Here is a 144,179-nt window from a genome sequence, read left to right as displayed (position 1 = left end):
TCAAGAATGGTATGCATATTTTCATAAATTCAATGGAAGCGCAAATGGAATCCCAACCCAAAACCTTAAGTACTTTCATTAATGCATGGAGCAGGGGGGTATTCTTCATGGAGATGTGAAGATGATTTTGTTCATGTATTCTTTTGATAAAGAAGCTAGGATTTGGTACATAACCCTACCTCATGGTAGCATATCTTCTTTGAAGAGCTTTCACATAACATATAATGATTTTTGCAAAAGATTATGTCCACTAGGTTCTTTATTTAAATATTGTTGTGAACATTTTAACGTTGAAATTTTTTCCAAGACTAATGATGTTGTTGAAGATATTTGTGGAGTTCATCTCGAATAAAATATGAACCTGCATCAAGAAGTGTTTCCCAGCAATCAAGAAAAGTAAGAAGGAGACAGGGTTCAGTTGCAAACAAACCCTCAAAATATATTACTTTGTTTTTAATTTAGATGGTTCTCCTTTAAATGATTTCTATGACTCAGATGGGGTGTTGGGTGTTGTAGAACCATAATCGTCCAAGTCACGGGAAGATGCACAAAAGGAGGAATCTAACAATGAGGTCAACAAAGAGAGCACAATTTTTGTAGGGTTGAGGGCCTCCCCACTCCACTTCCCATCCAACCTAGTGGATCCACCTATCACTCCAAAACCTCTATCCACTGCCTTCCTACCCACACGCCACTCCACCATGTTCCCAACCTAGTCATTGAATTTTAAATTTGTTCCTTTTTCAACGATGTTCCTTGGTCGCTCCTCCGATGCTTGACCCCATTCAAGCATCATCTAGTGCAGAGAACCTCCAACGCCACCACACCAAATCATGTTCATGCATCTGGTATTTTAATCCCAATGGGTGAAAGGTAACGCCCTACAAGAAGGGAGAGCTCCAAAAAGGAAAAATTTAAGTAGTTAGAGGGAGAAAACGATAGGTGAATTGGTAGGTAATCATGGGAGTAATACAATGGCAGAGGCAAGGCCATATCATCGACCCAAAATGAACCCAAATAATGGAGCCGAACTCCACCTTAGGAAATCAGAGGAATCAACAATGGAGATATTTTGTTTTGTCAATTATGACCCCTCATGTTTTCATGTTTACTAAATATTTTATTTGAAGAAGGAATCAAAATCTATTAGGTAATCGCTAGGACAGTTAGGCCATTAGCATGCTAAGAAATTTGGGCAGTTCAAACAACTGTAACATTGAAGATATTTTTTTAATTATTTTTTTGGACTCACTCCCTATAAAAAGGGATGAAAAACTCATTAGAAAGGTTTGATTTTCCTATTCTAGAGGTCGTAATTGTTCTTTAAATTTATGGGGATTCCGAGAATTAGGATATGTGGTATGTGTGTTATTTCATGTCTATTTTTATTTGACCTTCGTGTGCCATTTCATGTGTATTTCTATCCTTTTGAAATTGTGTAATTGTAGTTGTTGGATTAACTCTGAAGTCACATATTTAATTATGTTATGTCGTAACAAATGGTACCTGTGAGATAACATGTTTACCTATGTTATCATGTAGCAGATAAAACCTGTGAGATATTGAGTTGGAATCCTTAAAACATGCTCCATAATTAGTGCACCTCATTTGCTTTATCTTTTCATGATTCTACTAGAATTTAGTGCGTAGGATTTTGTGTTTGTCTAGCCCTATGTAGTGTGTTTCTTCCTTATATTCCTTATTTCCACCATTACTCCAACAAAAAATCAAGTTGCATTCTTTGTGTGTAGGCTACCATATCTAAACATTTACTCTTGGGAATAATGTGTTGTTAATGTGTATATTGAATTTGCTTCAGAGTAGGGTAATTAGAGTAGTTTTCATCATTTTATTTCCAATTCTTGAGAAGAACATATCTATCCTTCAGATACTTTAAGATTTCCTAGACACTGACCATTCTCTTCAGCCTAGGGGTCGTCTTTAGGAGTGATAACACTCCTCTCCTCTCTCCCCTCATCTGCTCTCTCCCTCACTCTCCCTCCATCTTAACCTTGTAACTCCCTCTCTCTCACTCCTTATGTCCCTATGTATTTTTTCTTCCCTACCCCTCTTCTTCTCTCTTTCCCCTCCTCTCTCTCTTCCTTCCTGTCACCCCCCCCCTACTTCCTTCCTCTGACCCCCCCCACTCCCCCCTCTCTCTCCCCCTTCCTTATAGCTCTATCTCTATGTCATCTCTACCCCCATATCTCCCCCCATAATATAAAATATTTATAATGGAGATGAGGATGATTATTATTATTATTAGTTTGATCAAAATTATTGATTATTATACCAATAATAATATATAAATAAATAAACAATAATATGTTAACCTTACATTATAGACATACTAATATATTCTGATTAAATCAGTAGCTTTATGCCTTGCATTACATTTTACATTTCGTATCTTAGATTTTACATCACATGACAGAACATTTTACATTATATTTTACATTTATATATGTTTTATTTTTAGTATTAAGTAAAACCTATCAAACCGACTTTTTCTTTGACATTTAAAAATGTGGACATACTTACTTACATTATGCCTACACGTCTTCCCTATACTAGACTGACGGGGGCTTCACTCACTAAACCTCTGACATAGCACGTGCGTTCATGGCATACTAAACAATACCCTTAATTTGACTACATATTGTAAAATACCTCTAAAAATAACATTATTTAACCCCCTACCAATATAAATCCAATACACCTTCCCAATTTAAAAAACCCCTATTTTCACTAAATATTGTATGTATCCATTTTTTTGTTCACATTTTTTATACCCTTTTATTTTTATATCCTTTGTATAGTGACATGATGCCTCTCTTATGACCCCACATGCATTCTACAATGCACCTTTCTTCTTTTGATATACATTGTAAATGCATATTAGTTTCACCTTTCTTCTTTTGATATACATTGTAAATGCATATTAGTTCTCCCACAATGCAATTACTTAACCCACACTCAAGCACATCTAACTATGATTTGTGGCATTTAATGGTCTAAGACACACAAAGATCAACCGTGTTTTAGGAAGATTGATTATGTGCATGTATATAAAATAACATATAAATTGATCTATATGATGATGAAAAACCAATTGATGAATCTTCATGAATAGGTTTGTACCAAATAAGGTGTTCAAGCACAAGTCTAGTCCCTCTAGATGCAAGAAAACCATCTACAACCAACGTTGGGGCCCCAAATCTCAAATCAAGGGTGCAATCCCAACCTGGACATGCTTAGAAGAAGAGGATGGAAAAGTCCCAACACATGCACTCTTAAGGGAATAACACTAAAGCATGAAATAACCTTTTGATTCAGTGTCATCTCACCAATGAGATATGGGCTATCACTCATAGACTATGTAAAATGCAACAATGGATTGGAGATAACACATAGGCATTAAATGAATGGACTACAACTAGAACATAAGACAATATTTTGGTTGTAGAGGTGATCCACTCCATTTGGTTAGCTCAAAACAATGATGTATTCCAAATTAAACCTCCAAACGCCTACAAGATTTTCTACATGTTTAAGGCAAGCATTAACTTATCATGCACCTCACTAAAGACAAGAATTCCTTGCACTCTCATACCTTTGAAATACAATTCTAAAATTTCTAGAGGATATTTTGATTATCCAATTTTAAGGTCACAACCAAGCCAGACATGTAATTGGTGTATGAGACCCCCTTACCTGTACGACAAGGGACCCACCTTCACACAGTGATTTGACCGCTAAGTCAATGAAGGCATACATACTCTACCCCCTTTGATTTTGAACGTGTGACCTCTTATGATGAAACACATGTTCTTAACCATTAGGCCCACTCAAGCTAGATATAATGGATCTCTCCTTAATGTCTATTTTAAATAATGAGTGGTTACATTGGAACTAACATCATGTAGGAAATAGAAACGACCCTAGAAACAATATTAACAACTAATATCACTTCGTTGAAATAGGAATGACCTTGGAACTTCTATAATCAGAGAATCACTTGAAAATTTAAGCTAAACAATATCAAAGTAGTGCCTTGAACACCAAGAACCAAGATCCTTATCACCGTATAATGAAGAAACCTATGCAAGATTAAATTTACAAAAAAGACCCGCCAGAGAACATCCATGTAGACAATTCTTCTAGAGAAAACATCTATAATTCCAAAATCAGTTGAAAAGCATGATATGGGACTTTCAAATTTGAAAACCATTTGAGAAGCATGGGATCATACTTCCAAGATTTTATATAACAATTACATCAATAGAGATGCTCACAAGACGGGCTTAAATGTCCAAGGAGGAAATGGTAGGAGAAAATCTTTGCCAAAAATTGAAAATGATCCTTTCACTATTCTTTCCCAAGGGATTAAGCCAGTTGTTTCTATAAACACTTCAGTTAATATTATTTTATAGCACTTCAATTAATATTGTCTTCTCAGTGTCAAGATTAGAATAGAGAGCAACCATTTTTTCTATATACAACAATGATTACAAATATCCCAAAGCTTCTATGGAAAAGTTGTAGACCAGAGGTTATAAAAGGCCAATGAGGTTTGAGGACTTCTAAAAGCACAAGTGCAGGAATCTACTTATTACCTTGGAAGCTCAAGTTGGGTAGGACCAATAGGACTCACATCACTTTCCATGACATATATTATAGAATCTTCAAAGCTAAACAAGTTGTCCCTAATTTTGCTACATGAAATTGTTAAACTACTGACATGTCCAAAGGTAATTTTGCAATAGCTATCGATTCTAAAAACACAAATTTTTTATTAGAATAATGATCATTTTACCAATATGTCACAATAAGTTTCAATAAATAGCTATGGCAGAATCAGTTGAAGAGAAGGCACACAATTTTCTTTCGAACCTCTGAACTTACTCTGAGACAACAGAAATATGCAACATTTGATCAAACTTTGTTGTATCTAATAAAAACAGAAGTTTGAAACAAAATTCCACACTAAAAAGGTTTTGATCAACTCTAGTCTAACTTAGTTGCCTATAAAACGTAAGATTTAGTCCAACTTAGTTGCCTCTAATTCAAGTAGAAGTTGAAAACATAATTCTGAGCTAATAGATTCTGACAACTCTAATTTAATTTCGTTGTAGCTGTAAAATAGACCCCTATAGCATGGGAGAATAAGCATATACCTCTTGATGTAGTCTTAAGTCATAGGAGACTAGCCATAATACATAATCTCCATTCTTTGAACAATAAAGAGAGTGGAAAGCCTAAAGAGACAAGCTTGTTTGTATCAATATTCCATCTTACTAGCCTTGGTCCAAAAACTAGCTTTAAGAAAGTATCCATTGGAGTGAAGATTGTCTTAAGAAACTGTAGAGTTCAAGCCCTATGAAATGACTTCCTTAAGAGCTCTGAGCTTAGTCTGTAGAAAGACCTCTGTTTTCATCAATACCTTCTTGGGAACACCTTCTTTATCTTATTGCCAAGTTATTTAAGATTCTATGATAGTTTGGTTCTTGGCATGGATTTATAGCTTCTTATTGAGTAGTGAGTTATAGAGTATTAACCATTTTCATCAATACCTTATTGGGAACACCTTCTTTATCTTATTGAGAGAGAGAGCGAGATAGAGAAAGAGAGAGAGAGAGAGAGAGAGAGATAGAGTATTAACTGTTTTCATCAATACCTTCTTGGGAACAACTTCTTTATCTTATTGCCAAGTTATTTAAGACTCTATGATAGTTTGGTTCTTGGCATGGATTTATAGCTGCCTAGTGAGTTATAGAGTTATTAAGTATTGAGAGAAAGAGAGAGAGAGAGAGAGATAGAGAGAGAGAGAGAGAGAGAGGGAGAGAGAGAGGGAGATTAAGTATAGAGAGAGAGAGAGAGAGAGGGAGATTAAGTATAGAGAGAGAGAGAGAGCTAGAGAGAGATGGAGAGAGGGAGAGAGAGAGAGAGAGAGAGAGAGAGAATGCCACTAGAAAACTTGTAGGTCTATTGAACTAAAAATCTCCAAAATATGTTTATGATTGAAATCTGAGAGAGAGAGAGAGAGAGAGAGAGAGAGAGGATGCGCTAAAAAACTTGCAGTTATGTTGTACTGAAAAACTCCAAAATATGTTGATGATTGAAATCTGAGAGAGAGAGAGAGAGAGAGAGAGAGAGAGAGAGAGAGAGAGAGAATGCCACGAGAAAACTTGTAGGTCTATTGTACTAAAATACTCCAAAATATGTTTATGGTTGAAATCTGAGAGAGAGAGAGAGAGAGAGAGAGAGAGAGGATGCACTAAAAAAATTGCAGTTATGTTGTACTGAAAAACTCCAAAATATGTTGATGATTGAAATCTGAGAGAGAGAGAGAGAGAGAGAGAGAGAGAGAGAGAGAGAGAGAGAGAGAGAGAGAGAGAGAGAGAGAGAGAGAGAGAGAGAGAGAATTCCACTAAAAACTTGTAGGTATGTTGTACTGAAAAACTCCAAAATATGTTGATGATTGAAATCTGAGTTTTGCGTTTACTAAGATCATGTGCTTAGTCTCCTCTCAAAGACCTTCTATTTACTCTGAAAATGTGTGTCTTTCACTGTGTTCACAATAGAGCTTCACAAACTTCAATTTCTCCCTAAATTATGCTCCAAATCTATGTTACCCTTCTCCACACAACTGGCTCTCTTTTGTTGTCCCTTCTAGGCCTTCCCACTCATTGTTTTAGTCTTTGGAAACCTACACAAGGCACCCTACAGCCCATGATTTTGCTAGAACAAGAGCTCCAAACTTTGTTCAAGGGTTAACACCCTTTTCTCCACCTGCGCTAGTCTCTGTGCACCTGAAACTTGAAGATAAGGCACTATAATAAGCCTCTCGGCCTTCAAATAGTCCTCCATGCAATTTTGCACCTGTGGCCCTGAAGGCTTACCTCAAACCTATTATCACATATATATTTTTGTTAAAAATTATTTATATGGGAAAAAAATGGTGTTTAAGGTTGCAGTTTCTCTCAAGATTTTATACAAGATTATTATTATGATGGTTTGCAAATCTCCAATTATCTCCCAAGTCTACTAGTTCTCGGCCACACTCCAAATCACAACATAGATCATCAAAGAAACCACCGCTTCTTTCTACCTCTCATGGTTTAGTTTATCCTATTAACTACAACCCAATCAAACTCTTGCGTTGGGTGGGCTCTATTGTTTCCACAATTCTAGGCTTCTGAACCAGATTCGAGGTGTTGCAAAGAAATTATATGGTGAAAGGAAGATTTCATCCGTATTCAAAGGAAATAGGAGGCTAAATCTAGGCATTACACATTATTGAGAAATATTCCACTTCTTCAAATTGGGCTAATTCCGTTTCAGGGAACTATTCATGCACTTCAGATCCTATATTGGTGCCATCACATGATCATTGTACTCTAGGTTTACAAGGAATGATTAAACATGACATTGGATGGTGGGCTAGTTTGGCAGAGGGTGCAAATGATCCATATGGTAGAACCGTCCATATTGATTCTCAACATGAGAGATTTGTTGCCAAGGATTACAATGCAAGGCATCTGGCTGTAGGAGCTCCAAGCATTCCTTTGTTTGAAATTTTTGTAACAAAAGATAGTGATCAGAAATACAAGGAGTTGGTGGTCTACTTCACGTCTACTTGCAGCGGAATGGACAATCTACAGATGCTTCCTTTTCAGTGTCACCTAAATCTATTGAGGACTCAGATACTAACATAGAAAAATTATGATGCACATGTGGGAGATGAGGGATTGAGACAAGTTCTTAAATATCTTAAAGCTGGGATTCCTAGCCTAAAATTCAAGGTGTTGAAAGTTCTGACTCTAGAATAGGAAAACAAAAATATAATCTTAGGGGTTTTTGAGCAGTTAATCGAAGATGTCAATATAGAGAAGGATGATGAAACTTTGAATGAGATGACTTGGTAAAGAGAAGGGTTTCAAATTAGTGAGAGTTGTTTGGGAAACCATTTATTTTTCAATTATATAGAATTGAGACAGATTCTAAAAGATTTTAGTTCAAATGGTTTGGTTAACAATTTGTTTTCTAATTATATAAAATTAAAGTTTCAATTTTTTGTAACTGTCCATTACAGATATTTATTTTAACTGTACGTTAATGATATTTATGTAATAGTTGTTCCTAATGTAATAGTTGCAGCTGATAAAGATTCTCTATCAATCTACATAACTATTAAAAAAGCGAAAAATACTAGTTGTTTTACCTCCCGAGTATCCAATAAAGACTGATACAAAACACCTATATTTCCAATGCATTTGAAGCTATAATCCAAACCTCCTTATGTCTTCTCTGCTATTACCTGACATAAATACAACTGTCTCCTTACCGTGAACCAGAGATAAATCTGTGAACATTTTATTAAGCAAAAAAACATTTAACTTACCTCTTCAATGGGTTTTTCATGGTCTTTTGGATTAATGTATTCAGTCACGCCCAAGGCTTTTGCTGCATTCGAAATGAACTTAATTAGTGAGTTTCTAATTAATTCCCTAGTATTAGTTATGATGATATTTAGTTTAGCTGTTTCTACATAATTAGGACTCAGAAAATGTATCCATTGTCTGATCGTCATAGGAGAATCCATTTCACCTTTGATGAAATTTCTTGAATTTGTGTCAATACCAATTATCTTGGAGGCACCTCTCATTCTTGCACCCACTGCGACCTACAGAGTGCCCATGAAAACATCATGAGTAAACTTTAGAGAATATCATGGAATCTAAAATTGTTTGTAGAGAATATCACATAAAACCAAACTAGTGTCAAGGCAATATTACTGACAGCAAGGCCAACGTCACCGAGGCCAAAAATGGCCATAGTTGATCCACTTTGGATGTCAACTGTGTTGAAAACAGCTCCAACACCTGAACAATCAAAAGAGATATTGCTCTTTTTAATTGTAAGTTGAATATTGTAGCTCCAATATTGAGGCTTAGATGCATAAAAAAGTCACAGTAAATATACCAGTGGTTATTCCACAACCAAACAAGCATGCTTTGTCCAGTGGAGCCTCTGGAATGATTTTGGCAATGCAAGCATAGTCAAAAACTGTGTATTTGCCAAATGTAGAAATTAAATGGTAAATGGGAAATCCATTGATTGAGAAACACGTCTTTCCATTGTTTCTCATCACTTTTATTGTGAGATCAATTTTGAATTTATGACACAGATTAGTCTTCTTAGATTTACAGAACACACAATCTCCACAGTATCTTGTGAACAAGGGAATTACATGGTCTCCAACCTTAATATCTGTCACGCCTTCTCCCACGCTCTCTACTATCCTATAATCATAAATTGTATGCTCTGATTTTGTATTTTGCTCGAAAAACATATAATCAGATTCATATTAACTGTATCTAACAAAGGTTTACCCAACACCCTCATGCCCAAGTATGCGAGGAAAAGTTTGCATGTTTTTGTTGGGCCCCTATAATACTAGTGATTACCCCATTACTATTGTAGTTATACGCTTATTTATATTGTTGTGCCCCTATTACCCCCATATTGTTATTTCTGTGCCCCATAGAATCCCTCTATTGTTATTTTTGTGGCTTTATATTATTATTGTTAGGTCGGCTGGATTATATTGTGATTCCTTATACTCCTATATATAGAAAGGAGGTTTTGTCATTTGAATCATCCAAGAATTGTTCATTTATGTAATGTAAAGGAGGTTGCCCCCTCGAAGAGGCTAAATTCTAAGGCGTTGATATATCTTTTCTATCTTTTTTTGAGCTGGTTTCATAACATTTGGTATCAGAGCTTTGGATTCTAGGGTTTCGCTGCTCCAAACAGGTCATCGTGGCATTTTCGCTATAACGTTCGTTTTGTGACGTTTCAGAAGTTGTAAAAAAAACCCATTTGATAAGAGATCGCGCTGAACCTTGGGTCCGAATTTTAGATCTTTTCGCACGATATTTTTGGAGATATGATCTGAGGAAGTTGGTATTTTTGCATACTCCTGAATTACATTCAAAACAGGTGACCTGGGGAAAATCGTCATAAATTTCGCTCTGAGGATTGGATTGAAATTTAGTAAGAAGGTACAGAAAGAGGACGGATTGTAGCTTCTTTTATGCATTTTTCAGATCCATAGGTCAAAACAATGACTCGTGGCACGTCGTACAAGTTTTCTCTACTGAACTAGTCTATAAGCAGGTCACTATGGGAGATTTCGCATAACTCTTCCTTGGAGAAACCAATTTGGGTCAGACTTGTGGAATTGGAAAGAGGACTCAGAAGGCTACTATAGGTCAAAATTTCGGAACTGAATGATCTGAAATTACATAGATACATCAGATTCAATATCAGGCTTCTACAAAGTGAAGAAAGGTGTGTAGTTTTTTTTTTAAATTTTTGCATAAGCTTGGTTTGAAGGAATTCAAAGGGCATAGTAAGCATTATTATTGGTAATTGATGCCCCGAGGAAAGAAAATGCAAACACCTAGTAAGGAACCTGAAAGCTCTAGCATGACTCATGAAGAAGAGGAACAAATGCTACATGATATATCAAAATTACAAGAACAAGTGCAACAAATGTCACGTTCACAAAAGCTAACAGAAGCTAAGATAAATGGCGTGGAATCTAAGATAAAGGGCATGGAAGCTAAGATGGATGATTCGAACACAGATTTGAAGAGAGACATGGCAGATTTGAAGACAGATTTGAAGACAGACATGGGCGAATTGAAGATAAATATGAATAAGTTGCTACAAGAAATGGGCACTAAGGATGAAAGGGTACGAAAGGAAACTCGTGATGAGAATAAAAGAAATTTTAATCATGATTCCATAGATGCCAATGTTGGATCAAAGACTCACCATATTCCAAAAATCGATATGAGGAAGATTGATGGCAATGATCCTGCCACATGGATATTACAGATGGAGCAATTCTTCGATCTCAATAATGTGCAAAACACACAAAAGGTACGTATGGCAACTGTATATTTGGAACCAAATTTGTTTGTATGGTATCAATGGCTTTGCTCTCGTAAACAATTTATCACTTGGGCAATTTTAACGGAAGAATGGTAGCACATTATGAGGATACAAAAAGCAACACTTTTTTTAGCCAATTGATAAGTCTCAAAAAAAAGGGTTCAGTAATGGAGCACATTGAGGAGTTCCAAAAATTGAACATAAGGGTAAAAGATATTCCAGAGGAGCATAGGGTTGATGTGTTCATAGGGTCTTTAAAGGAAAATATCCAACATGATGTGCGCCTTTGGGAACCTGAATCATTAGAGAAAGCATTCAGGTTAGCAAGAAAAATGGAAAGCAAAATTATGGCAACCAGGAAGCATACCACTCATAACTATAAAGATGGAAGTGTTGTTGACCCTAGTCTTCCACAACCTATAAGGTTGAAACCGCAACAATTAGGAGAAAAAAGAGCAAAAGGGCTTTGTTACAGTTGTGATAGCAAATACACTAAAGGTCATAAGTGTGCTGAGAAGAAATTATTCTACATAGATTGTGAAGAGGAAGAAGAAAAGGAGCAAGAAAGGTCAAAAGAAGAGGATATACTCCAGGAACAAAGCCTAGATGAAGAATAATTAAATCCGACCATATCTTGTAATGCATTGGCGGGAATTACCACTCCTCAATGTTAGGATATCTCGACACATAGGAAATAGTTAAGTACAACTTGGTCTAGTATAGAGTTAGGTATAGAGTTAGGTAAAGTGTGTTTCTTTACCGTTGTACATTTTGTAACTTACAATCCGTTGGTCACGATATGTAGTGATCCGACAGTTCATATTCTCCTCGGTATTACTGACACTTGATCCGTGGCTTGACACCCGATTGGTCCATGATTTTTTTTTTAGCACATGGAGGGTCATTTGTAGGGTAATCCGTGCATGAGAGAAACATATGTAAATTTTCATTCTTTTATTAATAAATTTCCTGAAGTGGCCGAGTTGGCTCAGGCCGTGGACTGTTTCCCTCTTTGAGGGTTTTAACCACGTCAAAAATACTGGTGTATTGATCTGCGATCTGGTTGTGAGTGGTGTCCTTTGGTGTTCTGTCTAAGGAACTTACCCTGTAAATTCCTACATGGTATCAGAGCTATTTGATGGCTGCGTCCATTGGTGATCCAAATCTGAAGCCGGTAGAACTGCATCCGACTGCCGTTTCCTAGATCTACTGTTTCTGACTACTTTTGGGCCGAGAGGACTACTCTGTTGTGTTGGGAGAATCTGTTCCAGTGAGTAACCCTTTTCGTTTCACGCGAAAAGGTTTCCGATATCCCTAGCTGCGTCATTTTTAAGATCTGGAGGTATACAATGTTTATTTGCAGTTTACAGTTATTTTCTCTCTGTTTATTTCGGTTTCGGTTTATTTAGCTTTTTTTTATTACTGGATCTATACTTTTCATTTCTACATGTGCTCTTTGCCCTGCGACTCTGTGCGATCTAGGAAAATCAGAAACAAAAAGGAAGGATTTTTCTCATGCGTATGCTCTTTTCCCTGCGCCTTAGGGTGATCTCGGAAAATCAGAAACATTGAGGAAAATATTTAGTTTCCGGCTAAAGCTAACTTTGAGCTGCAAGGTTCATTTTTTAAAATATTTAGTTTTTCGGCTAAAGCTAACTTCGAGCCGTAAGGTTCATTTTCTTTGCATGTCCGTGTTGGGTTTTGTGTTTTTTGTTTTGTAGGGAAAAAGAGCTTTCTCAAAGCAAGCATGCAACCAAAAGCACCCCCCCCCTCTCTCTCTCTCTCTCTCTCTCTCTCTGTCTCTCAAATTTTTTATATAGCTCAATTGGTTCAAAGCTATTTTAAGAGAGTAGAGGTCTTGGGTTCAAGTCTCCATTTTGTGGGGGCGGACTTTTTCATTTCCGCACATTCCCGCACTTCGTCGGCAACTTCAACAACTTTTTTTCAAAAAGCCATAACTTCTTCATCCGGAAGCCGTTTTCATAGCCGTTTTCTAAACCAGCCTAATTTTTCGAGATCTATCCATTGGAACACTTAGTTGCAACATATTTAGCTTCAATTTCTGTTGAAATGGAAAGTCAATACCAAGTTACCCTTGACAGCACCAACTACCTCCAATGGTTGTCCTACATTGAGGATTTACTTAGAAGTAAAGGTCTCTATAGAATAGCCTCAGGCCAAGAAAAGAAACCGAAGGATGAAGATAAGGCTGCTAAATGGGAAAATAGGCAAGATCAAGCACGTGGATTGATAGGGATTTCTATTTCTCCAGATCTTAGATTCCATATTGTAGAACTTGATACTCCTGATGCAACAATGAAACAAATCAATAAAGTTTTTGGGATTAAAAATGAACTTAGAGCCCATCAACTTGAAAATGAGTTTCTTACATTGGACCCTAATAATTTTTCTTGTATTGAAGATTTCTTGTCCAAGTTCAAGACCCTTAGATATCTCTTGGAAGGTGTTAAGGTTAAGAAAGAAGATAGTAACCTTATCTATTCCATTCTTACTAAGTTGGGACCAGCCTACTCTGTGTTTGTTTCCACCTTCCATTCTACTAGAGAAGCCTTCATTTCTCAAGGAACAGACTACAAGTCCCGTTCCTTTGACTCTTTTTGTGATTCTTTAATAAGAGAACAATAAAAACTCTTACACCTTGGTCTTCTTAATCTTGGAAACTCTTCCAAGAAAGCATTAGCCGCCCAATAACAACCAAATTCAAAGAATCCTAAGAAGTCATATCCTAAAAAGAATGGTCCTAAACCAAACAAGGGTCCTAAGCAATTTCAGCCCCAAAATGAAAAATCATTTCAAAAAAATGATAAGACAAATAAAAACAAAGGGAAGAAGACTGATAGACATTGCAATTTTTGTAATCGAGATGGCCACTTAGAATCAAAATGCTTTAAGAAGATGGAATCCTTGGAAGCAGCAATGAAGAAGCATAACATCCATTTGTGGCAATCTTCAACTTCAACTTCATCTTCAGGAATGGCACTTTTTGCACGTGGTTGTCAAGAATCTTGGTCTGGCTATGCATTAAATGTATCTTCTTCTTCTCATTCTCATGAGTGGCTCATTGATTCTGGAGCTTCTTATCACATGGCCAAAAACAAAGCCATGTTTTCTTCTTTAAATGATTGTAACACCAAAAATATATATGTTGGTGATGATAGATCTCTTAGTGCTGTAGGGACTGGAACTATTTATCTAGACAATGGTCAGTCTAATGATGTATTATGTGTTCCAACCTTATCCTGCAACCTTCTATCTGTATACCAGATAACTCATTCAGGTGAAGGTAAAATCATTGAATTTTCACCTCATGATGTTGTAATCAAGGACTTAAGAGATCCTAAACAGATTTTGGCTACTGGCATTGCTGATGATTCTACAAGGTTGTATAAGTTTCACAACTCTGGGTCATCAAATCTTCCCTCAGTATTTGTTGCTCATAACGATGAAGTGAGCAAACTTTGGCATGAGTGGTTTGGTCACTTAAACTATCTCTCCCTTCAACATCTATGTAAAGAAAATATGCTGACAGGTCTTCCTATGGTATCTTGCAGAGATGGTGTTTGTTCCGGATGTGTACTCGGAAAACATCATCGGGACAGTTTTGAAAAACGTGCCTCTTGGCACGCCTCAGCCCCTTTACAGCTTGTGCATAGTGATTTATGTGGTCCACTTCATGTTGTTTCATTCTCTGGCTGCAAGTATTCCTTAACTTTCATTGATGATTTCTCCAGACGCACTTGAGTATACTTCTTAAAACTCAAGAGTGAAGTATTTAACACATTTTTGGCCTTCAAAGCCTTTGTTGAAAAACAATCTGGACATCAAATTCTTAAGCTAAGATCTGATAATGGCGGAGAATATGTTTTTTTTTTTTTTTCTCCGTAAATGCTAATTCTATTAAAAAGGTGAAAAATATGTACAATGAGGTCAGGACCTCAAAGGAGGCCGAAGCCAGTCCTCAGCCAAAAAAACATGGATATTACATTCAGCCCTACAACCAGATTTACAATACAGACTTCACAGGTTTTGCTTTGGTTCCTGACATACTGACAAAATTTAACAGACCTACAATCTTCATGGCCTTCATTGATTAAAAGCACAAAATAGCCTCTGACATAATCATTTGTAAGACACAAAATGAGACCTGGATTTGTTGTTGTTACTGCCGGAAGCATGAGAATGGACCAGACATCGACCTCTAACTTCAGACTCAAAATCATAAGAACAAAATTACAAAACATATGAGCTAGAGAACCACCCAGCAAGAAGGAACTGTAATCAATCGGCATGACTAGGCAAAGCTGGCGTGTCCTCCTTTTCCTGGCTGTTAGAAGCCACCCATGTCACGAAACCTTCTTCGTCCAGAACAGGCTCACCATCAGGATGAGTAACCAAGTGCAGTACTCCAAGTTCTTGTTGAGATGGCCCGCACACTAACGCTTCTCCCTGTATTGGAACCGGCTGCTGAGGCACTTCCGAAGCAGGGGCGTCCTCTTGCATATGGTCCGCATGATACACTCTCCCCGCCAGGTCCCCTAGCAGAACACTGTTAACCTGAGAAGGTGAGGAGACGAAAGGATTTTTCGAAGTAGACTGATTGCGCTCCTCTTCTCTATTTCCTGAGTGACTTCCCCTGCGTGGGATTCCTCGTCTGCGCGACATGATTACAGGGGCAGAGGAGCTGGAAAAGCAGTTGAACAAGAGCAGACCAAAAGAAATGAAAGCGCTGAAAACTTCAGGGCATCTCCAGAACCAATCAAACATCCATACCCAAATGACAATACAGTAGGACTGAAGCGGCTTGGCTTCATAATACCCTGAGACATTAATTGCGTTGCGCGGATCCATGGCAATGAGCCAGAGTGTATGCAGAGCAGCCATGCTCGAAATGAATTTGAACCAACTTCGAGGCTGTGCAGGAATTAATTCTCCTGCCCTTAACTTGTTATATCCTCCTACGGAAAGTACCATGCAGTCCTCTTGCATGCCATCCGTTAGGCCAGCTGTCTGTCTGGCGGATTTCCTCATTGATTACTGGAAGAGTCACCCGCATCTGGGTGAGTATTCTTGATCTAAGACTTGTCCTGAGTGACGAGTTCCTGGACCATGGCAATCTGGTCCTCAGAAACTAGACTAGCAATAGGACCTTCAAAGTAGCCATCCTTAGCTTCCACTCCAAGGTTGGCAAGAAAGTCAGCGAGCTTATTTCCTTCCCTTCTGGTGTGTTTACAAGAGATTGCTTGATGCTGAGAAAGCCAATTGTTGATCAGCTCCAGCCTCTGGGCCATTCTCCAGCTATTGCTTACTTTGTAAATGGGTGAACCGTGCATAAGCTTTATGATCATCCTGATTATGATTTGCGAATCCCCTTCTATAATGAGAGGGAAGAAACCTTTTTCCTGGGCTAATTTGAGACCTCTCCATAATCCCTCCAATTCTGCTGAGTTATTGGTGTCCCAACCTATCGAGCCCATGAAAATGCATTGAGGATTACCATTATGATCTCTGAAAACTCCTCCATATCCTGCTTTCCCTGGATTTCCCTTTGAGGCGCCATCAAAGTTAAGCTGGAACATGTTGATGGGCGGCGGAGTCCAATTGCTTAATTCCTGTCCCTGCATTGTGGGGTTCTTTGTATTGATGAGCATTTGGTTTATCTGAATCCCCCAATTATCCCATATTGTTTTTTCCTGAGGTGAAGTGGGGAGATCTTCTGAGTGCCATTCTCTAATTAAGAGAGTCTCCATGATGTTCTGATGAAGTGTATTCCAGATTTGCTCTATAGACATAGATTGATCTTTGAAGATTCTTCTATTACGCTCTTTCCATATGTTCCACATTAATAGGCTAGGTATAAGATGCCACAAAGTATTAAGGAGATTACTTTGAAATGGCCTTTGACTCCAGTTGCGTATAGTGGCTTTAAGATCTCCTTGTACTCTGCCCTCTTTTTGACAGCGAAAAGCAACCTTCTCCCAAAGTTTTCTTCCAGTTTGACATGTTTGCATAAGATGAATGGCCGTTTCCTCCTCCTTCCTACAAATGAGACATATAGATGGACCTGAGAAGCTTCTTTTTCTAAGATTATCCCAAGTTAGAATTCTATTGTGACAGAGAAGCCATAAGAATGTGGAGACCTTCGGCCAGTTGGATGTATGCCAAATTTCATCCCAAGGTTTATCTTTGTTTAGCCGATCCTGGATAATTATTTTGTACGCTTCCTTTGTGGTAAAAGTTCCTTTCTCTTCATAACCCCATCTGAGAATGTCCATTCCTTCTGAGATAATGATTTGCCTCTTTTGTAATTCTGTGTTGAGATGTTGCTTCGTTGGTTCAGAGCAGTTCAATAAGAATTGATTTGCATTTTTCCATTGCCTATGCTCTTGAGTTGTAGCTGTTCTCCAGAATTGGTTGACCTTGGCATATTGATTGATATCTCGCTCTGTAATTTGATGATCTTGTAGAATATCCCTTAATCTTGGTAACTGCTGCCAGGAGTCTTCCAAAAACCGCGCAGTTGTTCCACTTTTGATTTCCCAAAAGCTGTGTTCTTGTATAAGACTTCTGTGTTGTATGGCCGAATTCCAGAACACCGATCCCTTTCTTATCTCTGTCATTCGTATTCGTTCTTCCATGGGACAGTTGCTTGCATATTTAGCTGTCCAGAGAGAGGCCCATGGTGTGTTGGGATGGGCTAGCCATCTCCACCAAATTTTTGCACCCATTGTTCTATTGCTATGCTTAGGGTCCCTTAGCCCAATACCTCCTGCTTTTTTAGGAAGACATACTTTATCCCATTTCAGCAAAGCCCATTTTCGATTTTGACCTGAGCTTCCCCATAGAAAGTTGCGTTGAAGATTCTTGATTTCTCTGAGAACCCATTTTGGGGCGGCCAAAATGGAGAATAAATACAGGGGCATGGACTGAAGGACCGCTTTGATTAGAACAGTGCTGCTAGCCATATTCACAGCTCGATTGGTCCAGAGGGTGAGACGAGTCTCATGTTTTTCCAACAATTGCTTCCAGGAAGAGTGTTTGAGAGCTGAGGCCATTAAAGGGGCACCTAGATACTTGGAAGGCAAGGAGGCAATAGTGAATCCCAGAATTCGTCCAATAGCTCTTTGGGTAGGCACAGGGGTATTGAAGAAAAAGATTTGGGATTTAACACGATTAATGAGGGCTCCAGAAGCATCAGAGAAGATAGACAGAATAGACTTGAGGAGGCGAGCTTCTTGCACCAAAGGATGGCCAAAAAGCATATTATCATCTACAAATTGCTGGTGGGAGTAAGCAGGGGAGTGATTGAAAGAGAGGCCTCATATTTGCTGGGCTAGCCTAGCCGAGGTGATGCTTCTACCCAATCCCTCTGCCATAATTACAAAAAGGAAGGGAGACAAGGGGTCTCCTTTCCTTATACCTCTGGAAGGACGGTATGTAGCTGAGGGAATACCATTAATTAAAACAGAGAAAAAAGCTGAAGATAAGAGGTTAAAAATCCATCTGACCCATGAATGTGCAAAACCAAAGGCTATAAGAATTTTTTGAATATAGACCCAACTGAGACTATCAAAAGCTTTGGATAGGTCTAACTTAAGCAACATACCTGGCTTCTTGGTTTGCTTTAAGGAGTGGATTATCTCATGCGTTAGAATAATCCCATCCGTTATTTGTCGTCCTTCGACATAACCCGATTGCTCGGGCGAGATAATCAGAGGGAGCAGCGGCTTTAGTCTTGTTGCTATTACTTTTGAAGTAATTTTATAGATGATATTACACAAAGCAATTGGTCTGTATTTGTCTGGAGTATTGGAATCTTCCCCCTTTGGAATTAAGGCTATGAAGGTGGCATTTAACCCTGGATACATCCATCTGAGTGCTCTAGATTCCTCTACTACCTGCCAGACTTCATCCTTTATCAAGTCCCAGAACTTATGAAAAAAATTTGATGTGAAACCATCCGGACCCGGCGCTTTCCCTTCCTTCAGGTGTCGCACTGCTTCTTCAACTTCTTCTAAGTTGATGGGCTTGATGAGAAGACTGTTGTGTTCCTCTGTTATTATCCTTGGTATGTTCTTTATTAGCTTGTTGATAGCCGGCATTCTATTTATATTGGGCTCCTGATGCGCTTTCTTAAAGTAACTGAGGAATTCCTCTTCAATGCCTTCATGAGTTTCAATTTTATCCCCCTGTTCATTTTTAATGTGAGTAATGGAGTTTATCATTCTACGCTGCACCGTTGTTTTATGAAAAAATTTAGTGTTTTTTTCTCCATTTTTTAGCCATCTAATCCTTGATTTCTGTCTCCATAATGTTTCCTCCTGTTTAGCCCTTTCTAGAATTCTAGATTCTATGACTTGCTCCTGCTTGGTTAATTCCTCCGTGCGCCCTTCAGTGATGATGGTTTGCTGAATTTTCTTCATTTCTATGTTGAGAGTGGCTTGAGCCGTAAAGATGTTTCCAAATATATTATGATTCCATCTTTTGATTACTCCTTTAAGATGCTTGAGTTTTTGCTGAAACTTGGACATTCTGGTACCTTCAGAGGGATTGAAGTGGAGCCATGTTGATCTTACTAGCCTCTCAAAGTCCGGGTGAGTTAACCAGAATTCTTCAAATCGAAAGGGACGTTTGAGATTATTACCTGGCCTGTTCCATTGCAGTTCGATAGGCCAATGATCTAAACCTGAGATAGGAAGTATGGATGTTGTAAATTCCCCTCCTAAGTGAATTGCATTATCCGAGATAAGGAACCTGTCAAGACGCGAAGCAATCTGCTGCACTCCTTCTCTTTTATTACTCCAAGTGAAGATGCCATTGCTTGTGGGAATATCCACCAGCCAGTTGTTGTGAATAAAATTTTTTAGTAGATTTCCATCACTATTTGCTCTGCTTCTGGCTCCTTGTTTTTCTTCCATGCTTTTTGTCATGTTGTAGTCACCTCCAGAGATCCAGAGTGGATATGGCCTGTCTGAGTTGAGATCTGACAATGTATTCAGGATTTGAGCTTTTTGAGCCATATCCTGAGGAAAGTATACATTTGTTATCAGCCCATAGATATTAGTACCTAAGAGATGGAAGGTTGCCTGAATGAAACTTTTATTAGCTTGTATATTATTTAATTGGATGACTCGCGCATCCCAAAGGATTGCAAGTCCTCCCGAAGCTCCCTGAGCATCAACAGCTACTACGAGCCCTCCTGGCCAGGCTTTCACTGCTATTTTTTCCAAAAATGTTGAACTGCATTTCGTCTCCTGCAGAAAGAGTATACTTGGTTTTTCTTGCATCAGCATATTTTTTAATAATCTACCTTTCCTGGGGCTATTGAGCCCTCTAATATTCCATGATATCAACTTCATTGAGAAATTTGGGGGTTTGCGTTGAAATACTTGGTCAGTTTGGCATACCTCCCTGACTCCACTAATATTTCTCCAATCTTGATGGTTCTCTCTAATGTCGTTTTCCTGCCTCTCTTCTTATTATCCTTGGTGATAAATTTGCCATCCCATGGACTTCCTATTTGGACTCCTAGAGAGTATTTCTTCTGTGCTTTGTTCAAGACTTCTACTAGGTTATCCACTTGCCGTTCTGGTATTTTTTCAAAATTCCTTGTTTTGCATGCTAGTTCCAGGCCTAGTATGTCCAACTCCCCTATATCTAAAGGCTCCGGATCTTCTTCCATAATTTGAGGTTCTTGGGAGGTATCTGCTTGTTCCTTTGATAATTTTTCATTTGGCTCCGTGTATTCAACATCCATTCCTTGTGAATGCCATGAAGTGGATGTAGGTTGAGATTGCATGTTTGATTGTTTCTGAATCTTCTTTCCTATTTGCTCTGGGGTTTCTCCTGGTTGTTCTGGATCGGCTTCTTTGTCCTTCTGCCTGTCCTTCTCCAGATCTTGCTCATCATTTTTGGCCAGTGCCTCAAAACTATTGCTAGTTGTGGGCATTGTCTTATTAGCTGGGTTTGCCTTGGGATTACCTGTTGCTTTCTTGTTCCCTCTCCTTCGATTTGTTACCCTAGTGAAGCCATCTGTAGTTTGATTATCTGAACTCTCTTGGGATGAGGGTTTCTTATTTTGTGGACAGTCTCTGTAGAGATGCCCTATATCATGGCATTTCCTGCACCTAAATGGTACATGCTCATAGTCTATAACTTGAATCCACTCAGAGTCTTCATGAATGAAACTTACGTGTCTGGCAGCGCTTGCTTGAGATCCATATAGACACAGATTCGAGCATAGGACGTGTATCTACATGATTTTGTTTCTTCTGCAATCTTTACGAACTCGCCAAGAGCATTCCCAATCTCTTGTAGATATTTTTCTTCCCAGTACTCCCATGGCAATGAAAAAGCCTTATCCACACTGGCATAGAGCTCAAGTCCTCCTTATCTGGGTTGAACCTTTTGACCCACGCTTTGAGATATAATCCTGCGGAGTTCAAGAAATAGGGACCGCCATCCAATATTCTGTTGCGATCTTCCAGGCAATTAAAAACTGTTGTAAAAACCCCTTTTCTCCCAGGTGCAAAGAGATGTGCCCCTTTGGGTGCCATTTAGCGCTAATCCAGCTTCTCAGCGCTTTCTCCGTCGGCCATATTCCTATGAATTTACCAATCAGCGCGTGATCTCTCATGTACTGTATCCTGGCATTGATACGGTGACTTGGGAACTCCACCCTTGGTCTGTGGGTAGCTACTGGCTTACAAGTTGAAGAACTTGCCCTGCTTCTTTCCTCTGTTTCTATGTCCTTACCCTTCTGCTTATTCATTTCCAGAGTACCGCCGCTCAGTTCATTGTCATTTTCCTTGTCTTCCGTGTGCTGTGTCCGCCCGTCCGTATTGGGGGGAGGCTCCTGGCCCTCCCCCTGAGGAAGTTGCATTCTGCTTTTTCCCTTATGGCCACGTAGCCCTGATCACCAGTCCGCCTGAATCTACCGTATGAACCGAGTTTGACAGGCCTGCCGTTGCAGGTTTCACAGAAACCCTAGTTTTGGTAGCAGCGGCCGTAGGTCCACAGTCAAGCATTTGAAGATTTCATGGCGGAGAATATGTGAAAAACATATTCATCAACTTTTTCACTGAGAATGGAATTAAAATGCAACATACTGTTCCATATACACCACAACAAAATGGTGTAGCTGAAAGGAAGAATCGCACCTTAAAGGAAATGGCTAATTGTATGCTACAATCTAAAGGAGTTGGTCTTAGTTTTTGGGCAAAAGCAATTAACTGTGCAAATTACATAATAAATCACACTCCTACTAAGGCATTAAAGAATATCACTCCAGAAGAAGCATGGAGCTCAATCAAACTAGATGTAAGTCACTTTCGTGCTTTTGGAAGTGAAGCATGGGCCCATATTCCAGATGAAAAGCATAAAGCTTTAGAACCTAAGAGTGAAAAATGTACTTTTGTTGGATATTCTGAAGATTTCAAAGGCTATAGACTTATTCCATTTATGTCCAAAAATGTTATCATTAGAAGAGATGTAAAATTTGATGAAAATATATCGGCCTACGAGCCTAGTCCGGTGGATGTGCCACCTCTTCCTATCTCTTCTACTTTTGAAAACATTTCTTCTTCAGATGATGAAAGTGAGGATGACAATCCTCCCCCACCATCTCAGGATCCTCCTTCAGCTCCTCAGCTTCCAAAATGGGTTCGTGCTACTCGATATGTAGCAGGTGATCTTGTCGGTGATCCTACAGATCAGCGACGCACACGTTCTTAGTTTAACAGAGCCTCTTCTTTACCGGCTCAAGCTCCAGTAAATTATGATCCTGACACCTTTGCAGAAGCTTCAGGCCATCCAGATTGAGAAGTAGCTATGAATGAATAATATCATTCATTATTGGCAAATGATACATGGGATCTTGTTCCTCTACCAAAGGGACGAAAACTTGTTAGATGCAAATGGGTTTACAGAACCAAGTATGGACCAGATGGGAAAGTTGATAAACATAAAGCTGGTCTTGTTGCTAAAGGTTTTTCATAGGTTGAAGGCATTGACTACACTGAAACCTTCTCCCCTGTTGCAAAAATGAACTCTATCCATCTTGTTCTTTCCCTTGCTGCCTCATTCAAATGGGAAGTCCATCAGATGGATGTTAAATCTGCCTTCTTGCATGGGGACTTGCGTGAAGAAATCTACATGGAACAACCCATTGGCTTCATAAAAACAGACTCCAACCTTGTATGTCGGCTTAAGAAATCCCTTTATAGTCTCAAGCAAGCTCCTCGAGCTTGGTATGCCAAAATGGATAGCTTTCTTTTAGAATCTGGCTTTTCTAGGTGCCATTGTGACAATACTGTCTACACCAAGCAAGTGGGCAAGTGTCTTATCATTCTTGTTCTTTATGTTGATGACCTTATCCTTATCGGTAGTGATCCCAACCTTATAAACCATGTGAAGTCTAGCCTTAAAAGGAAGTTTGAAATGACAGACTTAGGACACTTACATTATTTTCTCGGTCTTCAAGTCTTGCAATCCAAGGAAGGTATTTCCCTTTCTCAGTCCAAGTATGCCTGTGATATTCTACGCCACTTTCACATGGAAGAATGCAAGCCTGCCCCTTCTCCCTTTCAGTCTGGAGTCAAACTTTCAGTCACTTGTACTTCTCCTGAAGTTGATGCTACCTTATACCATCAACTTGTAGGAAAACTTTTGTATCTAACCCATACTCATCCTGACCTTTCATTTGCTGTTGGCCTTGTTGCTCGGTTTATGAAAAACCTACGTGAAAGTCATTGGAAAGCAGCTAAAAGAATACTTCGTTATGTTCGAGGTACAGTTCAGTTTGGAATTCATTACAGTGCCGAAGCAGCTCCTCTATTGGTTGGTTTCACTGATTCTGATTGGGCTGGTGACCCTGATGATCGGAAGTCTGCTGCCCGTTATGTGTTCACTCTTGGTTCAGGACCTATTACATGGGCTTGTAAGAAACAAGCTGCCATTTCTCTTTCATCAGCCGAAGCAGAGTATTGTGGTGCCGTAGAAGCTACTAAGGAAGCCTTGTGGCTTCGTCAGATCCTGTCAGAGTTTGGCTTTCAGCAGCAGCATCGGACTACACTTTGGTGTGATAATCAAAGTGCCATTCAGCTATGCAAAGATCCAGTCCAACATCAGCGCACCAAACACATTGATCTGCACATGCACTTCATCAGAAAGCTCATTCATGACCATGTTCTTGAAGTGCAATATTGTTCAACAGATGATCAAGTTGCAGACATCTTTACAAAGGCTCTCATAGAGGCGAAGTTCACTAAACCTCGATTTATGGTTGGAGTTCAGGAAGTTGTCACTAAGGGGGGATAGGCTCTAGTGCCTCCCTCCTTCTCCTATTGTGTCATATTTGTAAATCCTTCAATCCTATCCCAAGTTGTTCTTAAGGGGGGATGTTAGGATATTCCGACACATAGGAAATAGTTAAGTACAACTTGGTCTAGTATAGAGTTAGGTATACAGTTAGGTAAAGTGTGTTTCTTTACCATTGTACATTTTGTAACTTATAATCTGACGGTCACGATATGTAGTGATCCGACGGTTCATTCTCTCCTCGGTATTACCGACACTTGATCCGTGTCTTGACACCCGATTGGTCCATGATTTTTTTTTAGCGCATGGAGGGACATTTGTAGGGTAATCCGTGCATGAGAGAAACATATGTAAATTTTCATTCTTTTATTAATAAATTCCCTGAAGTGGCTGCGTTGGCTCAGGCCGTGGACTGTTTCCCACTTTGAGGGTTTTAACCACGTCAAAAATACTGGTGTATTGATCTACGATCTGGTTGTGAGCGGTGTCCTTTGGTGTTTTGTCTGAGGAACTTACCCTGTAAATTCCTACACTCAAACCATAAAGATAGAAGGACAAATCAAGAAGAAAAAGGTAATAGTGTTGATTGATTGAGGAAGCACCCACAATTTTATTCATTGTAGGGTAGCAAAAGAATTGAATTGCTTCCTATATCCAGCACCAGAGTGTCAAGTGATGATTGCAAATGGAGGAACAATAAATTGCTCTGGAAGGTGCCATAATATCAAGCTATCCATGGGAGAATATGTATTGACTAGCCCAATGCTTTCTATTCCAATGGGAGGTGCTGATGTTGTACTAGGAGTCCAATGGCTACAATCCTTGGGTACAATAGCTTAATTTTCAAGAACTTTTCATCAAATTTTCTACCGAAGGAAAGGAAGTTGAATTAAGGGGTATTACAGGGAAACCAGGAAAGATAATCAACTCTAATGGTATGACAAAGCTTCTAAAAAAGGAGAAAAGAGGTGTAATTGCACAATTATGTTCGCTAGATGTTTCCACATCGGAATCATCTATTCCTCCAGATCTCCAAAAAGTCCTGGACAATCATTCCAGGGTATTTGAGACTCCCAAAGCTCTCCCACCTATGCATGATCATGATCATGCTATTCATCTAATTCCAGGAAGTGTTCCTCAAAACATCAGGCCGTACGGATATCCCTATGTCCAAAAAAGTTAAATTGAACGTATGGTTGCAGAAATGCTAGAGGCTGGTATAATTCAACCGAGTCAAAGTTCTTTCTCTGCTCCAGGAGTATTGGTGCACAAGAAGGATGGATCATGGCGCATGTGTCCGGATTATAGGGAGCTCAACAAGCTCACTATTAAAGATAAGTTCCCCATTCCTGTCATTGATGAATTACTGGATGAATTGCATGGATCAATTTACTTCACCAAGTTGGATCTTCATTCGGGATATCATCAAATCAGAATGAAGATTGAAGACATTCCAAAAATAGCATTTAGAACTCATGAGGGTCATTATGAATTTTTGGTCATGCCTTTTGGCCTTACCAATGCACCTTCAACATTTCAAGGTTTGATGAATTCAATTTTCAAACCCTTCCTTAGAAAATTTGTGTTAGTATTTTTTGATGATATACTAATCTATAGCATGTCTTGGAAGGATCATGTTGAACATGTTCTTAGGGTGCTACAACTATTGGAGGAGAAAAAATTATATGCAAAAAGATCCAAATGTTTCTTTGGAGTCCTGGAGGTGCAATATTTGGGTCATATTGTATCTCATGAAGGAGTTAAGGTAGACCCTAGCAAAATTAAAGCCATTAAGGAATGGAAAATCCCCACATCCATAAAGCATCTACGAGGATTTCTTTGGTTGATAGGGTATTATCGCAAGTTTGTTAAGAATTATGGGAGAATAGCAGCACCTCTAACAACATTATTGAAGAAAGATGAATTTTCATGGACTCCGGAAGCAACAAAGGCCTTTAGGCATCTTAAATAGGCGATGTGCCAAGCACAGGTCTTAGCTACACTGGACTTCACAAAAACCTTTATTGTGGAATGTGATGCTTTAGGAAATGGAATTGGTGCTGTTCTAATGCAAGATGAAAGACCCATTGCTTTTGAAAGTCATCCAATCAAGGGAAATTTTTTAAGCAAAGCTATTTATGAGAAGGAAATGTTGGCAATACTCCATGCACTTAAGAAATGGCGACCCTACCTAATGGGAAGACACTTCAAGGTGAAAACAGATCATGATAGCCTTAAATACTTTTTAGAACAAATATTATCCTCTGAAGAGCAACAAAAGTGGGTCACAAAGATGTTGGGTTATGACTTTCAAATCATCTACAAAAAATGGAAGCAAAATGTGGCGGCAGATGCACTCTCAAGAAAGGATGAGGATGTGGAAGCATTGTTGTGCGCCATTTCTATTATCCAACCAGATTGGATAAATGAAGCAAGGGAGGAATGGAAGAATGACGAAGAAATTTGGGCACTTATTCGAAAGCTACAACAAGATTCCAGTACGTCCGATACATTTAGCTAGCAAAATGATTCGTTATGGTACAAAGATTGCTTATACATCTATAAGAATTCCTAGCTAAAACAAAATATTCTTATGGAATTTCACACTTCTCCGTTAGGAGGGCACTCAGGATTTTTAAAAACTTACCACAGGGTAAAGAAGGAATTTTTTTGGGATGGCCTTAAATCAGATATTCAAAAGTGTGTGGCAGAATGTTTGGTTTGCCAACAAAATAAAGTTGAAACAATTAAGACACCGGGTCTACTACAACCTTTGTCCATTCCAACCCAACATTGGGAGGAGGTTTCAATGGATTTTATCATAGGTTTACCCAATTCTGAGGGAAAAAGTTTCATCATGGTAGTAGTTGATAGACTTACCAAGTATGCACACTTTTATGCATTATCACATCCATTTAAAGCCAGTACAGTTTCTACTGCATTTATGGAAACAATTCAAAAGCTACATGGAAACCCAAATATTATTGTAAGTGACAGAGACCCCATTTTCAATGGAAATTTTTGGACAGAATCATTTTCTTGTCTTGGTACTCAGTTAGCTCATAGCTCGTCTTATCATCCTCAATCTGATGGGAAAATTGAGATAGTAAACAAATGTTTGGAAGGATACCTTTGTTGCTTTGTATTTGATAAACAGACACAATGGGTCAAATGGTTGCCTCTGGCTGAATGGTGGTATAACACTTCCTTCCGTACAGAAACAAAAATGACCCCATTTATGGCACTTTATGGGTATCAACCACCATCCATCACATCATATTTAAGAGAAAATTCTAAGGTTCAGGCAGTGGAACATCACATCGAACATCAACAACAAGTCCTCCAACTCTTAAAGGATAACCTCGTGTTGGCACAAAATAGAATGAAACAATAGGCAGATGAACATCGCAGTGAAAGAAGTTTTGATGTAGGTCATTGGGTATTCCTATGGCTACAAGCATATAAGCAAATGTCCCTAAAGCAAGCTAAGAAGGATAATAAATTATCACCAAAGTATTATGGTCCGTACAAGGTGTTGCAAAAGATTGGTACTATGGCATACAAATTGGAGCTTCCTACAGCTTCTCGATTGCACCCAGTTTTCCATGTTTCATGTTTAAAGAAGGTTATATCCGACAAGCTCCCATTTCAAACAATATTGCCAGAACTTGACGAGGAAGGAAAAATTATATTGGAACCGGAAGCAGTCACAAAAACAAGAACTCGACAGCTACGAAATCGATCAATTTCAGAGTATCTTATCAAGTGGAAGAACTTATCCGCTGAAGATTCCACATGGGAGGATGAGAATTTTATGCAGAAGTATCCATAACTACTTAAGCATTGAGGACAACACTTTTTTGAAGGAGAGAGGCATGTTGGGTCCCTATAATACTAGTGATTACCCCATTACTATTGTAGTTATACCCTTATTTATATTGTTGTGCCCCTATTAGCCCCATATTGTTATTTCTGTGCCCATAGAATCCCTCTATTGTTATTTTTGTGGCTTTATATTATTATTGTTAGGTCGGCTGGATTATATTGTGACTCCTTAGACTCCTATATATAGAAAGGAGGTTTTGTCATTTGAATCATACAAGAATTATTCATTTATGTAATGTAAAGGAGGTTGACCCCTCGAAGAGGCTGAATTCTAAGGCGTTGATCTATCTTTTCTATCTTTTCTTGACCTAGTTTCATAACAGTTTTCATCCTGCAGACGTGCATAAGTCGTTTGAAATAAAACAATTATGGCCAACAATGAGTACCAATAACAAGCATAACAAGCTCCACAACCTTCATGGAAAATATATAGCATAACAAGCTTGAAACCATGTTATTGATTACCCCACCATTCTAGAATGTAATGTTAGTATGACAGAAGGATGTGTGGGTGATTTTGATATGGACTTCCATAGCGTATGGTGGATCTACTTGAATTTACTCAATAAACAGTGGCTGCTTAGCTTCCCATGCTATTGCAGATGCTTATCAGGTCACAATGCATCTCTTAATGTTGCTAATTCTGAACTGAAACCTTTAGGAATAGAATCTAACTACATAATTTATGCATATGCAAAACTATACCTAGGAGAGTGATAACTTCACCATGATTACTTTTCCAAGGCAAGAGACAATCTACGCCATTACAGCTTTTATATAGTTTTTGAGTCCACTGGCTTAGATCGTTAACACTTTCTTTAGGCATAAGAGAATTGGAAGGAGACTCCCACAATGAAAATTCATTTCCAGGTTCGGGTGATGCCACGGTGATGCCCAATTTTTACCAAAAGAAAAGCCCATGAAAAGCCTCCAAAACCATCACAAAATAGTCTCTATTAGATACTCTGATGAGGAGAAAGAGGTCTGGTGTGACTCTTATTCCTTTGTGAGTGAGAAGTTCCATGATATGATGGCCTATTTAGCTATGTAAGTACATGCGTATCAAACTTGTAGCAAGAACATAGTAAGACCAAAGAAATACTTACAAGCCCTCAATCTTGTGTACAATTTTGTCATTTCATCCATGAAGTTCTTGGTGCTAACACCCATTACATTATCATTGTAATGAAATTATATCCCTTGTTGTAATGGGATGCTCTCCCTTAGCTTAAGGATACATACATAATTATGCTTGCAAGCCTTGGATGAGGACACATCTAATCTTCCATGACCAACCTGCACTCCAACTCATGGCCCATCAACTACAATTTTCTAAGCTGCATGTGTCTGTATTTTGTCATAGAAAAATACCTATATATACATGAGATGTGAACATACATGTTGTCCCAAAAAGGATTGGACTTGGATTTTCATCCCAATTTTAACACATACATAAATACACACATATCTATAGTACCAATCTTAATTACGAACGCTGATTTCATATTTTCAAGCTAACCCAAATATGGCCTATGGATGTCAATTTCATATTTCCAAGATCTATTTTACTAAAGATAATTCATAATAATAATTCCTCATCCAAGCAAGTATAAACATTGAGGAGTTGGCCCATAAGCATATAAATGGTCATATCTAAATTCTTCACTCCAAGACTCCAAAGTAGAACAAAAACATTCAAGATTCTCATTAGATAGGCTATGAGGATTCCATAAGGTAGAGATCAAAGATGTCACTATTCTAGCCAATCCACAATATATTGCCATAGCTCTTTGGCCAAGATCTATGCTTAACTCAAGAATGAAGTTTGAGGAAGATTGATAAAACTCTTAGGAGATCTTAAGGAGTAATGTAACACTCCTGCAATGCTCAAGAGTCAGGTTTGACCCCTAGACCAAATTTACAAGAACATGAGTGCATTGGTGAACATTTTAGATTTCATTTTCAGATGTTCTATGAAGACTAATTATTTAGCCTTCTTATGAAACTCAAGATTCCACATATCAAGCTTGTCATAAAGGTTTGGTCTCTAAAATCAATGTGACATCATCAACAACATTTCCCATCAACCAATACACTCAACCATGACACTATAATCAATACTATAGAGTCATACCCAAGAGGCAGTGTTCATTCAATGAACAAATATCAAGCAATTACAACTAATTTTCCACCTAGTTTCCAAGATTCAAGGGGATAGGGGGATGTCAAGATATGTGTGTGTGTTATAAACATGATTCAAATTTAAGTTCAATAACGAAATATATTGATTCACACATCATAAATGATTCAATAGTAGATACTAAAGTCTAAATATTAGACTAGTAAATTGAAATTACTCAAACTCAGAAATAGTAAAAGGTGATGAGTCAAAGACTTGGTGTAAGGTCATTAGTATCAAGAATCAAGACTCAAAATTTAAAACTAAAAATGATCAATGGACAATGAACCAATGTTATCAAAATTGGACTAGTCATGAAACCAGTTGGCCCCAAAACTGATAATCGGAGAAAAACCAAACCAAGACCAGTGAACCAAAAATTACATAAATATTCATTTTTTTTTCAAAAAATATGTAAATATTCATGTACATCAATATGAATCTAAATTTTTATACACAAATATGCAAAGTTTCTCATATATATAACAAGTAAAGGTGCATGTAACCAAAATAACACTGACTGCAATCCATCTTTGAACTGGAAATGCATCAACAAAGAGGTTGTAGATGGCCTCTATAGTCCAAAAGAAAACATGCTACAAAAAACACCTACATATCATCATTTTAGAATAAATTAAATCTATGAGACAACTTCATAGACCTAGAGCCAAGTCAGCTTGTTAAGCACTGGTCAGAAAAATCTTTGTAAAAGCACTAGAGAAAACCTATGACTATTGTGAAAAACCTAATACCACTGTTAAGACACATAACAAAGCCTGGTGTTAGAATATTTATCTGTTATAGTTGAAAAGTACATATCATACAATTCTGAATCTACCATGCCCTCCTAATTTGAATCCAACTTTTTCTTATCAATGTGCACTCTAGTAGAAGCTAGATCCTTCTTCTTGTGAAATGTTGATGCACCAATTCCTATAGCTTTTGTTGAAGCGAAATTTATCCTTAGATCTTGAATATTATTCTCATATTGGTTTGGAATGGTAGAAGTGGAGTATGAGAGGTCACGAGGGTATTTCTTTGGCCTTCATTTAAAGCAATAAACTCTGAAATTGCCACTTTGCTCTTCAATTTTGGCTTCAAAGCATGAATGTTTGTATAGAGCCTGCAAAATAAACCCATATAGATATATTTTGTTTATAACATAAGCAAAATGTATCTCTTGTAACATAATCACATCATACCCATAAATAAGATAAATTGATAAGTGGTTGAACACATACAAGAAGAATGTGTTACAATCCAAGGGTTAGATTCCAATCCTTTTGGACAACAGAATACTGTAAAATACCTTTGCTAGCCATGGGCCTGTTGGGCTTCACCACCCTATTTTTGATTCCAATTTTGGTTTGCTGAAAATACAAACACAAAGCATTCAGTAACTATTGAACAATCAAACCCCTCCAAAACTGATAAGGAAGCCATAACTGAGCGTGATCCTGACCTTAAACATAAATTCAAGAATTCTAAAATCTTACCAGCCATCTTGGAGATTCTGGGATAATGGAGAGACTAATAAGCAACAGAAAACTGGGAACTAGCTCTACATCACCTCCCATTGACAACCTGCCTCACTCAACAATGCATATTTTTTTCTTCTAGTTATGTTCCCGGGAGAGATCATAGGTATATTATATATGAAAGTTTGTGAAATGTGGCCACCAAGTGGCCTTATTTTCCTTTTTGGAGGTGATATGTCATGCTCTAAGCACTCTGATATGTATTTTCCTTTTCAAAACCATGAAATAGAAATGTATGCATTCTTTCTTTGGAAAAATAAAATCAATTAAAATTTGCATACCATTCACCCTATCAAATTCTTGTCAATCCAAAAGTTGCAAAAAACCAGATACCATTCACCTTAAAATATCCCTTGGATCATACGCACACATTCCAAGGCCCATCAAACACATGTCAATGTAGGAAAAAATAAGAAAGCAAAGTGCCATCACCCAAACAATCTACCAAAAGCACATATCTCAATAAAACTGCAAATAATTTAAAAACAAACTACCATCATATGTCCAAAATCCTTTACATATAGTAATTAATCTTAATATCGTTTAGTGAAAGCACTGAAAGGAAATGCCCAAAATATGATTGAGGACTCAATTGACAATAATAACCAAATGCAATTTAACTGTTGTAGACCCCATGCAGATGGCCAAAACATAAATACTTCCAAAAAGACTTGTATAGCACATTTGAACTATAGACTCTGATTTATATGTTCAATTTAAAAAATAGGAAAGCCAACTACCACATAAAAATTAAAAATAAAATGCACTTCATGTGCAAAACGTTGCTATGGTGTAAATTTGTTGAGTTGAGTGAGCAAAAAGCATCATGACTGAAGCTCATGCCATCAGATCCTTGATATATTTTCTAGCAAGCAAACCATTAATCTTAAAACTAGACGAAATTGTTAACATTAGTGAGAAGAACCACATACTTATCCACAAAACATATTCATGAAAAAGGAACCAGCTCTTCTTGTTTTTCATGATTAAATGGACGAACTTTAGAGGGACCAAATTAACATTTGAATGAAACAAAACTACAAAAGGATGAATGACTAGTGAAAGAAACTTACACCAAAAGGTAGGTAGAAAAAAAAGGTTGAGCTATCCCGAACCATGTCCCGAACATTCACTGTTTGAACTATTCACTATACCTAAAACAAAAAAGTACAAAATTAACATCAGATTCATATGAACAAATCAACAAAAATACAACCAATAATTATTTATAAATGATCCAACATATGGAAATACATAAGGAAAGAGAAATTATAATGTTTTGAAAATCTACCTTGTTCAAAATTTTCACAAAATCTAAAAAAACTTTGTAATCACATTCTTCTAATTTGTATGTATCATTCCTAGCATTGTATGGTAAGTTTTTCATTTCTATAACAGATTCAAGTTGTACAAATCCATGATCTGTCAAATCATACTTATACATGTGTTTCCCTTTTATTCTACTATACCAACATAATTGAAGCTTGATGCCTTCTAATCTATCCAAAAGGTCAATGTCATTATGGTAATCAAACACCCTATTACCATCTTTCTTCCTTATTCTTTGAACCCTTCGAATGTACCACGTTTCACAAGAAACACCTTGTTTTATACTTCGAGGAACACCTTTTCTTGCAGTACATTCAGTGGGGGGAATTGAGTTGCTTTCAAACAACACCCCACAATCTGATCCAATTCCAAAGCCAATTTAAACACCCTTTTGTGGAACCTTCCCATCTCACCTAAACTAGACCCCATTTCTCACTTTTGTCAACCTATCTTTCGATAACGTCAGATTTCCATTCAACTGACTAACCAAACATTCTTTAAACATATCCTTACCATCAAGATCCATGACTGGCTTTACCATTTTTCTTCCATTTTCATCAATGGAATCTAAAATTTTGATCCAACTCGTGTCGCCACTCACTTTCCATTATTTGAAATTCACTTTCATTCTGTACCAATGATGATGAATATTGGAATATAGAGTTGGAACAACTCGATGGAGAAGCATCAACTACTTCATCCATAATTTGGAATGTTGAATAATTTTTTTCCTCTATCCATGGTTTAACCCACCAAGAAAATTGAGTGTAATTTTCTGGTTGCATTCCAGGAGTTAATAAAATGTATTGTGCATCCTTCAATCCAATCTTAAGGGCTTCAACAATTTTAGTGCCTGTGGATATTGAATCATATTGCGACAATATATCAATGTTTTGTATTGTTTCTTGGTGCAATCTATTCCAAATGCTTTCTTGCTTCTTATGAGATTTATTAAAATGAAGCCCTTGGGGATTTGATTCTTCTTTAGCAACTCTATTAAGGGTTCCAACAACATGAAGCAAGTCAGTGAAATCATAGGCCCTCTCCACTCCAACCATCCCACCAACTTTACTAAAGAAGTTCTCACATACATCTGACCCAGTCAAGTGCAAAACACATGTAATGTTAGAGTAATGATCTTGAAACAATCTCATCAACAAACTTGTAAAATGGAAAGAAAGTTTCACATCTCGATAAGCTTCTCTGCGGATGAAATTTATGTTGACATTATATGAGATTGTTTTTGACATCTGTACCCAACATAACCACAATGTGAACAAATGATGAACTCGTGAAGCATTTCGCACCCTTTCCCAAAGGCTCAAACTATGAGACATAAAGATGTCAATGTAGTCAGCAACAATCATTGGATAAGTCCCTGTAGCTAGTGTCCTCTCTAGCTTTCCACTTGGTGTGCTTCTCAACTCTCAAACACCTCTAAACATGCCTTGATGCGATGCGTTGTGCAGATCCCTAATTTTTTAGATCCATCCTCTCTATATCTTCACCCATAAGCTTGTGATCATCCACTTTAAAAGTGTGATGAACCATTCTGACATGACCAAAATTTATGTAATTATTTCCTAAAACCAATTCTCGTCTACTGCAAAACAAAGGATTCACTAGATGTTTGCCATTGTGGATGTAATATTGGTCATGCAATCCTGTTACATTGCAACCATTATACAACCCAGTTAGCCTCCACCCTTCCCAAGCAATTTGATATCGAAGACCTAATGTTGAAGAATAATCTTTCATCATAAGTTGTCTTCTTCTGCTATCCCCATCCGAGGAATCACCAACAATAGCTCCCAAATTAATTTCCACGTGTTTCTTCCACATAGATTCTACCTTTTACCATTATTGAGAAACTAAATTTGCATTGAACCTATTACATGTTGGATGAATAACCACAACCAAATGAGGAAGCCTTTCATGTAAAGGGTTTGCAATAACAACACATGCGTAATGGCCAATAACATTGTTCTTAAAAGAATTTTTTATAATCTCATAGCTTACAACTCAATCACCAACTCTCACCAAGAAATGTGATTGGCATTGATGTTCTTCTTTCGTACCACAAAAACCCACCAGTGTATCACTTTTTGCTACCCACCTAACATATTTTTTTCAGAATTGTTTCATCTTCAATGAGCAACACAGGAATCAAGCCATCTATACCATGATGGACTTTATAAGAAGCATAAACGTTTCCGACCGCCTCAAAAATATGCTCGTGCTCCCCTGGGATATATGCAAATGACTTTGTAACTGGCCTTAAAGTCATAGATATTGAAGGACCATCTAGATTCAAGCTAATAAAGCTATGTAATCTAGGGCCTCCCCATAACTTTATCATTTCATAAAGGGATTTTGTGAATGTACTATACCTTCTCCATGCTTTTTCATGCATCAAGTTATGAAAATTATCCTTGACAAATTCCCAAACTACATCTTTACCTTGTAATTTTCCATACTTGTGTGCCTCACACACATCCTTGCAAAACCTAAAGACATCCTTCCTTTCTATTGATTCAAACAAATTTTCCTTTAAGGATCTCATTCTAATAGAGAGTGTAGCAACCTTTGTCCTCTCCTACCAAAGAGATCGCATTTTTGATCTATGGTTAGCATTTGTAACCCTTGCAACATTCTACAATTCATTATGAGTCAAATAGTCAAGTCTTCTACCTTTTCCTATATCTTGTTCACTTCTTTTATTGGTGCACATTGATTCACAATATAATCGCATCTTGAAGTCATCACATTCTGGAACCAACTTACAAAATTTTCATGTTAATGAATAAAATGGGATCCCTGTTTTAGAAGCCCCTTGGCAATGAATATGCATATATGTACCATCAATACGACATTTAATACCCTCATAACATAACATGATCTTGGTATGCTTCTCTATGGCCCATAATTTTCCACCCCTCTGATCATCCATTAGGACCTTTGTTTCCAATCTCTCCCCATTTCTATCAATATAAGGATACCACTACCCCCAACATTGTAGTAACAAGGGAGACAATTGAGCTGTAATAAGATGACAAAAAACAAATAAATTTGAAGTAAGAGAAATAAAATCATATACAAATTCATATTCAAGTTTAGTCTAAGTTGTCAATTAACATACCTGAAGTAGAAGGATCTACACTTGTAGAACCCCTATGTAATATTGATAGTGATAATGGGACAAAGAACCTAGTCAAACTTTGTTGGGACTTATCATTGGTAGGCTTTTTGGGTCTCCCAACTGTGCCACTCCTCAACCCAATCTCCTCATGTGAACCCTCATTCGTAGTAGTAGTAATGTGCTTCTTTGGTTTCATGTGTTCATTTAGAGAAATAACAATATTACCACTTGCCAGCCCTAAACAAAACCATTTATTGCATCATGTACATTCCACTATCACTTTTTTTATATCCTTATAGTCTGCAAGTGTTGCTTCCACCATCTTGAACAAATGAGGCTCTTGTGTCTTGTTGAAATCATCTAGAAGTTTGATTGCTTGATAAATATGAAATTGATCTCCAACCATCATTGTCTATTGTACTTTGTTACATGAAGGAATTTCACTACCACTTGGCATTGATATGCATTGTTGATGGGCCCCTATTTTCATATCATTGTTTTTGAAGTTGCGTGTTGTTCGCGCTGCCAAGGATACATCACCTGTTCCATAATCAATGCCACAAATTTCACAATGGATCTTTATTTTAGATTCTCTGTTTTCTTATTATACTTTGAGGGTAATTTTCTCATTGACAAACTCTTCCATTAAACTTTTATCTTTTTTTCCCAAGATGCCAATACACTAGGATCAAAAAATATGGCTTGTTCCACTGACAAAGACATATTTTCAACTCTTGGTTGTTTATGCATAGGTCCCTCCACATTCACTTCAATGTTTTCAAAGATTGGTATTGTTTTCACTACATTTCAACACTGTTCTTCCACATCAAATGTGCCTAGTTTCCTCTTGATGCCTACAAGTGTTGTACAAACTTTCCATTTTTTCTCTTGCTTTGGATTTAAACATGTTCCATCTTAGATAAAATGAAAAGGGTATCCAACGAGTTCATCATCCACAATTTCATCACGAATTTCAGCAAATGTACAACCTTCTCAACACTTGACCATGCCAATGATAGAATTTTCTTCACCGATAGCAATTTTATAAAACAGCTCCATCTGTTTTTGCACATAAATAAATGAAAAAATAAGTGAAATTCCACAAGAATTTTGGTTATTATAAAAAAAAAAAGGAGCAAGGAAGCAAAGCATGAAATTTAAATTCGATGCTCCAAAAAACATGAAGAAATATTGCTATTTGGATGAAACACTTTGATTTAAAACGTACTATCAGTGGATTCCTCAAATGGAACTGAAACCAGAAATAAAACATATTACTAAAACAAATTTGATAGTTGATTTATTGTTGCACCAGAACTTGGAAATACATTGTACAACCATTTTTAATTCATAATCTTACCATGATTTGTAACCAGAATTTCAAATGCTTTTCTAAAAATGCCCATTATTAAGTTAGATAGGCCAAAAATATGTGCATCTTGAAATTGTTTCAACCATGTAAATACCTATTAAAATTGATAACTAGGGCCAAATTCCACTTTGGACAGCTCCTATGGGGAAAAGTATTGTAGAATTATTGCAGTTCCTATGGAAACCAAGTCCTAGCTAGCCATGATGTTCAAAGAACTATTTGGAGGAAGTTTAACTCCTACGATGTACTGAACATTTTCGACATATTTCAGAATTTGTATCAAGGAAAAGGAATTTTTGAAAATTTGATGATATACTTTGGATTTCTAAAATATTTCAAAATCCAAAGTTGAAAAAGAGAATTTTTGAAAATTTGATGGTGCAATTGGAAGTTCTCAAATATTTCAGAATCTACACTTGCTAAGATAAATGCCTTCTCCAAAATTTAAAACTATATTTGGAGCGGTTGACATTTCTTTGAAACAAGAACAAGCATGTGGTTGATGCCAAGTAACTAAAGGGAGCAAGAATTTTCTTTCCATCTTCTTGATACAATTTCATGAAGGGAAGGGACAGAGGGGTGCTCTGCCATTTTCCTGAGTGGGTGGAGTATGCCCAACAATCCCGATTGTTGTCCACATCACCTGCGATCAACCATGGAATTTTGTTCCATTCCTCGTGGAGGGTGCCCAGTTTCCAGATATATTCTACTAGTACACATGTCAACATCTCTTCAATCAAATAGTCTAGAAACTCAAAAACCTGTGAAAGAGCCTCCACCATTTTCAAAGTTCAAAAGTGAAGGTGTATGAGATAAATGTGCCTGAAATTTTATATTAAAGACATTATTTGTTGCTCTATTATTGGAATCTACTACATGTTTAACTTTTGTAGATTCATTAAGATTATGCTGGATAAGAAAAGTGTCAGGCAAGCATAAATGGAAGGATAAGTCTTAACCAGATATAGAGATTCAAATATAATATAATATTATGTGAATTTTAGTTTTTGAGTTTTATTTTTTTAAGAGACCTTTGGGATTTGCAAAGACTATTCAAGTTCATTTATCACTATTCATATTCCTTGCAGATGAATAATGTAAATTTTCCATAATGCTTAAATATCAGGTTTCAAACCTTTTTTCTTTTAAGGTGTGAGAGAGTGAAAAAACAGAGCTGAAACATGTAAGTAGATAGTATCCAATTGTTATGGATCTAACCCGGAATTATTATAGATCTGATATGAAATAGCTCTGATACCACTTGTTATAACTCTGATACCACTTGCTATAGATCTAACCCAGAAATATTATAGATCTGATATAAAAATAGAAGACAATGCAAATAAACCCAGAAATAGTATGAAATGATTCTTTATTGATCAAACCCTTAAGGTAGGGCAACACCATACATTCACTCCTTAAGGAAGGAGAACACTCCACAAGCCATACGCCTATTCATACAATAATCCTTGACTATATTCCTTGACGTGGAGTCTCTAGCCTCTATATAGGCCTCATACATACAATACCATGGGTCATTACCATGGTTCCCTCATGCCATCAACTAATACCATGGGCCCATTACATTATTACTAACTACTTGTGGTCCCTTACATGATATGGGTTAACCACCTTATTTATTACTATGGCCCATCCCATTATTACATTATTACCTTGGGTACCTCCCTTGGTACCCCATATTATCCCCCCTAGATATATAACTTTCCACCTCCCTTAGCATGTTTCGTCCTTGAAACATGGGAAGAACACAAATAATAAGATCTACTCAAAAGAGTAGTCCACTGGTACCATGCACGTGCATCTAGCCATCCAAGAGAGAGGTGAACCCTCGGTCTCGCTGGTGCCTTGCTAGCTTGAGATGGAAGTTGACCGTGGTAGCTCTTTTGTGTTGATGTGTAGTAGGTGGATCTTCTCTCCTCTCTATCTGTCCTGTAGGGGTTGTTGTCCGTGTGGCTAATTGGTTGCCATCTTGATGGTTGTCTTGCAGGGTGATGTGGGTGATGATATGTTGAAGTTTTAACCCACGATGGCTTTTTCTTTAGTTCGCCCCCTACTGGAGCCTGATTGTTATGTTGTGGTGCCTGTTGCGGTGTCTTATCTTCCAATATTACTTCCACTACTGAGCCCTCATCTGATGTATCAGCACCTGTAACCTTTTCTGCTTCAGCCTCTATTTGTGTTTGATTGTCGACCATCAACTGCTCATCATCTGATATGTCAGTTCCTGGAACATCTTCTGCGTCAATCTATTTATTGATGGAAATATCATGTAATGTAATTTTCTTCTTTTTATACCAGAGCTTTAGGAATTTATTCTGCACGTTAATATTTATAGTACCCACTGATTCCATCCAAGAATATCCTAAAACAATATCCATATTATCCATCTTTGAAGTACAAAAATCACCATGCAACACATATTCATCCATAGAAATCTTCAAATCCTTATACACTTGAACATCCTCATCATCCACCTGTGTGTTTTCAATGTGTTTTGCAGGAACTTGCATTTTTTTTGCCAAATTAGCATTGATGAAATTATGCTTGCAACTAGGATTTATAGACACAATGATTTTATCCTTCTCAATCAATCCATGAACCTGCAATAAAGAGATACCAGTAGAAAATAACCCTTTAGGTTTCTTGGTTTCCTTCTTTTCTGTAAAAATAAAATCTTTTCTAGGCTGTGTGTCTGTCTGTGTGAGCTTATCCAAAAGATTAGTTTTACGGTCAAAGTGGTCCATAAGATCTTTTGTGAATGTGTTCGAAGTCAAGGGCCTTCGATAGCAATGTCGATGCCATTGCCACCATTGTCGTCTTTCATTGTCCAAGTACAGTATTCCCACACTCAACTCAGTCTCATCATCCATGATGTAATTCAATCTAAAATATTTCTCCATTTGTGCTAGCCATTTGGCTAGATGAGAGCCATCAAATTTATACAAGTCCTGAAAATTCTGATCTAGGGCCGCCATCACAAAAAAATTGGTGAAATTTTGAAATGGTCACAATTCCGTCAATATTACTCATAATCCCTATTATAAACTGTTTCTGGAAATGTAATAATCATTCTGCATCTGCCCATGTGGTAGAAATCTTGATCCAGACACTTGGAATTTCAGATCTATGCTGCAACTCTCCCGCCGTCACCAAACTTTCTGCAAAAAGAGCTGATTTTAAACCAGCAATATCTCCCTCATCCAGACTCCGATTCGACTGATTTATTTTTTTAAAATTGAGTTTTTTTTCACAAAAAATCCAGATCTACAATTAGATTTTTTAGATCTTGCACCAATACGTCCAGATCTGTGCCGCAAATTCGCTGCCCCGAAAAATTATTTGCAACCCCACTGATTTTAAAATCAGCGATATCTCCTTCATCCGGACTCCGATTCAACCGTTTTTTTTTTTGAAATCGGTTATTTTTTCATAAATAATCCAGATCTGCATTTAGATTTATCAAATCTTGCACCAAAATGTACATATCTTATCTGTAAACTCGCCGCCCCTGAAATCTTACAAAAATAAAAAAAAATTCTCCACTTTTGTGCCCAAGAAAGTGCTCTGATACCACTTGTTATAGCTCTAATACCACTTTTTATAGTTCCGATACCACTTGTTATGGATCTAACCTAGAATTATTATATATCTAATATGAAATCGCTCTGATACCACTTGTTATAGCTCTGATACCACTTGTTATAGATCTAACCCAGAAATATTATAGATCTGATATAAAAATAGAAGACAATGCAAATAAACCCAGAAATAGTATGAAATGATTCTTTATTGATCAAACCCTTAAAGTAGGGCGACAACATACATTCACTCCTTAAGGAAGGAGAACACTCCACAAGCCATACGCCTATTCATACAACAATCCTTGACTATATTCCTTGACATGGAGTCTCTAGCCTCTATATAGGCCTCATATATACAATGCCATGGGTCATTACCATGGTTCCCTCATACCATCAACTAATACCATGGGCAAATTACATTATTACTAACTACTTGTGCTCCCTTACATTATGGGTTAACCACCTTATTTATTACTATGGTGCATCCCATTATTACATTATTACCTTGGGTACCTCCCTTGGTACCCCATATTATCCCCCCTAGATATATAACACCAATAGTTAAATATACTCTAGGAATAAGTATAAGTATATGACATATCAGAGAATTTAAAGCCGATGTCACAATAATATTTTAAACATAATTCAAGTCTAAATCTTGAACTACATATAATAACTGTGTTACAAATTTCACCGTACAGCTAGAAACAAAGCACGAGGAATTAGAGGTTAACTCTGACCTATTGAAGGAATTAGAGTGGCGTAGCGAAAGCGAGGATTAAAGACCTATAATTGATTAGACTGCCTATAAATCTAAAGTATCAGAGAAATATTTAAAGAGCCATGAGAGAGGATTTATTAAAATTCCAGCAAATTATTTCTAGCAGTCATTACAGGTACCAGAATTCTAGCAAGGATAGAGACTTATCTTAGAAGTAAAGGTTTGGAGAGAGTTTTCAAGGGTTGAAAAGAGAGCTCATTTGACATCATATACTTCGGGTTTGAAATAAATTAATAATGAATGGGTGGTAAACCAATCACCATACATACGTTAAAAGTGCTCAGCGAGGCAAAAATGTTTACATTGACACAATTATCTAAAAATAAAATAGATTACCCCAAAATTGCATTGCTGAAACACTTTCATTAGATATTTTTATCACATAAACCCTCATTGTTTGTCATAAAGTACTAAAGATCAAGAAAATCTTTCATGTAATTAAGAGAGAGACCACTATCGCCTAACCCTCTCTCCTTTACACTTTAAGCTACCTCTCCCCTACTCAAGGGAGGCTTCCCTGGGATAAAATTGTTGAGATTTTAGGCAATGAGAGGAAAAGTGATATGAAAAGTAAATTCCAACCAAAGAGTTTTCAAAGAATTAATAAAATAAAATAGGTGGAAGAATCAAAAGCTAATGTCTTTCTATTGGGTAGTGAAGTTTCTTACAATACCTTCCCTAGAGAGTGCTAATGACAATGTCTCATGCAAAGAGATCGCATAGATCCCCAACACAGTCACCAACAGGAGACTGATTAGATGCAATAGATTCCCTTGAGATAGAGGATGATTAAGGTGAATCATAAAGAGAGCCCGATATATTCCTCTGCAGAAAAATAGACCGAGACGATGGTATAGCAGGATGATGCAACTACTGCTGAAAATGATGATTGTGACTAGAACTGAAGCTTGAACAAACTTCTACGAGAAAATCAAAAGAAACCATTTGTGATGTTCCTCTAGCCCAGGGTTCATAATTTTGGTGTTCAGCAAAATGGCTGCTACTCTCTCTCTCTCTAGGTGAGCATATTTCTCTTGGATGTTGAGTTTTGTTGTTTCAACTATTGGGACAATGTTATCTCCTTGGACCTATGTTGTGTAAATTCTCTGGCAACTATGATTTTCTCTTGATTATCTTTACATTCTCCCTTTGCTAGTGTCTATGAGCAAAACCCAAGTTGGTGTGCCACTACCATCCCACAAAAACCAATAAAATTAGCATATATAAATCATACATACTAAACTATTTAGTAGCGAGGTAGAGAAACAAATGCAATACATAGAACCATACATGTCAAAGCAAAGATGTCCATTGTCCCCCAGGTCCCATACTCTTTCAACTTTATATTTATGATTTATAAGATCTCATTTGAAAGTGGTACAGGTGGTTTCCTTCTCTATGGGATTTCCAATTGGGATGTAAGATCACCTCACTTCTCTAGGTGCAATTATGGTTGAAGTTTCTCTTAGCGCTTGAAATTTCACCTCAGGCTGAGAAAGGTAAACCTCAAGGCAACATCAAACCACTTAGCCTCGTAGCTAGCCCTACGGGGCAGGAGAGGGCTCTCTCTAGTCTATCTCAATAAAGATCTTCAATGGGTGAGATAACGAATAGGGTAACACTGATTTTAGGCTACTAAACTGATCAAAAGGGTTGATTTGGGATTTTTAGGGTTTTCGGTGGAAAATTGGGGAAATGGCAATTTTAGGTGCGGGGATTGGACACAGTTTTCGCAGGGGGTTCTTTGGGGCAAGGTAGGAAACAGTATTGATGCCTTTAATAGAGATGGATGGATGAGAATGACTGGTGAGGAGTTAAAGAGAGCAAGCAATAACCTTGAATTCCCTTTAAACAGTCGAAAACATTGATATTAAGCAAACTTAAAAGCAGAGCATGACAGTCATGAGTTCTACTTTAACACTTCATTTGCCTAATGTGCAGAAGGAAAAGTAAGGAAATGATTCACATAACACACTTACAAGTACAAAAAGAAACACACCATCAATACATGTGACCACAAGAATCCCAAAAAGGACTGCAAAACCCTGGTCTTCCTTTGCCAAAAATTGCAGAGATACAGTGAGTAATACAATAAGAGCTTCTCCCTCAAGAGTCCAACCATGAAAATGAGAAAGAGAGTACATAATATAGATCATCTAACATCTTTCCCTGCCTCTAGGGGTCTAGCTCACTATCCTAGGAGCTGTTTCAACCAATTCTAAACTAAGCACTGAAAACTAGGCAGTCAAAACAACTTGCCTCTATAAACTAGGAAACCAATTCATTCATTTAATTTTCACCTATCTCATGAATGAATCTTCTAGAAGAGATACATAAGTGTAAAAGTGTCATAAATTTACATCATTTACAACAATAAGGATAAAAATCAACTCCAAAAGGTCAAACACAGTGAAAACTGCGTTTTGCTGAGCTGTAGGCTGAAATCCTGAGCAATTTGCCTGACGGGTCGCGCGCCTTTGAGAGCACTTTTGGGGCACTTTCAGGTGTCCAAATGCGGCAAGAGTAGGCTTGTTGGAAAGGTCTGTGAGACTACTTTCCAACCCAACTAGAATTTCTAAATTTGGTTGTCATATTCCCCTCCAAAATTGCAATCTTCCAAGACTGCTTTCTGTGTGTCAAAAATGTGGCAGAAAGTCATTTTTTGCTTGTTTTTTGACTTTCAGGAGGCCCAAAACCTCATAAAATCTCTTGGAAATGGGTGAGCATGTGTAATGTTTCATGCAAAATCCAGAAATGCTGAGTTTTTTGAAAATAGAGTTGCCAAGTGAAAGGGTCGCGCGGGGGGTGAGACCCGTCAAGCGGAAAAACCTGCTTTTTGCCTTAAAAACCAAAAATCACCCAAAATGCTCAAAATTTATTGGAATTTGTGCTGGGGCTGAGCTATTTAGTGCCATTCTCCTTCAAGGAAGCCTCGGCCAAGATATGGAGGGGATCGGGCCTTTTTCTCCGTTTTTGTGCTTTGACCAACCACCTTTGGAGCACCTTCATCTTTGCCTTGCACACGTGCATCTGTGCCCAATAATGATTCTTCATGTTTCTCAAAAATTTCTTATCTTGGTTGGCCTTAGCCAATAGCCTCTCTAAATGAGCATTGAGTTGGATAAGCATAGCCTCTCGCTCAACTGGCACTAAATCACCGGGTCTTCTTCGATTCAAGTTGCGGTCACTATGAATCCTCCACAACTCATCAAGAGTTTGCTCATCCTCCAACTGCTTGTTGTGCTGTTCTAGATATGAGATTTTCCATTGTACCCCTTCTAATCTCTTCCGCAATGCATCATTTTCAGCTCTAAGGTGCTGAATCATCTCCTTTGACTCTAGGCTAGGAGAACTGACATCAAGATCAACAAGCTCTATATCTGGAACACCTGATGGCCCCTCATCAATCCTGGGTTGTTTTCCCCTCTCTGATACCTGTGCTGCTGTCGGAGATGAGGCCCCTTCCACCTGGTGTGGAGATAACACTCGTGGTGCTGATGAAGAAGGCGAGACCCCTTCCACCTGGTGTGGAGAAAATACTCGCCTAGCTGCTACAAATAAGGCCCTGTGGCCTCTCTGATAAGTGACCAATGGAGAAGAGCTGACATGGCTAGTCCCGGGGATATCATGATGTTGTGATGGCCCTCCCTCCTCATGAACAATCTCTGGATGTGGTGGTGGTGTTGTAAAGAACTCACGAGAGATGAACTCCTCCCATGTGATGCCCTGCTGAGCCAACTGATGTTTGACCACAAGCTGAATCAAACCGCAATGATAGAGGCTGCTATACTACTATGCTAGGCTCTTCCTCTGCATCAAGGGCACCATCCTCTCAATGTTCTGGCACATGAAAACAGGGATGTTCATCATCCGTACCCGTGTGAGATGCATCATCAGGCGAATATGGTATGAATATATCTGTGAAAATCTACCCTCACAGGTGAAAAAGAGCATGATAAGCCTCATCATGGGAGCATACTCACTCCTCAAAAATCTAAAGGGAAATACACCCATCAAATGTCTCATGAATGCAGGTCTAATGAAAGGCTCAAACTGAACACTGTCCAACATCCTGGGCTTGTTCCACACCTCTCCGACATTCGGTATCCCTGTGGCTTGAGCAATCATCTCGGGTGTCAATGTAAAATCCACCCCAGCAAGGTTCACATGTCCATCATGCAAATGCAAAAAAAATAAGTGAGCCAACTCCCTGTGATGCTGAATCTGAGAGATCCTCTCGCAAAACTCATAACAAGACATATAACGGAAACATGATGCTGCCATTGGACAAGCCTGCAAATCGGTCAAAGAGGTGGGCTCCTCTCTCCTATGATGACCGCCCTTTCCACCCTTGTGAGGCCTCCTCTGTTCCTCAAACTCTGAAGCTGATGCATGGTCATCACTTTGCTCATAATTGGTTTCAGTTTCTGACATTGTTTTAGGAGCAAAGTGGCTGAAATGTACTGTTGTTTCTGCTTTGCAAACTGCTGATTAATATGCTGTTTCAAGGGGACAAGGAGCACAAGGGAAATGTTAGGGAAGGGATATTTTAAAGGGAAACTGGGAATAATAATGAAACAGGGAGTTTAGGGAAAGGATTATTGCATATACATTATTTTCCAAATTTATTTACAATAATGATATGGGAGGAAGGGCTAGGGTTTAATTTTTCTTTTGATTTCTTGGGAAGAAGGGCAGGGTTTAGTGCTCTTTAACAAATTTGGAAGGGAAATTTACATAAAATGATAAGGAAAATGTAATGGGAGGTGGAAAAAATGAGAACAATGGGATACCTCAAAACAGCATAATAAACCCTAGCAATTTTTACAACTTCAAGCCAAAGCATAATAGAGACTTCTACTTGCAAATGGAGACCTTTACAAATATAATCATGACCTTCTTGAACTGTAACAAGCAATAATTTTTTATGATGGAGGGCCTACCTTGCACAATTTAGTAATTTGTGGCTCCTTGGCAAATTTGCTGGCGGTTTTGCAGAGAGAGCGCTGATAGGTCGCGCGCCTCACCCAACAGGTCGCGCGCCTCTAACGGGTCGTGCGCGTTGTAAATTAACACTGGCGGAGGGTGCCTGACGGGTTGCGCGCCTCTGACGGGTCGCTCGCCTGGTTCGACGGGTCGTGCGCCTTCCCAACTCACAAACTTCACTCAAACTCTCTTGCAATCAGTTGCTCTATCACTTGGATGCATAATGAGGTTTGATAGAGGGAGATTAGGGCTTTTATAGCCTTGTTTGAATTAATTTCTTATCATAACCCACTTTATAATGTTTTTCCATGACACTTTATAAACTTGACTTTTTGGTTTCCTTTTGTCCTGAAACTGATTGATTTGATGCTTTTGTTTGATAATTTTTGCAGGGATAGGCTCTGAGGGATCTTGGCAAGGGAGCCAGGGTTATATGCTGTCCTTTGAATCATTTTGAATTTTTTACAATTTTCACAAAATTTATGAGAAATGACTTTGGCTTTAAAAACAGGGTTTTTAAATCCAAGGTAAAAATTAATTGTACAAGATGAAATTTTTCGAAGAAACATTTTGAAAATCATCCCTCTGGCTTGCTGGGCATTTATTGACCTTTAAAGACATGACCTCAAAGACAAATTGGACCTAAACCCTAGACCTAGGACTTTGATAAGACATGGAACCTTGAAAGAATTTATAGACTGAAACAACTTGATACAATAGTGCCAAGAGGGGATTAAAGACATCAGCTCCTCCATCAGGGTTATGGCATGCCTAATGGAATGCAATGAAATGACACTGATGAGACACCTACTTACGCAAATGCAAAGAGTTTTGATCGCTGATGGAGGGCTACTAGACCGACTCTAACAGTTTCCATCCACAATTTATTAAAGGAATATCTTATACATCGCTCAAGGTAGTTGTAGGTTACACTATAAATATTTCACCTTTGTGATGAAATTTTCAGGGAAGTATGAGAGATTATAGAATAGGAGTTTCATGTGATGAACTTATACAAATGTTAAGTTTATAGGCATAATTTATTTCCATGTATCATAGAATAATAGGCTGTCACATAAAAAATTTGTCCTCCTAGCTATAGCAAGGAGCTTCCACTATTTGAGGGGAACTCTTTTTCTACTTCCCCACATGTCCTAGAATTTATGAAGCATATATGAGAATTGATGGAAAGACATGAAGATTCCATGATAAGGTTATTTATTCTCTCTTTAGGACAAGGGCATGGTGGCTAGCTGAAGCATTCTTGTAGCCCAAACAACATACATTCTCTCAAATCTCTAGTTGAAATCTCCCTCAAGCATTGTCACCCAAGTTTCAGAAATTTGATGGTACGTATCAAGAGTTGTTGACAACCATACAAGAGGAAGGCCTCCTTGGTATTTTTGAAGGAAATGATAACATTTTTGGGGATGAAAGTGAACAATCTATCGAAGAGGGATTATGCTCAAAATTTGAATATGAAAACACTAGATATTTGTAACATGAACAACCTTGCGGCAACAATGATAGGAAGGAGGGCCATTTTAGCATCTAAAGTGATTGCTTAACACATAAATGAGTATCAACATGAAAAATGTGATGTCATTATTATACCACCTTCAAATGATACATGAGTCACTCTTTCTAGTGAGGATTGGCATCAGGTTGGTGATGTTCTTTTTGGTTGCCCCATAGGAAACAATGTTGTAGATACAAAAGAAGAAATTAGTAGTAGTTTTGAGATGAATTTGGCATGGGATTTATGCTCACAAATTAAAACAAGAACAATCCCTTCTCTTATGGCTTATGTACATGATAATCATAATAATGAAAACATAAGCCTGGACACTCATAACGATCCTCTCATCAGTATGGATCAATCATCAGAGCATATATTTTGGGTTGCGTAGAGGCAAACCCTATACACTACTTGCATGGACCATCGATGTTTGTTGATCACAAAGAAGAGGGGAAGTTTGATTTTGAGCCACCTCTGAGCCCTTCAGAAGCATCTGTCATGAGGGTTTTGAGACTATGTCATGTTATAAAAGTGTTGGAATAACCTCCCTAGACTTGTCACAAGAATTGAGGATAGAATATCCCTCTGAGGACGAGAGACTTTGCTCCAAATATGACAGCAATAAGGATTTTGCACCAAACATTGGCATTTCTGATAATGAGTATCAACATTACACAAGTTATGAAATCATCAATGATGAATTTGTTGCTCTAGAGGAACACAAGTATTTCTGTTTTGTACACCAATTTCCCCAAGTCTTGAACAATGAAAAGCAAAAATCAACAGAGTCCTCTTATCTCTACAATCAAGACTACAAACCTTCTTTATTAGAGCAAAGGCGTAAGGACCATATTTGTGAAGAGTCAAAGGAATTATCTAGCAGCATAATAGAAGCCACACCTCTTCACATTAGAGAAAAACAAAAAGGTGCCCCCTAGGTCTGAATCTTCCAAATCACCGAATTTATGAACATATACATAGACTTTGGTATGTACATTACTGATCAGTGAAATTATTAAGAATGGATTGTTCTAGTTTTGCAAGGAACTTAAGGCCCTCCTATTGGCAACTATATCAATCCTATAAAGGAGTAAAACCCTTTGTCTATAGTTCGAAATTTGTGTATGGTTCTGTGCATAAGCCCTAGAAGGATAATCTCCAAAAAATCCAGTCCTATGCATTAGTTGAAGGTCTATGTTGGGCATCAGTCCTATTTTGAGACCACTGTCAAAGGTTACCAAATTTTTGAAGTTCAAGCTACATGAAGAAAGTTCTGAGAATGTTTTGCAAAGTCAAAATCCAAATTGAAGACACTAAAATTATGAAGTCTCAAGCTATCAATTTTTCTTAAAAGAAGTTGAAATTGTCAGCATGTTTGTGAAGGAGCCAAGAGAATTATTTAAGGATGTACCTGTATATTATAGATATTCATTGACTCCTCTAAATCAATTGCTAAAATTGGTTGTTACACTCCATAAGACGACTCCTCTGAATCAACTGCTAATACTGGCTATTGCACTCCACAAGCCAACTCCTCTAAATAAACTGCTAATATTGCTTGTTTCACTCCACAAGCCGACTCCTCACCTCTTCTTCTGTTTGTGTTGGGTGTTCATAGAACCCGTCATTTTTTAAATCCTTGATCCTGAAGGTTACCGTAGCTGGACAGAACACATTAATTTTAGGTTATGGACTCCTTCGGGTTGAGAACGAGAGAGTAGCTAGGTGGGTGAAAACAAGGTAGCTTGGTTGTATAAGAAAGAAAACATGCTTAGAGATTCGAATGAAAGCAGTAGGTCTCACTCAAGCTGGAAAGGCAGCAAGGCAGTCAGACAAAACTAAACTTGATGAATCTCACTACCCACCCGGTATAGCAACACATCTCATTCTGCATCTCTTTCTGTAACTGAGTATCCATTTCATTGATCATCCCCACCTCATCTTGATTTTTTGGATCGATCGACAATGACAAAAGCCTACCTTTCCTTCCTTTCTTAGTGGTATCCTTCCATCAAAGCACTCTTGCCTTCTTAGCGGGTATCTGCTGGTAGGTCTCGCTCATGTGCTCACTACAGTTAGAGAAGTCCTCTACTATGATGCAGTTGATGTGTTTGTTATAGAGAAGTAGGGTATTTGGACACGGGTTCGAACAAGAAAGAGGCAGGGCGAGCATTTGAGGAGTGGTCCTATCTGGTTCAAACTAAAAAATGCAGCTCCTCTTAGGGTTCAAAAGCAGAAAGGCTTAGGATTGCAGAGTGGTTGCAGAGAGGCTCCCCTCCAACTCCATTTCTCTCTCCCTCCTTTTCTCCTCTCTCAATACCTCTCTCTCTCTCTCTCTCTCCAACGTCCCTTTGTCTCTCTCCCACATGACTCTCTCTCTCTCTCTCTCTCCCTCCCTATCTTATTCTCTCTCTCCCATCTTCTCTCTCTCTCTTGCTCTATCACTATCTCCTTCCCTCTCTCCTTTGTCTCCCCATCTCTCCCCCCTCCATATATTTGTATCCCCCTCTCTCCTTATTGTACCCTCTTCATCTTACCTTTTATTATTTCATATAGCAGAGGAGATTTGTCCTTGTATATAAGGAGGGATTGAAAATTCCATAAGAAAAAATTGGGATTAAAAAGTAATGCAAGGCTAAGGCATATTCAAGGCAGAATTTGAGGACGAGATAAAGAGGAGTGGTGTAAAGAATAACATAAGGCAAAATCATTTTACATGTTACTTTCTAAATATGAAAGTTGGGTGAATTATTTTTTTTCATTATCACATTGTTTATATTAAAAAATAAAGACAATCTGAAATGAAAAATAATAAAAAATATTAATTAAAAACCCGCTATTTAATTTAGCATATAATTATTGAAATTTGGGTTCATGCTTCAATTTTAATAGATATATATCTCTTGGTAAATTGGTGTTAATGTCATGGTATGTATTAAATAAGGCATTCTCTTATGCATTAGCATAGAATTTATCAAATTAAATCATGAAAGATGGTTAAATAAGTTCCATAAAATGCCTTACGAACTTCCAAAAAATGTAAAAACTTCTTAAAAACATACTATATTAGTTTTTATGACTTCTTTTAGCAGAATATTAATCCTACGGCGTCTTCGTGAAAAGCATTTATCACGCTAACTTTAGAGAGAAGCTAACTCATCACAATATTACATTCAAGTATGCAAACAATAATGGTTACAAATAAATCACATTTTTATTATTTGTTTTTTAAACCTATTACAACTAAAATGAGTTTTTAGACTAATTTTTCTTGACCATTTTTTTTTATTTTTCTTATAAACTCTTTTGGAGTAATTTATCATTAGTTTTTTTTTGTAATTTAGTTTTTTTATATGATGTGATCTTAAATTCAATACATATGATTAGATTCTAGGCACCTCAATTGAAGTAGTTTAAATTGTAATTAATAAAATATTTGTTTCTTCAACATTTAGGTTTGAAAATAACTTTAAATTAATGAGTTGTTTTAGCTTTTTAACAAATAGCTATTTCACTTTTAATTCATATCGTTATCACTTATTTATGAAACTTATTCTACAAAGATGAAATCATCCCAATATAAATAGAAAAATTCCTGATATGTAATTAATGTGAAAACATGGAAGTCACATTGTATAAAGGAATTGAAATTAGGGAGTATGATAAAAACTATGAATTTAAATTCATGGTGTCAAATGACAACATAAAAAATTAATGTCAATGTTTTTAATTAAGTGATTTTTTGGTGACCTTGTAAAAAAATAGAAAATGGAAGTAAATAACTTAAACAAGGAGGTATTAAAATATTGAACAAAATCCCATGAATGTTTCCACTAAATCTAATGAATTTAAATTCATTTTGCCAAAGGCCAACACAAGAATTTAATGTCAATATCAATAAATAGGAGATGTAAGTAAATATTTGAAACGAGTAGGTATTAAAACATTGGAATCAGCCCAAGAATTTTGCAACTAACTTTAAAATAAAAACCGAAATAAGTATCAAATGTATATTAAAATATAATTTGGTATTTCATGTATAACTATAAAAAAAAAAAAAAAATGTAAATTTTGTTATTGATAAATAAAGTAAATATATTTTACAATGAATTTAATGTTATATAACGTAATATACAAATATTTAATATTATATATCATAATATACCAATATAATATATATTTTACAATGAATTTAATATTATGAAACTTACTCTACAAAGATGAAATCATATAATCACTCCATTCTCTAGCTTCTGTATCTTTTGAATCCACTGCATCCACCTCAACAATATTTGTATTACCAATCTGTTCATTTGTAGATTCTACAGCTCCTTGTAATCCCATGAATGTGTGTCCTTCCATCCATTTCACTGGCAACATCCTGCAACTTCTCTGTTTTCCTTTCAATTTCAAAATGCAGAGACTCGTTAAACCCCTGTTGCCGGTTGTCAATTTGAATATTGACAGCCTCATTCATGGGTACCCCGCTTTGTTGAGATGTGTTATCATCTTCCTGAGGAAGACGGATTTTGTTAAACCCAGCAAGTGGTTGTTCACCATTTAACTGGCTCTGAGGATTGGTCTGCACTCCCGCACCATCTGTCTCCAATATTCGATCCCTCATCAATGGCAGCCCTGCCATGGGTGTTTCTCCATTGCCTTGACCACTTCGTAAGCCAACGGGAAGCTGAACCGCCGTTGATTAGTCTCTATTGTAGTAATTCTGGACTAGCTGGTTTAGATCGTGAGGATGTTTGTTCTTGATTAATCGTAGCCTGAGCAGGAATATGATCACTACGAGTCCAACAACTCATTTGATGTGCATTACTCGCAGCTCTGCCACCATTCTGGAGAGGCAGTTGCGAGGCACGAGAGTGGTTTTGTGCCTGGTACATTGCTCCGACCTCATGAACAAATGAAGACCACTCGTGCTACTGCTCTTTTTGAGTTTCAATTTCAATATGGACTGCCTCGTTCATAGGAACACCATTCTGCTGAAGTGGATTATCAACTTCTTGAAGATGGGTTTCATTGATCCTAGTAAGTCGCCATGCACCATTTAAGTGGGTTTCATTGATCCTAGTAAGTCACCATGCACCATTTAAGTGGCTATGCACAACTGGACCATTTGTCTCCAATGTTTGATTCCTCATCAATGGCAACCCTGCCGTGGGTGTTTGTCCGTTGCCTTGACCACATCGTGAATCATTGGGAAACTAAACCCCCGTTGATTGGCCTTCGTTGTAGTAATCCTGCACTACCTGATTTGGATCTTGCCCCTCAATTCTTCTTTCTGTCCAATTGCGATCAGCGGAAGCTTGTCCTTGCGCAATTATATCATAAGCAGGATTAGCGTTAGTAGTCCAGCAGCTCATGTAATTTGCATTGTTTGCAGCTGTACGACCATTCTCTACGGGCATTTGCAAGGGCCGAGGTTGATTTTGTGTGTTGTAAGTTCCTCCGAACTCAGGAATAAAAGTAGGCCCCTGGACTAGGGTTAGGCCAATGAATTTTACAACAACAAGTGGACTAGGGTTAGGCTTGACTCCCACTCCCAGATACACAGGAGGGGGTGCCTGCAGCTGATTGATTCTAATTCCCCTTTCACCGTAATCAACACTAGCAGCATTGCCATTAGGATGGTTGTTTATTGAATACTGCATTTGGGTAGATACTCCCGCTCCCTCTCTCACTCCAGACCCAACAATATTGCCAGTGCATACCGATTGTTTCTTCTCTGGTCTATGTCTGATTTGTCTCTTTCTACCCACTTTGGTGTGAACTTGAGGATGGAGCATTGGCTGCATTACTCTTGCAGAATTATACAAACCATTACTCGCCAAGTAGTCCATCTGCATTTGGGTAGATACTCCCGCTCCCTCTCTCACTCCAGACCCAACAATATTGCCAGTGTATACCGATTGTTTCTTCTCTAGTTTATGTCTGATTTGTCTCTTTCTACCCACTTTGGTGTGAACTTGAGGATGGGGAATTGGCTGCATTACTCTTGCAGAATTATACAAACCATTACTCGCCAAGTAGTCCCTCCGAACTTGGCCATATCCATTCATGTGGAATTGGCCTCCAGTAATCCATTAAAATCGGTATTAGGATCTGGTAGATCCGAACGAAGCCCTGTCACAGGACCTGTGCTGCGTTCAACGAGTGTGCACCTAGGTCTACTTAATGTGAATGTGGATGTATAAAGATTTGCTGAATACCATGTAGTACTGTCCCCTCCGACTCCTCCTGTGTATCTGGGAGTGGGAGTCAAGCCTAACCCTAGTCCACTTGTTGCTGTAAAATTCATTGGTCTGACCCCTTGTGTGTTCTGTGTAAACTGTGCAGTGTTAAATTATTAATTTCAACCGCAGGGCGGTTTTGGAAAACCGCCCGGTTTTTCCCCGCACCGCCATTCGCAAATGGCTATACCCGTGAAGGAGGCTCTGACACAATCAGGACGCGCCACGTACAGCCAAACCGCCTGCTCCCTAGATGTTAAAGTTCGATTGGTTTGCCCGAGGATGGTGTGCGAACCGCGTCGGATCAGCTCAGCGGGCCCAGATCCGAGTCAACCTGCGCGGACGTCATTTTTCACGCGTTAAAGATCACGCAACTTACCTGTTCCGAAATGCATCTCCGCCGTCGATCGCCCAAAGATGGATACGGGCCGCGTCAAATCAAATTTTTTGCGTGCGGTAATGGTTTTTGGTTTGACCGCCGGATGGAAGAATTTATGGATTTTAATGGTTGTTCGTAGATTTAGGTAGAAGTCATAAATTTAGTTACGGGCATATGTTTTATTGTTTTTCATATATATTCGTATGTTTTATGTATAACATGGTATTGTGCCTGCGCGCGGTGGAAGCATGCGATTTGTATAGAACGCACAGCAGTGCGAGAATTTAAATAGAACAGGGATATAATGTTTTGTTTGCCATTGCAAAACACAGAAACATCAAGAAATTGCCTTTTGTAATATCCACAGCAGTGGAAAACCTGTGAGCGTAACAGAGTTTTTGTTTTGTGAATCCCTCTCTGCGAAGAGGATGAAATTGTATCAGTCTTTTGTTCTAAATCAATAGAAATGTTTTATGGCTGTGTAATGGACTGTTCTCAGTAAATTTGTTTTAAAAGCTTCCCTGTGCAAAGATCCTGGACAGAGGAAACAGAGCATTGTCTCTGTGGTGTGTAATTTGTTTGTTTTTGGTATTTTCCCATCAAAAATACCCAACAGTGGTATCAGAGCAGGTCCAGGCTCTTTAAAGAAGTTAAAGAAGCTGAAGGGAGAAGGTTGTTGCTGCAGCAAAACTTCTCAGGCAGACAGAAGACTCAGACAACGAAGGATTCAGGTATTCTTCATAGCTATCTTGTTTGTTACTGTTGGAACAGTCAGTGTTTATACACACAGTCAAGGTTTTAAAGCCTTAGTTCAAAATGCAAGGAATGACAAGCACAAGCATGGGTATGTTTAACACCCAGCTCCCACAGTTTAATGGGAAGAACTATGACTACTGGTCAATAACCATGAGAGCATTATTTATCTCTCAAGATTTATGGGAATTAGTTGAATCTGGGTTTGAAGAACCAGCAGATGAAAGTGAGTTCAATGCATTAACTCAGGGAGAGAGAGATCTGCTGAAGAGCAATAGGAAGAAGGATGCAAAAGCCATTGTATTGTTGTATCAAGCAGTGGACCAGAGTATATTTCCAAGGATAGCAGCAGCTACATCATCACATAAAGCATGGCAAACCCTCAAGACAGCCTATCAAGGCATGGAGAGAGTGAACACAACAAAACTACAATTGCTGAGAAAGGATTTTGAGAACTTGAACATGAAGGAGTCAGATAACATTGACTCATTCTTCACTCATGTGATTGGTGTAATCACACAAATGAGAACTCATGGAGAAACCATTGAAGATAGAAGGATTGTGGAGAAAATATTGAGGGTCTTACCCTCAAGGTTTGATGCCATAGTCACCACCATTGAAGAGACAAAGGATCTCTCAAACTATTCAGTTGATGAGCTACATGCATCACTGATAACACATGAGCAGAGGTTGAGTAGGAATGAAAACTCATCTCTTGAGCAAGCCTTCAAGACCCAGATGTCCTTTGGAAGAGGAAGAGGTCAAGGAAGAGGAAACCGAAGAGGAAGAGGCAGAAGCCAGAACAGAGGTGGAAGGAACAGCCCATCAAATGCACAAGGAAGAGGCAACAATACAAATCAAAACCAAGGCCAAGGCAGCAGCCAACAAAGAGAACAGTATCATGCTCAAGGACAAAGGTATGATAAATCTAATGTTCAATGCTATTATTGCAAAAAGTATGGACATTATGCAAGTGATTGTAGAAAGAAACAACATGATATGAACAGTAGACAAAATGAAAATGTTACAAGAGAAAACAACAGTCATGAAAATGTCCTGTTAGCTTGTAACATGGCTGAAACACATAGTGAAGACATATGGTTTTTAGACTTAGGTTGCAGCAACCATATGACAGGAGACATTGCCCTCTTCTCAGCCTTAAATAAAAACTTGAATTCAGAGGTCACACTAGGAACTGATAGTAAAGTGTCTGTTATGGGAAAAGGAGAAGTAAAAATATTTTCAAAACAAGGAGAAAGGAAAACCATAGCAGATGTCTACTATGTCCCCGGAATGAGATGTAACCTCTTGAGTATTGGACAACTTATTCAAAATGGTTACAATGTCTTTTTTGTGAATGATGTATGCACCATCATGGATATACCACCCAGCAAAAGATGGATTGTTGAAGTGAAGATGACAAGGAACAGGATGTTCCCTCTCCGGATCAGGGAAGACTTGAAGAACAAGAAGGAAATGGCAGCACTCACCCAAGAGGCCTTCCAAAGCATGCCAAAGGATGAAAATTGGTTATGGCACTTGAGATTCGGGCATCTAAATTTTGGAGGTCTAAACATATTAAGTAGAAAATGAATGGTAAGAGGATTACCATTGATAGAGAAGTCGGACAGCCTTTGTGAAGGTTGTATATTGGGCAAACAACATAGAGAAAGTTTTCCATCAGGGAAAAGCATAAGGGCAAAGGCACCCTTAGAGATCATCCACTCATATTTATGTGGACCGATGCAAGCTCCATCAATAGCAGGCAGCCTATATTTCTTAACATTCATTGATGAATTTACAAGAAAAACTTGGGCATATTTCCTTAAAAACAAAAGTGAAGTGTTTGAGAAATTCCAAAATTTCAAAGCACTTGTGGAGAACCAAAGCGGGCTGCATATAAAAGTTTTGAGAACTGATAGAGGAGGTGAGTATATCTCCAATGAATTCCTAAAGTTTTGTAGAGAAAATGGAATTCATAAACAGTTTAAACCTCGGTACACCCCACAGCAAAATGGAGTTGCTAAAAGGAAGAACAGAACCATCATGGAGATGGCAAGGAGCATGTTGAAGGCAAAGCATTTGCCAAATGAGTATTCGACTGAAGCTGTACATTGTGCAGTTTATATTTTGAACAGGTGTCCTACAAAAGCAGTCATGAACAAAGTGCCAGAAGAGGCATGGAGTGGGAGAAAGCAAGGAGTGACCCACATGAGAGTTTTTGGGTGCGTGGCCTATGCACACATTCCAGATAAGCTAAGGAAGAAGTTGGACAGAAAAGGGGAGAAATGTATCCTTGTTGGATATAGTGATGAATCCAAAGCCTACAGGCTGTATATCCCATCTACCAAGAAATTTTTTGTAAGCAGGGATGTTCAATTCATTGAGGAAGAAGCTTGGGATGGAAGCATAGAGAAAACAGTGAATGTTAAAAACTGTTTGTCTCATGATGAGGATGAAGAGGAGGTGGCTGAAATGAATCCCCAAACAGCAGCACCAACACAAGAACAACAAGGTACACCATTGAGGATCAATGAGAGTGCTTCTCCAAGCACACCACAAGGAGGAAATTCAAGTGCATCTTCAAGCACTTGCACACCAAATGAAAGAGGTACAAAGTTTAGAAATTTAAGTGAAATTTATGAAGAAGGAATGAATTCCTTATTTGCCTTGTTTTGTCATGTTGATGATCCTATTCATTTCGAAGAAGCAATTAAAGATAGGAAATGGATAGAAGCTATGGATGAGGAGATCAATGCCATAGAGAGAAACAAAACATGGGATTTGGTTGAGTTACCAAAAGGCAAAGAAGTCATTGGTGTGAAATGGGTCTACAAGACCAAGAGCAATGCTGAAGGCAAGATTGAAAGGCATAAAGCAAGGCTGGTTGTCAAAGGCTACAAGCAGCAGTATGAAAGAGATTGTGAGGAGACTTTCGCCCCGGTTGCAAGAATGGAAACACTGAGAGCAGTGTTGTCCATAGCTGCTCAAAAAAAATGGAAAGTCTACCAAATGGATGTGAAATCAACATTCCTAAATGGAGTGTTAATGGAAGAGGTTTATGTGGAACAACCTCTCGGATATGAGAAGAAAGGAGAAGAGCACAAAGTTTGCAAATTGAAGAAGGCTCTTTATGGGCTGAAGCAAGCGCCAAGAGCATGGTACAGCAGGATAGATTCATATCTATTGGATAATGAATTTGACAAATGTGAAGGAGAACCCACAGTCTACATCAAGGAAAAGGATGGTAAAATTTTGATTGTTGTCTTATATGTTGATGATGTTATTTTCACAGGTAATGATGATCAGCTCATTGAGAATTTTAAATCAGTCATGAAGGATGAATTTGAAATGACTGACATGGGTTTGTTGAGATACTTCTTAGGCATAGAAGTAGATCAAAATGAAAAAGGAATTTTTATCTCACAAGCAAGATATGTAAATCAAGTATTGGGCAGATTTAACATGCAAGAGTGCAAGGCAGCAATCACTCCCACAGTAATGGGATTAAAACTCAGCAGAGAGGACAGCAGCAAGGATTTTAATCCTAGTTTGTACAAAAGTATTGTGGGGAGCCTTATGTATTTAACAGCAACTAGACCTGATATTATGTATGCTGTTAGCTTAATTTCCAGATTTATGGAGAGGCCAAAGGAGGCACATTGGCAGGCAGCAAAGAGAATTTTGAGGTATGTCAAAGGTACCAAAATGTTTGGAATTTTATATCATGCCTCAGAACATTCAGATTTGGTTGGATACACTGATAGCGATTGGGCTGGAAGTGTAGATGATCGGAAAAGCACTTCCGGTTATATTTTTCACATGGGTTCAGGAGCCATTTCATGGGCTTCTAAGAAGCAGTCCATTGTAGCATTATCTACAGCAGAGGCTGAATATGTGGCAGCGACAGCAGCAGCATGTCAGGCAGTTTGGATGAGAAGGATGTTGAGAAGCTTAGGCCAAGAGCAGGCAAAAGCGACAATGGTCTTTTGTGACAATAGCTCAGCTATTGCTTTGTCAAAGAATTCAGTGTTTCATAAAAGAACGAAACACATTGATACAAGGTTTCACTACATCAGAGAATTAGTGAACAATGGAGAAATTGTCCTAGAACATTGCAGGACTCAGGAACAGGTTGCAGACATCTTGACAAAGCCACTAGATCAGAAAAGCTTTGAATTTTTGAGAAAGAGCTTGGGTATGTCCGAATGCCCAGCTGTTGAAATTAAAGGGGAGTGTTAAATTATTAATTTCAACCGCAGGGCGGTTTTGGAAAACCGCCCGGACTTCCCCGCACCGCCATTCGCAAATGGCTGTACCCGTGAAGGAGGCTCCGACACAATCAGGACGCGCCACGCGTCCACTGTACAACAGCCAAACCGCCTGCTCCCCGGACGTTAAAGGTCGATTGGTTTGCCCGAGGATGGTGTGCGAACCGCGTCGGATCAGCTCAGCGGGCCCAGATCCGAGTCAACCTGCGCAGACGTCATTTTTCGCGCGTTAAAGATCGCGCAACTTACCTGTTCCGAAATGCATCTCCACCATCGATCGCCCGAAGATGGATACGGGCCGCGTCAAATCAAATTTTTGCGTGCGGTAATGGTTTTTGGTTTGACCGCGGGATGGAAGAATTTATGGATTTTAATGGTTGTTCGTAGATTTAGGTAGAAGTCATAAATTTAGTTACGGGCATATGTTTTATTGTTTTTCATATATATTCATATGTTTTATGTATAACATGGTATTGTGCCTGCGCGCGGTGGAAGCATGCGATTTGTATAGAACGCACAGCAGTGCGAGAATTTAAATAGAACAGGGATATAATGTTTTGTTTGCCATTGCAAAACACAGAAACATCAAGAAATTGCCTTTTGTAATATCCACAGCAGTGGAAAACCTGTGAGCGTAACAGAGTTTTTTTTTTCTGAATCCCTCTCTGCGAAGATGATAAAATTGTATCAGTCTTTTGTTCTAAATCAATAGAACTGTTTTATGGCTGTGTAATGGACTGTTCTCAGTAAATTTGTTTTAAAAGCTTCCCTGTGCAAAGATCCTGGACAAGGGAAACAGAGCATTGTCTCTGTGGTGTGTAATTTGTTTGTTTTTGGTATTTTCCCATCAAAAATACCCAACATGCAGCAAGGAATGAAGGAGCATGCACATGTGCTGCTGGGTTTCATGCATTACTTGTAGATGCAGTATGTCTTCTAAGTATTGCAAACTTTGCCTGCTTCAATGACCATTTCATGATTTGTGGGCTCTCTAGGAAGCCCAGCAAAAGGGTGAGCTTTAAAAAGTCTTTTGATACCATGGGCAATATCCAATCAAGAGTTTCCCTGCCTCGGTCGAAGCAAGTTCCCTGGTGAGCTCTTTCAAAGCCACTATTTGACTTGGGGATAACCAATCCAGCTGTCTCCATGCATTCTCGTGGTCCTCGAACTGTTCCAGTAGCCAAACTATAGTCTGCGTGCAATTCTCGTAGCCCATTTATCTGGTGAGCTCGGCAATGCCTTTGGCTCCCTCTGGCGTAGGTAATAAAAAATCGACAGTCGATCCTAAAGTTTTGAAATCCAAAAGTGTGGTAAGTTCGTCTAACCTTTCTTTGCAGTCATGGGGCACTTGAATTCTAGGGGCCCTTGTGCTCGCTTCGTTATTCCTCATTTGTACTTCGTCACATTTTGCCGTTGTCATCTTCGGTATTGTGGTGGAAAGGCGAGTAGAGCTCCTCACTGGAGCGGGAGATGGAGTGGCAGTTGCTTTCCTTTTAGCGGGGGCCATCAGATATGCGCGGACGGGGAGATTGAAATCCTTCAGTTGATATCGTTCCAATTATCTTTGGAGGATAGAATGGACATATTTTGATGAACCCAGTCGAGAGAGGGTGAGTATTAATACGATTATAGAATGGAACTCCCCTCCTCGCTAAAGATTTGCGTTGGATTGTTGGCTTCGTTGGTCAATCCACCACCGAGTACATATATGTAACGAAAGAAATATCAAGACGTTGAATTCGATTTCGGAAACATGATTCATCTGGGAAAGATAGATAGGTGGCTATTTTTGAAATTTTATTGAAGTATTAATAAATAATAAATAATAAATAATAGTGGGTATTTAATTTTTAAAAAATGGACTTTTAATTTAAAAAAAATTATTTTTAAGTAATTAAAATAGACTTAATTAATTGAATTATTTCTTAGTTTTCATGGTTAATCACTCATTGTTTTAAATCTCTATAACCAAGCATGGATGGTATTCAAAATATGAGTGGTTAGAACTACTTTAGTAGCTTGGTATTTATCATATAACACATGTTAAATCTTTGTTCTTTTAAACATGTTTCTCTTGATTTGGATAAGATCTATATGTTGTTCTAATGAAGATAGGGTAGATTAGTTTTATTTTACTGTTTGCATTCTACTGTAGATTTGCATTTAAATTAATTTAGTGCATATCAAAAATTCTCCCTACGAAGGAGAAATTGCATTTGTGATTTAGATGAGACCTTATTTCAGCTTAGGGATTGCTTTCTTGCAAGCTAGGAGCAAGAGGGGTAATTTCAATATCTCTATTCTTGTCGATAGTTAATTAACAACATCACAAATCACTTGGGAGAGTGAGGGGTTAACTAGACCCATTGAAACCTATTGGAGCCGCCATTACAAACAGATATGAGTCTAATTTGGGACTATGACTTGGTGCTCTTCCAAAATGTTGATGAGGTCATTTTTGCCATCAACAATGCTCTCCAGGTGATTCATGAGATTGTATTATTTTCATGTAATAGATTTTGCTAGATGGAGGAGGGAGTGGAGATATGACACATCATGTTGCTCGATTTCAACATGGGGGACATGGAGGATTTCATGGATTGTGAGTGGATTGTTGTGAAATCTTCTTGAGGAGACTCTCTAACTTCAGGTAAACATTTGTGAAAATCAAACATTTCTAAGGGCTCTTGCATCAAATAGCTTCCATTCAAAAAGGAAACGTATAGTGATTGTTTAGAATTTGTCAACTATGAAGGAGTATATACCAAATGTGAACTAGATGAATGTTTGGGGCCAGCAATCTTTGCAACCCAGCGTAAAAATCAAAATTCTTCCAACATTTCTGATGACACTCTACATCTTCACTCGTTTTCAATGATGAAAACATCCAATTTAATTAATGAAGCTTGGAGCATGTATGGAAGTCCATCTAAGACTATTGCTTTTGGCGATTCTAAAATTCATAACATTTCAATAGTAGGAGAAACATCTTGTAGATGTCATGTTACGTGAGCCTCTTGCAATGAATTACGAGCAATTTTTTGCCCTTCCTGTAGTATGCAAAGTACAAATTTTGCCATCAAAGTATGATAAAGTGGCAATTGTACATTCTTTGCAAAAAAAATACTTATTATTATATTTTTAATTCAAAGTTAATTCTAACAAAGTTTATTTGGTTACATGTATGTATGAATGATTCTTTGTGGGTGATTTATATGCATTTTGATTTCTCTCAATCCTCTTGTGAAAATTCCATTCACTTTGGCCAAATAATCATATCTCAACCATGATTATCACTTTTCCTCATGAGCAAATTATTTGTTAATTCTTTTGCAAATTATCATATCTCAAACAAGATTATCACCTACTTTCGTATCTTGACATGTTACTACAAATTGCTCCAAGTTGCTATAGAAAGTGCCTATTAATTATTTTCATTCTTTAACTATTGTTACGCAAACTAATGTGTAATTCCTCTTGTTGAGTTTTTTCTCTTCCATCCGCGTGTCTTTTTTTCTTCAATCCCAACCCTAGTTACCATTGACCTTGTCTTTTGTAACAAACAACCATTTTGATTTTACAATATCCATTCCTCGATACTTTGGTTTTAAAAATTTAAAGAGAGAAATTTATTTTATATTTTAGAAATGTTGGTGAATCTTACTAAGCTTTAATAAGAAAATTGTAAAATCAATGGGGAAACTTTTGTCAAAATATTCAATTTTTTAATAATTTAATATATCTTTTATAAAATTTTGACCATGTGTATCCTATAAAATTAGAGCAAACCAATTTTAGGAAAAATGTAATTTACCCAACCTTTTTTTTTGAAAAAGCATAATTTTTCTAAAATGATTGGGGAAATTTCCCCGAGTGCGAGTAGGTGTAATGGTCCCGATGGGAACCGAGCCAAGGATAGAGTAATACCAATGGAAAAGGTAAGGTGGTCAGGTGATGTCCCTCATTTATCTCCCCACATGGGAAAGGTGGCAATGTGTGATGTTAAGAGATTTGGAAGGCATAATTTTGGATCACCAAATTTGGATTTGACGTCTTATTTCAGAACTGCTGTGTGATCGTCTGCACCGGGTAAGAGGTTCATCTAGGCTCTAGGCATGGCTGTGGACGAGTGGCTCCTCTCCTTCCTGACCTCTCAGTTGGTAAAATGTTTGGTGTGGTTATACTGTCATACTTACTTCTAATTCACTTCCCTCTAGAATGGTTCTTTGTCATTACATGAATATCATCATGCCTATCTCTAAATTAATAGGTGTGAATAGTACTGAGGGTTCCTAGGTTGTTATTGAGGAAATAATGGTTACACGAGTTCTACGCCCTTTATTCCCTACTAATATTTATGTGTTCTTCGCAATTATTGTTTCTTTGATGGCTATGTACTCATAAATTATTTTGGGTCTCTCATTTAGTGTTACTGGGTTTATGGATTTTTCAGCGATTCACTTCACTAAAGCCATCCCAAGGACTTTGGGTGATCTGGGTTAATTTTGTAAAGCACTACCTTGCTCAAATGGGAGATATGTGTTCAAAGGGCTTGAGGCCTCAGAAAGTATTCAAGTTTGGCCCTTTGGGTTAAAACTGGCTCATTGTTGTGGGGGAATATGGGTATGATATGTGAGTCGCTTACTATTTCTTTTTATTATGCTGATTTTTCAGGCCTAAATCTTTTATGGTCTCGTAAACTTCTCATGACTTCCAGCTCTTAGTGGATAGGGTTTTTCCCTCGTCAGTTGCCATCAAGGTTGGTTATGGGTTTTCTTGGTTTCAACATTCTGCTTTGTCGGGTGGTCTGCAATCCATTCTTTTGGTGGGTGTAGGTCACCTGACATTGTTGGATGTGTACGTAAACTTTGTATGCTTTTTGAAAAGGAATATAAAATATACGCGATGCTTACAAAAAAATTTGATTAGTGAAATTTTTGTCAAAATATTCCATTTTTAAAATAATTTTAAATATGCGTTCAAAAAAAATTGATTTGTATCCTATAAAATTCGAGCGAACCAATTTTAGGAAAGATACAAAATTACTAAAATCTTTTTTGTTTTAAATCATGAAAAGTATTCCATCTAAATAGTATAGCCACTAAAATTTCTCTATAAAAATGTATTTTCATGGAGGGCTTAAAAGAAGAGCACCATTTAAAATATTTTTAATATAAAAGATATTAAATAAAAATTAAATAGAAAAATTGATGACATAATAAATAAAGGATAACGAAATATTAATATATTATAAGATATTACAATCTAAATATTTTTTTTTATATTCTTTTCTTTTGGTAGGTAAGCACCCATAGGGGATTTGAACCAATGACCTATCGCAAGGAGTACCTTAACAGTGCACCCATTCACCAGCAATCCAAAGCCCCGTGCGATATTTTTATTTTATATTCAATTTGGACACAAAATTAAAATTAATAAAACTAAGAATCTATTCTTCACCTTTATAATAAGACTAACATTGAATACTACTTAACATGGTTTTTCTTCGGAAGAAGGAAGTAGTCTTCCCTCTACCATCAAGAACAATAGTAACTTAAGAGTTCACAAGTTTGGAAGTGAATGCAAAAATATTCAAAGCCATAGAGTCGTTACAAAAATATTTCTCACTTAAGTGATCTATCTCCTCAGAAGTAATTTTATCCCCTCACAGTTTCAAAAAAGTGGGGTAGAATATGCATGGCTTCATAGAATTATAGACCAAATGTGAACTAGATGAATGTTTGGAGTTAGCAATCTCTGCAACCTAGCTTGAAAATCAAAACTCTTCCAGCATTTCTGCTGACACTCTACATCTTGACTCGTTTTCAATGATGAAAACATCCAATTTAATTAAATGAAGCTTGGAGCATGCATGGAAATCCATCTAAGACTATTGCTTTTGGTAATTCTGAAATTCATAACATTTCAATAGTAGGAGAAACATTTTGTAGATTTCATGTTATGTCAGCCTCTTGCAATGAATTATGAGCAATTTTTTTCCCTTGTTGTGGTAAATTTTGCCATCAAAAGTATGATAAAGTGGCAAATGTACATTCTTTGCAAAGAAAATACTTATTATGATATTTTTAATTCAAAATTAATTTCAACAAATTTTATTTGGTTACACGTATGTATGAATGATTATCGATGGGTGATTTATATGCCTTCTGATTTGTGTCAATCCTCTTGTGAAATTCCATTTACTTTGCCCAAACAATCATATCTCAACCATGATTATCACTTTTCCACGTGAGGAAATTATTTTTTGATATTTTTGCAAATTATCATCTCTCAAACACGATTGTCACCTACCTTTGTATCTTGAAATGTTACTACAAACTGCTCCAAGTTACTATGGAAAGTACCTATTAATTATTTTCACTCGTTAAATATTGTTACACAAACTAATGTCTAATTCCTTTGGTTGAGTTTTTTATTTATTTCATCCACGTGTCTTTTTTTCTTCAATTCCAACCCTAGTTACCATTGACCTTGTCTTTTGTAACAAACAACAATTTTGATTTTACAATATCCATTCCTCGATACTTTGATTTTAAAAATTAAAGAGAGAAATTTATTTTATACTTTAGAAATGTTGGCGAATCCTACTAATCTTCAATAAGAAAATTGTAAAATCATTGGGGAAATTTTTATCAAAATATTCAATTTTTTAATACTTATATATACTTTTTATAAAATTTTGACCATCTGTATCCTATTAAATTGGAGCAAACCAATTTTAAGAAAAATGTAAATTCCCCAATCAGGGTGCAAGTAGGTGTAATGGTCCCAATGGGAACCAAGCCAAGGACAGAGTAATAACAATGGAAAAGGTAAGGTGGTCAGGTGACGTCCCACATTTATCTCCCTACAACAGAAAGGTGGCGATGTGTGATGTTAAGATATTTGGAAGGTATAATTTTCGATCACCAGATTTGGATTTGATGTCTTATTTTAGAACTATTGTGTGATCATCTGCACTGAGTAAGAGGCTCATCCAAGCTCTAGGCATGGATGCGGACAGGCGGTTCCTCTGCTTCCTCACCTCTGAGTTGGTAAATGTTTGGTGTGGTTATACTCTCTTACTTACTTCTAATTCCCTCCCCTCTAGCATGGTTCTCTATCATTACATGAATATCATCGCAATTGTCTCTAAATTAATAGGTGTAGCTAGTACGAAGAGTTCCTAGGTTCTTATTGGGGAAAGAATTGTTATACATGTTCTACGCCCTGCATCCCCTTCTAATATTTATGTGTTATTCGAAATTGTTCTTTCTTTGACGGTTATGTACTCAGAAATTATTGTGGGGCTCTCATTTAGTGTTAATGGGTTTATGGATTTCTGAGCAATTCAGTTCAGTAAAGTCAGCCCAACAACTTTGGATGTTATGGGTAAATTTTGTAAAGAATTACCTTGCTTGACTTGCAAATATGTGTTCAAAGGACCTCAAACCTCAAAAAGTATTCAATTTTGGCCCTTTGGGTTGCGGTTGGGTCATTGCTATGGGGGAATATGGGTCTTCTCTCTCGGTCGCTTACTGTTTCTTTGTATTATGTCTGCTGATTTTTTTGGGGCTAAAACTTTTATGCTCTGGTAAACCTCTCACACCTTCTAGCTCTTATCGGACAGGGTTTCGCCGTGGTCAGTTTCCATCAAGGTTAGTTATGGGTTTTCTTGGTTTCAACATTCTACTTTGTCATGTTGTCTGCAATCGATTCTTTTGGATTGTCTCTCCCCCGAGAAAAGAAATAACAATCAGGGAGTGCAGGCCTCGAGCCACAAAAATGGTTGAGGGTGAGGCGACGACCATCCCCAACATCATCTAGCTAGGGGAAGAGGAGGTCGAGGCTCAGTGGGGAAGTATCAGGAAGCTTCTGCAGTATATTTCAGCACTAAGCCTTCACTTCTTTGTAACTTTTTCTCTAGTTGGAAAATGGAGCTTAAGCAACAAGCTGAGAAATATGATATAAACTTGGAGGAATGGAAGCATATAGTCCCAAATCTCCGTCACTCTCATGGAAGTTACACTCAGTGCAAATATAATATTTATGTCTCTTAGCTTATTAAGAACATAGTGGCAAAAGAAATAGGATCCAGTTTTGTCGGGCCACCAAAACAAGGGTGTGAGTTGCAGGAAATTCATAAAGAATTTCAATTGATACAATTCCAAATTCATCTCCAAAATTTTCGCCTCAACCCGATTGAGAAGCACATCCCTTTTCCCCCTCAGACAAAGTTTTCGGGTTCTAGCACCAAAGGTCTGATGCCTATTGATTCGTCTGATGAGTAATAGTTTGATTAACAGGGTCTTGTTTTTTGAAAATTTTGTGTAGCTCATATGATGGATTTAAAATCTTTATGCTTATGTTTTAGATATATAGATATTCAGAGAAACAAAGATATTTATACCTACATGGAACTAGTAGACAATTTTAGAACCTTAAATTTTGGATGGCTTACAATGTGCTTAGATGACCAACATGGTTCGTTTTCTAGTGAGCAGGTTGAGGCCATCTAACATTGTTTGATGTGTACATAAACTCTATATGCTTTTTGAAAAGGAATAGAAAATATACGCAACGCTTACAAAAAAAAATTGATTGGCGAAATTTTTGTCAAAATATTCCATTTTTTTAATAATTTTATATATTCTTTAAAAATGCTTTTCGATGGAGGGCTTAAAACAAGAGAACCATTCAATATATTGTTAGTATAAAAGATATTAGATCAAATTTAAATAGTAAAATGCTGATGATATAAAAAAATAAACGATAACAAAATGTTAATATATTATAAGATATTACGATCTAAATTATTTTTATTTTATATTGATTTTGGGCACAATACTAGAATTAATAAAACTAAAAATCTATTTTTAAACTTTGTAATAAAATGAACATTGAACAGCACTTAAACATTTTTTTTCTTTAGAAGAAGGAAACCAATTTCCCTCTACTATCAAGGGCTAGAGTAACTTAAGAATTCACAAGCTTGGAAGTGAATACAACAATATTCAAAGTCATGGAACCATTACAACAATATTTATCAAGGCATTATAACTCATCATGTCACTAACGAGAATTTTGAATATGTGTGGAGAAGATAACAACTATTCCCCCCAACCATTGTAAAAAAACCACAATCAACTCTACCTTAAACATTAGATGAAGAATCCAAATATCATGTTATAACATTACGATTTATGTTTACGATTTGTTTACTTAAAATATCTTTAATTATTATAAAAGTAAAATAAAATTAAAAAAAATTAAATTTAAATGTTAATAAAACAAATTATATTTTAAATAAAATATAAAAATATATTAATGGCCATTTCCCATCAAATTATACCAATCAAACATGTTTCAATAGGTATCTAGTTCATATCTTACACGATTCATGAATATAATTTTCCTTTCCTTTTTAAATAGTGGATAGATGATATAATTTCCCTCAAGTATTCTAGTGGATAGAAGACTCAAGAACCCACTTTGGGTTCCAAAATCAAACTTCACGAAAAGAAACTAGGAATAATAATCAAGTCTTATTATCTAGACAACAACATTGTCACATAGTGGAAAGGAAAGGGAAAATATGCTTAAATTTCCCCTAAGGTTACACAACTGTTATGAACTCATTTAATGATCTAGATGTAACATAGATAGATTGAAGTGTGTAGTCTACAATTAAACTTATTTCACACCAACAAAACATTGATCATATCCATAGGTTATTAATCATGAAACAACATGCATCAATGGCATTTTATAGGGAAGGAAAAAAGCATTAATATTTTTTCAACTTTAGATATAAAACTTAACCAAACTTAGCACCTATATATCATACAATCCCTGTTGATTGAATGTAAATCTACAACAAATACATATATGGTGATCTAATCTACACAAGTTGCATAAAATCTCCTAACAACAACAAATCCCCTGTATTGATATATGCAAGGCATAAATAAATGTACACATTATAGAGATCCAAATGTTGTCCTTGCATGCACAAAATAGAGAAAATGTGGATTTTAGACTGTGATTTACCTCAAGTATAGAATTATTTAAGGTGCACAACTAAGCAAGATCCTTCATCAAGAATGAATCCTATGAATCTATTTTGAAAAGAATAAATAAATAAACATAAATAAAACATCATAGGGTTATCCACATTGTTCTCATATTCACAAGCTATAGTGATTACACAATAGTAAAAATGCATTGGAATAAAGGATCTTAAACCATGATCCATAACGATTCACAAGGAATGTGCATTCTCAAACCATTGAATCATACATTAAATCACTACAGGGAAAAATTGAATTTTAGCATAAAAATCTTCGAGGTTGGATCTAAGACAAGAGTTAAGTATATGTTGGTTCCAATCTGTTAGCATACAACCACATTATTCCACAACTAAAATTAGCATGAAGCAATCCATGTATAGATAACACATATATGACATAATCCAACCCGTGGTCTGTCTTTTATATAAGCGACCTACTTTAAATAGAGATATACCTATAAAATCCAGCCAAACACATAAATTAAGAATTAAATCAAAAGAAACATAGCAGGATAACATGTTGGTTTGGTGAGCCAAGGCCAACTAGAGACATGTCCTCTCCGCGAAAACTAAATCATAATGAAATTTAACACAGTAGATGAAGAAACGTGAGCAATAACAATTAATATTAGAAACTCCACATTTTTGCATAACATCAGTACATAGAGGTCTGACCTAGTGGTCATGCTAGTTGGAGGGAATTCAAACTTAGAATAGAAATGAAGCCTAATGATCCCATCAATAATCTAGATCAAATCCAGAGTTAGGATTTTATAAAATATATAGTTCATAAATATGTTAAAGTGAGCCATGCTCAAATCTTATTCTAAGAAGCATGATATATCTAAATGGTCTCCCTATATTGGATCAAAGAAATATAAAGTCTATCCAAAAAAGGAATGAAATGGTGTGATTTAGTTTAAAAATCAAGCACACAATTCTTAATTTTTGGCTTTGATACTAAACAAACTGTTAGATGAGGAAAGAAATAAGGCACATAATGTTTGACCAACAATCTAGTTTGATGAGAGGGAGAGTGTATTGATGTTGTGCTCTAAGGAACCCATATGTCACTTTTCCATTGGAGGTTGTAGTAATAATCCCATTTAGACTTTGGTTGCAAGACCCTCTAAGGGTTGTAGGCCTTTCAAAACCTTCATTAGTAAACACAAGAATAATAATTCATCCTTAATAATGCATCCAAACTGTATATTTTCGGCATAAATTATAAATTTACATTGTAAACCTCTACTTGTTTTTATTTAGCATGGTAATCCCTTGTTGTCTAAAAAGGGGACTATAGGAATGAAAAATTAGGGTTCGGAGGTGGTCAAAAAGAGTATTTTGACAATAAAAATTTCCCCAATTTCTAACCCCAACCCTATGTCACCAATAGCATATTGACAGGTTGAGAATATCAATGATAGATCAAGGCAATACCAAGCTCTGTAACTATTGGATTCAATCATATCCTAGTTCACAATGGCACAAGTGGCTCCCACGAGTGATGTGGCAACCGAAACCAATCTCAAATAGTCGGGAAAACTTCTGGAGAAACTTTCATAAAATGTGTATTCCCTTCTCTCTTTCCAAATAAGTTCGATTGGGGCCACCTGTCCAAAATATCCTCTCTATATTGGGACCCTACCAACTTGAAGCAAGGCACCAATTTCTATCAATAGAAGAAATTTGGTCTGAAATATGGAAACAAATATTTTGGCCCAAATTTTCTTTTTTTCTATGGCTATTGATCTAGAGCAAGCCTTTAACTTGGGAAAATATCCAAAATCACAATTACCAAGGAACATATTTCTATCCACTATGTCTACTGCATACTAAATATTTAGAGCATATCTTAAATATTTGTTCCTTTTCAGCAAGTCTATGGTCCAAACTCAAGGAAATCCTCACTTTCTCATATACAGATCCATTAAATATTTTCAACGCTATTATCAATTGGCATTCCTTTGTCCTAAGAAACCAAATTTTAAATCAAATCTAGTCTCCTTCCCCTTTTCACCTTCTTTGGGAAATTTGGAAGGAGCATAATAAAATAATCTTCAAGGCCATATCCATCCCCTCTCACTCCCTTTGGAATTCCATCCTTTCTAATATCAAGGAGTTTTTCCTCTCCCTCACTTGATCTCCTTAGGATTAAAAAGCCTCTACTAGTGAAGCAAGAATCCTTCAATATTTAATCCCCCTTCCTTTCTTTCCCCCTTTCCCTCTTTATGCCCTTCACTACCCATTCACAACTAGCCCTTAAAATTGGTCTCCCCTTTCACCTTCTTTCTTTAAGATGAATTTGTAAAGGGTGTCTAAAGGAAATCATGGCCCATTAGGATATGGAATAATCATACATTTACATGAAGGCCAACCCATATATATATATATATATATATATATATATATATATATATATATATATATATATATATATATATATATATATATACACTAAAACTCTTTGAATCACTAGTAACAATGTTGTGTAGCTTATGGCTCTCATTATAGGGCTTGAAACAACTCACTGCCAAGGAATGACCAAGCTTCTAATTAAAGGAGACTCCTAACTCATTGTGAATATGCTCTATGGAATTCAGAATGACACCTCAATTCGCAAAGTCTCCATGATTTGGTGCTCGGAATATCTCTGTAGCCAGATCCCTACTATTATCACCAATATATTGGTGATCTTTCCTACAGATGTTGGATTGTCTACAAATAAATTGATGATATATTAGCCAATTTTGGTGCCTAGACTCCTTCTTTCCCATATCCTCCAATTAGAACCTTTTTTTGAATTCCCCTCTCGAGAATATGTGTTGGAAATGCATTCAAAGAGCCTCTTCTACCCCATATGGGGTGTTTTTGAGATGAATCTGGGGGTGCGGGTTGTCTCTATCCCAACTGGCGAAAGGACTAGGGAACCTGGTAGCATGCCCTCATGATATTTTTGATGGAACTGCACTAGAGCATGTCATCCATAACTTATATTAACGTGCAATCAATCCTTAGTGACATTCTAATTGCTTCAATGGTCATTCAAATATTTTCTCATGCTATCTAGTAGAGGTAGCATTTATCCAGGGCGTTGGGGATTACTGTCTGGTTTATGTTTAGCATTATTATGCTAGCAGGGATTTAAAAACTCCTTGAGAGACAATTGAGAATTGTAACATTTCTACTAGTAGCTTGTCTCTGCTTGGTTCTTTGATGCTTGGGTCTCAGAAACAGCATTCTCCTTCAGTAATTTTATGGTATCGATAGGATGGTGTTCAGTCTTAGTTTTAATTGCAACACAGTCTGGATAATTGATATGAATTTAAATAGGGACACAATAAATTACAAAGACAACCATAAATACAGAGATGTAGCAAAAATAATACTTCATTTCGTTAATGTAAAATATTGAAATATGCTTACAAACATAAATGGAAATAAACTAGCTCGGGCGATGGTATCTTATCTGTGAGGAGAGATGTGGCTGCTACATGCCACTGAACTACATTACAATGAGGCTCAAGGGTGTTTTTATTATTGAACAATAAGAGAAAACCCTAAAGAACCAAAACCTGAACCCGAGGAGATGGAACACCAAGAGTTTATGGGCCCCATTAGGGTTAGTTGGGCAACCAACTTCCCGGGGTCATGACTTGCTCATATTATCTCTGCTGGATGCGCATGATATCCCGTTGGAAAGATATCTCCGAGGACTATGACAAGAAAATGAGTTTGAAAAATATGTTGGTAGTATATTGCCAAAAAAATGTCATTAAGGACCTCAAAACGGATCTAGAAGTTTAGGACCCGAAAAAATGCTAAAAAAAGTAAATTGTGCTACAATTAAGGAAACTGAAAGAAACAATGGTCGATGTCCAAGTGGAATTGATAGGTCACCACCAAAATCCACCTAGATCATTACTTCCCACTTAGGAAGCAATGGTCCCCATTGGGTTGGTTTCCTCCATGAGATGAGGAAACTTCTGCTAAAATTGGTCCCTAGTGAGCTGTTCTACAATCTCTGATGTGTTCAGTAATGGCAAGAAGCATGGTCAAGGGCGGTCCACATTGAACACTCGATGCAAGCCAAGGAATGGGCAAATGTTGTGCTCCAAAGCATTGTTTCTCACATATTTGTTAATGGTGTAAGGACCATATCATAGTGGTCTGAGCTTTTGATGGGCTCTCATAATGCATTATTTCTGCAAATGCAACCAAAGTTTATCGCCCAACTAAAAATTGTGTGACACATGATGTTGATCATGTTGCTACTTGTACTTGGAATTTTCCAGAATGTGTTGGTGATATATCGACCCGTTAGGTAGAGGTGATCCGGGAGTCAGATCGAACGAATGCTTGACTTGACAATTTATCGGTACCCCTATCAGTGAGGAGAAGATGTCGTTGTATGCTTTCATGATCCTACCCACCTACTTCTGTCATGTGAAGGAAACCTTCCTAGGATCCATGGATGTAGACACGATCTTCCCATTACTTTGAGAGCGAACCGGGAAGAAAATAAATTTCCTAGTCTGTGAGATGATGTTACTGTCTTTCTTAACAGAGATCAAAGAAGCAGTGGTAGGTGGGGCTACATCAAGAGGTGCAACATCACACAATACATCATCTGTGAAGGGATTGATTATGTAGGGAAGGAAGCACTGTTGGCAGACTTGCTTATCTCATCCTTGGTGAAGCCACCCGATGCTGTACGATTTCAGGTGTGGTATGGTCGGTAGTCCCATCCACTTCATGACATCTGTCGAAATGAGGTTCTTTTGGCTCCCATTGTCAATAATGAATTGCAGCAGTGAACCCTTTACCCACATCTGTGAGTCGAAAGAATTCCCCCCCTCCTCTCGATCTTCGGACTGATTCTTATGGATCTTAGTGGTGGAAATAGTGGCACTGGGCTCTGCATCAATGATCTGCTTCCGTTTATCATTCCTCTTGTCAGGTTGTGACTCAAGGTGGGAACATGCATCTAATTCTAAAGCCTTCAACTTGGCCACCAGCGACTATTTGGCCCGACACTCACTTGTACTGTGAGTGGGGCTCTGTTATAGACATTTTTGTGCCTTACAGCATTGAGCATGAAATGTCCATAATCTAAGGGATCCAAAGTCCCTAAACATGTTGTTCCTACCCCTAGAGGAACAAGGCTAACAAACCACAGCAATTCATAGAAGTTCTCCACCAGAAACTGCTCAAAAACAAGTCAATTCAGGATCATGTCAATGGCTCCACTGGCTGTCTACGCTGAATGTCAATGGCAACACTGGCTACCTGCGCTGAATGTCAAAGCCAACACTGACTACCTACACTGAGCGAGAGTGGACATGTGGCAGGCTCATTTCTCAAGGTGTCAAAACCCAGGAAGCTTCCAAAATGACACTTGCCTCAGGGAATTCGACTAGTGATGAGTAAGAGGTTCCAAATCTCCAAGTGGAAGCAAGAACCTCCAAGTGGAATCAAGAACTGACAGAGGGAGAGGACACTAGTCAGATCTCAAGCTGACTCATCCTCTCTCCAAAACATCTATATATGGATCTCTCCTCCATGAGATCTGGGGGCTGGAATTTTGTTATTGCAAAGAATTGCTGTTGGTTTGAGACTGGAATCATTGGGTGCTTAATGCTTTGAAGGGAGGCGAAGATAGGAATTCCATTCTGCTGGGAAGGAGATGCTGGATTGGAGCCCTCTGGGTTGTATCTCTTCCTGAACCTTGTTATTTATCAATAAAGCTATCTTGGTTTCTCCTATATACTGATGTATCTTTGATGTATGATTACATTAGTATGTTTAGTTTACTTCTAATCCTGAACTAGTTATGATTATGAATCAATGTCTTTGTGTAGTGTTCTCCTCTTGTGATCTTGTAGAGACCTGTTGAAGCTGGGCGAGCGAGAAGGCAAGTAGCTGTGAACACCCAAAGAGAAGAGGATCTGGATCGAGGGACAAACGGAAGACACTGGTTAGTCCATCCATATCTCTTCATTCTTAATTCATAAAGGAAGAATACTAGAATAGCTGTCTCTGTTTGTTGCTAAGGCACTGTCACACCTTAGGTGGATAGGATCATCCTGCATAGGCATTTTTCCCAACAACAGGCTCTTATGGAACTCACGCCACCTTCTTGTGTCCTTCTTTGACTTCGTGGTGTTGTTATTTTCTTGCGGCTTCGACGAGTTGTCTTGCATCACCCCGCCTGGGTTTGTCATATGTTATTTAGATTTGGAGATCCAAAATTTCACTTATTTTTCTTAAACTTTTGTTCGATCTTGATAGCGTATTAGTATGTCGTGCTGAGTGAGGAGATGTCCAGGAACTCCATCTCGTCCTGGATGGATCTATGTATGTAGTCATGGTACTTGAGTACCAAATGTTTCTCAGAATCCTTGATACCCAACTTCGTGCGAAGGGTATGAAAAACATTGGTAAAATTTGGCACATCTTGGTCCCTTCCCTTCTGTAGAGTGGTCCACTTTATGTATTTGTCCTCATAGCTCCCGACAAGGTATTACTGCTCCTTGATGGCATCCTGGAATGAATTACAGGTGGGAGCGGCTGAAAATAGTGAGTTCGTACTTTCATCCTTCTGCTCGCAGTAGGTTTCCCACTAGTCCTTGATGTGGTGGGGGTCCAAGTGGAATTGGCGGGTGGCCACTAATATCCACCTGGATAAATGGTATATTTATTCCCCACCATCATTTTTTTATGTTCTCGAGTCATATTTCTTCTACATGTTCATAAAGTTTCATTCGGTTCCCAAGCTCAAGATTTTCTACTCTTTATGGCCTTCTGCACATTTCAGTAAGTGGCCCCTAGAATTTTCTTACCCACTACTCTTTGACATCTTGTACCCATATGGGTTTTAGCTCCTTACGTTGTCCCTTTAACTTATTTTGACCTTCATTCACTTAGTTTTCTTTCATCCCTGACATGTCTATAAGCTCCACTGGTGCGGCCTCCCAAAGCCTTTCATAATTGGACATTGGTATTCCATTATAATCAATAATTTAGTCACTAGTGGGCATATTTGGAAGCTCCCCATGGTGGTTATTCCATTTTTTTTGTGCCCCATCCCCATCTTTCCATCGTGTGGCACTCCCTTGGAGCCAGCTCAACCCCCTTCTCCCCATGTCTAGTGTCATACTTTTTTAGATTTTCTTCCCCTTTTATCATGCCTCGACAGTAAGCCTGAGAGGGTAGGGGTGTGGCTTATTATTAAAAGAGGGTCCACAAAGGTAGAAGGTGCATGCATCATCACTTGCAGGAAGCAACCTCTCATTATTGATACCTCACTCTAAGAGCCATCTAGGAAGAACTCACTTGCGCTGAGGGAGAATGTTCCTCTCATAGACTTCCATCTTTTAGACATGGATGTTCTAACATAATTGGAAGATTAGGTACTCGATATTGGTCAAACTTGGGGTAGTTTTAATGAGTACATAAAGACAATTAACCTCTATTGGCAGAAGAAGTTCCTACTGGGTAGAGTTCTTTTGGATTGACATGAGCATCAAGTAAATATTCTCCACTCCCTTGATCTTCTACAATGCGATATGAAGGACTTGGATCGTCAGATGTATTACATAGAACTAAATTTTGAAATACATCCCTCAATGAGGGGCATAATGGAGACAATAAACATCCATTCCACATTTGTACTATGGACTTAGGCCCACTGGCTTGATTGCATGTCATGGTCTCACAATACTGGTTTTTTGTTCCTACTATTTATTTTCAGCGAGTTAGGCTCCCTACTCTCTATTATATGATTTTGGACCACTCCATTCATTTATCTTGTACCTCTCTCTAAAGAGTTCATTTTTTGGCTTTGGTTGGGTCTCCCCTATGCAAGACCAACCTAAGAATTGTAGTACAAACATGTAACTCCCATTTTAAAGGTAACATACTTCATCACACAAAAATAAAAACTATTTCTAGTAGTAGAACACTTTTACACTTGTATCTTTTTTATGGATTCCATTCTCAAGACAAATTGAATATATTGAGAAAATTTAGCCTTTCCTACTACATAGGAATTTCATGTCTCAGTTAAGTATTACTAGTAGTAGAAAATTTTTAAACTTGTATCTCTCTTATGGATTTTATATAGTATTTAACTTTCTTCAATGTGAGAGAAAGTGGCGAGGTTAGTGTAAAAGATTGAAAAATATCATGTGGTCTCATATAATGTGAATTTAGTTTATTAATGTATTTTTTCCAAGGAAAGTCTCATGGGATCCCCCCTCTTCCTCAATGGTAGCTTGTAACATCAAGAGATTCAACCCAATCTGAATCTGCGACCTATATTTCCCTCCCAATTAGAATTATGCATAAAGAGAATGGTTCAATTAAGTGATCTATCTCCTGAGAAGTAATTTTATCGTTATATATTTTACTATAACAATAAATAGTTAAAGAAGAATGAATTTAAAAATCATATGAATCAAATTCTTTAATCAACAATATAATTGTTTTTAACAAACTTGTAAAATTTATGCAGCCCAATATTAATAATTAATAAATTAAAAGACAATTGGAATACCAAATAAATAATAAGAATATGTAGTAAACTATAAAAGTAGATATTATTTTTATAAGTTTGTGAATGCATGTATTTTTAACAATTTTTACCAAGTAACTTCGAATCCCCAGTGTTTCATTTTCCAACATTCTAATCATGGTATCCTAAATTCAAGAGATTTACTCTTAGCTCGAATAAAAGTGACATAATTTTTTCTTCAACATATTCAAATATATTAATTATTTCGAGTGCTTTGACATGGAAATTGCTCGAATTTTTCTTAGGAGAGAATCAAATTTGTTCATAATTATGCTAGTGTCTCACTCTACTAATTTCTAATGTCTCTCTTTAAATTTTTGGCTTCTCCATTTCCCTACTATTCTCCCTACATTTTCTTACTTGTTGCACAAATCTATGTGCTCATTGTTTAGCATCATTTTGTAATTTGCTTCTACCCTCTATCCTATCGTGTAATGAATTTATCTAGACAACTCCTCTTTCTTTAGATGGAGGCACAAGCAAGTTTGTTTTGTTTGGAGTGTATGTAGTTTTCAAAATCTTCTTGGATGATATTATTTACATGTTCTCGTGATAATTCACAAAACTCTGTCTACTAATGATTCTCTTCTTGAAGCATTAGAGGTGTTGAATGACATCCTTTGTGAGCATGTATGGATTTGAAATATTGAATCTCTACAAGATTAATCCCACAATATATGGTTGCATTATTATCAAGAAGTGGCAGCTTAGCGTTAGGAAAAAAATGAGATGACTTAACAACTCAATAATGTGTTTGTCAATGAGTAAAGTAAAAAAATTACACTTTTAGGTTGTTATTAATTATATAAATTTGTTATTATTTTCATTTTTGTGGGCTATATCAAGAAAAAATTATTTATAATGCTACAATTTTTAATATGGATATGGTTTGAAAACATTATTTATCACTTTTATTATAATGAAATATTATTATTTCGTCATGTCTATATCACAGAGATGTTAATAAATATTTAATTTTTAGTATAGAAAAGTATTTTTTTTAAGTGGGCTATTATGTGAGGCCCAATCAAATTTGAATTTTTATTCTCAATCCATATTCATACGATCTGAACCTAAAACTTAATAAATACTAAACTCTGTATAAACTAATTGGTCTATACCTCATAATTTAAAAAAATATTATCAAATATAATTAATATAAAAAATAAAGAATAATTATAAAACCAACCTAGATCCATCTTAACATCGGACCTATCAAGTGTCATGAGGAATCAAATATTTGGAGGTGCAAACCTCTTTTTTAATTGTGAAACTTGAGGAAAGGTTTGCACCTTGACATATTTAATCCCTCTCACTGCTTGATAGATCTAAGATTAAGATGATTCTAAGTTGGTTTCAATCGTGTGCGACCATGGAAAATTGAATTAAACAAAGTCTTTCGGTAGAAATCACATGAGAGAATTTTTGGCCGACGCGTTTCAAGCCAACAAGCATGGTTCATCATCAAGACCAAATGAAGAGGCAGACCATGGCAAAGGCTTAAATAGAGAGCAATGTAGAGACATAATTTCAAGTAATGGCTATATTTTCAATTTCTCAATCAAATGGAAAATTGATTGAATATCTAATTATCTTGATCATTTTAAATATGCTAAATATGTCTAAGATTAATATGGTCATTTTAATATTAAATTTTATTAATTACCTCAGTTGTTTAGATGATAGAGACTACTCATAACTTGAATGATGAAAAATGATGAAATACTTTTTTTTAATGCAGTGATAATGTGACAATGTTAAATAAAAGAAAACGTGAATAATAAGAATACAGTCAATTACAAATAGTCTTCATTGTGATCAATCTCAAACTATTTAATCTACTTTCAAACCTATTAATTTTGTCATCTTTTCATCTGGATCACATGAAAATGGTAGTTGAAATCGCAGAGGATTCAATTATTTAACTTGAGTTATTGTAGTAAATGTCATTCATTTTCACTCTTATTCTCCAAAGTCAATTATTTTGACTTATGGAATGTTAAACCCTAATTAAGCTTCAGTGGTAGTTGCTTTCTATTATCTTGTTTAATGAAAAGTGACTAACAATGTTGAATGTTAAAAAATGAGAATATTAAGATCATAGTCAATTACAAATAGTTTATAGTTTCAAGAAGCAAACATTTTAGGTAGGTGACCTTTTTATTTAAGATGGAAATTCAAGTATTTTATTTACCATTGAATTATTGTAACATAGAAATCAATGCACGTCACCAATGATTGCTTTGTGCTTACACTAAAATCGATGCACACTACTAATCCAATTTCTTTGAAATTAATGTGCAACATACATCTAGTTACATAAAACTAGAAATCAACATCTACATTGAAATAAATTCATTTAGTGCAAGCAATCTAATAGGATTAAAAATAAACATTTACACTAAAACCAATGCATCTAGCATAAGTAATCAAATAGGATTAGAAATTAACATCTACACTAAAATAACTGCATCTACTTCAATGAAAAACCAAAATATTCACGGCTTTCTAATTTCAACATCTTTTACCTTTCGTAAAATAAGTACATCCTCTTCCTCTATGGTTAATAATGTTCTATGGTATTTGTATCCATGCATCTCTTTCTACTTCCATCTCTTTCTCCCTTCAATCTCTACTTATTCTCTCCCCCTCCATCCCTCTCTCTGCCATTCTATCTCTCTCTTCTTCCTTCTTTCTCTGCGACCATCTATATCTATATCTCCATCTATATCTCCATCCATATCTCCTTTTCTACCTCTCTCTCTCACTTGTCAAAACATGTGCTCTCTCTCTCTCTCCATATATATCTCTCCCTCCCTTCCTCTCTCTCTCTCTCTCTCTTCCTCCCTCTCTCCATCATACATCTACATATCTATCTCCCTCTCTCTCCTTATTTGTCTCTCTATCTCACCCCTAAAACATACACACACTCTCTCTCTCCCCCCCTCTCATCCTCACTCTCTCTCCTCTCACCCTCACTCTCTCTCCATATTTCCCTTCCAACCTCTCTCTCTCTCTCCATGTCTTTCTTCTTACCTCCCTATCTTTCCCTCCTTTTCTCCTTCTCTCTGAAGTCCTCTCTCTCTTCCTTCATCTCTGTCTCTTTTGCTCTCACCTCCCTTTGTCTCTCCCGCAAATCACTCTCTCTCTCCCTCCACCCTCCAAATAAATCACAATCTATACCTCTAACTCCATATATCCCTCCCTCTCTCCCTCCCTCCCTCTCTTATTATCTCTCTCCCCTCCCCTCTCTCCCTTCATTTCTTTCCCTTCCTCTCCCACCTCTCTCTCTCTCTCTTTCTCTCTCTCTCTCTATCTTTATCACTATCTCCACCCCTCCCTTCTCTCTCCCCCCATATCTCCCCCCTCCATTTTTTGTCTCCCTCTCTCTCCTTGTTGTACCCTCCTCATCTTCCCTTTTATTATTTAGTATAGTAGAGGATATTTGTTATGTATGCAATGAGGGATATAAAACTCCAGAAGAAAAAAAATGGGATTAAAAAGAAAAGTAAGGCTAAGGAATATTCAAGGGGAACTTGAAGAGGATATGAGGAGGAATGATGCAGAGAATAAAAAAAATTGAAGCCATTTTTTTAGGTAAAAGATGAGCCCAAATATCACATTAGACTCACATAGCCAGAAAGTTCTCTAGAAGATATTTCCAATGTTATGCAGAAGTCTGAAAATGGTCTCCTGGATCGTGAGACAAAGCCTGTCAAAATTGGTGACCACAAGTCAAATTATTGCAAAGCTTAAAGGTGGTTGGGTGAGCCTTTGGTGCATAACCAAAGTTGGCTTGAGTATCAAACTCAATAGCAAGGCTGGTATCATCTACACGAAGCTATGAACATACGTGGCTGACACATTAGCAATGAAAAACAATTTGATTGGAAAGAGGTAGAAACCACCCGACGGAATGGTAAGATTGAAATAAAGTTGATCATTGGGATATAAAGGAGTGGGTAGGGTCCACCTAGTGGAGTTACCCCAACAACATGTTACGAGTGCATAAATTTAAGTGTGAGGAGTGGAAGACTGAGATGACGTCATCTTGGGGATGGTTCCCTACTGAGTTCATCCTAGAGGAGCCATAGATGGCACAGAAACAAACACGCTGATATGTAATTGAGTAGGTGGGGTCCACCTGGTAGTTATACATGGGAGGAAACAAATAGGGCACATAATTGAAGTGCTCGGATGAAATTGAGCAGGCGAGGTCCACCTGAAGTAACACCCTAATAGCGTATCCTGGAGGGATAATGATGTGGACATAGGAAAAGGATAGAAGGAAGGGACCCCACATCCACATTGAATGGAAACAACTAAAAAACAAGAAAATAATGAGCAGATCACCATCACTTTAAAGGTCGCGTGGTGCTGGAAAGAATTTCAGAAGGGTACCTAATATAATGGATAGGCCAATGCTATCCCCTGGAATGGTCAATGTCAACTCTCAGTTATGGTTGATCAATGACCAAGATTGACTCTGGGGGGGTCAGGCCCTTCACCCAACCTTGTCCATTCACCTCATCAAAGTAATGGGACCGCACTTGTCATGAACGTGCCAACACAACAATGATGACAACAAGCGATTGTGATTTATCCAGGGCCAAGAGCCTCCCCATCCACTTCCATCCAAACTAGTGGCTTCACATGTCATTCCCAAAACTCTCTCCACTAGCTTCCTACCTATGCATCACTCCACCATGTTCTCAGAAAATAAAGTTGTCACAAACTAGCCGTTCAGTTTCAAATTTGTTCCTTTTTCAACAGTTTTCCTCGATCTCTCCTTTGACGCTTGACCTTATTCAACCATCAACCAATGTAGAGCACCTCCAATTCCACCACACCAAATAATGTCTCTCCACCAGGGATTTTAATCTCGATGGGTGAAAGGTGACACCATATAAGAAGGGATAGCTCTAAAAAGGGGCAATTTAAGGGGTTAGAGGGAGAAAATGACAGGTGAATTGGAAAGTAACGGTGGGAGGAATACAATGGAAGAGGCGTGGGTAGATCATCAACCCAAAACAAACCTAGATAATGGAGCCATAGTCCACTTAGGAAATCATAGGAATTGGCAACGGAGATATTTTGTTGTGTCAATTATGACACCTCATGTTTTTCATGTTTTGTAAATATTTGATTTCAAGAAGGAATGAAAATCTGTTAGGTAATCATTACGACACCTAGGCCACTCAAATTCCGAGATAGTTGGGAAGTTCATATAGTGGGGTAGTTCATATAGCCACAACATTCAGGATATTTTTGTAACTATTTGTTTGGACTCTCTCCCTATAAAAAGGGATGAAAAACCCATTAGAATGGTTCAATTTTCATGTTCTAGAGGTTGTAATTATTATGGAAATTTCACAGGTTTGGGCCTACTAGATGTCTTTCATTCTTGAAGAATAGTGAAGAAGTTTATGGGGATTCTAAGACTTATGATTGTAGTATGTGTGCTACCTCTATGTGTCATTTCATGTGTATTTTCTTCTTCAAAAATTGTGTAATTGTAGCTCCTATATTTACTCTTAAGTCACATATTTCCTCATGTTATGACATGGCAGATGGTACCTGTGAGATTGTATATTTACCTATGTTATGATATAACCAGAAGTACATGTGAGAGATTGAGTTGGAAGCCTTAAAACACACTCCATAATGTTTTCAACTCATTTCCTTTATCTTTTCATGTTTCTACTGGGATTTAGTGCATAGGATTATGTGTTTTTCCAACCTTCTACATTAGTTTTCTTCCTTATATTCCTTCTTTCCACCTTTATTGCAATGACCAATCAAGTTGCAATATCTATGTGCAGGAAACCATATCTAAAAATTTACTCATGGAAATGATATATTTTTGTGTATATTGAATCTTCCTCTAAGTAAGGTAATTGGACTAGTTTTGATAAGTTTATATATAATTCTTGAGAAAAACAAATATATCCTAGAGATACTTTAACATGTCCTAGGCACTAACCCTTATCCTCAACCCAGGGTTTGTCTCTAGGAGTGAAAACATATTCTGGCATTGTTGTCGAGGAACGAATAATAATATATTTCAATGTGTAGAAATTTGTGCATTCCTTTGTTTGGTGAGCAAAGAAAGTGTGGGTTGAGATCTCTCACCTAAATGGTTTTCCAAGATAGCTCTTATTGAATTCTTGGCCAAAAAAATTTCCCCATTAGATTTTTCTTCCATTATTGGTTACCCTCATCATGTTCCTCCATTTCAAGAATGAAATGCTTATTTTCCTACATTCAATGGAAGCACAGGTGCAAGCCCAACCCAACACCTTAAGGACTTTCGTGAATGCATGGAGCAGGAGGGTATTTTTCATGAAGATGTGAAAATGAAGTTGTTCATGTATCCTTTAGACAAAGAATCTAGGCTTTGGTACAAAACCCTACCTCATGGTGACATATCTTCTTTCAAGAGCTTTCACATAGCATATAATTATTTTTTCAAAAGATTATATCCACGAGGTTCTATATTTGAAGATTATTATCAACATTTTAATGTTAAAAATGTTGGAAATAATACTGAGGGGGGGGGGGGGGGCGAATCAGTATTATCAAGCCAAATATTCCCTTTTCAAATCCAGATCATATATGCTACTTAAGTTAATGAAAACCGCGTATATACGCAACTACGTAGAAGGAAACCCACGTATACCATGCAAACTTATAATCTACTTTATCTTACAGATGTTCATTATTAATATGTGTATCAGAATCAAATAAACTGTAACCAGAACCAATAAAACAGAGCAGAAGACAATCACACACAAGAACACAAGATATAAGGTGGAAACCCAATGTGGGTGAAAACCACCCAGAGCAATTCGTCTTTATCTTCCTTTTAATTAGAAACTTCTTTTTACAATCATTCTGTACTAGTGCAGTCCTTTACCAGTACGCAGGCTGCAACCTGCTGAGAGATACAACCCTCTCTCGTTCTCCAGCTTCTCCTGGAAGGGAGCTACAACCCCCTTGGCTCTTGCACTAGCCAAGGTACTAGTACGTAGGTGCTGACCTACAGAAGGCTACAACCTTCTCTTTCTTCAAGGGACCACGTTTCATAAATTTTCGGACTGGATCCATAAACATCAATCAATCATCAAGAATTTCTGCATCAAACAATCTCCTTTTCACCAATTAGGACTGAATCCAGTAGACACTTCTCAGACAACTATACCCAAAGCACAGTAATAGTAACCAAACACCAAATTCTGAACCCAGAACACTGCAAAAATAAACAGAAGCAGCTAGAACCCAACTCAAGAGATGTACACAACTTCAATAACCTGAAACCTACGTGCATACGCTTCTGTGTTTGGACCAACCTGCGTATATGCCGTTTTTATTCACTGAACCAGCATGTATACGCGCTTTCACTTAACTGAACCTGCGTACAAATCCATAAAGGATAATTCACTCTTTCAAATATTCAGACACTAATTAACCTAGATTATCAGATTTATAGATCAGGCATGCGCCGCATATAACGGATCAAAATCATATAAAGATAATATTATTCAAGCCTTAAGATTATGACCCATCAATAGAACTTATCCTTCTCTTTGCGCTAAGGTTCCTCCTTCCTTCAGATCTAGATCTGCACCATAACCGCAATCACCAATATTTGAGAACTAGCACTTATTAGATATTCAATTACTCATATGATCCTTTGCCAAATGATCTCCTTCCTACTTAATAGTCTTAGGCCTTTCACAATACCACGGTCCAAAACCATAATAAAACAATACCATGGACCTAATACTTGGGATCAATGCTTCTAACGAGATACCATGGTCCAAAACCATAGGTTAAAATACCAAGGACTAAATACCATGGACCAAAAGTAATTTGTCTAAGATATACGCATTTTTCCTTGCGTGAAAGTGCATGTATACGCATATGCACCTTTGTAACGTCTAACCCACGTGGATACGTGCCTTCGTCTAGGTGAACCTGCGTATGTATCTTTTTCCTTCATTCTGAGATCTGTCACCAAAGTAAGTTGCCATCAAGGACAACACCTGTGCCATAGCTCTAAATCAGTGCCACAATGCCAACAATCTCCCCCTTTGGACTTCATGGCAACCCAAAGATCCTCAAAGTCATTCTCCCCCTTTGTCATCAAGGGCAAAGGGTTGTGTTGCCCCTGAGTACATGCTGAAATCTTTGCCCTGCTGTGCTGACCATGCTCCCCCTGACTATAGGCAAGATCTGCAAAAAGATGTTCTTCAAGAAGAACCATGACTTATACATCATAAAAGACCTTCCTATCACCAAAAGACTCAATACATACATCCATCACCCAACCAAGTGGGGATACATCAGAAATTTACATATGACAACCAAGTACATTACATCTTCATCCCAGGCATAGTGAGGAAACCAAAATAGGCCGTTACATGACCTTGGCACCATAAAAGAGATACATGACATAGAGACGAAATATCTAGAGCAAGACTTATGAAAGTCACCAATAACTGATATCAACAACATCTATCAATCACCATTCAGATCAACAACCATGATTTCCTTCTATCCTCCCTCTGCATTTGTTCCACCTGAAACCAGCAACAGCTATGAACTTGAACCAAAAGCTTCTTAAGATAATGCCAACAATGCATCATTAGAAGTTTATCTGCTCCCCCTGAACCTGTGCCAGATGGTCTTTGTCAGACCCATATCAGACTATCTTCAACCAGAGCCTGTCCCTACTGATATCCATCAAGCCTCCATATACGCGACTGTATCTGTATAAACCAGTGTATGTACGCGGATCCTCTTCAGCCAACTCGCGTACAACCACTTTTCTCTGAAACATACAAGTTTCAACAGCAAGATGAAGCATCAACTACTCCCAACTTCTGTCTGAGGTATTCAAATGTCTCCCTGGGCAGTGGTTTGGTGAGTATATCAGCAACTTGTTCCTTAGAGGGAACATATTCCAACTTGACCTTTTATTCAAGCACTTGTTCCCGGAGGATATGATATTTGATAGGTATATGCTTGATCTTTGAATGCATAACTGGATTCTTTGAAATGCTGATTGCACTTGTATTATCACATAAGATGGAGATAGGTGGTGTACAAGTGATTTGAAAATCCTGCAACGTTTGCATCATCCAAAGGAGTTGAGTGCAACAAGATGCAGCAGCAACATACTCCACTTCAGCTGTAGATAGAGCAATCGAACTTTGTTTCTTGTTGAACCAAGATACTAATCTGAAACCCATAAAGAATGCACAACCACTTGTGCTCTTTCTGTCATCCATGCTTCCATCCCAATCTGCATCTGTATAAGCATGAAGAGTGAGATATGTGTCTCTCGGATACCATAAGCCATAGTTTTGAGTTCCTTGACGATAATTGAAGATTCTCTTCTGTTATGAAACCAGCTCAAGAATAGATAGAAAACATAGATCAACGCCTTAGAATTCAGCCTCTTCGAGGGGGCAACCTCCTTTACATTACATAAATGAACCATTCTTGGATGATACAAATGACAAAAACTTCTTTCTATATATAGGAGTCTAAGGAGTCACAATATAATCCAGCCGACCTAACAATAATAATATAAAGCCACAAAAATAACAATAGAGGGATTCTATGGGGCACATAAATAACAATATGGGGGTAATAGGGGCACAACAATATAAATAAGGGGTATAACTACAATAGTAATGGGGTAATCACTAGTATTATTGGGACCCAACATGCCCCTCTCCTTCAAAAAAGTGTTGTCCTCAACGCTTGAGTAGTTCTGGATAGTTCTGCATAAAATTCTCATCCTCCCATGTGGAATCTTCAGCCGATAATTTCTTCCACTTGATAAGATACTCTAAAACTGATCGATTTCGTAGTTGTCGAGTTCTTGTTTCTGTGAATGCTTCCGGTTCCAATATAATTTTTCCTTCCTCGTCAAGTTCTGGCAATATTGTTTGAATTGGGAGCTTGTCACCTATAACCTTCTTTAAACATGAAACATGGAAAACTGGGTGCAATCGAGAAGCTGCAGGAAGCTCCAATTTGTACGCCATAGTACCAATCTTTTGCAACACCTTGTACGGACCATAATACTTTGGTGATAATTTATTATCCTTCTTAGCTTGATTTAGGGACATTTGCTTATATGGTTGTAGCCGTAGGAATACCCAATCACCTACATCAAAACTTCTTTCACTGCGATGTTGATTTGCCTATTGTTTCATTCTATTTTGTGCCAACACGAGGTTATCCTTTAAGAGTTGGAGGACTTGTTGTTGATGTTCGATGTGATGTTCCACTGCCTGAACCTTAGAATTTTCTCTTAAATATGATGTGATGGATGGTGGTTGATACCCATAAAGTGCCATAAATGGGGTCATTTTTGTTGTTGTATGGAAGGAAGTGTTATACCACCATTCAGCCAGAGGCAACCATTTGACCCATTGTGTCTGTTTATCAGATACAAAGCAACGAAGATATCCTTCCAAACATTTGTTTACTATCTCAGTTTGCCCATCAGATTGAGGATGATAAGATGAGCTATGAGCTAACTGAGTACCAAGACAAGAAAATAATTCTGTCCAAAAATTTCCAGTGAAAATGGGATCTCTGTCACTTACAATAATCTTTGGGTTTCCATGTAGCTTTTGAAATGTTTCCATAAATGCAGTAGAAACTGTACTGGCTTTAAATGGATGTGATAATGCACAAAAGTGTGCATACTTGGTAAGTCTGTCAACTACCACCATGATGACACTCTTTCCCTCAGACTTGGGTAAACCTGTGATAAAATCCATTGAAACCTCCTCCCAACGTTGGCTTGGAATGGATAAAGGTTGTAATAGACCCGGTGTCTTAATTGTTTCAACTTTATTTTGTTGGCAAACCAAACATTCGCCACAAACTTTTGAATATCTGATTTAAGGCCATCCCAAAAAATTCCTTCTTAACCCTGTGGTAAGTTTTTAAAAATCCTGAGTGCCCTCCTAAGGGAGAAGTGTGCAATTCCATAAGAATCTTTTGTTTTAGCTGGGAATTCTTACAGAGGTATAAGCGATCTTTGTACCATAACGAATCATTTTTCCAGCTAAATGTATCAGAAGTACTGGAATCTTGTTGTAGCTTTCGAATAAGTGCCCACACTTCTTCGTCATTCTTCCATTCCTCCCTTGCTTCGTTTATCCAATCTGGTTGGATAATAGAAATGGCACACAACAATGCTTCCACATCCTCATCCTTTCTTGAGAGTGCATCTGCCACCACATTTTGCTTCCCTTTTTTGTAGATGATTTCAAAGTCATAACCCAACATCTTTGTGACCCACTTTTGTTGCTCTTCAGAGGATAATCTTTGTTCTAAAAAGTATTTAAGGCTATCATGATCCTTTTTTACCTTGAAGTGTCTTCCCATTAGGTAGGGTCGCCATTTCTTAAGTGCATGGAGTATTGCCAACATTTCCTTCTCATAAATAGCTTTGCTTAAAAACTTTCCCTTGATTGGACGACTTTCAAAAGCAATGGGTCTTTCATCTTGCATTAGAACAACACCAATTCCATTTCCTGAAGCATCACATTCCACAATAAAGGTTTTTGTGAAGTCCGGTGTAGCTAAGACCGGTGCTTGGCACATTGCCTCTTTAAGATGTTCAAAGGCCTTTGTTGCTTCCGGAGTCCATGAAAATGAATCTTTCTTCAATAATGTTGTTAGAGGTGCTGCTATTCTCCCATAATTCTTAACAAACTTGCGATAATACCCTGTCAACCCAAGAAATCCTCGCAGATGCTTTATGGATGTGGGGATTTTCCATTCCTTAATGGCTTTAATTTTGCTAGGGTCTACCTTAACTCCTTCATGAGATACAATATGACCCAAATATTCCACCTCCTGGACTCCAAAGAAACATTTGGATCTTTTTGCATATAATTGTTTCTCCTCCAATAGTTGTAGCACCCTGTCAACATGTTCAACATGATCCTTCCAAGACTTGCTGTAGATTAGTATATCATCAAAAAATACTAACACAAATTTTCTAAGGAATGGTTTGAAAATTGAATTCATCAAACCTTGAAATGTTGAAGGTGCATTGGTAAGGCCAAAAGGCATGACCAAAAATTCATAATGACCCTCATGAGTTCTAAATTCCATTTTTGGAATGTCTTCAATCTTCATTCTGATTTGATGATATCCCGAACGAAGATCCAACTTGGTGAAGTAAATTGATCCATGCAATTCATCCAGTAATTCATCAATAACAGGAATGGGGAACTTATCTTTAATAGTGAGCTTGTTGAGCTCCCTATAATCTGGACACATGCGCCATGATCCATCCTTCTTGTGCACCAATACTACTGGAGCTGAGAAAGAACTTTGACTCGGTTGAATTATACCAGCCTCTAGCATTTCTGCAACCATACGTTCAATTTCACTTTTTTGGACATAGGGATATCTGTACGGCCTGATGTTTGGAGGAACACTTCCTGGAATCAGATGAATAGCATGATCATGATCACGCATAGGTGGGAGACCTTTGGGAGTCTCAAATACCTTGGAATGATTGTCCAGGACTTTTTGGAGATCTGGAGAAATAGATGATTCCAATGTGGAAACATCTAGCGAACATAATTGTGCAATTACACCTCTTTGCTCCTTTTTTAGAAGCTTTGTCATACCATTAGAGCTGATTATCTTTCCTGGTTTCCCTGCAATACCCCTTAATTCAACTTCCTTTCCTTCCGTAGAAAATTTGATGAAAAGTTCTTGAAAATTAAAAGCTATTGTACCCAAGGATTGTAGCCATTGGACTCCTAGTACAACATCACACCTCCCATTGGAATGGAAAGCATTGGGCTAGTCAATACATATTCTCCCATGGATAGCTTGATATTATGGCACTTTCCAGAGCAATTTATTGTTCCTCCATTTGCAATCATCACTTGACACTCTGGTGCTGGATATAGGAAGCAATTCAATTCTTTTGCTACCCTACAATGAATAAAATTGTGGGTGCTTCCTGAATCAATCAACACTATTACCTTTTTCTTCTTGATTTGTCCTTCTATCTTGATGGTTTGAGGAGTGGTAATTCCCGCCAATGCATTACAAGATATGGTCGGATTTATTTTTTCTTCATCTAGGCTTTGTTCCTGGAGTATATCTTCTTCTTTTGACCTTTCTTGCTCCTTTTCTTCTTCCTCTTCACAATCTATGTAGAATAATTTCTTCTCAGCACACTTATGACCTTTAGTGTATTTGCTATCACAACTGTAACAAAGCCCTTTTGCTCTTTTTTCTTCCAATTTTTGTGGTGTCAACCTTATAGGTTGTGGAAGACTAGGGCAACAACACTTCCGTCTTTATAGTTGTGAGTGGTATGCTTCCTGGTTGCCATAATTTTGCTTTCCATTTTTCTTGCTAACCTGAATGCCTTCTCTAATGAATCAGGTTCCCAAAGGCGAACATCATGTTGGATATTATCCTTTAAAGACCCTATGAACACATCAATCCTATGCTCCTCTGGAATATCTTTTACCCTTATGTTCAATTTTTGGAACTCCTCAATGTGCTCCATTACTGAACCCTTTTGTTTGAGACTTATCAATTGGCTAAAAAAAGTGTTGCTTTTTGTATCTTCATAATGTGCTATCAATTCTTCCGTAAAAATTGCCCAAGTGATAAATTGTTTACGAGAGCAAAGCCATTGATACCATACAAACTGATTTGGTTCCAAATATACAGTTTCCATACGTACCTTTTGTGCGTTTTGCACATTATTGAGATCGAAGAATTGCTCCATCTGTAATATCCATGTGGCGGGATCCTTGCCATCAAACTTCCTCATATCGATTTTTGGAATATGGTGATTCTTCGATCCAACATTAGCGTCTATGGAATCATGATTAACATTTCTTTTGTTCTCATCATGAGTTTCCTTTACTACCTTTTCACCATTAGTGACCCTTTCTTGTAGCAACTTCTTCAATTCTTCCATGTCTGTCTTCAAATCTATCTTCAAATCCGCCATGTCTCTCTTCAAACCTATCTTCGAATCATCCATCTTAGCTTCCATGCCCTTTATCTTAGATTCCACGCCATTTATCTTAGATTCCACGCCACTTATCTTAGCTTCTGTTAGCTTTTGTGAGCATGACATTTGTTGCACTTGTTCTTGTAATTTTGATATATCATGTAGCATTTCTTCCTCTTCTTCATGAGTCATGCTAGAGCTTTCAGGTTCCTTACTAGGTGTTTGCATTTTCTTTCCTTGGGGCATCAGTTACTGATAATAATGCTTTACTATGCCCTTTGAATTCTGTTAAACCAAGCTTACACAAAAATTAAAAAAAAAAACTACACACCTTTTTTCACTTTATAGAAGCCTGATATTGAATCTGATGTATCTCTGTAATTTCGGATCATCCAGTTCTGAAATTGCTACCTGTAGTAGCCTTCTATTTCCTCTTTCCAATGCCACAAGTCTGAGCCAAATTGGATTCTCCAAGGAAGAGTTATGTGAAATCTCCAACATTGACTTGCTTTTAGACTAGTTCAGTAGAGCAAACTTGTACGACGTGCAACGAGTCACTCTTTCAACCTCTGAGTCTGAAACACACACACAAGAAACTACAGTCTGTCCTTTTTCTGTACCTTCTTATGAAATTTCAATCCGATCCTCAGAGAGAAATTTATGACGATTTTCCCCAGGCCACCTGTTTTGAATGTAATTCAGGAGTCTGCAAAAAGACCAACTTCCTCAGATCATATCTCCGCAAATATCGCGCGAAGAGCTCTGAAATTTAGACCCAAGGTTCAGTGCGACTTCTTCTCAAATGGGTTTTTTTTGCAACTTCTGAAACGTCACAGAAAAAAAAAGTTATAGCGAAAATGCCACGATGACCTATTTGGAGCAGCGAAACCCTAAAATCCAAAGCTCTGATACCAAATGTTATGAAACCAGCTCAAGAAAAGATAGAAAATATAGATCAACGCCTTAGAAATCAGCCTCTTCAAGGGGGCAACCTCCTTTACATTACATAAATGAACCATTCTTGGATGATACAAATGACAAAACCTCCTTTCTATATATAGGAGTCTAAGGAGTCACAATATAATCCAACCGACCTAACAATAATAATATAAAGCCACAAAAATAACAATAGAGGGATTTTGTGGGGCACAGAAATAAAAATATGGGGGTAATAGGGGCACAATATATAAATAAGGGGTATAACTACAATAGTAATGGGGTAATCACTAGTATTATAGGGACACAACATCTTCAATGCCTGAAGATGTGTTTCCTTTGGATTTGCCTGAAATCTTCCAACCATTCCCACTACATGCATGATGTCTAGTCGGGTACCTGTCAAATAAAGCAGACTTACAATAATTGACCTATAGGTTGGTTGATGCACTACTGCTGATTCATCATTTTCACTGAGGCTGCATCCTGTAACCATAGGGGTACATACTGGTTTCGAATCTTCCATGCCATATTTCTTCAAGATCTGCTTGAGATACTTGGTTTGAGACAAAAAGATACCGCCTTCATTTTGTTGGATTTGTAAACCAAGAAAATATGTCATCTCTCCAAGTAATGACATTTCGAATTATTTCTGCATCACCAAGGCAAGGTTTTGACTCATAGCTTCTTCATTGCTGCCAAAGGTAATATCATCTACATACACAACAAGTATTAGCAATTTATCATTTTCAATTTTTATATAAATATTTCTATCTGCTGATCCTTTTGAAAAACCTTGTTGATGAAGATATTTGTCCAAATGGTAGTACCAAGCCCTTGGAGCCTGTTTAAGACCATAGAGAGCCTTTTTTAGTCTGCATACAAGATTTGGATCATTCCCAAGAATGAAACCATCTGGTTGCTCAATGTACACTTCTTCTTCTAAGTCTCCATTCAGAAAGGCTGATTTCATGTCCATTTGAAATACTTTGAACTTCTGAAAGCTAGAGAGAGCAAGGAACATTCTAATGGCCTCAAGTCTAGCAATGGGAGCAAAATTTTCTTCAAAGTCTATTCCTTCTTGTTGAGCATACCCTTTACAGACAAGTCTGGCCTTGTTTCTAATCACTTCCCCATTTTCATTCAACTTGTTTTTGAAGATCCATTTTGTCCCTATGACATTCTTATCTTTTGGTCTAGGAACCAACTCCCAAGTGTTATTCTTTTCGATTTTCTCAAGTTCTTCATCCATTTCCTTGACCCAACATTCATCTTTGCATGCCTCTTTTACATTTTTTGGTTCAGTGGAGGAGAGAAAAGCCAAATAGCTTGAGGCTTCTGCAATTGTTCTTCTTGTTTGTATACCTGCCTCTTTCTACCCCAAAATTTGAGATTCTGGATGATTCTTCTGAACGTACCTGGATGGAGTCTTATCTTCTATCCTTATCTATTCTTTTGGTGCCCCTTGAGCTTCTTCTTCATCATAAGTCTGATTTGTTGTTGAAGGATAGTCCTCATCATCTTCGAAATCTTCAGATCTTACCTGCCTAGGAGTGTTTTCTTCTTCATCAATTACTACATCAATACTTGCAACAATTTTTCCAAGCCTTTTATTGTAACACTTGTAAGCTTTGTTGTGAGGAGAGTAACCAAGGAGAATGCCTTCATCTGCTCTAGGTTCAAACTTGCCAAGATTCTCATCAGTATTTTTGATATAGCATTTGCTTCCAAAAATTTTGAAATATTTTACCGAAGGAGTTTCACCATACCAGAGCTCATGTGGAGTTTGAGTGCTATTCAACCAGACATTTTTTTTGTTGAAAATAACAACTGCAGCAAATGCAGCTTCACCCCAGAAGGTTGCGGGAGTTCCAGACTCATCAAGAATAGCATGAGCCATTTGTTGAACCGTTCTGTTCATCCTTTCTACTACTCCATTATGCTGAGGAGTCCTAGCTGTAGAGAATTCCCTTCTTATTCCATGTTCTTCACAAAAATCGAAAAATTCATTCGAGGTAAATTATCCTCCTCGATCAGACCGGAGGCATTTGATTCTGTGATTTGATTCCTTCTCCACGAAGGCTTTGAATGATTTGAACTTTTCAAAGGCTTCATCTTTGTGCTTCATAAGTCCTATCCAACACATCCTGGAATAGTCATCAATGAATAATATAAAGTATTCTTCTCCTCGAGGTGGCCTTTTCCTAGAAGGACCACATACATCAGTATGGACAAGTTCAAGAGGTATGTTGGCTGATCCTTCCACAAGAAAAGCATTTGAAAGGTAACTTACCTCTGAATCTGCCAGCACCCCGTTGAAGGTTCTTGACAAAATTTGATTCTTCCTCTTCTTCTGATGTATGTCCTGACTCATAGTAATCTCCTTTTCTTGATACCTTGAATGCAGCTTCTCTCCTATCTGATGGTCCTCCTTTCCTCATTTCGTAATCAGCTAGAATTCCTTGCAGCTGTGACATGGTAAGGTTCCATAGCTTCTCCTTTTCTTCTATTGCAGAAACTTTTGTTTCAAACTTAGGGGACAAAGATCTTAGAACTTTTTCAACCACAACAACCTCTTTTATTTCTTCACCCAAATTTTCATACAATTAAAAATATCATCTACACGAAGGAAATAGTTAGCCACACTTTCATCATTGTGCATTCTGAGGTTTTCATACTGAATTCTGAGGGTTTGAAGTTTTGCTCGTTTTACATGTTCATCTTCTTCATAGCTCAAAACAATCTTGTCCCATATTTCTTTTGCGGATTTATACTGCATAACCTTGACGAATTCTAATTGAGATAGACATCCTAATAGAGTATTGACAACCTCTGCATTTGTTTCATATTGCTTCTTACCAGCCGAATCTATAGGAGTTGTGGATTGAAAAGTGTAACCTGTATATATGATATCCCAGACTTTTGTACCAAGAGATTGAAGATAGGTTGTGACTCTTACCTTCCAATAGACGAAGTTGGTCCCATCGAAAATTGGTGGCCTAATAGATGCTTCTCTCTCGCAGTTGGTCATGATGATGGATCTTGCTTCAAGCGATCAAGCTTCTTCAGAAGGACCAGCTCTGATACCAATTGTTGGAAATAATACTGAGAGGGGGGGTGAATTAGTATTATCAAGTCAAATATTCCCTTTTCAAATCCAGATCATATACGCTACTTCAGTTAATGAAAACCACGTATATACGCAAATACGTAGAAGGAAACCCGCATATACCATGCAAACTTATAATCTACTTTATCTTACAGATGTTGATTATTAATCTGTGTATCAGAATCAAATAAATACTAACCAGAAACAATAAAACAGAGCAGAAGAAAATAACACAAAAGAACACAAGATATAAGGTGGAAACCCAATGTGGGTGAAAACCACCTGCTGCAATTCATCTCTATCTTCCTTTTAATTAGAAACTTCTTTTTACAATGATTATGTACTGGTGCAGTCCTTTACCAGTATGCAGGTTACAACCTGCTGAGAACTACAACCCTCTCTCGTTCTCCAGCTTCTCCTGGGAGGGAGCTAAAACCCCCTTGGCTCTTGCACTAGCGAAGATACTAGTACGTAGGTGCTGACCTGGAGAAGGCTACAACCTTCTCTTTCTTCCAGGGACCACGTTTCATAAATTTTTAGACTAGATCCATAAACATCAATCAATCATCAAGAATTTCTGCATCAAACAATCTTGTTTTCACCAATTATAACTAAATCAAGTAGACACTTCTCTAACAACTGTACCCAAAGCACAGTAACAGTAACCACACACCAAATTATCAACCCAGAACACTGCAACAATAAACAGAAGCAGCTAGAACCCAACTCAACAGATGTACGCTACTTCAATAACCTAAAACCTGCATCCATACGCTTCTGTGTTTGGACCAACCTGCGTATACGTTGTTTTTATTCACTGAACCAGCGTGTATACGCGCCTTCGCTTCATTGAACCCGCGTACAGATCTATAAAGGATAATTCACTCTTTCAAATATTCAGACACTAATTAACCCAGATTATCAGATTTATAGATCAAGCATGCGCCACATATAACAGATCAAAATCATATAAAGATACTATTATTCAAGCCTTAAGATTATGACCCACCAATATAACTTATCCTTCTCTTTGCGTTAAGGTTTCTCCATTCAGATCTAGATCTGCACCATAACCCCAATCACCAATATTTCATATCTAGCACTTATTAGATATTCAATTAACTCAAATGATCCTTTGCCAAATGATCTCCTTCCTCTTTTATAGTCTTAGGCCTTTCACAATAACACGGTCCAAAACCATAATAAAACAATACCATGGACCTAATACTTGGGATCAACACTTCTGACGAGATACCATGGTCCAAAACCATAGGTTCAAATACCAAGGACTAAATACCATGGACCAAAAGTAAGTTCTCCAACATATACGCGCTTTTCCTTGCGTGAAAGTGCATGGATACGCATACGCGCCTTTGTAACGTCTAACCCGTGTGTATACGCACCTTCGTCTAGGTGAACCTACATATATATATTTTTCCTTCATTCTGAAATCTGTCACCAAAGTGAGTTGCCATCAAGGACAACACCTGTGCCATAGCTCTAAATCAGTGCAACAATGCCAACAAAAAATATTTCGAAGACTAATGATGTTGTTGAAGATATTTGTGGACCTCAGCTAATTGAAAATATGAAGTTGCATCAAGAAGCTGTTGAAATGTGGCAACAAGAATATTCCAATTTTAATTTGTCCTTGAACTAAAATTGAGAATTACAATTCGAATTTAGTCTCACCTGCTTCTTGAAAAATAATTAATTAATTCATCTTGAGTTGATTAGTTGGATAAATTCAAGCTACAATTCTTTATGAAGTCATGCAACAGTTATCCCTTAATTATGGAGATAAGGATGAGTTGTAGTTGTGTTGTAATCAGTTAGCCTTGTTAACTGAGTTATGTCTAGTTAAATTAGTTCCAGACAGTTTGAAGAACTAATTGTGAGTTCAGTCAGTTAATGCATGCATGCATGAAACTAGTGTACTCAAAATAACTGAAGATTCTCTCATAAATAACTCATGCATGTCTATTCAGGCAAAGACCCAGTTGAGATTAAAGACAGGGACAATGTACTATTAGCTGCAATAATTTTCCTATCAGAAAATATCTTGCATGAAGAAGGAATTCATTCCTTGAGATTTGCACAGTTTTATAGTGTGTTGGATCAATGTGTGAGATCAGTGTCACACAAGGTTACAACTGGATCAACCAGGGAAAAATGCACAAGGAAATAGGAGGCTTGGAGGGCAAAGGATAACGCATATGAGCAGTCTAATCTGTCTATGAGCAGCAGTGAGGGATTGTACTGAGAGCTGGATAGCTGTGAGAGATAAATATGTGTGTAATCCTAAGATATTTCCACTTCTAAGATAATATAGATAGTGGGAATTTTAGCTGACGCTTTCCCCAGAGTATTCTTATGTGTTTCATGTGCATTGATTCTGCTTCAGGTTATATGTGTTCTACTTGATCTTGTTGAAATCTATTAAGCTTCCGCAAGTTTGATTGTAGAAGTATATTAAGCATTTTGCTTTAGTTATATTGCATTGTCAGGTTAATCTACAATCAGAATTTCTACATGGTATACGAGGAAATGTTATCAGAGCTATGAACAATATATGGAGAAAAGAATTTGAAGTTTGAGGTTAGGGATTGCAAGTACAAATCGAATTCATCTCATACTTCAAGTTGTTCAATGGTGTTCTACGACTTGATACTCCAGTATGCCATGGAAGGCATCTCAAATTACATAGCATGGAAGGATAGAATGGAAGCGGTATTAGAAGACAATGGATTGAAGGATTTCTTTGATCAAGAAATCCCCAAGGCAACTACAGCTAATGGACAAGAATTGGCTGAATGAAAGAAGTGTGTGGCGAAGGCGAGATAGATTCTTCTAGAGGGAGTTCGAGACCATATATTGTCTCGAGCCTCCATGGGAGGAGACTATGTTTTCAATGTGGAAGGCATTGAAGGACCTCTATTAGAATAATAGTGACCAGAGGAAACTGGCGCTCAAGGATAAGCTTCGGAAAATCAAGATGGAGAAGGGCGATACTATTTTTACATATCTGAACAAGCTCACCAAGTCTACAGATATGAGCTTGGTAGTGTGGGAATAACTACTGTCAATGATGATATGGTGAGCCTTGCCCTCCTCAGTCTTCCAAAGAGTTGGAATAGCTACCCGGACTCTGTCAATGCAAGAGAGAAACTGTCAGATTGGGAATGATTGTGGTCAGATCTCATGTGGTAGGCCCTTAGCCTTGTAAAAATTGTGCTCCCTTGCTCACGTCACTATTGTGTTGGCACGTTTTGCATTGGTAACATGTCAGCCATGTCTTCTTAGAGTTTCGTGTGGAGGTTCTTCCAACAATGTCGCTAAGTTTGACACTTAAGCCAACTTTGGCTATGCACCAAAGGCTCAACTAAACACCTTTAATATTTGTAATGCTTTGACTTGTTTTCACCAACTTTGTCTGGCTCTATCTCATGATCCAAGAGGCTATTTTCAAGTGTCTTTGTACCATTGGAAAGCTATTCTAGAGCGCTTTCTGGCTGAGTGAGTGTGATGTAGTCTTTGAGATCATTTTCTTCCTAAAAAATGGCTTCAAATTCTTTTATTCTTTGCATGAATCTTCTTGATCTCCTCTTCAAATTCCCCCATGAATATGCCTTGGCCTTGCTTTACAAGAAAAAATGCTTCCCTGCATACAAAAAAAAGGTCTTCTCTGTTATATGGAAGAACAAAGGGACAATTAGCAGGGTACAACATTGGCTCCAACTAGGGACAATGCCTTACTGGAAAGACAATGAGAAGCTGCAAACTAGTAGCCTTGTTGGGCATGGAGTCAGAAATATATTGAATCTGTAAAACTAGAAAATCTAATTGAAACTTATAAAAATGAAATGCATAACTATAAATTCTCAACAATGGAAATTAAATTCTCATGTAATGAGCTTATTCATATACAAATCATACTAATTTTACTCATATACAAGGGTTAGTTCACTCGAGTGAAGTCATCCTTCCTTGACCTTGAATATTGTTGTATTCACTTCCAAGCTTGTGAACTCGTAAGTTACTCTAGCCCTTGATAGTAGAGGGAAACTTATTTCCTTTTTCTGAAGAAAAAAATGTTTAAGTGCTGTTTAATGTTCATTTTATTATAAAAATTAAAAATAGACTTTTAGTTTTATTAATTCTATATTGTGTCGAAGATGAATATAAAATAAAAATAATTTATATTGTAATATCTTATAATATATTAATATTTTCTTATCATTTATTTTTTTATGTCATCAACATTTTACTATTTAATTTTGATCTAGTATCATTTATATTAACAATATTTTGAATGGTGCTCTTCTTTTAAGCCCTCCATCGAAAAGCATTTTTAAAGAACATATAAAATTATTAAAAATGGAATATTTGACAAAAATTTCACCAACCAATCTTTTTTTTGTAAGCGTCGTGTATATGTTCTATTGCTTTTCAAAAAGGATACAAAGTTTACGTACACATCCAACAATGTTAGATGGCCTCAACCTGCTCACTAGGAAATCAAGCATGTTGGCCATCTAACCACATTGTAAGCCATCCAAAATCTAAAGGTTCTCAAACTGTCTAGTAGTGCCACGTCTGTATAAATATCTTTGTTTCTCCTAATATCTATATAACTAAAACATAAGAAAAAATACTATAAAGCCATCATATGAGCCACACAAATTTTTCAAGAAACAAGACCCTGTTAATCAAACTATTACTCATCAGCTGAATCAATAGGCATCAGATCTTTAGTGCTAGAACTCGACAACTTTGTCTCAGGGGGAAAAGGGATGTGCTTCTCAATCGGGTTGAGGTGAACATTTTGGAGATGAATGTGGAATTGTATCAATTGAAATTCCTTATGAATTTCCTGCAACTCGGACCCTTGTTTAGGTGGCCCGACAAAACTGGATCCTATTTTTGTTGCCACTATGTTCTTCATAAGCTAACAGAGATAAATATTCTATTTGTGCTGACTGTAAATTCCATGAGAGTGACAGAGATCCGAGACTATACGCTTCCATTCCTCCAAGTTTATATCATAGTTCTCAGCGTGTTGCTTAAGATCCATTATCCAACTGGAGATAAATTGGTGAAGAAGTGAAGTCTTGGTGTTGAAATATACTTTAGAGGCTTCTCGAGACTTCCCCATCGAGCCTCGACCTACTCTTCCCCTAGTTAGATGATGCTGGGGATGGTCATCGCCTCACCCTCGACCATTTTTGTGGCTCGGGGCCTCAGCTCCCCGACTATTATTTCTTTTCTCGGAGGAGGAACGATCCAAAAGAATGCATTGCAGACCACCAGACAAAGCAGAATGTTGAAACCAAGAAAACCCATAACCAACCTTGATGGCAACCGACCACGGCAAAACCCTGTCCACTAAGAGCTGGAAGGTGTGAGAGGTTTACCACACCATAAAAGGTCTAGCCCTGAAAAATGATTAGACATAATTAAAAGAAATAGTAAGCAATTGATATAGAAGACCCATATTGCCCCACTACAATGACCCAACTGCAACCTAAAGGGCCATACTTGAAGACTTTCATAGGTTTGAAGCCCTTTGAACACATATCTCCAATTCGAGAAAGGTAATTCTTTAAAAAATTAATCAAGATCACCCAAACTTGTTGGGTTGGCTTCAATGAAGTGAATTGCTCAGAAATCCATAAACCCAGTAACACTAAATCGGTGCCCAACAATAATTCCTAAGTACATAACCATCAAAGAAAGAAGAATTCCGAATAACACATAAATCTTAGAAGGGGATGCAGGGCATAGAATGCGTATAACCATTCTTTCCACAATAACAACCTAGTAACCCTTAGTACTAGCCACACCTATTAATTTAGAGACAGTTGTGATGATATTCATGTAATGACAGAGAACCATGCTAGAGGGGAGGGAATTAGAAGTAAGTAAGAGAGTATAACCACACCAAACATTTACTAACTCAGAGGTGAGGAAGTAGAGGAGCCGTCCATCTACATACATGCCTAGAGCTTGGACGAATCTCTTACCCAGTGCAGATGATCACACAATAGTTCTAAAATAAAACGTCAAATCCAAATTTGGTGATCGAAACTTATACCTTCCAAATATCTTAACATCACACATTGCCACCTTTCCCTTGCGGGGAGATAAATGAGGGACGTCACCTAACCACCTTACCTTTTCCATTGTTATTACTCTATCCTTGGCTTGGTTCCCATCGAGACCATTACACCTACTCACACCCTGATTGGGGAAATTTCCTTGATCATTTTAAAAAATTTCTTGTCTTTCAAAAAAATTATTTCAGCAATTTACATTTTTCTTAAAATTGCTTTGCTCCAATTTTATAAGATACAGATGGTCAAAATTTTATCATATACAGATATATATCTATATATATATATATATATATATATATATATATATATATATATATATATATATATATATATATATATATATGTATATATATATACATATATATATATATATATATATATATATATATATATATATATATATATATATATATATATATATATATAGATATATATATATATATATATATATACATATACATATACATACATATACATATACATACATACATACATACATAAATATATATATATATTAAAAAATTGAATATTTTGACAAAAATTTCCCCAAGGATTTTATAATTTCCTTATTAAATATTAGTAAGATTTGCCAACATTTCTAAAATAAAAAATAAATTTCTCTATTTAATTTTTAAAATCAAAGCATCGAGAAATCGATATTGTAAAATCAATATTGTTGTTTGTTACAAAAGACAAGGTCAATGGTAACTAGGGTTGTAGTTGAAGAAAAAAAGACACATGGATGAAAGAAATAAAAAAACTCAACAAAAGGAATTAGACATTAGTTTGGGTAACAATAGTTAACGAGTGAAAATAATTAATAGTTACTTTCCATAGCAACTTGGAGTAGTTTGTAATGACATGTCAAGATACAAAGGTAGGTGGCAATCTTGTTTGAGATATGATAATTTAAAAAAAAATAACAAATAATTTCCTCACGAGGAAAAGTGATAATCATGGTTGAGATATGATTATTTGGCCAAAGAGAATGGAATTTTCACAAGAGGATTGACACAAATCAAAATGCATATAAATCACCCATCGAGAATCATTCATACATACATGTAACCAAATAAACTTTGTTGAAATTAATTTTGAGTTAAAAATATAATAATAAGTATTTTGTTTGCAAAGAATGTACAATTGCCACTTTATCATACTTTGATGTCAAAATGTTGTACTTTGCATACCACAACAAGGGAAAAAAATTGCTCCTAATTCATTGCAAGAGGCTGACATAACATGAAATCTACAAAATGTTTCTCCTACTATTGAAATGTTATGAATTTTAGAACAGCCAAAAGCAATAGTCTTAGATGGATTTCCATGCATGCTCCAAGCTTCATTAATTAAATTGGATGTTTTAATCATTGAAAACGAGTCAAGATGTAGAGTGTGATGAGAAATGATGAAAGAGTTTTGATGTTCAAGTAGGGTTGCAGAGATTGTTGACTCCAAACATTCATCTAGTTCACATTTGGTCTATAGTTTTACGAAGGCATGAATATTCTACCCCACTTGTTTGAAACTGTGAGGGGATAAAATTGCTTCTGAGGAGATAGATCACTTAAGTGATAAATATTTTTGTAACGGCTCTATGGCTTTGAATTTTGTTGTATTCACTTTCAAACTTGGGAACTCTTAAGTTACTATAGTTCTTGATGGCAGAGGGAAGACTACTTCCTTCTTCTGAAGAAAGACCACGTTAAGTAGTATTCAATGTTAGTTTTATTATAAAGTTTAAGAATAGATTCTTAGTTTTATTAATTTTAATTTTGTGTCCAAATTGAATATAAAAAAAAATATCCCACGGGGCTTCGGATTGATGGTGAATGGGTGCACTGTTAGGACACTCCTTCCAATAGGTCACTGGTTCAAAACCCCCGTGGGTGCTTACCTACCAAGAAAAAAGAATATAAAATAAAAATAGTATAGATTGTAATATCTTATAATATATTAATCTTTTGTTATCCTTTATTTATTATGTCATCAATTTTTTCTATTTCATTTTGACTTAATATCTTTTATATTAAAAATATTTTAAATAGTGCTCTTCTTTTAAGCCCTCCATGAAAATACATTTTTATAGAGAAATATTAGTGGCTATACTATTTAGATGGAGTAATTTTCATGATTTAAAACAAAAAAGATTTTAGTAATTTCGTATCTTTCCTAAAATTGGTTCGCTCGAATTTTATAAGATACAAATCAATTTTTTTTTTTTTAAATATAAAATTATAAAAAAAATAGAATGTTTTGGAAAACTTTTTGCCAATCAAATTTTTTTTTGTAAGCGTTGAGTATATTTTCTATTCCTTTTCAAAAAGCATACAAAGTTTACATACACATTGAACAATGTCAGATGGCCTCAACCCGCTCACTGGGAAATGAATCATGTGGGGCATCTAACCACATTGTAAGCCATCCAAAATTGAAAGGTTCTCAAATTGTCCAGTAGTGCCATGTAGGTATAAACATCTTTGTTTCTCCTAATATCTATATAACTAAAACAGAAGCATAAAGACTGTAAAGCCATCATATGAGCTACACGAAATTTTCGAAAAACAAGACCCTGTTAATCAAGCTATTACTCATCAGTCGAATCAATAGGCATTGTATCTTTGGCACTAGAACCCGACAACTTTTTCTGAGGGGGAAAAGGGATGTGCTTCTCAATCAGGTTGAGGTCAACATTTTGGAGATGAGTTTGATATTGAATCAATTGAAATTCTTTATGAATTTCCTGCAACTCAGAGCCTTGTTTAGGTGGCTCGACAAAACGAGATCCTATTTCTTGTACCACAATGTTCTTCATAATCTAATAGAGATAAATATTCTATTCACACTGAGTGTAACTTCCATGAGAGTGACGAAGATCCAGGATGATACGCTTCCATTCCTCGAAGTCTATATCATAGTTCTCAGCTTGTTTCTTAAACTCCACTTTCCAACTAGAGATAAATTGACGAACAAGTGAAGGCTTAGTGTTGAAATATACTTCAAAAGCTTCCCGAGACTTACCCACCGAGCCTCAACCTCCTCTTCCCCTAGCTAGATGATATTGGGGATGGTTATCGCCTTACCCTCGACCATTTTTTGCAGCTCGGGGCCTGAGCTCCCCGACAATTATTTCTTTTCTCGGAGGACGGGCAATCCAAAAGAATGGATTGCAGACCACCCGACAAAGCAGAATGTTGAAACTGAGAAAACCATCAATGGAAAAACACTATCCACTAAGAGGTGGAAGTCATGAGAAGTTTATGAGACCATAAAATATTTAGCCCTAAAAATTGAGCATAAGATAAAGAAACAGTAAGCGACTCACATAGCAGACCCATATTCCCCCACAACAATGAGCCAGTCGTAACCTAAAGGGAAAAAATTGAATAATTTCAGAGGCTTCAAGGCTTTTGAACACATATCTCCTAGTCGAGAAAGGTAGTGCTTTACAAAATTAACCCAGATCACCTAAATTCATTGGGCTGGCTTTAATGAAGTCAATTGCTCAAACATCCATAAACACAGTAGCACTAAATGAGAGCCCCACAATAATTTATGAGTACATGGGCATGAAAGAAACAATAATTTCGAAGAATACATAAATATTAGCAGGGGATGATCGACGTAGAACGCGTATAACCATTATTTCCTCAATAACAACCTATGAACCCTCAGTACTATTCACACCTATTAATTTAGAGATATTCATGATGATATTCATGTAATGACAGAGAACCATTCTAGAGGGGAGGGAATTAGAAGTAAGTAAGAGAGTATAACCACACCAAACATTTACCAACTGAGAGGCGAGGAAGCGGAGAAGCCACCCATCCACAGCCATGCCTAGAGCCTGTATGTAGCTCTTACCCGGTGCAGACGATCACACAGCAGTTCTGAAACAAGACATCAAACCCAAATTTGGTGATTGAAACTTATGCCTTCCAAATCTCTTAACATCACACATCGCCACCTTTCCCATGCGGGGAGATAAATGAGGGACGTTGCCTAACCACCTTACCTTTTCCATTGTTATTACTATATCCTTGGCTCGGTTCCCATCGGGACCATTACACCTACTCGCACCCTGATCGAGGAAATTTCCCCAATCATTTTTTAAAAACTCTTCTTTTCCAAAAAAATTATTTTTGTACATTACTTTTTTCTTAAAATTGGTTTGCTCCAATTTTATAGGATACACATGGTCAAAATTTTATAAAAATATATATAAAATTATTAGAAAATTGAATAATTTGAAAAAAATTTCCCCAATGATTTTAAAATTTTCTTATTAAAAATTAGTAATAATCGCCAACATTTCAAAAATATAAAATAAATTCCTTTCTTTAAATTTTTAAAATCAAAGTATCTAGGAATGGATAGTGTAGAATCAAAATTGTTGTTTGTTACAAAGGACAAGGTAAATGGTAACTAGGGTTGGAATTGAAGAGAAGAAGACATGTGGATGGAAGAAATAAAAACCTCTACAAGAGGAATTACACATTAGTTTGTGTAAAAATAGTAACAATGAAAATTATTACTAGGTACTTTCCATAGCAACTTGGAGCAGTTTGTAGTGACATGTCAAGATACGAAGGTAGGTGATAGTCTTGTTTGAGATATGATAATTTGTAAAAAAATTAACAAATAATTTCCTCAAGAGGAAAAGTGATAATCATGGTTGAGATATGACTATTTTCCCAAAGCAATGGAATTTTCACAAAGAGAGTTGACACAAATCAAAATGCATATACATCACCCATCGAGAATCATTCATACATCATTCATACATACAACAAGGGCAACAAATTGCTCCTAATTCATTGCAAAAGGCTCACGTAACATGAAATCTACAAAATGTTTCTCCTGCTATTGAAATGTTACGAATTTTAGAATCGCCAAAAGCAATAGTCTTAGATGGGCTTCCATACATGCTCCAAGCTTCATTAATTAAATTGGAGGTTTTCATCATTGAAAATGAGTCAATATGTAGAGTGTCATCAGAAATTTTGGAAGGGTTTTTATTTTCAAGCTATGTTTCAAAGATTGCTGGCTCCAAACATTCATCTAGTTCACATTTGTTCTATAATCTTTCATAACTGACAAATTCTAAACAATCACTATACATTTCCTTTTTGAAAGGAAGCTATTTGATGCAAGAGCCCTTAGAAATGTCTGATTTCCACAAATGTTTATCTGAAGTTAGAGAGTCTCTTGATGGAGATTTTGAAACAATCCGATCATAATCCATGAAATCCTACATGTCCCCCATGTTGAAATCGAGCAACAAGTCGTGTCATCTCTCCACTCCCTCCTCCATCTCCCGAAATCTATTACATCATAATAAAACAATATCATGAATCACATGGAGAGCATTGTTGATGGCAAAAAATGACCTCATCAACATTTTGGAAGACCACTCGGTCATATATTGATGTCGTGTTTTAAAGCCAAGTTGCCTCTAGTTTACAGAGGGATTACCACACCTACCACCAATGTGCCAACACAATAGTGAATGATAAAAAAAATAATTCACCCAGCTTTCAGGTCAACATTGATATCTTTTTGAATGATAAAAAGAATAATTCACCCAACTTTCAGATCAACATTGATGTCGTGTTTTAAAGCCAAGTTTCCCCTGGTTTATAGAGGGATGATGCAACTGCTCCAACTGTGGGTGATCGCGTTCCATATGTCATCATAAAGGCTGCAAAAGGTGCCAAGGTAATAATTAACCCCTTCTGTGCTCATCATAAGTCTCGATATTGCACTAAAAAATGGTTTTTTTAATTATTTTGTTATGTTTTATTTGGAGGCATAATTTACAGAGGGATTATGGATATAATGACTAATGTGTTTACTTGGGCTCAGGCATATGAGAAATCTGAGGATCCAATTTATGTACTGGAGAATAACATCCCTGTTGATCCACAATATTATCTGGATAATCAACTAAGCAAGGTGAAAGACCAAAGCATCATCACTTGCAGTTTATGCTCTTTTTGAAAATTTCACCAGTGTTTCAAATATATCTTGATAGATAGTAATTCTTTCCAACTAAGTGTTTTTTATTAGTGCTTGTTTTTGCTCTGTAGCTGTTGTTGAGAATATTTGAACCCATTTTTAAGAATGCAAGCAAGGAGCTTCTTCTTCATGGTAGTCACACACGAGCATTTTCCATATCAACTCCTTCAAATAGTGGAATTATGAAATTTGCCAAGAAACAACTCAGTTGTATTGGTTGTAAAACACCTATCAGGTATTTAGTTAATATAAGTAGAGGGTGTCCTGCATGTGGTTTCCTTGATTATAGTAGTGCACAATTGGGAGTAACTATTATTTTAGTTTGGCGCTTTAAAAAGCTACTAGGGTTCATCTTTTTGATGTGGAAAAATCTATGAGGTTGCATGATTCCATGCCTGCTCTCCTTGTAAGAAACTGTCTAGCTTTCTTATAATAAGAATGTCTGGTTAGGTTGCTTCATACTGAAATTCATGATGTTACCTGATTTCATGTTTCCATTGCAGCAAAGAAGATCAGACACTTTGTTTGCATTGCAAAGGAAGAGAAGAAGAATTGTATCAGAAAACAGTTGCAAATGGTAAGCTGGTATTCTAATACCATTACTCTTTATTTGGAGAATTTAATGTAGGCCTTGTGTCTATTGTTCTCACCTAGATTTTCTATCATATGACACTAATATTTGATCAATTCCAGTGAGGGAATTAGAAATGCTATTTGGTAAACTATGGACACAATGTTAGCGGTGCCAAGGCTCTCTGCACCAAGATGTTCTTTGCACAAGGTTTTTGAATGCTATATTTCAAGTGTTACATTTTCATAACATGATTTAAATTTACATTAACGATGTATTTTGTAACATTTGTGTGATCATGTATTTTTTTTAATTAATAGGATGTTTTTTTTTTTTTTTTTTACAATTACTATATCTTTTATACTTACATTGATGTCCTATCCTTATTGTAGTCATGACTGCCCAATATTTTATCGTAGGAAGAAAACTCAGAAAGACCTCACTAAAGCAAAGGTGCAACTAGAGCGCTGGTAGTTTTGAGGATGATTCCTGTGTAGCTTTTATTTTTTTTTATTATCGAATATTTTTGTTTTCCTGAATTTTCTCTGGTGTATGTTTCTCTGATTGAATGGACCATAGAATTTATTTGGTCCCTGAATCAGGATCAACATGGTTTATTTATTGTACAGTAATTTCCAAGTCCTTGTTATTTAATGTTAACCAACTCGATATACCTTTTCTCCTTGCAAATGAGATGGAGAAAAAGTCAAAATGGATACATGCTTCCGAAGGCACACCCTATAAATGCAATGTGCACGCATATCCCAAATTTTAGGAGAGCACACATTATAAAACATAGATCTGCAAGCTTACATATGTATATCCAAATATGCATATAGTTGAATGGATGGATGGATGGATAGGTAGATAGAGATGGATACACAGATAGATTGGCAGGAGAAAATCTGAGCCAGAGAAGGACACAAAAGAATAGGCACTACGCACAAAGAAGCCATCATATTTCTCCCTCTTTCAACAATTTATGCTAATTTGAAAACTTTACTGGTCATTGCATGATTGCACCCATCAAATGAATAATCCGATGATGATTTGACAATTATACCACAAAATTAAAGGGTATATATTAGCAAGGCCCTTGGAACATTTCTTCCCATCCTCAAAGCAAATTTAGAGTCTTGTATGTCATCTTCATGATACTAATTAGAATGCTTAGATGACCAGCCTTAGCAATCACGATTCACAATGATCATGAATAGAACTGAACCAACCATCTATTGATTTGCATATCAATATTTTTCTGGCTGGTATATTGGATATAAAGTTCCTTGTGATGCTCTACTCAACAAAAGTCATGCTACCACTCATATCTTTGGGAATTTTCTAATGAAGTGTGCTACTTGAAGCATACATTTTCTGACTTTCAACTTTTGGTGCACAAGAACATGGCCTTACCTATAGTGCCATTTTAATTTTTACAAAGTTGTCTATTCACATTTATTAGTAGGAATTTGGTTAACACCTTTAGGAGAAATCAAACTTGTAGCATTTTTTACATAATGGCGTGCATAAATCAACTAGGGTTGTGTGAAATTATAATTATATTAACCTTAAGGTGAAAGAATTTTGTGGACCAAGAAAGGTTAGACTAATTATTTTCAGTACAGACGATAAAGTTTGCGTGATGGTCATATAGCATTTAGGGTGTACTTTAGTCACGCACATTTATAAAGTACGTGGTACCATAATGGTACTTTCCTTGCCGATATTAGTGCACAATTGAGATATGATAATTTCCTTCCTTATCGTAGTGGACAAATCTCCTCTACCAGATGAAATAATAAAAGGTAACATGAAGAGGGTACAATAAGGAGAGAGAGGGAGACAAATATATGGAGGAGGGAGAGATGGGGATACAAATATTAATGTTGTTTTATCGTTTTATCATTTTATCCATAAAATAATTTGATTATTTTAATATAAATAAAATTAATTATCAAGAATAATATGATAATTTCTTAATCAATACTATTATTTATATTATTTCAATATTTATTATTATATATTTCAATCAAAATATATGTTGCTATTGAGATCCAAACAATGTAATAAAAAATATTAATGGAAAAAAATTAATTTCACAAATAAAAATTAACTATTATCATTAAGTAATTGATAAGAAATAGTAATGGTTTTATATTAAAAGTTATAATCTCACTTAATAATAACATTGATATGGAATATTTGATAACTGTGCAGAGGGTCGTTCTACAATCTAGTATAGGTGAGATGTGTAAGCATAATGTAAGTATGTCAACAGTTTTGATATGTTTTACTTAATACTCAAATTAAAAAGTATATAAATGTAAAATGTAAAACGTAAAATGTAAAATTCCGGGTAATGTAATGTAAAATGTAAGGTACAAAACGTGAAATGCATGTAAAATGTAAAATGTAATGTAAACTCTAAAATGTAATATACATAATGTAAAATGTAATGTAAGGCACAAAGCTACTGATTTAATCAGAAGAAATTATTGTTTTTATAATGTAAGGTTAATCTTTATCGGGTTATTTGTTTATATACTATTATTCTTATAATAATCAATAATTTTGATTATTATTATTCCAATAATAATAATAATAATAATCTCCATTGTTAGAGGGGGTTGGAAGTGGAAAGAAGGAATATAAGGAAGAAACACCATGTAGAAGGTTGGACATACACAAAATCCTATGCAATAAATTATCTCAGGCTCCATTATCTAGGTTCCTTGTGGCTTGATGATTTGGCCTTGCCTCCTCCATTGTATTCCTCCCATGGTTACTTGCTAATTCACTTGTGATTTTCTCCCTCTGACTGCTTAACTTTACCCTTTTTGGATGTGGCCCTTCTTGTATGGCATTACCTTTCACCCATCGGGATTAAAATCTGTAGTTGGAAGATGTGAGTTGATGTGGTGGCATTGGAGGTTCTCTACACTAGTTGATGGTTTAACGAGGTCAAGCGTTAGAGGCACAATCGAGAAAAAACATTGAAGGAGCAAGAAACTCGAAACTCAACAATTAGCGTGTCACATATCTATAGGTCGGGAACACAGTGGAGTGACGCGTGGGTAGGAATGCAATGTAGAGAGATTTGGTAATGACACATGGAGTCACTAGATTAAATGAAAAGTGGATGGGGTAGGCCCTCAGCATTGCAAAAATTGTTGTCGCCTGCTCACGTCACTATTGTTTGGCACGTTAGTGGTAGGTGTGGTCTCCCTACACCAGTGGGGTGAATGGAAAAGGTTGGAAGTAGGGCTGGACTCCCCTGAAGTCAATCTCAGTCATTGATCAACCATTCTTGAGAGTTGATGATGACCATTCCATGGGCTATTATTGGTTTATCAATCACACTATTTACCCCAATAAAATTATTTTTGAGACCAAGCGGCCATAGAACTAATGGTGATAAGCCTACTATTTGCTCGTTTATTAGATGTTTCCATTTAATGTGGATGTTGGGCCCCCTCCTTTTATATTTTTACTAATTCTTATTTGTTATCCCTTCTGGATATGCCACCAGGGTGTTAATGCTAGGTGGACTTTGCCCTCTTAGTTTCATCCTGATATTTCATCTGTATGCCTTGTATGTTTCCTTTAAGGTGTTACTATCACGTGGAACCCACCTGCCTAGTTACATACCAACACTTGGTTTCAAACCATATGCGGGTCCTCCGGGATATACTCGCGAGGGAACAACTGCCAGGATGACATTATCTCAGTATTCTATTCCTAATTCTTAACTTTGTGCACTCGTATCACGTCATAAACGTAACTCCGTCAAGTGGACCTCACCCACTCCTTTATACCATCCCTCAACTTTATTTCAATCTTAACATTCTATCTGGGTAACTCCGCTAGGTCAAGCCAGCTGGGTTAATCCCACTTGTGGCCAATAGAATTGTTTTTCATTCGTAACATGTCAGCCACGTCTTCTTAGAGTTTCGTGTGGAGGTTCTTCCAATAATGTCGCTAGGTTTGACACTTAAGCCAACTTTGGCTATGCACGAAAGGCTCACCTAAACACCTTTAATATTTGTAATGCTTTGACTTGTTGTCACCAACTTTGGCTGGCTCTATCTCATGATCAAGGGGGCTATTTTCAAGTGTCTTCCTACCATTGGAAAGCTATTCCAGAGCACCTTCTGGCTGAGTAAGTGTGATGTAGTCTTTGAGATCATTTTCTTCCTAGAAAATGGCTTAAAACTCTTTTATTCTTTGCACGAATCCTCTTGATCTCCTCTTCAAATTCACCCTTGAATATGCCTCGGCCTTGCTTTACAAGAACAAATCCTTCCCTGCATACAAAAAAAAAGTCTTCTCTGTTATATGGAGGAACAAAAGGGAAAATTAGGAGGGTACAACATTGGCTCCAACTAGGGACAGTGCCTTACTGGAATGATAGTGAGAAGCTGCAAATTAGTAGCCTTGTTGGGCATGGAGTCAGAAATATATCGAATCTGTAAAACTAGAAAATCTCCTTCAGACTTATAAAAAAAGAAATGCAAAAATATAAAGTCTAAACAATGGAAATTAAATGCTCACGTAATGAGCTTATTTATATACAAATCATACTAATTTTACTCATGTGCAAGGGTTAATTCACTCGAGTGAAGTCATCCTTCCATGACCTTTAATATTGTTGTATTCACTTCCAAGCTTGTGAACTCTTAAGTTACTCTAGCCCTTGATAGTAGAGGGAAATATATTTCCTTCTTCTAAAGAAAAAAATGCTTAAGTGGTGATTAATGTTCATTTTATTATAAAGTTTAAAAATATATTTTTAGTTTTATTAATTCTAATATTGTGTCCAAAACGAATATAAAATAAAAATAATTTATATTGTAATATCTTATAATATATTAATATTTTGTTATCATTTATTTTTTTATGTCATCAACATTTTACTATTTAATTTTGATCTAGTATATTTTATATTAACAATATTTTGAATGGTGCTCTTCTTTTAAGCCCTCCATGGAAAAGCATTTTTAAAGAACATATAAAATTATTAAAAAATGAAATATTTGACAAAAATTTCGCCAATCAATCTTTTTTTTGTAAGTGTCGCATATATTTTCTATTCCTTTTCAAAAAGCATACAAAGTTTACGTACACATCCAACAATGCTATATGGCCTCAACCTGCTCACTAGGAAATGAAGCATGTTGGCCATCTAATGACATTGTAAGCCATCCAAAATTTAAATGTTCTCAAATTGTCTAGTAGTGTCATATCGGTATAAATATCTTTGTTTCTCCTAATATCTATATAACTAAAACATAATCATAAAGACTGTAAAGCCATCATATGAGCTAAACAAAATTTTCAAAAAACAAGACATTGTTAATCAAACTATTACTCATCAGACGAATCAATAGGCATCGGATCTTTGGCTCTAGAACTTGACAACTTTGTCTAAGGGGGAAAAGGGACGTGCTTCTCAATTGAGCTGATGTGAAAATTTTGGAGATGAAGTTGGAATTGTATCAATTGAAATTCTTTATGAATTTCCTGCAACTCGGACCCTTGTTTAGGTGGCCTGACAAAATTGGATCCTATTTCTTTCGCCACTGTGTTCTTCATAAGCTAACAGAGAAAAATATTCTATTTGCACTGACTGTAACTTCCATGAGAGTGACGGATATCTGGACTATACGCTTCCATTCGTCCAAGTTTATATCATAGTTCTTAGCCTATTGCTTAAGCTCCATTTTCCAACTGGATATAAATTGATGAAGAAGTGAAGGCTTAGTGCTGAAATATAGTTTAGAAGCTTCCTGAGACTTCCCCACCAAGCCTTGACCTACTCTTCCCCTAGCTAGATGATGTTGGGGATGGTCATCGCCTCACCCTAAACCATTTTTGCGGCGCGGGGCCTTAGCTCCCCCACTGTTATTTCTTTTCTCGGAGGAGGGACAATCCAAAAGAATGGATTGCAGACCACCTCACAAAGTAGAATGTTGAAACCAAGAAAACCCATAACCAACCTTGATGGAAACCGACCACGGTGAAACCCTTTCCGCTAAGAGTTGGAAGGTGTGAGAGGTTTACCACACCATAAAAGGTCTAGCCCTCAAGGTTGTAGAGTAAGTTTCATAATATGAAATTTAGTGTAGAATATATATTATATTGGTATATTATGATATAATATTAGATATTTGTATATTACAATATATAACAATAAATTCATTGTAAAATATATTTACTTTATTTATTAGTAAGAAAATTTACATGTTTTTTTTATAGTTATAGAAGAAATATCAAATTATATTTTAATATGCATTTGATACTTATTTCTGTTTTTTTTTAAAGTTAGTCGCAACATTCTTGAACTGATTCCAATGTTTTGATACCTACTTGTTTCAGATATTTACTTACGTCTCCTCCTATTTATTGATATTGACGTTAAATTCTTGTGGTCGCATTTGGAAAAATGAATTTAAATTCATTAGAGTTAGTGGAAACATTCATGGGATTTTTTTCAATGTTTTAATACCTCCTTGTTTAAGTTATTTATTTCCATTTTCCATTTTTTTACACGGCCACCAAAAAATCACTTAATTAAAAACATTGACATTAAATTTTTATGTTGTCATTTGTTACCATGAATTTAAATTCATTCCCCTAATTTCAATTACTTTGTACAATGTGACTTCCATGTTTTCACACAAATTACGTATCAATTAATATGGGGATTTTTCTATATATATTGGGATGATTTCATCTTTGTAGAGTAAGTTTCATAAATAAGTGCTAACGATATGAATTAAAAGTCAAATAGCTATTTGTAAAAATGCTAAAACAACTCATTAATTAAATGTTATTTTTCAAACCTAAATGTTGAAGAAATGGATATTTTATTGAATTGAGGCTTCTGTGATCCATAATAATTGTAATAAGAACATCGGCGTAAATCACATGTAGAAAGACCTTTGTTGATGCGTTTCGAACCAACCAGTGTGGTTCATCGTCAGGACAAGTTGAAGAAATAGATCCAGCTTTGCATGTTAAATAGTCTGAGCAGAGCCTCCAACGGCTAATTTTGACTTAGGGACCAAAGTCAAAAAGTCAAAATTATATTTTGTGATCATACCTTTAAAATATATGTATAAATTATTATAAATAAAATAATTTTAATAGGTGCTTACGTTAATAGTTAGTTAAAAAGGTATTATTTAATAATTAAAATTATAAGTTATTAGAAATATTCAGTTATAGAAAGGCCTTTCTTTTAATAACAATATATATAGGCTATTTTTAAGATAATAGTTAGTGATTTACGATGAAGTTCTTATTACAAATGAATATTTTATTAGTTACAATCTAAACTACTTCAATTGTGGTGCCTAGAATCTAATCATATGTATTGAATTTAAGATCACATCATATAAAAAAAACTAAATTCAAAAAAAAAAAACATGATAAATTATTCCAAAAGAATTTATAAGAAAAATAAAAAAAACACGGTCAAGAAAAATTACTTTAAACCCTTATTTTATTCTCCACCATTTGTAATAGGTTTAAAAAACAAATAATAAAAATCTGATTTATTTGTAACCGTTATTGTTTGCATACTTGAATGTAATATTGTGATGAGTTAGCTTTTCTGTAAAATCTAGCAAGAAGACACCGTAGGATTAATATTCTGCTAAAAGAAGTCATAGAAACTAATATAGTATGTTTTTAAAAAGTTTTTACATTTTTTGGAAGTTCGTAAGGCATTTTATGGAACTTATTTAACCATCTTTCTTGATTTAGTTTAATAAATGGTATGCTAATTCATAAGAGGATGCATTATTTAATACATACCATGATATTAACACCAATTTACCAAAAGATGTATATATATTCAAATGGAAGCATGAACCCGAATTTCAATAATTATCTGCTAAATTACATAGCAGGCTTTTAATTAATATTTTTTATTATTTTTCATTTCAAATTTTCTTTGTTTTTTAATATAAACAGTGTGATGATAAAAAAATAATTCACCCAACTTTCAGATTTAGAAAGTAACATGTAAAAGGGTTTTACCTTATGTTATTCTTTGCACAAGTCCTCTTTAACCCGTCTTCAAATTCAGCCTTGAATATGCCTTAGCCTTGTTTTTCTTTCTAATCCCAATTTTTTCTTATGGAGTTTTCAATCCCTCCTTATATACAAGGACAAGTCTCCTCTACTATATGAAATAATAAAAGGTAATATGAAGAGGGTACAATAAGGAGAGAGAGGGAGACAAATATATGGAGGGGGAGAGATGGGGATACAAATATTAATGTTGTTTTATCGTTTTATCATTTTATCCATAAAAGAATTTGATTATTTTAATATAAATAAAATTAATTCTCAAGAATAATATGATAATTTTTTAATCAATATTATTATTTATATATATATATATATTTGTAAGCTGAGGTGGTACTCTTTCTATTACTGGATAGAAAATAAAACATTACATCATATCAAAAAACTTGCAGACCCGCTCACATGGGGAAACCGGGTGACTAATCCATCTATAGTTTTTTATAGCCGCCCAAAAGTAAAAGGCCCATAGTATGATAATCTTAGCCAAATAAACAAGGCAGTCTTGAGAGTTCCTAGTACTACTATTCTGCAGAAAATACATATCTCTATTTACATCATGCAAAAAACTATAACCAAAAATACTATTAGATCTTTTAAAGATATATCATGTCAAACAGTGTCCATTGCCGGTTGCTGACTTGCTCCTTTCGCTGCATCTTTCTGGTCTCCCTTCAGCAGCTGATGAATTGCATCCAGCTTCTCTTCTTGCCTCTCCATCGCAATGCGGATGAAGCTTAATTCCTTACACATGTCAGGGTTTCCCTGCGCCAGCTCCACCATCTCCTTAGCCACTTGCTCTAGAGCCTTTGCCAGCAGCCCCTTCATAACCCAATATATGTGCAAAGATTGTTTAAATAGTGACATTCTCCCCCTTGTATGCCCTGGATCATGAAGCAGGAACTCCCACTCCTCCATGTCCTCTTCAGATTGATCTTGAAGAGACTCCTCCTCCAAATACTGCATAATTCTTCTCACTGCTGGGTTGGAGTTACGCTGGTAGGCCCTTTCTGCCCGCCGGACCCTGTGATTCACCGTCCTCCTTGCCTTTTTAGCCAGATTCTTGTCTTGCCTGGAGTTCTCTCCTTCTTCCTGCGTCTTCCTATTCTGTCTCCGGCCCCTTTTCCTGTTCAAGTCCACGCCTCTGTCGGGGCCCCTCTCTCGTTTTCTCATGCCATAACATCGAAACTTAACCTCCTCCGGAGCAGGGTAATTCTCTTGCGTCTGTTGGTACTTGCCGTTCGCTGCCCTGTCCTGAGAGAAAGACCACACATTCCCCTCGCCCTGTGGAAGCTCTTCCTCCGACTCATCCTCGATGTCCTAGACCTTGATTGGCTGGTCATCATTCATAATTCCTTTTCCTTTCCTGCTCTTATTCTCATCAGCTGCATTATACTGCTCCCCTGTCTCCCTAGCTTTTTGTCTTGTTTCCATACTGCCCGTGGGACTGGCGCAGAGAGATCTCAGGTTCTCGGAAGCTTTTACCTTTAGATGTTGTTTCTCAGCAGCAATGTCCGCACTTCTCCAAATTGGGAAACAGCTTAGTAAGTGATCTCACATCCCCAATTGGGTATATATCGATTTCCTATCCCTATCGTACCTCCTTGGCTCAATTTTTGTTTGCCGCCGATAGCTTTCCGAGATGACGATTCCCCCGGCCATCATTCCCTGATTGATTCCCGCTGTCAAAGGATCTGACAGACCGCTCCGACCTCCTCTAATGTCTCGCTCATTTATTGCTCCACCTCGGATGTCCTTCTGGGTCGTTCTCCACGCCCGCCGCCACTGTACTAGCCTGTGTCTTATGATCATATCTTTCGTCTGTCCCGTCTGATTTGGGATCATTACTCGGGACCTCCACGTCCTCTCATTGCTCCAGCTCATTGATCCTCGTGTTCCCACTTGTAGCTTGATCATAGTCTGATTTAATTATTTCTGCCAGGTCCTTCCACTCCCTGTGCCCGCAGACTGCTCTCCATTGATTATCCACCGTGCTGCCCCGACCTTTACAGCCCCAGTTTGCCATGAAATCGGCCGCCTGGTTTCCTTTCCTTCTAACGTGGTTTATAATTTTGTATTCAATTCTTTTCAGAAGATCTGCAATTTCCTGGATAATTCCTGCCGTACGCCAACTATTTGTGACCTTCTCCCAATCCCGACCATTACTAATCTTTTTCAGAGTCTCGACCACAATCTGAGAGTCTTCAACAATTTCTAAATTGGTGTAACCGTTTCTTACAACAATTCGCAATCCCTGGTGGAGAGCCCAGAATTCTGCCTCGTTATTAGTCATTTCTCCACCCCAGTCTGCGAAAATCCATCTTACCTGCTTGTTACTATCCCGGAAAATGCCCCCAAAGCCAGCTTCTCCCGGGTTCCCCTTCGAGGCCCCGTCGAAGTTTAATTTGATAAAATTTCCACTGGGGAAGCTAAATTTATCAGGGCTTTGAGTCCGCATATCCAATTGAGAATTCTTCTTGAAGTGAACCATCTCAAACTTTAGGTTTAAATTGTTCAGAATGCCCTCCTCAACTGGGTTGGCCTTCCAATCCTCTCCATCCCACTTTTCAACCAGGATTGTTTCCCGCATTAACTTGACTGCTCTTTCTCAGATTACTTCAGGTTCTTTTTCTGTATTTTGAAATACCCTGCGATTCCTCTCCTTCCATATCATCCACATTACAAACCCTAAGATGAGACTCCATGCTCTTTTGACCACTCTACACTGGAAAACCTCCTTATTCCATTGAAAGATTGTTTCAGTGAATTCGCTAGGAACTATCTCGGATTTACCAAATGCTCGTTTGGTGTTTATCCACAGCTTCTTTACGAATGGACACTTAAGCAGAAGATGATTTCTGGTCTCCGTATCAGTGTTACATAGACAGCACCTCGAAGGACCATTGAAGCCTTTTTTTTGAAGTTGATCCCAGGTTAAAATCTTATTCTTAGTTTCAAGCCAAATAAATATGGAGACTTTTGGCCACCAGTTACTTTCCCATATCATTTTCCAGTCTAGATCCTCTTCACCTCTGGTTTGGGTATCAGTTAAGAAATAAGCTTCTTTGGTGGTAAAAGAGCCCTTCATAGAATTCCCCCACCTAAGGATATCCTTACCTGTGCGGGCTCTAATTTTCCTAGATTCAACCTCTTTCCTGTAAGCTTCTTGATGATCTTGACTGAGCTCTCTATCCCACTCAGTCGGGTCAGTCCAAACTCTCCAGCTTCCATCTGGGTCATTAGCTTTCCAGTAGTCTCTAACACATATTCTATCTCCTGCTATTCTATCCCGAATTTGATGAAGCCTCTGAATTCGATTCATTCTTTCTTTCTGTTGCCACCTATCTTCCCAGAAGTTGGCTTCTTCTCCCCCTTGGATCTCCCAGAAGGTATGTTTTTCTACTAGATCTCTGTTTTGACGCGCAAGGTCCCATATTGCTAACCCTTTAGGAGTATCTCTCTGATGTAAAATCTCAACTGTGGAGTCAGGCATATTGTATTTGGTCTTCCATATGACTTTCCAAAGATCATTACCTCCCCTAAGCCAGTGCCACCAGAGCTTAGCTCCCAATACTCTATTAAGAGTTTCAGGATCCCTCAACCCCAAACCTCCTCCCTCTTTTCTCTTAGTTACCTGGATCTAAGAAACTAAGGCCCACGTTTTCTTCTAGTTAGTCCCTCCCCATATAAAAGTTCTAATGATCTCTCGGATCTTAGCACATACTCCTAAAGGGGCAGCCATTATCGACAAGGGATAAATGGGGATAGCTTGAAGGACAACTTTTGCCAGAACTATCCTTCCTGCTATATTTAAGACTCTGAAGGCCCAATTTGCTACTCTGTTTCTCAACTTATCCAGAACTCCTTGCCAGTTTCTCATCTTTTTGGAGGTAAAGTCCAATAAATTACCCAAGTATTTCGTAGGCAGTTCTCCCCTCTTGAAGCCCAATAATCTTATAAGATGAGTTTTGACCTGCTCCACTGTATTAAATATGAATATACAGGATTTATCTCTGTTAATTTCCAGACCCGAAGCCTCAGCAAATAAGTCTAGAATTTTTTTAAGTTGTCTTACTTCTTTAACCGTTGGTTCCCCGAATAGCATTATATCATCAACGAATTGTTGATGAGTTAGAGGCAGATTATTTCCCCAGAGCTGTAAACCTTTGATTCTGTTTGCTTCTCTTTCTTTTTTAATAAATCGACCCAGACCTCCGGCTGCTAGGATGAAAAGAAACGGAGATAGTGGATCTCCTTGTCTAATCCCTCTAGAAGCATTAAAAGTTTTTGAGGGAGTACCATTAACCAAAATAGAAAAATTTGGAGAGGAAATCAAGCTATGTATCCATCTAATCCATCTCCTATTAAAACCAAAACTTCCCAACACTTCTTCCAAATAATTCCAATTAAGCCGGTCATAAGCCTTCGACAAGTCCAACTTGATCATCATACCCTTTTGCTTCTTTGTTTTTAAAGAGTGAATAACTTCTTGAGTTACAACCAGCCCATCAAGGACCTGTCTACCTTCAACAAAACCTGTTTGTTCAACAGATATTAACTTGCCCAGAAGGGGTTTTAATCTCTTGGCGATCAGGGATGTTATGATCTTGTAAATAACATTACACAAGGCTATGGGTCTAAAACCATTAGCATCTTCTAAATTATCCCCCTTTGGAATTAAAGCATAAAAAGTAGAGTTAATGGCAGGCCATACCTTTTGGTTCATCCTGGACTCTTCTATCAAGTCAAGGATCTCTTTTCCCAGGAAGTGCCATCCCTCCTGGTAGAAATCGACTGTGAAGCCATCCGGGCCTGGAGCAGTGCCTTTCTTCATTGCTTTCACAGTTTCCTCTAACTCCTCTAAGGTCACTGCTCTCATTAACGCCATATTTTGGTCCTCTGTCACTAAACAAGGAATAGCTGAGCAAATCTCCTGAATTGCTCTCGATCTATCCGCTTGAGGTTCAGTTAGGATTCCTTTATGGTGGTCTATTAGGACTTGTTCTATCTCAGCTTGTTCAACCACTCGATTCCCATTCCTATCTTTGATGGATAGAATCCTGTTGCTCTGTCTGTGTTTGATCATAGCCTGATGGAAGAATTTAGTATTCCTCTCCCCCTCCCTTAACCACTTTATTCTTGACTTTTTCCGCCAGAGAACTTCCTCCTGCTTTCGTCTTTCTTCTAGCTTTCCAAGGACTACCCCTTCTTCTCTAATGCTTTCCTCAGTTCTGCCTTCCACTATCATTTTTTGTTGAAGAGATTCCATTTCTCCCTCTAGCTTTTGTTTTTCTTCCATAATGTTGCCAAATTCTTCCTTATTCCATTTTTTAATCCTACCTTTCAGCTCTTTCAGCTTCAACTGGAAAGTTGCCTTGCACTGTACTTTGCATCCACCATTCTTCAACTTTCTTCATGAATTCTGGGTCCCTTAACCAGAAGGCTTCAAATCGGAAAGGTCTTTTTCCACGGTTCCTTTTAATATCCACCTCGAGTCTAATCGGCCAATGATCAGAACCCAGGGATGGTATGATTTTTGCTTCAACAAAAACATCCTTATTCATGATAGCTTCTGAAACTAGGAAGCGATCAAGTCTTGAGGCAATTTGATTTTTGCCCCCCCTCCTGTTGTTCCAAGTGTGTATCCCGTTGATAGTCTGGATGTCTACTAATCTTAAATCCTCTATCATTTCATTAATCTTATCCATAAAGTGGTCCACCCTCCTTATCCCACCTCTTTTCTCTTCTAAGGATCTGATTAGATTGAAATCACCCCCTATGATCCAAGCAACTTCTGGATATATTCTTCTGATGGCTTTCAGACTATTTATAAAGTTTTCCTTTTCCCCTGGGGAAGGGGGTCCATAAACCCCTGAGATGACCACCTGTTCCTTCGTACCTACTATCCTACCCAGGCCAGTAAGGACTCTACTCATGCTGGTCCAACTTTCTAAAATGATATCATTAGGATTCCACAAAATTGCAATACCTCCCGCAGAGCCGATAGCGTCTTGCCCCATAACTTCGTATTGCAGTTTATTTTTGTCCAATATTCTTTCAAGCTGCTGAACAGTAATTTTTGTCTCCTATATAATCATGATGCTAGGCTTCTCCTTTTTCAATTTTTCTTTCAGATATCTCTGTTTACCTTTACTATTCAGGCCCCTAATATTCCAACTGATAACAATCATTTAAAACTTTTGGTAGGAAGGGAAGAATACCTCTGACAGAGGTATCACTTTACCTGAGTTTATCAACGTCTCTCCCACAGTCTGGATGGTTTCACTCATCATTTTTTGACCTCTTTTCCTACTATTTTTGCCAGAGCCGTCCATTCCCGCTTGTCCATTTCCCTGTTCATTTCCTATCATGACATGCTGATTCATGTTCTCCCCTTTTTTTTCCTTATACTTCTGAAATGCTTCCTTATACAGTTGTTTCTGTTTTTCAAGAATAAATCTGTTATCTAGATGTTTCCATTCCTGGATTAGCTGTTTCATGATTCTCTCTTCTTCCACCTCAATTTCTAGTTGGTTTTCCACCTCCATCTGCGATTGAACTTCTGTATTTTCTGTCTTTCCTTCGGTCTGGGTCTCAATGATTTTTCTTAGGTTTGCACCTTTTCCTTTATCCTCACTTACAATTTCCATTGGTGAGTTTCCGGGGTCCTCGTTGTCCTCCAGATTCACCTCATAGTCCTCGTTCTCATTCTGCAGCACTTGGAACTTGTTCTGACTTGTTGTTTGGCTGGGTTTTTCTTGTGAGTGGAATTTTGGACCCTCCTTGCTCTGCTTCCGTCTCCTTGTGACCTGTTGAAAACCCCTGTCCATCTCCTCCACTTTTTCTGAATTTTTTTGGTATTCCTCTTGGTTTCTCTTTGATTCCTCCTCCTTATTCAGCGGGCACTGCCGGTATAGATGGCCATATTCATGACACCTACGGCATCTAAACGGTATATGTTCATAGTCTATTGGTTGTTTCCAGACTTCATCATGATATTCTAACTCAATATTTTCTGGGAGGGGTTCTGCCAAATTCATGTAGACACAGATCCTTGCGTATGAAGTATATTTACCTCGTTTCGTATTTTTCACAATTTTAACAAAACTCCCGATTGAGTTCCCGATTCCTTCTAAGATTTCAGGGTCCTAGAATTCGTCTGGCAGCCCAAATAATCTAACCCAGATTGGGGTGTCGAGAATTTTTTCCTTCTCTGGGCTGTATCTTTCTTCCCAGTATTTCATGAACAGGCCTGCATTGTTCATGAAATATGGGCCTTCTTCGAAGATCCTGTTCTTGTCTTCCAGATTCGTGAAGATAGCTGTGAAAAACCCTTTTGCTCCCAGTTTCAGATCTATATGGCCTCTTGGTCTCCACCTTTGGTCGATCCATCTGTACAACTCTTTCTCTGATGGCCAGTAACCTATGAATTTACATATCAGGGCATGGTCCTTCATATAACAGTTGTATTCCTCAAGTTTGTTGCAAGGGATGACGTATCTCGGTTGTTTTTGTGCCCTAGGTAAGCATTTTCCTCCCATTCTTTTCTGCCATAGATTACCCATCACTGGGGCAGAGCTTTCCTTCTGATTATGCTGCATTCCACTTGCACTGGTCTCTCCTGCTACCACATTTTTGAAGGAGGGGATCTCTCCCCTCCCCTTTGGGTTTTCCATTTCCCCCTCAGCGCTCGCCTCGAATTGTTTCCTCTGACTTTACTGCTGAAATCTCGTTGCCTGAGATGCGGGTATTGCGGGATTCTATTCCCCTCTGCGTTCTCTTCGGTCTCCCTCGCCCTCTCGACCGCGATAAGCCTCTGTCAGCCCCGTCTATTGCGCCGTCTGCAAACCCTAGCAGCGCGCATCCTCCCGCCCAGATAATTCAGCTTCCCCTGACTACCCTCGATTTTTCTTGAACTATTTGTATTCATTTAATAAGGATGAGATATGCCTGCACACGCCATTACATTTCTTATTACAGTAACCGCGAGTTTCCAATGGAACAGATAGGAGAATCGGCAGGACTGCAATATTATTATTTATATTATTTCAATATTTATTATTATATATTTCAATGAAAATATATGTTGCTATTGAGATCCATAGACTGTAATAATAAATATTAATGGAAAAAAATAAATTTCACAAATAAAAATTAACTATTATCATTAAGTAATTGATAAGAAATAGTAATGGTTTTATATTAAAAGTTATAATCTCACTTAATAATAACATTGATATCGAATATTTGATAATTGTGCGGAGGGTCATTCTACAGTCTAGTATAGGTGAGATGTGTAAGCATAATGTCAGTATGTCAACTGTTTTGATATGTTTTACTTAATACTCAAATTAAAAAGTATATAAATGTAAAATGTAAAACGTAAACTCTAAAATCTAGCATAAAGTAAAATGTAAAATTCCGGGTAATGTAATGTAAAATGTAAGGTAAAAAATGTTAAATGCATGTAAAATGTAATGTAAATTGTAAAATGTAATATACATAATGTAAAATGTAATATAAGGCACAAAGCTATTGTTTTTATAATGTAAGGTTAATATATTATTGTTTCTTTATCGGGTTATTTGTTTATATATTATTATTCTTGTAATAATCAATAATTTTGATTATTATTATTCCAATAATAATAATAATAATCTCCATTATTAGAGGGGGTTGGAAGTGGAAAGAAGGAATATAAGGAAGAAACCCCATGTAGAAGGTTGGACATACATAAAATCCTATGCACTAAATTCGAGTAGAATCATGAAAGTGAAAACAAATGAAGTGCATAAATTATGGAGCACATTTTATGGATTTGAACTCAATATCTCACAGGTACTATCTACTATATCATAACATAGGTATATCTTGCATTCTCACAGGTACCATGTTCTATGACATAACATAAGTAAATCTGTGACTTGAGAGTGAATCCAACAACTACAATTACAAAAATTGAATCCAACAATTACAATTACAGGCTCTTGAACAGGAAAATTTAATCCTTCTGAAGAGTTTTTCATCCCTATTTATAGGGAGAGAGTCCAAAAGAATAGTTACAAAAATATCCTAAATGCTACAGTTGTTAGAACTTCCCAACTATTTGGGAATGTGAAATGTGTCCTTATGATTACCTAATATATTTCGATTATTTCTTCAAACAAAATATTTATAAAACATGAAAACATAAGGTGTCATAATTGACACAGCAAAATATATCCATTCGCGAATCCTATTATTTCCTAAGGTGGACTCAGGCTCCATTATCTGGGTTCCCTGTGGCTTGATGATTTGGCCTCGCCTCTTCCTTTGTATTCCTCCCATGGTTAATTGCTAATTCACTTGTGATTTTATCCCTCCAACTGCTTAAATTTACCCTTTTTGGATGTGGCCCTTTTTGTATGGCATTACCTTTCACCCACCGGGATTAAAATCTGTAGTTGGAAGATGTGATTTGATGTGGTGGCATTGGAGGTTCTATACACTAGTTGATGGTTGAAAGAGGTCAAGAATCAGAGGTGCAACTGAGAAAAAACATTGAAGTAGGAAGAAATTTGAAACTCAACAGTTAGCGTGTGACATATCTATACATTGGGAACACAGTGGAGTGACGCGTGGGTAGGAATGCAATGTAGAGAGTTTTGGGAATGGCACATGGAGTCACCAAATTAAATCAAAAGTGGAGGGGGTAGGCCCTTAGCCCTGCAAAAATTGTGCTCACTTACTCACATCACTATTGTGTTGGCACGTTGGTGGTAGGTGTGGTCTCCCTACACCAACGTGCCAACACAATAGTGAATGATAAAAAAAATAATTCACCCAACTTTCAGATCAACATTGATGTCGTGTTTTAAAGCCAAGTTCTTTTAATAACAATATATATAGGGTATTTTTAAGATAATAGTTACTGATTTACATTGAAGTTCTTATTACAAATGAATATTTTATTAATTACAATCTAAACCACACCTACCAGGAGTGCATAGCCACTTAAATGGTGAATGGCCACTTACTGGGATCAACGAAACCCATCTTCAAGAAGTTGATAATCCACTTCAGCAAAATGGTGTAACCATTAACGAGGCAGTCAATATTGAAATTGAAACTCAAAAAGAGCAGCAACACGAGTGGTCTTCTTTTGTTCATGAGGTCAGAGCAATGTACCAGGCACAAAACCACTCTTGTGCCTTGCAACTGCATCTCCAGAAGGGTGGTACAGCTGCAATTAATGCACATCAAATGAGTTGCTGGACTACTAGTGATCATATTCCTGCTCAGGCTATGATTAATCAAGAACAAACTTCCTCTGATCATAATCCTATGGAAAGAATAATAGCGGGTCACGATCCAAACTAGCTAGTCCAAAATTACTACAATCGAGACTAATCAACGGAGGTTCAATTCCCCATTGGCTTACAAAGTGGTCAAGGCAATAGAGAAACACCCTTGGCAGGGCTTCCATTGATGAGGGATCGAATATTGGTGACAGATGGTGTGGGAGTGTAGAGAAACCCTTAGAGCGAGTTAAATGGTGAACAACCACTTGTTGGGTTTAACGAAATCTGTATTCCTCAAGAAGATGACAACACATCTCAACAAAGCGGCGTACTCATGAATGAGGCTGCCAATATTGAAATTGACAACTGGGAGCATGGGTTTAACAAGTCTCTGCATTTTGAAATTGAAAGGCAAACATAGAAGCAGCAGGATGTTGCCAGTGAAAGTGAAGGACACACATTCATGGGATTACCAGGAGCTGCAGAATCTACAAATGAACAGATTGGTAATACAAATATCATTGAGGTAGATGTAGTGGATTCAAAAGATATAGAAGCTGGAGAATGGATTGATGATCTGCTTGTTGAGATGATTTCATCTTTTTAGAGTATGTTTCATAATATTAAATTTAGTGTAGAATATATTCTATATTTGTATATCATGATATATAATAATAAATATTTGTATATTACGATATATAACATTAAATTAATTGTAAAATATATCTACATTATTTATTCATAAGGATTTACATGTTTTTTTATAGTTATACAAGAAATACCAAATTATATTTTAATATGCATTTGATACTTATTTCTGTTTTTTTAAATTTAGTCGCAACATTCTTGCATTGATTCCAATGTTTTGATACCTACTCGTTTCAGATATTTTGATGGCAAGCTTAACCCGCCAACCCAAAATCTCTCTCAAGAACAATGCAAATAAAAATGCATCTCAGTAAATCCCCAAATCAAAACTTCAATGTCTAGCGAATTCCACACACTACCATTAGCATGCGGAAGCTCTTTGTTACAAAATAAAATAATGGTATAAAACCACTGGCATTCCCACTTATCGGAGTCTAAATCACCAACCTAAGCATGCAATATACGCATCAAACCCCACTGCCAGAAGTAATGCATTTACATGGAAAACATATGAATTATGCTCCAATTCACATATACGGATTTCAAAACACATATACCCGCTTCTATAGATATCGGCGGTTCCGTCGATCCAACCAACTCCGATCGGAACCAAATCTCCTACCTCTCCGATCCGATTTAATCAATCAAAGTTTAATATAACATTTCACATCCGCCGATGCAATACCAATCTGTGATTGCTATCTCAGTGTTACGATATTTCTCGGGCTCGATCTATCTTCAATCAGAGCTTATAACATTTCATGGCCTTGATTTATTGCAATATGAACATCTGTCGGTCCGATCCGACTTCTCGCTGTTCAAGAACCTTCGACTGCATTTATTCAATCTACATTTCACAATTATAATCGACCTCTATATATAACAGTTAAACAATATTTAGATCTTTGACCAGATGCAATCGAATTCATAACGCAATACAGATTTGGTTGATTCGACGCCTGAATACATATGCAAATTGGCAATCGGCAAAGCAGTTCAACTGTCGGTCGCTTCCACAACTCCGATTTGATGCCTATCCCTATATTTCGATGCGATGGCAATCAGAAATCTGATGCAATCGGAAATATGATTTAATCGGAAGCGCTAATCGCCGAATTGAATGTCACAAATAATTCCGACCCGATTCACTTGCCACAGTTCCGATCCGATTCAATCGGAAATTGGAGATCGGCCAATCCCAAAATTGCCTCCCTTTAGCTGTCGCAATGTCCACCGGACCCAATTCGCAATTCAAGCAAAACTTTATAATCTTATCGCATCCTTCTCCGTTCCGATGCGATCAATCGGCGATCGGAGATCGCTCGTTGCAGAGACTTGTTCCCATAAGCGATGCGATGCTTTCCGGACCCGATCCCATTTCAAACTTGACTTATAATTCTCCACGTCCGAAATTCATAATACGCCCCCAAGTTTGATCAACACTACCATACTTCAAATCCTGCTATGCAATTACAAAACTCAGATTTATATTCAAAGACCAGTTACTAACAACATACCTCCCAAGAATTCACAGTGTTATCTCTGCATCCGACTTTACTCGGTCTCCAAACTCCGCCTTTTAATCACATTCCTTTACCATTTAATTCTGCGTTCCATTAACGCTTCTCCTTGTACTTCCTCCTGTTGTGACTATAGCATTACAATGTTGTATATACAATCTGTGATTCAACCGCACAATGTTTGGATTCCAATACATATAACACCTGTACAATCCTCAATATAAACCAAAACAGACTTCTAAGTAAATCGCAAGCGCTGGTTTGGTTATTGATTTGTTGCCACAACTCAACCGATTTCAACTTTAACCCAGCATTCTAACACAACACATTCTGACATAGAATTATGAAATCCAAAAGAGCGGAACCCAATATACTGGCTCAACATAAAACCACAGTCTCAAATGTATTATAATACCATCATTCACGCAGAGATTTAACACCATTTACATTCAATGATTATGGATTGTAGTTTTCACACAAATCGATGTGGATTCAAGCATATCAATCAGTTCTTCATATATTGAACACATAACTTCAATAATGGCATAAACTTCAGAACATCAAACGCTGTATTAATACATACACTACTTACATAAAATCTCCTTCCTTGGCCTGATTTCCAATCAGTGGCCCCTTACAATTGCCTGACGGCTTCCAAGTAGAAACTCCTGCCCTCTACTCACACTCTCCCTCTCAAATCTCATTGATCTCAACGCCTTTGAGGCTTGATAATTTATACAAATTAATTAAACCAATTTAGACTCAAATCTCCTTAAATAACTCAACACCCCTAAAATCTAGATTTATCCCTAAAGTTTTGCAACTAAATCTAATTTAAATAGATTTTAGGTGTGGACTCAACTAAGTCCCGTACATAGCATTTCTACTTCCTAAAATTTCTATCTAACTCTATTTTCTCTCATATTCTTTATAATTAAAAGAATATTTACAAAAACCTCACTTTCTCCTATTTTATTAAAAATCCTCACACCCCCCTTATTTACATAAAAAAATGAAAATCGGTCTTGATGCTCCTGCATCATATTTACTTACGTCTCCTCCTATTTATTGATATTGACGTTAAATTCTTGTGTTGGAATTTGGCAAAATGAACTTAAATTCATTAGAGTTAGTGGAAACATTCATGGGATTTTGTTCAATGTTTTAATACCTCCTTGTTTAAGTTATTTATTTCCATTTTCTATTTTTCTACACGGCCACCAAAAGATCACTTAATTAAAAACATTGACATTAAATTTTTATGTTGTCATTTGTTACCATGAATTTATATTCATTCCCCTAATTTCAATTCCTTTGTACAATGTGACTTCCATGTTCTCACATTAATTACGTATCAATTAATATGGGGATTTTTCTATTGATATTTAGATGACTTCATCCTTGTAGAGTAAGTTTCATAAATAAGTGCTAACAATATGAATTAAAAGTCAAATAGCTATTTGTAAAAATACTAAAACAACTCATTAATTTAAGGTTATTTCATACCTAGATGTTGAAGAAATGAATAATTTATTGAAATGAGGCTTTTGTGATCCATAATAGTTGTAATAAGAACTTCGGCATAAATCACATGTAGAAATACCTTTTTCGACGTGTTTCAAACCAATTAGTGTGGTTCATCGTCAGGAGAAGTTGAAGAAACAGATCGAGCTTTGCATGTTAAATAGTCTCAGCAGAGCCTCCAATGGCTATCTTAACCAACGGCTAATTTTGAATTAAGGACCAGAGTCAAAAAGTCAAAGTTATATTTTGTGACCATACCTTTAAAATATATATATAAATTATTATAAATAAAATAATTTTAATAGGTGCTTACGTTAATAGTTAGTTAAAAAAGTATTATTTAATAATTAAAATTATAAGTTATTAGAAATATTCAGTTATAGGAAGGCCTTTCTTTTAATAACAATATATATATAGGGTATTTTTAAGATAGTAGTTACTGATTTAAGCGGAAGTTATTGTTACAAAGGAATATTTTATTAATTACAATCTAAACTACTTCAATTGAGGCGCCTAGAATCTAATCATATGTATTGAATTCAAGATCACATCATATAAAAAAAACTAAATTCAAAAAAAAAACTAGTGATAAATTATTCCAAAAGAATTTATAAGAAAAATAAAAAAAACATGGTCAAGAAAAATTAGTTTAAACCCTTATTTTATTCTCCACCATTTGTAATAGGCTTAAAAAACAAATAATAAAAATCGGATTTATTTGTAACCGCTATTGTTTGCATACTTGAATGTAATATTGTGATGAGTTAGCTTTTCTGTAAAATTTAGCGTGATAAATGTTTTTCACGAAGACACTGTAGGATTAATATTTTGCTAAAAGAAGTCATAAAAACTAATATGGTATGTTTTTAAAAAGTTTTCACAATTTTTTAAAGTTTGTAAGGCATTTTATGGAACTTATTTAACCATCTTTCTTGATTTAATTTGATAAATGCTATGCTAATTCATAAGAGGATGCATTATTTAATACATACCATGATATTAACACCAATTTACCAAAAGATGTATATCTATTAAAATTGAAGGATGAACCCAAATTTCAATAGTTATATACTAAATTACATACCGGGTTTCTAATTAATATTTTTTATTATTTTTCATTTCAAATTTTCTTTGCTTTTTCATATAAACAGTGTGATAATAAAAAAAAATAATTCACCCAACTTTCAGATTTAGAAAGTAACATGTAAAACGGTTTTACCTTATGTTATTCTTTGCACCAGTCCTCTTTATCTCGTCTTCAAATTCCGCCTTGAATATGCCTTAGCCTTGCTTTGCTTTTTAATCCCAGTTTTTTCTTATGGAGATTTGAGTCCCTCCTTATATACAAGGACAAATCTCCTCTACAATATGAAATAATAAAAGGTAAGATGAGGGTACAATAAGGAGAGAGGGAGACAAATATATGGAGGGGGGAGAGATGGGGATACAAACATTAATGTTATTTTATCATTTTATCCATTAAAGAATTTGATTATTTTAATATAAATAAAATCAATTATCAAGAATAATATGATAATTTGTTAATCAATATGATTATTTATATTATTTCAATATTTATTATTATATATTTCAATCAAAATATATGTTGCTATTGAGATCCAAACAATGTAATAATAAGTCTTAATGGAAAAAAATAAATTTCACAAATAAAAATTAACTGTTATCATTAAGTAATTGATAAGAGATAGTAATGGTTTTATATTAAAAGTTATAATCTCACTTAGTGATAACATTGATATCGAATATTTGATAATTGTGCGGAGGGTTGTTCTACAGTCTAGTATAGGTGAGATGTGTAAGCGTAAAGTAAGTATGTCAATTGTTTTGATATGTTTTACTTAATACTCAAATTAAAAAATATATAAATGTAAAATGTAAAACGTAAACTGTAAAATCCAGCATAACGTAAAATGTAAAATTCTGGGTAATGTAATGTAAAATGTAAGGTACAAAATGTGAAATGCATGTAAAATGTAAAATGTAATGTAAACCGTAAAATGTAATATAAGACACAAAGGTACTGATTTAATCAGAAGAATTTATTGTTTTTAAAATGTAAGGTTAATATATTATTGTTTCTTTATCAGGTTAATTGTTTATATATTATTATTCTTATAATAATCAATAATTTTGATTATTATTATTCCAATAATAATAATAATAATAATAATAATAATAATAATAATAATCTCCATTATTAGAGGGGGTTGTGTTACAGGGAAAATTGTCTATTTAGAACTGCTCTATCCCACTAAGGTGTGAGAGCTGCCTTAGAAACAAACAGAGAAAAACTACTTTTGTATTTCCTTTATGAATTATAGATAGAGAGGAATAGAAAGAACCAACCTGTGTCTTGCGCTAATCCTTTGATGCAATCCCTCTCTTCTTTGATAGTCTCCAGCTACTTGCTCCCTTGCATGCCCAGCTTCACAAAGTACCTGTAAGGTCACAGAAGAAGAGCACTATACAAAGACATGGATCTATATTCATAAACAACTTAGGATCGGATTTAAGTTAACCATACAAATGTAACAAGCATCAATGATACAAAAGCATGGAGGAGAACTCAAATAGTTTTTATTGATAAACAAGAAAAGATCCAGGAGGAGTTACAACCAGTGGTTCCGACCCAGCATCAACCTCCCAGCAAAGAAGCCCCTCTTCACCTCACACAAAGTATAAATCACCCAACAATCTGATGTTTGTCTCTAGAAACCAATAGCAATTCCTTACATTATGCAAAATTCCAGCCTCCGGATCTCTGGGATGAGGGATCCATATATAGATATCTGTAAGGAGGATGAGTCAGCTTGTGATTTGATTAGTGTCTTCTCTCTGTCAGTTCTTGCTTCGACTTGGAGACTGAGGGCCTCTTACTCATCCTTGGTCGAATTCAGTGAGGCAAGTGTCATAAGAGAAGATTCTGGAAGCTTCCATTGCCTCTCCACCTCGCGTAACGACACTGCCATTTGTCATTTCTCACCCATTGCACCCTACAGAAGGGAGTTTTGAAATGCAATGCACCCTCACACTGCATTTGGGTGAGATGCAACGCACCTAGCCAGTGGAGCAGTTGCAATGATCCCGTTTTGACCAATTCTGAGCAGTTTCTGGTGGAGAACTTCTGGGAGAACCTGTAATTTGTTGACCTTGTTCCTTTAGGGGTTAGAACAACACTTTTAGGGACTTAGGAGGCCTTGTTTTATGGACATTTCATGCTTGGAGTTGTAGGGCACAAAAAAGTCTATAACAGTTGCCCCCTAAAGTATGAGGCCGTTAACCTTTTGGTGTCGGGTGAAATGCTTTATTATGAGGATCCGAAGTTATTTCAATGCTGGGAGGAGACCTGTAATAAGATACAATACAATACAATATCTTTATAATATTTTCATGATCTAGCTGAGGCTGGCATTCCCATGCTCAGCTTTATAAATTCATTTTCATGTACATAGGACAAACAATCGTCTGAGTGTAGATTGATGATTCTGATAGAGCCATCATCCTTTTGGTAGGATGATTATCTGTGCTGCAATATTGTACATTTAATGTCTTCATTTCCCTAAATATATATCGCAGCCCGGATGGATGAAACTAAATCCGGGATCTTCAATCTCGTCCAATCTTCACTCGAAGTACAAGTCGATCCATGTGAGAAATGTTCTGAAGTCAAACATGGAAAGACATCGCTTGATTACCAGTCAATGATGTAAACTGTTAACAAGCGCGAGAGGAATCACCGATAATGATAATGACCCTCAAGGTACTGCAGTACAATTCACGTGGTGTGAATAAAGGACTTGGCGTTGAACACCATGCAAAATCTTACGATCGAAGGCCATTGATGTAAACCTGTCCTCGAAAGTGAGAAACTTGCCATTGAGCCATGCAAGCTTCAAAGTATTGAATGGGGTGTTCCTAGATCGACTTCTTGGATAATGAGCTGATGTCGACAAGAAGTGATTCCTCACAGGAGGGCCTTAATGAATCCCACATCAATGACATGGAACGGAGCAAATGATTTTGATGGAGATGAAAACGATCTGATGATATAAGGTTCAGGGTGGCGGTCATGAAAGAATGGAGTATAATGTATGGTAGTGGGTGAGACACAAGTGACTTCTCTAGATGACTTCTCTTGAACATATCGGCGACACTGATGTGATGGATTGGTAGCATTAACCCCAAATGTGGATGGTATGGCGTGACCATGGTGATGTGACCGGTGAATGAAACAACCCAACCCGACTCGGACACGGAGTTGAAGTGTCATGTTCAAGAGCGACTTGCTACCAACAAAGTTTCTTTGAGTTTTCTTCCCAATTTTTCCCCAGTCATTGCTGACCAGTACCTCTTTATTTTTTTCAAGCTTGAGGAGGATAACATATGCTTGTTCTATAATTTGCCCTTCGGGCAAACCCATCGCTATGTTTTAATGAGCCTAGCGATAGTGAAACTTGTTCTCGTCTAAAGACAAGTTTGTCTCTATTAATCTTTTTAACGAGTTTAACGACAAAGATAACTCGGTCCTTTTCAATTTTAGAGAGTCTGAAAAGGAAAATAAAGGTAACTCCAAAATTCCTTTTTCGTCATCTAATCCCTTAAGTCCGAAAAAGTATAAAACAATACAGAAGGGATGAATTTTTGATAGTTTTAACGAGCCGAACAAAACAAGCGCTCGATCTTTTTGTGTAATAATCCATCAGGTCCAAAAAGATTAAAATCTAGAGGAGGGATAGCACTTCCTATCCCTTTAACGAGCTAGAGAGGCCAATGGCTTGGCAATCTTTTCATATTTTACGAGTCAGTTGAAAAGAGCTTAAAGGAGACTCGTCTTTTGAGGAATGAGTGATAAAACGGGTAGCAGATGATTCCAGGTAAGGTTTGGAATTTTCCAATCACGGCAGTGTCACAAGGATGGCTAGTGAAATCACTCTTTGCAGTTGTTCCTCAAAATGGGTAAACAATCAAATGGAGGTGAATGATCGGCCAATGAAAAATGAAGGTGACGGTGCAAACACGACCAAGGATTTAATGGCTGAAGTACTACATTCACGATGGTTATTTACCGGGGAATAGTTCATTTTTTAATGAGCTTAAATGCGGGTGGAAACATTTGCTCATGTCTTATGTTTATTTTTTAACGAGCTTGAACTATGTGCTAAAACTGCTCGATTAATCCAGTCTTGTGATAAGAATGTCCCATATAAAAAACGGCAACTTTTAGAGTTTTGCCCCACATCCTTTATTTATGCAAGTTAGGAAACGACCAATCCAAAAAACAGATAAATGATCGCTCTTTGTTTGCACTCCAAAAGGTTTGCATGCCCCTAGGTATAAAACATAGTTTCAAGGTTACCACTTCTTCGGTCCGTTAAAACATTTGTTTTACCGAGAGAGGCCTACCTCTTATAGGTTACCAAAGATTGTTCTATTTACGGCATAAACAAAACACTTCTTCGGCGATGTCTACCGAAATAAACAAAGGTGAGCAGCGATGCCCGCCAACTCACATAACTTTGACAAGAGAATCTTGTTCCAGAATAACCCCCTCTTCCAATCACGGACGGGGGTACAAACTAGTCATATTCTCCCGCAGAAACCTACCCTATACCCGAAGTTTTCCTGCCGAGGCAGACTAGGGTGCATGCCCCCTGGGTTTCAGTCTTACCCCTCCGAATCACTCGCACTCATCGGGAGGACGGACTGGAGATTGAGACATTTATTGCGTGAAAAGACCATTGAGGGATGGTATATGACTATTTGCTCTGTATGATCCGGGAAATGAAAGCTGGTCCACGAGCTTGACCACTCTTCCTTCGTGTGGAAAACACATTACTCTAAAGAGTGAGGAGACAATTGCTCCCATGCAATAAATATAGTCTCGTCCAAGGAGTAGATTGTAATCCAGGGGTCCTTGAACTACCATTACGTTCATATGAATGATTTTTCCTCTCAATGTTATGGGCACATCGGGAAGGATCCCTAACGATCGACTAGTTCCTTTATCAAAGCCTGTCAAATTTCTCATCTCAGGCAAAAGCGATGGCGAACCAAGCGCTTTCCAAGCAGTTGAGGAAAGGATACTCACAGAAGCCCCCTCATCTATGATGGTACCAGCCATAACCATTCTATATATTTGAATAATAATTGGGAATGGTACACTAGCTGGTAAACGGGGTCTACCTAGTTGATTCCAATCGAAGGAGACAACTAGGTTGCTTGGAGGTGGGACCGAATAGACGATCGGGTACGACTCTGACGAACTTCCTTCCTGCAGTAAGGGAACGAGTAAATTTTCCCCATGTCCGTTGAAGTCTGTGCTTATGAAAATAATTTGGACGGTGTCATCCTTATTCTCTTGAGTGATTGTATCATCTGAAGATGGAACCTCTGAAGGCAAGACCGGGTCAACTTCCGCCTCGACCTTTTGACTTTCGTCTGGTATGGATTCAGATGGTTCATCTTCAATGACAGATGCATCGGTCGACCACCTGAGCGGGTCAGCCGGATTGTCAACTAGTGACAGACTCGACAAGAGTTTTTTATATCCAGGAGGAAGTCGTAACGGTGAAACCGGACGATCATCCAAAACTCTTTTAGCTTCATCCAAGAAGGGACAACGGTGGACGGCATGATCGCCTTTGCACAGTTTACAAGGAAATCTATATTTTCCTTTTTGTCCTGGGGCTTCACTTTCGCTAGTTGACGGTGTGTTTTCAACATGATCATCAGAGGTTGATGACACCGGGTTGTGCAAACGAGGAGACCAATCCCTTAAGATCCGAGGGATGCAAGGACAATCTCTGTGAAAATGATCTCCTTTGCAAATGACACATGGTGATTTAGGCCTGGTCGGTGCAGTGTGTGGATTTTCGTTAGACGACACTCGTTTGCCCCCATTCGCTTTCGGCTCCTTCTTCTTCTTCTCCTTCTTCTTCTTTTCCTTCTTCTCCTTAGGAACTTTACTTTTGGCTTTACCAGCCCCATCAAGCGAAGAGGAAGGAGGAGAGGAAGAATTAGAGGAAGTAGAAGGTTGGTGGGTAACTCTGGACTCGTCTAATTGCTGATTCAATTGTTCAGGAATAGTGGTGTTCTAAACGACAAAGGTTGAGAAGAGCCATACAGGCAAACCAATTTTTAGTCCTGGAAGCGAAAATGTGGCCATATAGGGTGCACCAACATCTCCCCAAGAGGAGAAGGGACTAGGATTTCCTCCAAGGGGAATTCCTTGGTTGGTGGACTCCATTTTCTCAACCCAAGATCAACGTAGGAAAGGGGTAATGAATATTCCGTTTAAAATAAATTTTTAGATGCTTTGACATAACTTGTTTTTTCAGTTTTTAAGAGTCGAGAAAAAACAAAAGATGACTCTAGTCCCCTTCAATTTTTAATGAGCCTGAAGTGACAAGTGCTCAGATGGACCTTTTCTGTTAAGGAGTCTGAAAAGGAACAAAAGAGACTATTCTGGAGATCTAGGTAGAGGGAGTACCAAACCAATCGCAAAACTCTAGAATACTTTTTACGGTACGGCAATCAATATTCCCGAATGCTGTGTTCAGTGCATTGCGATCGATAGGGCGGCAGACACGGCTTCCTAAGGATAAAGGATTTAAGCCTATAGGGGTCTCCCAAAATATACTCGACGGTACGTGGGAGCACAAGTCCGTACTGGCACTTATCGTCTCAAAGTGGAGGAATCACCCAACAATCAGTGAGGACAACAGTTACCAAGCTTTACGACGCCGGAATACGTCTCTAGCCTAGACCTCTAAACGTTGTGCGTTAAGTTCCAAAGCGTTTTTAGATTCATTGAATTTATTTTAAGTTGATCTTGTTTATGAAGTTTTCCTTTCGGGTTCACCACGAGATGTAGATGTAATTCCTAAAATGCAATCTAAAGATGATAAACAAACTTTTATCTCTTTTGTGCAATGAAAATCCTAGCTACTAGGGGAAAAGGAAGACAAAATCTTTTCACAAAGAGAAAAGAGCACACTGTAAATGCACTTTCCTAAATCAAGCCAAACAGAATGTCTATATGCAAATGCACATGCATGTATTTGTTTTCAAATTTCTTAGTATTGATGGTAAAAAGAAAGTTGATGTACAAATCTGAATTTCTTTTCAAGCGACAAATATAAACAAGCTCTCTTTCGAAATCAAAAAACAGAGATGATTACGACACCTTACGATTTTGAAATGAATACTCGTTCTTGACACTAGAAAACTACAAATTCAGACCAAAGGCAATAGTAACAGTATAATCGACCATCAATAGCAATCAAACTTCCTCCTATGATCGAAATCGACACTTGCGACAGATTCAAATCAAAGGACGACAGTACGACTATTCTACTTTTGCAATGGAAAACTGTAAACGACTCAACAAACACACAAAAACATCTACAGTTCTTTTGTACAAAGGAGGCAGAATAACAGCAAGGAAAAGAGGTTTCAAACAGACATATATTGATCACAGGCAGCAAAATTCAGGGATAGAATTGGAAAGAATGAAGCACAAGAACCACAACTGCACAGAGCTAGTCTGATCAGGGCACCTGTAACACAGAGAATCTGAAATGCAGCGCAGGTTGCCCCTTCGGGAAGTGCGCCGAAATTCAGGATCTCTGAACAGTACCTACGCTGGGCCAGAAACGAGACTCTGTCTGGGTTCCGGGTCACAGTTTGTAGTTCAATCCTTGGTTTTTGGCCGAGTAAAAAGCAATCAGTAATGCAACAATCAGGGGTAGATCTAAGGAGGATCTAAGAGCTATCACAAGGGCAATCAGATAGTTTATGAATCAGCTGTTTCAATCATAAACAGATCCATTGAATGGATTGAAGCAGCAGTTATCTACTTTGCATTTGTTATGGAAAATGCAGTTCGAAAGCTACTTATAAGTTTATGAAACAAACAACAAAGAATGATACACAAACAAACTAATTAGACATTCCCCAGTGGAGTCGTCATTTTTTTACAGGGAAAAGTGTCTATTTAGAACTGCTCTATCCCACTAAGGTGTGGAAGATGCCTTAGAAACAAACAGAGAAAAACTACTTTTGTATTTCCTTTATGAATTATAGATAGAGAGGAATAGAAAGAACCAACCTGTGTCTTGCGCTAATCCTTTGATCCAATCCCTCTCTTCTTTGATAGTCTCCAGCTACCTGCTCCCTTGCATGCCCAGCTTCACAAAGTACCTGTAAGATCACAGAAGAAGAGCACTATACAAAGACATGGATCTATATTCATAAACAACTTAGGATCGGATTTAAGTTAACCATACAAATGTAACAAGCATCAATGATACAAAAGCATGGAGGAGAACTCAAATAGTTTTTATTGATAAACAAGAAAAGATCCAGGAGGAGTTACAAGCAGTGGTTCCGACCCAGCATCAACCTCCCAGCAAAGAAACCCCTCTTCACCTAAAACAAAGTATAAATCACACAACAATCTGATGTTTGTCTCTAGAAACCAACAACAATTCCTTACAATATGCAAAATTCCATCCTCCGGATCTCTGGGATGAGGGATCCATATATAGATATCTGTAAGGAGGATGAGTCAGCTTGTGATTTGATTAGTGTCTTCTCTTTGTCAGTTCTTTCTTCCACTTGGAGATTGAGGGCCTCTTACTCATCCTTGGTCGAATTCAGTGAGGCAAGTGTCACAAGAGAAGATTCTGGAAGCTTCGATTGCCTCTCCACCTCGCGGAATGACACTACCATTTGTCATTTCTCGCCCATCGCACCCTACAAAAGGGAGTTTTAAAATGCAACGCACCCTCACAGTGCATTTGGGTGAGATGCAACGCACCTAGCCAGTGGAGCAGCTGCAATGATCCTGTTTTGACCAATTCTGAGCAGTTTGTGGTGGAGAACTTCTGGGAGAAGCTTTAATCTGTTGATCTTGTTCCTTTAGGGGTTAGAAAAACACTTTTAGGGACTTAGGAGCCCTTGGTTTATGGAAATTTCATGCTTGGAGTTGTAGGGCACAAAAATGTCTATAATAGGTTGGAAGTGGAAAGAAGGAATATAAGGAAGAAACCCCATGTAGAAGGTTGGACATACACAAAATCCTATGCACTAAATTCGAGTAGAATCGTGAAAGTGAAAAGAAATGAGGTGCATAAATTATGGAGCACTTTTTATGGATTCGAACTCAATATCTCACAGGTACTATCTACTATATCATAACATAGGTAAATATGCAATCTCACAGGTACCATTTTCTATGATATAACATAAGTAAATCTGTGACTTAAGAGTGAATCTAACAACTACAATTACAAAAATTGAATCCAACAATTACAATTAGAGCCTCTTGAACAAGAAAATTTAATCCTTCTAATGAGTTTTTCATCCCTATTTATAGGGAGAGAGTCCAAAAGAATATTTACAAAGATATCCTAAATGCTACAGTTGTTGGAACTTCCCAACTATTTGGGAATGCGAAATGTGTCCTAATGATTACCTAATATATTTTGATTATTTCTTCGAATAAAATATTTATAAAACATGAAAACATAAGGTGTCATAATTGACACAACAAAATATATCCATTCGCGAATCCTGTTATTTCCTAAGGTGGACTCAGGATCCATTATCTGGGTTCCTTGTGGCTTGATGATTTGGCCTCGCCTCTTCCATTGTATTCCTCCCATGGTTACTTGCTAATTCACTTGTGATTTTCTCCCTCCAACTCCTTAAATTTACCCTTTTTGGATGTGGCCCTTATTGTATGGCGTTACCTTTCACCCATCAGGATTAAAATCTGTAGTTGGAAGATGTGATTTGATGTGGTGGCATTGGAGGTTCTCTACACTAACTGATGGTTGAACGAGGTCAAGCATTAGAGGCGCAACCAAGAAAAAACATTGAAGGAGGAAGAAATTTTAAACTGAACAGTTAGTGTGTGACATATCTATACAATGGAAACACAGTGGAGTGACACGTGGGTAGGAATGCAATGTAGACAGTTTTGGGAATGACAAATGGAGTCACCAAATTAAATGAAAAGTGGAGGGGGTAGGCCCTTAGCCCTGCAAAAATTGTGCTTGCTTGCTCACATCACTATTGTGTTGGCATGTTGGTGGTACGTGTGGTCTCCCTACACCAGTGGGGTGAACAGAAAAGGTTGGGAGTAGGGCTGGACTCCCCTAAAGTCAATCGCAATCATTGATCAACCATTCCTGAGAGTTGATGATGACCATTCCATGGGTTATTGTAGGTTTATCAATCACACTATTTACCCCACTAAAATTATTTCCGAGTGCAAGCGGCCATAGAACTGATGGTGATAAGCTTACTATTTGTTCGTTTATTAGATGTTTCCATTTAATGTGGAGGTTGGGCCCCCTCCTTTTATATATTTACTAATTCTTATTTGTTATCCATTTTTGGATACACCACGAGGGTGTTACTGCTAGGTAGACTCTGCCCTCTCAGTTTCATCCTGACACTTCATCTGTATGCCTTGTATGTCTCCTTTGAGGTGCTACTATCAAGTGGAACCCACCCGCTTAGTTACATCCCAACACTTGGTTTCAAACCATATGCGGGTCCTCCGGGATATACTCGCGAGGGAACCACTGCCAGGATGACGTTATCTCGGTCTTCCACTCCTAACGCTTAACTTTGTGCACTTGTATCACGTCATCAACGTAACTCCGTCAAGTGGACCTCACTCGCTCCTTTATACCATCCCTCAACTTTATTTCAATCTTAACATTTTGTCCGGGTAACTCCGCTAGGTCAAGCCAGCTGGGTGGGTCCCACCTGTGGCCAATAGAATTGTTTTGCATTGGTAACATGTCAGCCACGTCTTCTTAGAGTTTCGTGTGGAGGTTCTTCCAACAATGTCGCTAAGTTTGACACTTAAGCCAACTTTGGCTATGCACCAAAGGCTCACCTAAACACCTTTAATAGTTGTAATGCTTTGACTTATTGTCACCAACATTCGCTGGCTCTATTTCATGATCCAGGAGGCTATTTTCAAGTGTCCTCGTACCATTGGAAAGCTATTCTAGAGCACTTTCTGGCTGAGTGAGTGTGATGTAGTCTTTGAGATCATTTTCTTCCTAAAAAATGGCTTCAAATTCTTTTATTCTTTGCACGAATCCTCTTGATCCCCTCTTCAAATTCCCCCTTGAATATGCCTCGGCCTTGCTTTACAAGAACACATCCTTCCCTACATACAAAAAGAAATTCTTCTCTGTTATATGGAAGAACAAAAGGGACAATTAGGAGGGTACAACATTGGCTCCAACTAGGGACAGTGCCTTACTGGAAAGACAGTGAGAAGCTGCAGACTAGTAGCATTGTTGGGCATGGAGTCAGAAATATATCAAATCTGTAAAACTTGAAATTATCTTTGAAACTTATAAAAAAT

General features: G+C 37.2%; 5 protein-coding genes across 5 annotated transcripts; 1 reads left to right on the top strand and 4 right to left on the bottom strand.

The window, feature by feature from the left end:
* Nucleotides 1-8,299: 8,299 nt before the first annotated feature.
* Nucleotides 8,300-9,355, bottom strand: LOC149204735 (alcohol dehydrogenase-like). Its single transcript, XM_089397198.1, has 6 exons — nt 9,211-9,355; nt 8,986-9,069; nt 8,803-8,885; nt 8,611-8,686; nt 8,405-8,466; nt 8,300-8,320 (listed from the first exon to the last, which is right to left on the bottom strand). The coding sequence occupies exons 1-6, from the start codon at nt 9,353-9,355 to the stop codon at nt 8,300-8,302; spliced, it is 471 nt and encodes a 156-aa protein (XP_089253324.1).
* Nucleotides 9,356-16,058: 6,703 nt separating this feature from the next.
* LOC149204734 (uncharacterized) lies at nt 16,059-20,276 on the bottom strand. The gene is made up of 3 exons (XM_089397197.1): nt 19,341-20,276; nt 18,590-19,172; nt 16,059-18,253 (listed from the first exon to the last, which is right to left on the bottom strand). The coding sequence occupies exons 1-3, from the start codon at nt 20,274-20,276 to the stop codon at nt 16,059-16,061; spliced, it is 3,714 nt and encodes a 1,237-aa protein (XP_089253323.1).
* A 34,776-nt stretch (nt 20,277-55,052) lies between these two features.
* LOC149204733 (DNA polymerase delta catalytic subunit-like) lies at nt 55,053-109,724 on the top strand. Its single transcript, XM_089397196.1, has 5 exons — nt 55,053-55,157; nt 108,756-108,830; nt 108,978-109,067; nt 109,202-109,365; nt 109,634-109,724. Exons 1-5 carry the CDS (start codon nt 55,053-55,055, stop codon nt 109,722-109,724), a joined length of 525 nt encoding a protein of 174 aa, XP_089253322.1.
* A 10,676-nt stretch (nt 109,725-120,400) lies between these two features.
* LOC149204732 (uncharacterized) lies at nt 120,401-121,285 on the bottom strand. The gene has a single exon (XM_089397195.1). It carries the CDS (start codon nt 121,283-121,285, stop codon nt 120,401-120,403), a length of 885 nt encoding a protein of 294 aa, XP_089253321.1.
* A 1,843-nt stretch (nt 121,286-123,128) lies between these two features.
* LOC149204731 (uncharacterized) lies at nt 123,129-123,812 on the bottom strand. The gene has a single exon (XM_089397194.1). The coding sequence runs from the start codon at nt 123,810-123,812 to the stop codon at nt 123,129-123,131; it is 684 nt and encodes a 227-aa protein (XP_089253320.1).
* Nucleotides 123,813-144,179: the final 20,367 nt, after the last annotated feature.

This window comes from Pinus tabuliformis, chromosome 1_2 (genome assembly GCF_031772625.1).
Source record: "Pinus tabuliformis cultivar Carrire ecotype Pingquan chromosome 1_2, CPIR1, whole genome shotgun sequence".
Taxonomy (NCBI): Eukaryota; Viridiplantae; Streptophyta; class Pinopsida; order Pinales; family Pinaceae; genus Pinus; species Pinus tabuliformis.
This window is presented reverse-complemented; position numbering and strand designations above follow the sequence as displayed.

Coding starts and splice junctions, on each gene's coding strand:
- LOC149204735 (XM_089397198.1), bottom strand. CDS start 9,355: ATGTTTTTCGAGCAAAATACAAAATCAGAGCATACAATTTATGATTAT. Junction 9,070..9,210: donor CTGTGGAGATTGTGTGTTCT/GTAAATCTAAGA, acceptor GCAAATACACAG/TTTTTGACTATGCTTGCATT. Junction 8,467..8,610: donor TTCAAGAAATTTCATCAAAG/GTGAAATGGATT, acceptor TTTCGAATGCAG/CAAAAGCCTTGGGCGTGACT.
- LOC149204734 (XM_089397197.1), bottom strand. CDS start 20,276: ATGCTGATGCAAGAAAAACCAAGTATACTCTTTCTGCAGGAGACGAAA. Junction 19,173..19,340: donor AATTAACCAAGCAGGAGCAA/GTCATAGAATCT, acceptor AAAAATGAACAG/GGGGATAAAATTGAAACTCA. Junction 18,254..18,589: donor AAAGCAAACCAAGAAGCCAG/GTATGTTGCTTA, acceptor AGCAATTTGTAG/ATGATAATATGCTTTTTGGC.
- LOC149204733 (XM_089397196.1), top strand. CDS start 55,053: ATGGCTATACCCGTGAAGGAGGCTCTGACACAATCAGGACGCGCCACG. Junction 108,831..108,977: donor AGGCTGCAAAAGGTGCCAAG/GTAATAATTAAC, acceptor ACTTGGGCTCAG/GCATATGAGAAATCTGAGGA. Junction 109,366..109,633: donor GGTTGTAAAACACCTATCAG/GTATTTAGTTAA, acceptor TTTCCATTGCAG/CAAAGAAGATCAGACACTTT.
- LOC149204732 (XM_089397195.1), bottom strand. CDS start 121,285: ATGCCTGACTCCACAGTTGAGATTTTACATCAGAGAGATACTCCTAAA.
- LOC149204731 (XM_089397194.1), bottom strand. CDS start 123,812: ATGGGGCAAGACGCTATCGGCTCTGCGGGAGGTATTGCAATTTTGTGG.